This window comes from Polypterus senegalus, chromosome 11 (genome assembly GCF_016835505.1).
Source record: "Polypterus senegalus isolate Bchr_013 chromosome 11, ASM1683550v1, whole genome shotgun sequence".
Classification (NCBI taxonomy): Eukaryota; Metazoa; Chordata; class Cladistia; order Polypteriformes; family Polypteridae; genus Polypterus; species Polypterus senegalus.
In genome coordinates, this window is record NC_053164.1 from 10,663,167 (window position 1) to 10,797,527 (window position 134,361).

General features: G+C 42.2%; 2 protein-coding genes across 2 annotated transcripts in view; one reads left to right on the top strand and one right to left on the bottom strand.

Annotated features, from left to right (window-relative positions):
• The window catches only part of rab4b (RAB4B, member RAS oncogene family), a 74,952-nt gene extending 50,431 nt beyond the window's left edge, over positions 1 to 24,521 (top strand). Inside the window, exons 5-8 of the mRNA XM_039768045.1 lie at positions 6,211 to 6,365; positions 14,385 to 14,480; positions 18,125 to 18,284; positions 21,792 to 24,521. Coding sequence (XP_039623979.1) covers positions 6,211 to 6,365; positions 14,385 to 14,480; positions 18,125 to 18,240 — 367 coding nt within the window. The 3' untranslated portion in view covers positions 18,241 to 18,284; positions 21,792 to 24,521. The remainder of the gene's footprint in view (positions 1 to 6,210; positions 6,366 to 14,384; positions 14,481 to 18,124; positions 18,285 to 21,791) is intronic.
• Positions 24,522 to 43,103: 18,582 nt separating this feature from the next.
• Positions 43,104 to 82,025, bottom strand: ap2s1 (adaptor related protein complex 2 subunit sigma 1). The gene is made up of 5 exons (XM_039768046.1): positions 81,870 to 82,025; positions 67,524 to 67,673; positions 61,736 to 61,849; positions 51,173 to 51,232; positions 43,104 to 46,704 (listed from the first exon to the last, which is right to left on the bottom strand). Exons 1-5 carry the CDS (start codon positions 81,870 to 81,872, stop codon positions 46,603 to 46,605), a joined length of 429 nt encoding a protein of 142 aa, XP_039623980.1. The 5' UTR covers positions 81,873 to 82,025; the 3' UTR covers positions 43,104 to 46,602.
• Between the last annotated feature and the right edge of the window lie 52,336 nt (positions 82,026 to 134,361).

The following is a 134,361-nucleotide window of genomic DNA, read 5'->3' on the forward strand; positions in this document are numbered from 1 at the left end:
AATGTTATGCAGCCTGCAACATCACCCAGCATGCCTATGTTGGCAGTCTGGGGAGGCATATCGTACAAGTGTCTCACAGACCTGCACATGCTAGGCAACAGTACCCTGGCTGCTGTTAGGTGCCTGGGTGAAATCCTCAGACCTTACACTGGTGCAGTGGGCCCTGGGTTCCTCCTGTTGCTGGAAAATGCCTGACTTTGTGTAGCAGTAGTGTGTAGGCAGTGGATTAATGTAAGATGTAAAGACATTGATGCCATTGACTGGCCTGTACATCCCCCCAGCTCTCCTCGTGTAACAGCCCTTCTCCATGCTCTTGAGACTGTACTGGAAGATACAGCAAATGTTCTTGCGATGACAGATATGGAGGTGGTGCTGGACTACTTGTGCAACCTGAATTGGCTGCAGGTACTGCCTCGTGCTACCAGTAGTGACAAGGACACCAGCAAAATGCAAAGCTAAAGAAGAATCAGTCAGGAATGATAAGGAGAGAGCAATTTGCCTGTGGCCACTACCTGCAGAACCATTCCCTTTTTGGGGAGTTGTTTTGCTTTTGCAACCCCAGTGTACCTGTTGTCACTTTCATTTGTACAAAGCAGCTGAAGTTGATTCACAATGGCTTAGGCTTCTGTGAAGATTAAGTGTTCCATTAATTTTTTTGAGCAGTACATACAGTATATATACAGTATATATGTATGCATGTATGCCTTTAAGGTAGTCTTGAAAATCTTGCGTATGCCATTAATGTGCAACCAGCCTGGACAGAATGTGTCTTTTATGCTTCATCACATTTGAAGATGAGACTCTTTATGGGACATTAGGTAACTGACACTTGTATCGCAACATCTCCTTTGATCAAGTGTGGCACTTTCAGTTCTATAATTTCTTGCCAAGCACTTTGTCACAATGCTTCCTCTTCCGTCATTGCTTTCTGTGAAACACAGTTGCTCAACCAATTGCAGAAGTACTTTATTTCAGCAAAGTTCTATAATAAGTTAAAGTCCAAAGTAATATACAGCATGTCTGTCATGCTCAATTATAACTTGTCATGAATTATTAGCATTATGTGCCTTACTGCTTTCCTGAACATTACTTTCAAATCAAAAGACATTGCCAATTTGTGAAAAAATATATGTTTTAATAGTATGTTTATTCTAAACCCACAAAAATTTATGGATGCCTGACCATCACCATCATTGCATGCTGGAAGCACTTCCAAGTCATATGGAAGCTCTCTGAAATATGGTGGTCCACTCTCTCAACCCAAAAAAGAAAAACCCATCGGCAACCAAGGACAGTCTCAGTTTGCTTCTGTACTACAATTTCCAGACAACCCTGTGGGTATCCAGACTTGGGCACAGGCAGGTCAGCAGATCCTTTCATCTCTCATATGTACATTTTCTGATCATCCTGACTATAACAGAAACCATTTACCATATTGGTCAGGGTTTTACCTCCATTCTTGCCCACTGTCCATTAAGAATGCCAGTCAGTCCAGTCTAGCACTTATAGTGGTTAAATGCAAATAGGTGGTGCTTGGTCATTGTAGGTGTAAAGATTAGGGGCGTTGTAAATATTCACAGTTTTGAGAATAGTGCAGGCAATACATTGACAGAAAACTGTTCTAGAAATATAATCAAACTTGCATAAAAAAACATACTCTTGTCCTTCCTAACAAGTTTTAAGAATCTTTGGCATTTCTTTCTACTCTTATTGTATCCCTTTAGTGCTCACTTTCATCATTTTACTGTAGCATTTAGTGTTTTGACACACCAGGTGGCATATTCAAGTGTTAGATATGCATCTTAGTTATATTTCTTTAGTGATTATAGCTGGAGTTAATATTCCTCTGTTTAGCAGATGGCATGACCAAATAGTGGACTTTTTCTTAGCCTGATTCATCGGTCTACGCCAGTCATCATTTATTGGCAAACAAAGGTGCTGAAATAAAATGATGAGGAAATGTTGTTGCCAAGTCCCTGATGCAGACATTGCAAAGATTTCTCCAACAGACTTTCTCACTACCAACATTTTTGTTGTAAGTGCTTTACTGTGCAAAACTGAGCAATGCTCCTTGGGGAGAAAGAAGATTTCAACCAAGAAGCAGTACCATGAGTTTAGCACTGCCTGTCCTATGGTATTTTTTGTTGTATGTTTTAGCTATAACGTGCACCTTTGATAACAATGGAGAGCTGTTCAAGCTCGGCTCTACTCAGTGGAGCAGTAGTTAGTTAGCACTGCTGCCTGACTAATCCAGCACCCTGGGTTTGCACTCCATGTCCAGTTGCTGTCTATAAAGTTATTGTTTTGTCCCCATGTCTGTCTGAGATGTCCTCCAGTGACATGTTTTTTTTTTCCCAAAACTCCAAAGACAAGCAGATTAAGTCAGTTAGTGATTGTAAATGTGCCCATTATAGAGATGTGCATGTGAGGGCCTTGCACCAAATGCTGCCAGTATAGGCTCCAGCTCCCTGTGACTTTTATTTGGATAATGCAGGTTTGAGATGACTAGAAATAAACTTCAGTTATTATGGTAAAGATGTGCAAAACTCTTAGGCACTTAGTTTTTTATTAACCAATACACTTCTAACAAACTGAAGTAAACAAAATTTAAAAATAAAAACTTTTGTGCCCACCCATTTCCTTTCCTTGGGTCCACTGTCATGGCGTTACTGAATGGCCTTGCATAGTCAGTTACTCCACTATAGACTTGGCTAACTTGTAATCCCAGGCTGTCCAGTGATGTTGAGATCAGGGCATTGTGGTAACCATACTATGATTCCTTGGTCCTCTTTTTATGATTTTAGCCATGTTTAGGGTCACTGGCATGCTGCAGAAAGAAGATGAAACCAACTAGACACCTCCTTGATGGTGTTACATGATGGATAAGAATCTGTCTATGTTTCTCGGTAGTGTGTGTGTGTGTGTGTGTATGGGGGTTATCAATTTTAATTAAATTGACAACTCCATTGCAGCCCCAAACCTACTGGGAACCTACACTGTGCTTCACTGTTGCCTGCAGATGTTCATCCATGTACTTTTCTCCAGCCCTTTGGCGGATGAACTACCTTGTGTTAAAGGCAAAAATTTCAAAGTATACCTCTGCGGTCTAAAGCACTTGCTGCCATTTTTCTGCACTACTTGTCATTGTGTTTTTGTATTTAGGCGAGTCATTGGGGGTGTATTTCCTCCTCAGATTAATGCCTTGTTGGTTCGCAACTGTTTCATGAAGACCATTTCTGATAAGACTTCTCTAGACTGTAGATGGGTATCACAGGGTCCTACAACAGATAGGATCTGGCACAATTCATGTTCATGATGGCTTATGGGTGTAGTTTGAACACAATTAGCGTTAGTCTAATTTATGCCACGGTCAAATGAACATGGACACTCTGTTGCTAGATTACACATTTGTTGAAGAGTGCGCTGTCATTTGATTTCTTTGGACAGAGGGAGTGAAACGTTTGAAATTTACTGGAGGATGTTGGGTTAGTACAGAAGTGAAAAGGGCACGACTTAGTAAAAAGGGGTAGAAAGGTCTCTGCTCTCGGGTCTCGTCCGATGCGAGAGATGGACGTCTGAAGTGGAGCTCCGCTTAGCAGTGGTGTTATTTTTCATATTATTTGCTTATTATTCTGATATATCCTGTATTTATTCAACCCGAGAGGGACTGCTACAGTATATGTAAGCACATATAAACATAGCCAACAAGAAGGGGGTTCGAAAGAATCGAAAACTAAAGCTACATCCAAGCTGCGATCAGCAAGCCTCAGTTCAAGATACGGCCTATCAGAGACAGACCTGGATCAGATGGGCGAAAGCACAGACTCCTCGGGACCACGGTCTGCTACATCGTCGCCGGCTGAGAGCGAAAAGGGGAGCGAAGGTGCGATCGTGAGTGCAGATGTGGATAGCTCGCCGATTGGAGAAGATTACCTGAAACTGGAAAGGGCCGGGAAGTCCGCGGCTTCAATTACGCAATTACGCGAGCCTGGAGCAGCGGGGACACCGGCTTCAGCAAAGTCTGCTGCTTCATCTACGGTACAAGAAGGCACAATTGAACTATCTGAACTGAAAGTGTTGCTCGCTGAGCTCACGCAAGATATAAAGAAAAGCGAGAAGGCTAATGAGAAAGCAACGGCAAAGGCACTTGAGAGACTGAAACAGGAATTGAAACAGGAGATGAAACAGGCCAATGAATGGCTGCGACAGGAATTCCAACAGGCAAATGAAAGGCTGCGTCAAGAGGTGCAACTTGAGCTTCGACAGGTGCTGGGTAAAATTGAAGAGCGCATTCAGAAAAACTCGGTTAAACTGAGCACGCTTGCTGATCAATTGGAGCATCTTAAGGAGACATTCACGAATCGGATTGAAATGGCCGAACATTTAGCTGCCAGTGCCGAGGAAAGAGCAGTAAATGTCAGTTCAATGCAAAAACTCGAGAAAAACTTGGAGACAGACTGGCTGCTTTAGAAGATGGGAGTAGAAGGTATAATGTCAGAATTGAAGGTCTGCCGGAGAATCGAGAAAGTTCAAACCCTGTGAAATTCGAGCTGAACTTTTTCTAAAATAATCGGGGCGACTTTAAAGCAGAATCTGAGATAGCAGCAGCTTACCGCGTACGCGGATCAAACACCGTCAGACCCCGACCAAGATCTTTTATAGTTCGTTTTGAACGATTATCATTTAAGCTAGAGGTGATGGCACTCCTCAGAAACAAGGAAGATATTATATATGAAAATAACCACATTCGTATCTTCCCTGACTTCTCTCCAGCAACAGCTATTAAACGCGCAGCCTTCTATAATATTAAACAGCGCTACGGCAAGCCAGTGTCAAATACAGCCTCCTGTATCCGGCAAAACTGAAAGTGGAATGGCAAGGTCATTTCTATGTTTTCGCTAGCAAGGAAGAAGCAGAAAATGAATTAAGAAAGCTGATCCCGGGACTATTCTGATACATAATTGTGAGTCATGGCGGTAAATAAATGATAAAGTTAGGATTAATAATCTACTGTCTGATCTATTCATTTTAAAATACGGGTTTTTTATCAGCATATATTCTCATATATTCTTATTACTTAGTATTACTAGGGTGCTATCTGTTTGTTTTCTTGTGCTTAATTACTTTTCCTCCTTTTTTTTTCTCTTTTCTTTTCTAATTATTTCATGTGTACCCTAAATGAGACTGTTCAATATCATACCCTTGGTTTACTGTTATTGCTATTACTGCATTAAGACTTGTTATGCTTATTTTGGACACATCTTTAACACCATCACCGGTTTATTATCTGGGGTATCATCTTAATGCACTAAAATTGCTGAAGACTATATATATATTTTAAGTGCAAAATTCTTTTTTTTTTCTCTTTTAAAGACTATATTGGTAACAGATATCTCTATCTTTTAACCATAAAGTTCCACTGCATGGGGGCTTGTTGTGCTTTGGACGTACTCTGTCTCTGGGTATGTCAGAGAACTGGGACTGCGTGAAGTGGGTTTTAGCCTCACTTGGGGAGGCAAAAAGGGAGGTGGGGGTTAAGGGGGAGAGAAAGAGAGCAGGCTTGATCTATACCTAATCTATTCTCTCAGTCTTTATAATTAGAACTATCAACGTAATAATAAGCTGCATGGCAACAACTCTTGGGGAAATAGGAAATTAAGACCTAAACTATCTCACTTCCAGTTAAGACTATAAAATGACATCAAAAACTCAGAATCAGTGTCTCCATGATGGGACAGTTATATATATATATGTGTATAGATATATATATATATATATATGTGTATAGATATATATATGTGTGTATAGATATATATATATGTGTGTGTATATATATATATATATATATATATATATATATATATGTGTGTGTATATATATATATATATATATATATATATATATATATATGTGTGTGTATATATATATATATATATATATATATATATATATATATATATATATATATATATATATATATGTATATATATATGTATAGTATGGCCAATGTGATTTAGTTGTTAAGGCGTTAGGTGAACTTCAAACCTTGATGTGGGATCAAATCTCACTTAACAAAAGAAATGTAACCATTATGCATCTCAAATTTTCTTGGATAAACACATCATCCAAATAATAATAAGTCACTTTAATTTTTGAAAGTGTAGTTTTAAGAACCACTGTTTTCTAATTTATTTTCTCTCACAACCACAGTCGAGAAACCTACAACGCCCTGACGAATTGGTTGACAGATGCCCGCACGTTGGCTAGTCCTAACATCGTCATTATCCTTTGTGGCAACAAGAAGGATTTGGATGCTGATAGAGAAGTCACTTTCCTTGAAGCCTCTCGCTTTGCCCAGGAAAATGGTAAATAATAGTAATTTTATTTACAGGAGAATCAGGGCAGTACAGTTGTTATCACTTATGGTTCACAGCTGCCATCATTCTTGCCTCAAATGTCTATTATCTGTAAGTAATTTGAATGTTTTTACTATACCAGCATGGCTGTTCCTTGGATACACTTTCAAAATTAGTGCATGTAAGTCACATGTGAGTCTTTGTTCCCTACAGTGGTGTATATGACATTATACCGCCAATGTGACCTGTGCTTCAGAGGTAAGCTTTCATCCCACTCCCTCACAATAAGCAGTTTCAGAAATTCAATGAATGGATTCCTGATAGAGGTACAACAGTTCAGAATACTGACTTACTCATAACTCCAGGGTCCTTTTTTCCTGGTCAATATTTGGACTTGGCATATTTTTTTTTATATCGTTATTACGTTATTTTTGTGTGTCTGTACTTCGTCTTTTTGCATTTCTCAAAGGCTAGCATATTTTTGAAGGTAATTTGATTAATTTGAAAGTGACACAGTGATGAGTGCTCTATTGCCAAAACCGCATTGCTGGTTGCTTTGCCAATATGGCAAGCTTCCCTTCTTGGCAACCCTGTAATGTGTGTTGCATCAGCATATATTCACTGCCCCATGGAATGATCACATCACAGAATAATTAAGCTTGTATATCCCAGTGAGCCAAAGTGTATGTTGTTTGGTTGTTTTCCCCACTTACAAGTCTCCCTTTCATTTTACCTCTTATACAGTTTGTGACGTTACAGCCTCCCTAAATCGTTAGCACAACAAGACAGAGCAGCAGGGAGAACAATTTAAGCACTTTGTGAGCAGTACTGCTGGCAGCAACAGAATGCCAAATTTTAAAGGACTAATTTTTACAGTGAAATAAGGAGTTTCAGAATGTGTCATAGTAATAAATCTTTACATTTATATAGTGTTTATCTCACTACTCAGAGTGCTTTATGTAGTGAGTGGGAAGCCACTTCATTCACTACCGATGTACAGTACCCTCCTGGTGGTGCAACCAGGAGCCATTTTGCACCAGTATGCTCACCAAACATGAGCTGTTAGGTGGGAAAGTGGTGAGATAATTAGCCGGTTAGAGACGGGGGGTGAATAGGTGGCCAGAATAACTTAGCCATGTTGGGCAATTTAGCCCTAACATTGGGATACACCCCACTCTTTCTGAAGGATGTCCGGGATTTACCACAGAGAGTCAGAACTTCGAACTTTCAAAGGAAGGGGCATTGAGAACCACATTCTGACCGCACGGTGAGCACCCCCGATATCCTCACCAACACCCTCGTTTCCTAGTTGGTCTCAAATCCAAGTATTGGCCGAGCCTGAACACAGTTCACTTCAGATGGATTACCTATTCTGAAATGCAGTGTAATGGAACTTGCCATTAAGTTATCAAGAGTTTCCGTTTTTCCGTTGTGCCTTACATACACGCTTGTACATGGAATTCTGGTCTGTAACTTAAAGGCTGTGTTGTGTCCAAGAAAGTGAGACGTGGGGGATTTCACTGTGGGTTGATTATAGTTTTGGGTAGGGTTTATTGTGTTAAGTTTGAATTTCCAAAGGAATATTTGTCGATTAACTTTAAATAGCGTGTTAGTTTCTGTTAGTGCTGTCTTTTTATTACCCTGGGTTATGCTTTGTTGCTTTTTCTTTTGATAAATCTTTTCAAACATAAAAAATAGGGTCAAGTTGTCACTTCTGTGTAAGTGTAAGATGACCGAGGAGTGGAACTCCCTTTACAAGGCATGAACAGTTCCTTATCCAGGGTGGATGTGTTGATTGGTTGGTTGTCAGTCCATCAACTGAATGGAGAGAGAGAGAGAGAGTGTGTGTGGCCAAAACACAGGAGAGCTACAAGCCTTTGATTTTTCATTTTGATATTTTTCTTGGCCTCACAGGAGGAATATTTTTGTTTTTGTGTATTTTTTTTTTTCTGATAACTTTCATTTTAAATACTCATTGCACCCACAGCAGTTTGTACTTTCAAGTGACTGGATGAAAAATCTACCTTTTTTTTTTTTTATTATTAATATACGAGGGGGTACCCAAAAATAAACGGAATCTGTACCTGGCGTGCAATCTGAACTTAGTTGTGGATTTCGCCACTAGATGTAGCTTTCTTAAGAGTATTCTGTGGCAGTCTGCCAAGCGGTGTTGCTCTGTATTGTTCAAACGCCATTCCATGTTGGCTTTTCTTGGTGCTTATTAAATGTGTTCTGTGATTTTAGTGATGGATGATCATAAAGAACAGCGAGTCTGCGTTTGTTTTCTCAGCTGCTGATACTGTAATGATGCTTGAAACTGCTTTTAAAGAGGAAGCTTTAAGTAAAACGCAGGTCTACAAGTGGTTTTCACGTTTCAAATGAGGGGAAATGTCACTTGAAGACCAACCAAGATCTGGCCGACCTTCCACAATTAGGAATGACAAAAATCTTGAAAAAGTTTGCTGTGCAATTTACGGAGATTGCCGTCGGACTATTGAAGAGAATTCCGAATTGACTTGTGTGTCTTGGCCACCCTCCCTTCTCGCCTGATCTTTGCTCCGTGTGACTTTTTCTTCTTCCCGCATATGAAAAAAGAGCTCAAAGGAAAGCGTTTTTGTACCGTGGAGGAAGTCAAAGAAAAATCGCTGCAGGCATTGGATTAACGTTCCTCTACAGCAATTCCAAAAATGTTTCCAGTGGGAAAACCGCTGGGACAAGTGCATACATTCACATTGAGAGGACTCTGAAGGAGACTAAAGTTTCAGTAAGTAAAAATTATTTAAACAAATTTTTTTTTTCTTTTTTCAAGTCCAGTTATTTTTGGGTATCCCCTCGTAAACACGTCTGCCATGTTAATGGACTCTCATTTCTACAACTGGTACCAGTCGGTCCTGAACTACGAGCAGGTGGCTGCTGACACAGTCAATATATTCTTCAACCCTGTAGACATCCTTTTAGTCTCGCCGGGCCAGATACCCATTCTTGGAACAAGTGTACACTTATGGATGCAATTCACTGAAATCTTGGTAGTGGACAGCAGTTAAATCCATCACTGAAAACGTCTACGCCTGAGAAGCCATTCCTTATTTCCTCCAGTCCATGCACTGTAAATGTTCAGGGTACAACTGAATGCTTAAGCAAAGCCAAATCTTGATGGCTAGCAAAATGTATCAAAGTTGCATAGGCGGAATTATTGATATTGTTTTTTTGGTCTATATATATATATATATATATATATATATATATATATATATATATATATATATATATATACACACACTGGTATCACATGTTTGACATTAGGAGTGTGTGATATGTGTCATCTACGATAATATCTTAATTATTTTAACAATGTGCAAGCTGAAATTATCGAGTATGTCACTCACTTTCCCAAAAAATAATCAAAAACACGCCTTCAGAGTCCACACATTCACTGTCTCATGTACTCTAACAGGATAGACTACTGCATGTGTGCAATGAAGTACAGAACCCCGTATGCATCAGGCAAGGAAAAAAAAAATCTGTTTGAATGGATTTGTGTTTTTTCAAAAAGCATATGCCAATTGGGCTTGTTTTATTTTGCAGGCCGTCTTGGTTGGAGGTCCTTGATTCCAAAGCACTTGTTTTTTTAAAAAAAAAACACTTGCACAGTTCCCTGCCTCCTCGCCCTGCTTCATTGTGCCCCGACTCATGTATAATTTATGTGCAGTAATGACAACGATGTTAAAGCAATGATGAAGCGGATCCGTGATGCTGTGATCGCCCATAAATCTCAATCGTTCTGTTCAAGCAGATGAATACATCTGAACTGACCACCTTAGGGTAAAAAAGAAAAAATAAAGTTTTTTGGCATCTATTTTATTAAAAAAAAGCTGAATCTCTGCACACAACATTTATTTCTATAGCACATTTTCATACAAATGCTGTAGCTCAAAGTGCTTTACATGATGAAGAAAGAAAAAAAAGACATAATAAATAAGAAAATAGAATTGGGGAACACTTAATTAACATAGAGTAAAAGTAAGGTCCAATGGCCAGGGAGGACAGAAATATCCAAAAAAAACTCCAGACGGCTGGAGAAAAAAAAAAAAAAAAATCTGCAGGGGTTCCAAGGCCACGAGACCACCCAGCCAGTCCCCTCTCAGCATTCTACCTGGCATCAATGACCTCAGTCAGTCCTTGCCATTGAAAAAGAAACCAAGAGCTACTTGATGGTACCTGAGATGGACAGTGATGTAAATCTACTTCAGTGGTGGAAAACACAAGAAGTACATTTTGCTAAATTGGGGAAACGTGCAAAAAAGTACCAGCCTCAAACAGTCCTTCTAAGAGGGCTTTCAGCACCAGGGGAAATGTTGTAACCTGTAAGAGCGCTGCTCTGAAGCCAGGTACAGTGGAACCTCGGGTCACAAACGTCTCGGACCACGTACAAATCAGGTTACGACCAAAAAGTTTGCCAAATTTTTGCATCTGTTCACGACCACACACTCGGGTGACAAACAAGCCTGTTTCCCCTTCCGGTTCGTACACGCCGATGATTCCGCACGTGTTCAGTGTCTCCCTGTACATTCCCTGTGCAGCAAGAGAGAGAGCGTGAGAAGGCAGTTAAAGAATACACCGTGCTTGTTTTTAAAGAGACTGCAAGGTTTGTTTTCTCTGTTCAAGGTTTTCTCAGTGTTATTCAATGTTTTTACATTTAGTTTACTATTACGCTGTGCATGCTATGGTATAATTAACTATGTCCTTAAAAATCTTTAAAAATAAATATTTACATACAGTTCATACAGTCTGGAACGGATTAATTGTATTTACATACAATCCTATGGGGGAAATTACTTCGGGTTGCGACCAGAGTTTTAGAACGAATTACAGTCATGACCCGAGGTTCCACTGTACGGTGGACAGACTGGTGATTCTGTCACACAACCCGAAGATTCCTCAGTAGAATTTTACAATTTTTTAATTTTTTTTTATATCTTTGTACAATATTGGACAGAACTTGAAATTAGTAATTTGTTTAAAAATGTTAGATTTGTGTGTGTGTTTTTTTTTTCGTGTGTCTTTGTGCAACGTATGACAGAACTTGTTTACAAATGCAAAAGGTTTTTTTTTTCCTTGCAATATTTTTACACAATAATATACAGTATGTTAGATTTTTGTTCTTGCTTGTATGCTGCACAATTCACCTTATAGTAGTGCAGTTTATGTTTGTCCAGACTGTAATGTTCATGCCTGGTAGTTCAATTGCAATTAGTATTTTATTTCCTTTGGATTTATATCATGTTTACACTAAGGGTAACTGTCTGTTTAAAATGCTCTCATTTTATCTCATTTTGTTGGTCTTTTATGTAAATCCTGTAGGTCATTTTGAAATGGTTTACTCATATCTGCACTATTTGATCTCAGTAGTACTTTGACTAGTGTTTAATATTTTTGTGTTATTTTACTTCAGTTTTAAGTAAGTAAATAAGACCTGTTTTCCATAACTGTTGTTTCCATTAATTTCATTACTGAGTTACAATTAATATCCTGTTAACAAGACCAAGCTAGATCAATACGACTTTTATAAACACGTTGTAATAAGAATGACCAAGAGACATTGAGAAGGTTTGGGGCAGCCACCCATATAATATTTCCCGACTGCAAAATCTGTCAAAAAAGACAAACATGTTCACACAACTGAGTCCAAAACAGAACTGACTGTTGTCTTGAGATGGCGGCTTTTAAATGATCGCAGAGGATGTGATGTCATCAGGACCAGAAACCGGAAGTGACGTCATTGGTTGCCCCAGAACCGGGCGAGATTTCCCGAGAATGGTCTACAAGTATTTGAGAGAGACAATCTGTGCACTTCGCCACCCCCTGGTCCGGTGTGGAATTACATCTGTTCAGGCTCTTTAGTTGTCCCCTAATCACGCGTGTGTGACAATGTTTTTAAAGGATGCAAAATATCGTCTAATTATCATTATAGTCAAAGTCCCAGAAAATATCGAGATACCACTTTTTGCCAATATTGCATTCCCCTGTTTGACGATTAGACAGTCATTTTAACTTACTTTAGTTATTTTAGACATAGCTGTACAGTCAGAAGTTGAATGCTTTGCCGCCTTGCCAGTGGTTTTGTGGTATCATAGTTGCCTTCCGCTTTCCACATTCGTATCCACCAAATCTTCCAGCATCATATTTTCTTGGACTGTATTGTTGTAACTGTGAATAATAAAGACCAGTGATGTCTTCAAATGGCAAAGTATAATCTGATTTCACATAGAGGTTTTTCCCTGACCGCAGTTTGTGTTTATTTTTAACACGTGTTATGTTTTCCACACACACACCATAGTTATTTAATAGTGTTTTTTTTTTTTTTTGTGGAACGTTTCAGCCATAGATCATGTTGACAATGGTAATTCATTTTATTTGCAATATACAATCTTGTGCCTTACTAATTTGTCATTTTTCACATACACTATCTTACTCTCCAGAGAGACACAGAGAAGTAGAGAGGAGATTGGGTTTATCCATTGTAACACGCTTGGCAGTGTTAACAAGAGCACTGTTGCACTTTTCTTTCAGTCACCTACATTGACTTCTGTCTTCATTAAGGGACTTGGATTGGTTTAGAAATGTCATGTTTAGTAAGCCATCTAATTGTTCCCACCCAACTTTAAGCCAGATTCATTCACTGTTGACTCTAGACATGTATACGAGGTCTGTACAGAAAGTATCTAGCCATGTAATATGAAAAATGGATAGATTTATTGAAGAAGATACAAGAAACATTGTACATGGGGGAATGACACATCATTGAGTCCTCACGCAGTTCTCTCAGCATCTTTTCCACTGCAACACACTCTACAAAATCCCTTGCTGGAACCGGCATCAGCTGCCTTGTCGTATTTTCCCGAATCTTATCGACAATCTGAAGTCTCTTCCCTTTCAAAGGTGATTTTAATTTTGGGAAAAGCCAGAAGTGACAGGGCACCAAATCTGGGCTGTAGGGGGGGGCTGAGTCACCTGGGTGATTGGATGTTTCGCCCCTCATTGCATCGTCCCCGAAAGGTTTCTGAATCATCTGAATTGTTTCTGCAGACGAATGTTCAACCTTAATGTAAAATCTGATTTGCATTCGTTGCTCTACCCGCTCAGTCATTTGGAATGAGATGGCCACACAGTACGTTTGCTCACTGAACAGCGTTTGGCGCCCCCACTGACTAGTCCAGTAAAGTCTTAATTGTTCACGCATGCACATTCCAGTCCACTCCCAATTGATGCCACGCAAACCATGCTTGTTATATTAACAATGTCTGGACTTTTTCCCCAACAGACCTTGTATGTCTGGCTCTGCAAGACTATTCTCCTCTGAAGATCAGTCTGGCAGTGGCAAGGGCACGTCATCATAAGTGAAAGGTCAGGGTGATTTCCAGGGGATCTTCAAAATAACTTTTGTGGATGAAGATGTCCTATTAAGTTGTACTGTCTAGAAGCTATTGAGGTACCACACTTCCTATTGTTTAAAAATACTGGGACTATTGTATACTGTTAGCCCCAGGCATACTACTGGCGTTCTTCCAGTTTTGCAATAACTTTTTAATTTCTCAAAGCCACCTTTACATGCATTGTGTTTTTAGCCCTCCAGCTACTCGCATATAAATTCAAAGGCGCTCTTCATTTGCTAATATGGTCTTGCTTCTTTTCATGTAGCCTGTGCTGAGTTGTTTTACTATCCAGTGCTCTTGTTGCTTTTAGCATCCCGTACAATTCACATGAAACTGTCTGTGGAAGTTGGAGGACAAATCTCAGAGAAAAATGACATGAACCCGGAATATCACTTTTGAAGAACATATTTACTTTTTTGTGTCATTTAAACATATTTTAATATCTTTAACACCCTTCCCAACTTGTCCAGCTTATCAAAAAGAAAAAGTTAAACAAAAAAATTCAGAACATTAGAAACTGAATAATGATATCAGCAATGTTAACTCTTCTCTGTTGTTTCATAAATTTAATTGTAAATTATTGATTCTATTACAGAGCTTATGTTTTTGGAAACAAGTGCCCTAACAGGAGAAAATGTAGAGGAAGCTTTTCTTAAATGTGCCAGGACCATTCTGAACAAGATTGAGTCAGGTAAGACTAATGTAGCAACAGTACATCATTGCGTTTTAAACGATTGGGTGATAAAATCATTTCTCAACTTAAACATCACCAATAATTAATGTTATTGCCAGGGGTAGGACATAATCTTTAACTGAGTAAATCTACACTGCTTTTCTGAAGTTTATGTAAAACTTTGGCCACAGGGTGTCCTCATTATTTACAGCCATGAACTATAACAATGTTTGAAGTACTTTGTTTAACACTAGAATTACCAGAGCCAACGGAAAAAACTCATAGATCTGTCCCACCGTAAATCGCTTCGCACCTCTCCGTCAGCGTCTTTTGTCCTTTAAATGTGTTGATAAGCAGCAAGCAATCTGCTATCACATCCCCCACCGGCGCACAGTTTTCTCAGCTCAAGTCTGTTTACCTGCGTGTCATTTGCTTAGAGTTGGATAGAGTGAGAAGTCAAGCAAAATGACACCTTTTATAAATACTACAGTATATCGTTATTTGGAACACTTGCATTTCATGTGTGTTCCGTGTCTACAACGATCTATGTAAACACATTGTTAAAACAGAAACGTTTTTCATGTTTCAGTAATAATTGACAAAATGTAGACATGAAGTGTATAATGTGTGAAGCCTGAAGTCCAAATATCAAATAAAACACTTTCACAAAAGATACAAATATAACAGAACAAGTGCGCTTTTATTCAAGAATATAACTGCAGAAAAAGAACTTGCGTTAGAGTGCGACATCGATACACATTTGCTACGACCAATTTGGTGGTGCAATGGTATCAACTGTTGACTGGTAGTCAAAACTTCACGGGTTCAACCCCGAACGAGTCCGTTTTAAGAAGCGAGCTGCTCTTATTCTTACTATTTTAGAATAAAAATTTATATTTGATTTCAGTCTGTAACAGCTGGTGTAAATTTATGATACTTGTAAAGGTTAGCTTTGTTTTTTTTTTGTTTTTTTTTTTTTATTCAGTTTTATTCTCTCAGTCGCGTTCACGATCCCACCCCGCCTTGCATTTGACATTACTGTTTTCATATAAAGACACGCTATAACAGAGGTGAACTCAAATGATGACGACGGTTCTACATCGGAGCATGAATGCACGTCGCACTTTTTCCATCGCTGTACTTTGTATATGTACATGGGAAGCTCTGCACTCGACTTGTGACTTTACGCTCTAGGAAATAAGTAAATAAATACAGGTAAATAACATTCGATCTGGCTCTTACATACAAAGTACAGCGACGGCAGCTTCCACCTGCAGCTATAGACTCTGCAGTACGCAAGCGACTCTACACGCTAGTGTTTAGATCTGGACGGTGTGATGATACCAAACATATATATGTGGGTTTTAAAATAAGCCAAATTTAAAACGTGACATAAAAAGTCACAAAAAATCATTGCACTTTTAGGCTTAGGATTTTATATATAGAGAGTAGATATATATATTCTCGCACTATAGTCTGTACAAACACCAAAAATACTAAAGAGAAAGAAAATTAAAAAAAAAAAACAAAAACCTGACTTTGCAGTCCCAGTCTCAATGAGTTGCTATACAGTCATAATGCTGTAGGTATAAAGGAGTGCCAGTAGCATTTCTTGACTCACTTCTGCTGAGTAATTCATTGGCTAAAAGTCCTCAGTGTTGGTGTGTCAGACAGAAAATGTACAGCTTAGTTCAAAATGGCACTCCACTATGACCTCCAGGGCATTGAGAATGTGCCTCATAAATAAGCCTACCCTTTTAATCGGCTTGTTGATTTGGTGGGCCTGTCTTGAAGTAATGTTGCTAGCCCAGCACACCACAATATAGAAAATCACACTGGCAATCACAGAGTTGTAGACGATGTGAAGGATGGCACTTCCAACATAAAGGAGTACAAGGAAAAATATCCTACTTCCCCTTTCTTCCATAGTTCCTCTGTGTTAAGACGCCAGTCCAGTCTGTCAGTGATATGGTCCTCTAAGTACTTGTAGCAGTGCACCACCTCTACGTCCACTCTCTGAATAGTGACCGGGCATAGAGGGTCTTTATGGCCAAAGTCAATAAGTAATTCCTTGGTTTTGCTGATGTTAAGTTGTAAACAATTCTTTGTGCACCAAGAAACAAAGTTCTCCACCTGATTCCTCTCCTCTGTCACATCCGACTTATCAATACACCCCATAAGTGCAGAATCACATGAGAATTTCTGCAAGTGACCTGACCTGCCGTTACATTTATAGCCTTGGGTGTTCAGAATGAAGAGAATAGGAGACGGGGCTGTTCCTCGTGGTGCCTGAATGTTGCTCACGAAAAAATTAACCTCACTGAATTGGCAATTTGTTTTACTGGAAAGAAAATGAGAAAGCTATTTTGTCATAGTTATCTGGTGACCTAATAGGAAGGCCATTGTTAAAATGGATTCAAATTCTACATACTAGCATAGCCATTAGCACATTTGCCATTCAGCAGTTTCAGCCAGTTCTACCAGCACAGATGTTAAAGGGTCATCTCATGGCAGTGTGACATGGCTACAGCTTGCAATTGTCCACCTTAAATATCTTTTACCACTCATGATTGAACACTCCTGTCTATAAAGTTCAAGGCTTCACGAGCTAATCCAACCAATTTGGTGTTGCAAGTTAATCAGCATTGAGCAGCGACAGGCATTCAAATCAGCACAATGACAAGGCAACCCACATTTGTGCACAGCCAGTTTTTCACATTTGATTTAATTTCATACAACTAAATACCGCTTCACTAAAAATCTTTGTTCGGAAAACACCGCAGTACTCCAACATAACCACTGGTATCTTTTTTGTTGAAAGTTAATTATCATGCAGGCTGAGAGGGGTTCCCAAACCTTTTCATATGACTGTATAATTGGGTTAAGGTGAATAACCCAGTTAAGGCAGAAACCTGCTTTCTTAATAATCTGCATTTACCTGCACAAGTAATCTTCTGGAGTTCTTCTTTGGCAAAATGCTGTGATGTCATTGAACTGCGGTAACAGGGTTAATTAAACGTCATCATCAGACTACATAACTCACGTTAACTGTTAACGTGTTACCCTACTGCTCCCAAGATTGTGTTACCAAGTTTAACACTACATTCAGCTCATCAACATAAATGTCACCTTTTCTGAAATACTGAGACAGATTTTTCCATCAAGGAGAAGGAATAATGTGATTGCCCAAATTTTCGCTTTTGGAAATGTATTTTGTGGATTCTTCTAGCTGTGTGTGCAAAGCAAATACATGGGCAGGCTGGCAGAGTGCAGTGAAACAGACATGAAACTACAGAATCCTTAATCCAGTTATGGGTTAACACGGCCACATAATCAGGCTATTGGCAGAGAAATATACCCCTGCCAATCAGTTTTCTCATAGGCCAATAACCCAATTTCTCCAATGTGAACAAGGGTCCACGTGACAGTTTTAAAAATACGGTTTCTGTGAATAATTGGGCTATTGAAACACATGTAAACACACTAAATGATCCCCCAGTATAGAAAGACATGGTGTTGAGAGAGAGAAAGCGAGAGCAGGAGATGTGATTGTAGGAACAAAGAATGGTCAATTGAAATGTAACTATCTGGTGTCTAACATTATCTCATACAATCTTCAGTTTGACCTGCAAGTATCACTGTTGTTGTTTTCTGTTTCATAGGTGAGCTTGACCCTGAGCGGATGGGCTCTGGCATTCAGTATGGAGATGCCTCCCTGAGACAGTTGAGGCAGCCGAGAGGAGTTGCAGCACAGAACAAGCAGCAGTGCAGCTGTTAGGGATAGTGAAGCCGAACTCCCCCTCTTGCAGTCCTGGGAAATGGGTGAGTTCAATTGTCTTTATTGCCTTTCACTGCTCAGAAGGGCACTCAGGCTGATTAACAGGCCTAGAGATTACAGAATGCCATTCCATCACACAGTGACAAATGACTTTATAGATAGATAGATCATTAAAGATGGGTTTGTAGAACTGGCGATTTCCATTGTAGAAACAACAGACCATTAAATAATGTAAGTGATTAAGATTTCTTCCAGCCCTCACAAATGGTGCTATCTTTAATCTTAAGGGAGGACATGATAAAGAAACTCTTAATGATTTAGTTGTTAGAATAAACCTGGTCCTTTATTATGGTAAATGACATGTCAAAGAAGGTAAGTCTAGTTTCAATTATTATATATATATATATATATATATATATATATATATATATATATATATATATATATATATATATATATACATACATACATACATACACACACAAGGGGGGGAGTCAAGCTAAAGAATAAATAGAATTTATCAGAAAATGGACCGAACCTTAATAAAAGTGATAATGTAATTTCTCAATGTCGTCTCCACCCTTCTTAATGCACTTGCGCCACCTGCCTGCAAGTGCTTGGATTCCAGGAGAATAAAAGGTTTTGTCTTGTCCTCGCCAAGCACTCATGTACCTAAGTTATTGTCGAACACTACATGCCTAGGGGTACTCTAGTCACTAGTGTAAGTTACTGGGACTTGCTGGAGACCAATGTGAAGCCTGCTATTTCATCCAATTGGTGGGGACTGCTGTCTCAAGGAGTCCCTTTGCTGCAAGAAAATGCTCGCCTGCCCACACACTGCTAAGAACACCAAGACTTGTCTGGAGAAATTGAAGTTTTAGGTATTGCCACATCCTCCTTATTTGCCAGATTTGTCACCGTGTGATTTCCACCTTAAGGATCACTAAAAAAAAAAAATCTGGGTGGTCACCAATTCAAGAAAGATGATGACGTGAAGAAAGCGGTGGTTTGCGAGGACAAAGCAAAACTTTGTAATCTGCTGGAATCCATGGCAGGTGGCGCAAGTGCATTGAGAAGTGTGGAGGCTATAGTAACATTACCAGTTTTGTTAAAATTTGTTCCATTTCCTAACTTTAGTTTGATTCCCCCTCGTGTGTATGTGTGTTTATATATTTACAGTGGACATAGAAAAGAATCCCCCCTTTGAAATATTCCCATTCTTTGAATGAAAACACACACACACAAAATATTTCTTCCCAGCTTTACTTACTCAGTGTAACCTCTAACATTCAAGTGAAAGCTACAGTTCAGAAGAATTTTAAAAAACAAAACCTACTGAGATTACTACAGGATCACCACCCATGCCAATGTCATTTTGTTGACCCCTTTTTGCTTTTATGTCAGACTTGAGTCTGTTGAGATTCTTCTCTATCAGCTTTGCACATCTAGATTGTGTAATATTTGCCCCCCACTCTTCTTTACAGTTTAACTGTTCAAGTTCGGTCACATTGGCTGGTGAGCGTTGCTGGTCTGCTATCTTCAGATCTTTCCACAGATTTTCAGTGTGATTTAGGTCTGGGCTCTGACTGACCACACCAGGACATTCACTTTCTTCTCCTTAAGCCATTGTGTGTTCAATTTTGCTGTGTGCTTCGGGTCGTTGTCATGTTGAAAGATGAACATTCTTCCCATCTTCAACTTTCTTGCAGAGGGTAGCAGGTTTTCCTCAAGAATCTGATGGTATTTTGCCCCATCTGGATGCTGCCACCTCCATGGTTCACTTGTAGGTATGGTGTGTTATGGATGGTGAGCTGCATTGGATTTCCGCTAGGTATTGAGGCCAAACAGTTTGATTTTGGTTTCATTTGACCATAAGACATTTTTCCACTTGGCATCAGAATCTTCAAGGTGCATTCTGGCAAAGCTCAAACGATCCTTAATGTGGCCTTTCTTGAGAAGTGGCTTTTTCCTTGCGACCCTCCCAAACAAGTCACAATTGTGGAGTGCTTATGAAGTTGTTGTCACATGAACACCATTAATGACCACTCTGTGCCATCATATCCTGTAACTCCTTCAAAGTGGCCATTGGCCTCTCGGTAGCCTCTCTTACCAGTTTCCTGCTTGCTCTTCCATCCAGTTTGGAGGATCAAGGGAGGATCCTGGTAGTACCAAACACTTTTTACTTCTTTATGATGGACTTTACTGAGCTCCTTGGGATTGATAAAGCCTTTGAGATTTTTTTGGTCTCCATCTCCTGCCTTATGTATGTCCATAACTCTATCCCCAAGATATTTTGAAAGTGGCTGGCCACCCATAGTCAGTTGTTTTCTGTCAGTTACACTACCCAGCAAGGGAATGAATGGACCAGGAAGAGCTTCACTAATCTCACTCATTACAACTGATCACAGGTGGGAGGAAGCCAGTAACCGCAATGGGAATGGTGGGCACTGACACCTGATTGAGTTTACGGGGTTGCTGCTGATCCTTTATTAATCTTAGTAGGTCTTGTTTTCATTTTTTTTTAATTCTTCTGAGCTGTAGCTGTGATATTTTTCACTTGGATGTTAGAGATTGCATTGAGTAAGTAAAGCTGGGAAAAAATATTGGTTTGTGTGTTTTCATTTATGGCTGTAAAGCAAAAAAATTAGAATATTTCAAAGGGGGGAGTCTTTTCTATACCCACTGTATATAAAAATATGGTTGTTTTGTTCATTCTGATTATCACTTAAGTGGAATTGCCATTAAGTGGTTTATTAAAGGCACACACATGCACGGCATAAATCCTAAAGTCGTAGACTACTGTGGCACAACAGTTAGGTTTGTTAGTGGGTTGGAATTAGACCCCTGGTAGCTGTGCTTTGAATTTAAACATAAGTCTGAATGGATTTTTCTTCTCACATCCCAAATATGTACTGTATATATTTTTATAATTATTATTTTTTTAGCCGGTGCCTTTATCTAGGGCAACTTAAAAACAAGCAGAGAACAAGAAAAAAAAATGAGTGAGTTAGCCTTGCTAGTATTAATTATACCTGCATCTCTTTAAGACGCACCTCAGGATCCTAAACTCAGTTCCAAAATATTGGACGTAGTACTCGGGTGTTGTACCGTGTTAGCCATTATGAATGTGGTGAGAAGTCAAGTAAGATGACACCTATTGGCTAAAAAGATCACACTATGTAGGCTTTCGAGGCAATTCAGGCCCCTTCTTCAGACAGAGATGTAATCAAGAAGGGTCCTCAGTTGCCTCGAAAGCCTACTTATTGTGATCTTTTTAGTTAGCCAATAAAAGGTGGCGTTTTTCTTGACTTCTCAAAATATTTAATGAAGAGATGAATTTTCAAAAGACACCTAAACAGGAGTAAATTATCATTGATTTTGTACTCCGGCAGCCCCTTGTGGTCCCCAGGATTGAGTGTGGGAGCCCCTAGGCTACAGGATTAATGACACACACACGTGTCGTGACTTTTCCGTATGATGACGTATGTACTCCATTTTCTGTGTGATCACTGTCAGATGCTGACTTGTTTATTTCTCTTCTCCCCCCACAGTGCTGTGTCTCCTCTTGATGGGCCTGAAACGATATGGCTGGAGGTGGGTGCTTTCTGGAAACGGACCCCCCCTTCCCCCCTTCAGGATGACGAGCATTGTGTGCCTGCAACTATATCAACCTTTGACCTTTCCAGCTCTCCGTCTGTGATGGTGGGTCACCTAATAAGGAGCAAAACCACAATAAGGAGTTGATCACAATCACAGTTTTTGTAGGGTGGGGTTGGGGGCAGGAAGCACAGACAACGGGTGTTTGTTTGTTTGGTTTGGTTTTATTTTTACTACATTTTATTTAATTTTTTTTTTTTTTCTTCCTTATTCCTTGTTGCTGGTTAACACATCAGACGACAGGTAACCCTCAATTGCGTTACCTAGAGAGCTGAAAACGGATCACCCTGAATTGGTACCTTGGACCACTTTGCCTCGCTTCCTGTAAATGGCTTTTTTGGGCGGGGTCGGGGAAATGGGCATCTTGTTCAGGAAGGTTAAAGAAAGGGTTTCTACCTTGGTTTCTCGAAAGTTAACATACAAAACTTTAAATAGGTGACCTAAATCCAGAATCTGATGGCATTTAAGACCAGAGTCTCCGCTCATTTTTTGGCCGATCAGTGTTCCCAGTTACTGTAATTCGGGCAAATGTTTTGCTATTGAGTTTTCTTTTTTTTATTTGTTTGCCCATTAACTTTTAAAGCTAAGGTACCGTCATATTTTAAGATGGAAAATGATTTGAAAGAAATTGTCTTTTCTGCAAATTTGCCATGTTTTTAAGTCATACGTGTTATAAAGTCCTACATATGTATGTCACTTTTGAAAGGGTGGTGTGTTGAGAGGGCCAGTAACAAAAAACAAAACAGATGAGCAAAAACTTAAGAAAGACCAACAGAAAGAATTTTGCGTCTTTTGCAATGACTGTCTGTGCATTCCAGGCATTTAGGAATAGAAAAAGAGAACACATTTAAATTCCTCCTCGTTGTCAGTTTGGCTTTTGGAAGAATGTTCCGGACTGATCCTGTTGTTGTTCACGCGCCCGTCTTATTTGTTTGCAGAATTAAAGTGGTAGTTAATGGAAGCTGATTTGTTAATAAGTTGTTAACATTAAGCATTTCTGTTCTTCATCCAGCGTGGAATCCACTTTGTGCTTCCCGGAAGTTTTCCTATTTGCACTTATGAGCCCCACGTTCACATTTTTACAGAGCACTCTGCACCGCCAATCCCCATGTTCATATATCAGATGTTTCCTTGGAAGCCCCAATCCCCGCCGTATTTTCGGCGTAATAAAAGTGCCGCTCTTTGCACCAGTGCTGACCCTCTTTTTCTTGATTTGCGAAGGTAAAGCCCCAAAAGTCAATGAGGATGTCTTTGAATGTTACTTTGAGGGTGTAGAATATCCTTTCTTTTATTTTATTTATTTATTTTTTTTTTTAAAAGCAAGTCCTTCAAATTAGGCCAACTCTTGTGGATGGGCCCAGCTGGTGGAGACCCACACACTGCTGTCCAGTAAGGCTCCGCACTATTGCCCAGGGATTGGACTTGTCTGTCGCTGGTTTTGTGTTCCCCTCTGGCAGCGACATCTTGAATGGAAATATGCCCGTCCCCTCCACACCCCCTACCCCTCACCTGTATTGTTTTTACAGGCAGTAATGATAAACGGTTTGATTTAATTTTGCACCCTTACAGAAGACTCTCAGGTCTCCTTCTCCCACTCCTATGGATAGCCTGTAGATTTAAAGCACAAAACAGGGGCAGTTTGAATGACAGGAGACCCCCAGTGGAGTCTTACCATCTCGATCAGCACTGAGAAGCCATCTGCCTGTTTGGGAAGAATGTTTGCACTTTTTTGGGGAATCCACATTTAGCTGAGTGTGGGCTCTTTTGAGTCGCACAGAGGTGTTGCATCGGCTGCAGTATTTTGTTCAGTTTTGTAACGGTGCATGTTGATCCCAAATGCACTTTGGTTTTTTTGGTTTTGTTTTTCCTTGTTCATTGTACATTCTGTAACCTGTGTCTAATAGTATAAATATCGATAGCGTAGATTTTGAGAAGTCTAAACAAATCCTTATTAATGAATGGGTGACTGAGGCATGCTGTCGAATCACTTTAGCGTGACTTTAATTTATTGGGCGAAATCATCATTCTCTCTTTGGACGATCTCGCGGTAGTAACCAAACACTGGGATTTTAAGGCTGATATGTTGTCAGCGTACGAGGGGGGGGGCGGCGCTGCATTCCCTTTTCATTTGAGCTACCCCCCCACCCCCACGCAAAAGGCTCCAAACCTTCTCAGCACAACAAACGACTTCGCTGTTCTTGGCAGACACCCATCCGCCGCCGCCGTCGTCGCATTTATTGTATATCTGCATCTTTGTAAATATATCTCAAGGGGTTGTGTGAGGATGCTTTGTTGAATTTCATATTTAACACGCGTATCATTTTGCAGTGGTTATTTATAACTGTCGTTGATTGACAATGCATTGTGCATTTGATGATCTCCCTCTTGATATATTCTGTTGCTTGGCAGGTCTCCAAATCCAAAATAAATAATAATGAAAAAAAAAAAAAATAGACGAGCCACCCGGAGACTTTGCAAAACAAAAAAACAAGAATCGGACTAATGTGTGCATTTGTGCTAGTGTGTGTGCGTGTGACACCAAAGTTTGAGTGTAATACATTGTCAAAGCAGAATCATTACTAAAACTGCAGAAAACAATAAAGGTCTGTCATTTTATAACTCTTCTCACACCCCGGCAGCCTACTGATTCTAAAAATCTGAATAAAATTGTTGAAACTTAAAGCAAAGCTTGTTTGGTTTCGGGCCCTGGACGTTCGCTTTCTGGGCTTTCCAGCAGCAGGTTGTGATGGAGTGCTCATTTAATCAGGCTCCTTACTGGCATCATCTCGATTGTGGGTACGGAAAGGCGTGTTCAGTTAGCGGGAGAGACCCCCTTAATACACACTGTGTCTGCACAAGGAAGTTGTCACAAATTCTTCTTCTTTGAGGGTAAATCAAAAGGTTGAAGCAATTTGAACATTACGTGGTAACGGCGACGGATACAAGCTGACAAAATACATGTTTGTGATGGTTTATATACACTCACCTAAAGGATTATTAGGAACAGCTGTTCAATTTCTCATTAATACAATTATCTAATCAACCAATCACATGGCAGTTGCTTCAATGCATTTAGGGGTGTGGTTCTGGTCAAGACAATCTCCTGAACTCCAAACTGAATGTCAGAATGGGAAAGAAAGGTGATTTAAGCAATTTTGAGCGTGGCATGGTTGTTGGTGCCAGATGGGCCGGTCTGAGTATTTCACAATCTGTTCAGTTACTGGGATTTTCACGCACAACCATTTCTAGGGTTTACAAAGAATGGTGTGAAAAGGGAAAAACATCCAGTATGCGGCAGTCCTGTGGGCGAAAATGCCTTGTTGATGCTAGAGGTCAGAGGAGAATGGGCCGACTGATTCAAGCTGATAGAAGAGCAACTTTGACTGAAATAACCACTCGTTACAACCGAGGTGTACAGCAAAGCATTTGTGAAGCCACAACACGCACAACCTTGAGGCGGATGGGCTACAACAGCAGAAGACCCCACAGGGTACCACTCATCTCCACTACAAATAGGAGAAAGAGGCTACAATTTGCACGAGCTCACCAAAATTGGACAGTTGGAAGACTGGAAAAATGTTGCCTGGTCTGATGACTCTCGATTTCTGTTGAGACATTCAAATGGTAGAGTCAGAATTTGGCGTAAACAGAATGAGAACATTGATCCATCATGCCTTGTTACCACTGTGCAGGCTGGTGGTGGTGGTGTAATGGTGTGGGGGATGTTTTCTTGGCACACTTTAGGCCCTTTGTGCCAATTGGGCATCGTTTAAATGCCACGGGCTACGTGAGCACTGTTTCTGACCATGTCCATCCCTTCATGACCACCATGTACCCATCCTCTGATGGCTACTTCCAGCAGGATAATGCACCATGTCACAAAGCTCGAATCATTTCAAATTGGTTTCTTGAACATGACAATGAGTTCACTGTACTAAAATGGCCCCCACAGTCACCAGATCTCAACCCAATAGAGCATCTTTGGGATGTGGTGGAGCGGGAGCTTCGTGCCCTGGATGTGCATCCCACAAATCTACATCAACTGCAAGATGCTATCCTATCAATATGGGCCAACATTTCTAAAGAATGCTTTCAGCACCTTGTTGAATCAATGCCACGTAGAATTAAGGCAGTTCTGAAGGCGAAAGGGGGTCAAACACCAGATTAGTATGGTGGTCCTAATAATCCTTTACGTGAGTGTAGGTAGATTGATGAAAGGCACTATATAATAGATAGATTGATGGATGCGTATCCCCTCAGGGAAATTCAGGCATCCAGTAGCTCAAACACACCCAAGAAAAATGGTTAAAAATTATTGTTAAAGCAATGAGATCAAACATACTGAAGAGAGAGACCGAACACAATGAAAAAGAGTTGAGGATCCCCCATATATTGTAAGGTCCACTGGAAAATAAGCAAGTTAGTAGACTGCTGGGCAAGACTGTCGGCTTTTTATTGCTATGGAGGGGGAAGAGGCGGGGCATCTAGAAGGGAAGTGGTCATCTGGAGGTGTGGCCAGCAGTCCAAGGAGGGAGGAGACTAGCTCTTACTGCTCCTGTAGGGATTGAAGAAGAGGCATTAGTACACCTGATTACCCTCCAGTGCCTGTGTGTCACCAGTAGCAAGACCCCCCACCGCTGCCTGCCATGCACGCATGTGACAATACAGTGGGTATAGAAAAGAATTCCCCCTTTTGAAATATTCCCGTTTTTTTGCTTTACAGCCTTAAATGAAAACACACAAACTAATACTTTTTTCAGCTTTACTTACTCAATGCAATCTCTAACATCCAAGTGAAAGATATCACAGCTACAGTTCAGAAGAATTTAAAAACAAGACCTACCGAGATTAATAAAGGATCACCCCCCAAACTCACTCAGGTGTCAGTGCCCCCCATTCCCATTGAGGTTACTGGCTTCCTTCCGCCTGTGCTTAGTTGTAATGAGTGTGATTAGTGAAGCTCTTCCTGGTCCATTCATTCTCTTGCTTGGTAGAGCAACTGACTGTGGGTGGCAGGCCACTTTCAAAAGATCTCAGGGATAGAGGCAGGAGATGGAGACCAAAAACATCTCAAAGGCTTTCTCAATCCCAAGGAGCTCAGTAAAGTCCATCATAAAGAAGTGGCAAGTGTTTGGTACGACTAGGACCCTCCCTGAATCCGGCCGTCCCTCCAAACTGGATGGAAAAGCAAGGAGGACACTGGTAAGAGGGGCTACCAAGAGGCCAATGACCACTGTGAAGGAGTAACAGGATTTGATGGCATAGAGCGGGCATTGTGTTCATGTAACAATTTCACAATCATGGAAAAGGCCACTTCTCAGGAAAGTCCACATTTAGGCTTGTTTGAGGTTTGCCAGAATGCACCTTGTGGAAAAGGTCTTGTAGTCAGATGAGTCCAAAATTGAACTGGTTTGGCCTGAATACCTGGTGGAAATCCAATGCAGCGCACCATCCACAACACACCATACCTACAGTAAAGCATGGAGGGGGCATCATCCTGTTGTGGGGTGTTTCACTGCCGCTGGGCCTGCGGAGTGTAGAAGAAAAAATGGATGGGGCGAAAATTTGGTCAAATTCTTGAGGAAAACCTGCTACCCTCTGCCAGAAAGTTGAAGATGGGCAAAATGTTTACCTTTCAACTCGACGACGACCCGAAGCACACAGCAAAATGGAGCACAAAGCGGCTGAGGGAGAAGAAAGTGAATGTCCTGGTGTGGCCAGTCAGAGAACCAGACCTAAATCACAGTGAAAATCTGTGGAAAGATCTGAAGATAGCAGACCAGCAACGCTCACCAGCCAATGTGACCGAACTTGAACAGTTCAACTGTAAAGAAGAGTGGGGGGCAAATATTGAGTGGGCTCTAAATGAAGATGTGCAAAGCTGATAGAGAAGAATCAACAGACTCAAGGCTGACATCAAAGCAAAAGGGGGGTCAACAAAATGACATCGACATTGGGGGGGCCGATCCTTTATTAATCTCAGTAGGTCTTGTTGATTTGTTTTAAATTCTTCTGAATTGCAGCCGTGATATTTTTCACTTGGATGTTTTAGGTGACGTTGAGTAAGTAAAGCTGGGAAGAAATACTTTTGTGTGTGTTTTCATTTATGGCTGTAAAGCAAAAAGAATGAGGATATTTCAAAGGGGGGATTCCTTTCTAATCTCACTGTACATTCATAGATACATAAAAAATGTAAATGAGTCAGTAGTTGTTACAGAGTCGTAAGGTCGAGTGGTGACCTGGTCTTGAAACTCTAGTATTGACAACAGCGCTACGTGTGAATCAGCACAGGGACCCCCAAGATGATGTGGAGATGGTGACTGCCATTGTTGCGGCTGGCCTGTCCCATTTCCACCACAACTCCCAGTGAGTCCACAGTCCTGCCCTGCACTATGCCAACCTTCTTCACCAGCTTGTCCAGCCTCTTGGTATCCCCCACAAATGGCAGCACAAAAGGGGGCTCTGGTAAAACAAACACAGGCAGCATTTCACTCCGTGCATTGAATGATCCGAGTCTTCTGAGGCAGAAGATCCTGCAGTGGGCCTTCCTGTACAGGACATCTGTGTTCACAGACCAGTCCAGTCTGTCGTCATGGTGGACGTCTAAATATTGATAAGTGCAGATGAAAAACACGCAGGGCGGCGCTCTGCCATTAGTCAGATGAACGTGCGATTGCAGCATTACTGCATGGCCGAGATCTCACTCTCATTTTTGACATTAAAGAGTCTTCTTCTGTTGACCAAAGTTGAGAGAAGCAAATTAAATGCACTGGGATTCAGTGATGTACGAGAGTAAATCAAAAAGTCAAGGCAATGCGAAAATTACGTGGTAACCGCAGTGGATATAAATTGACACGATACAGCGGAGGAAATAAGTATTGGATATCCTGCTGAATTTGTACGTTTGCTCACTTAAAAAGAAATGAACAGCCTCTAATTTTAATGGGGAGAGACAGAATATCAACTAAAAATGTAGCAGATAATTTGGAATCCATTGAATCATTACACTTGGACTTGGACAGCATGCAGATGAGGAAGAAGATAAAATTTAATGTCAGTAAATGTGAACAATTACACATAGGAAGTAAAAATGTGAGGTTTGAATACACGATGGGCAGTCGGAAAATTCGTTATCTAACCAGCTGTATCCTAACACAGGGTCATGGGGGTCTGCTGGAGCCAATCCCAGCCAGCACAGGGCACAAGGCTGGAACAAACCCTGGGCAGGGTGCCAGCCCACACCAGGGACAATTTAGGGTCGCCAATGCACCTACCCTGCATGTCTTTGGACTGTGGGAGGAAACCCACGCAGACACGGGGAGAACCCGGGAAGCGAACCCCTTATACTGCGAGGCAGCAGTGCTACCCACTGTGCCACCGTGCCACGTATGAGAAGGATTGAGGCGTCAAAGTGGACTCTACGCTATCGACTGCCAGCCATTAAGTAGGCTAACAGAATGTCAGGTTACAGTATATAGCGCCTTAATGTGTGGAGTACAAGTCACAGGAGTTTCTGCTCACCTTTATAACACACTGGTGAGGCCTCATCTTGAGTCCTGGGTACAGTTGGGTCTCCAGGGTACAAAAAGGACATAACAGCACAAGAGAAGGTCCAGAGAAGAGCGACGAGGCTGATTCAGGGCTACAGGGGATGAGTTAGGAGGAAAGATTAAAAGAGCTGAGCCTTTACAGTTTAAGCAAAAGAAGATTAAGAGGTGACCTGAGTGAAGTGTTTAAAATTATGAAGGGAATTAGTGAAGTGGATCAAGATGGTGACTTTAAAATGAGTTCATCAAGATCACGGGGACACAGTTGGAAACTTGTGAGTGGAAAATTTCACACAAACAGGAAGTTTTTTTTTCACACAGAGAATCACAGACACTCGGACCAGGTAGTGTGGTGGACAGGAGGACTTTAAGGTCTTTCAAAACTCGACTTGATGTTATTTTAGAAGAATTAAGTGGACAGGACTGGCAGGTTTTGTTAGGCTCAATGGCTTGTTCTCGTCCAGAGTGTTCTGATGTTCCATTAAAACCCAAGATGGTTGATCCCCTCAGTATTCACGCCGTTGGTGTAAGTGTTTAGTCGACAGCGGCCTCGGGACTCTCTGTCGGCTTCTGTCTCCATTAAGCTCTGTCAGGTGTCATGGTGATCGTGAGTGACCAGCTGTCGTCAAGTTCTACCACAGATGACTCTGAAGTCGGCCTCTCCAGGACATTCACTGTGTTGTTCTGAAGCTTTCTGCTTGAGGCCAATCTAGAGAGTGTTGTGTGTGAAAAGAATAAAGTGAGGGCAGAATGGCCAGGAGCACAGAAAAAAAATCTCCAGACGGGCCAGAGAATTAAAAAAAAAAAAAAAAAAATTAAACGTGCAGGGGTCCGAAGGCCACGAGACCACCTGGCCAGCCCCCACTGGGTATTCTACCTAACATCAATTAGCCCTCATGAATTTCAGGCTTAATGTTGAAGAATTAGACGACGATGATGATGATGATGATGATGATGATGATGGTCATGTGGACCTCTGGCCTCCAATCCATCATCTGATCAGGAGGTGTGGGTGCAGATCGGCATCACAGAAAACAAACAGTAGGGGTCAGTACGGAGTGTCGGCTCCTTTTGGGTCTCATTATTGTTTGGCTGCTAATTAAGGAGAAATCAAAGGGGTCTGCAATGAAGACAAAAGGACTTAATTAGCAGCAGAAACTAACGGGTCACTAATTAAGAACTGAGTTAGAATGAAAGCCTGCAGCCCACCGAGTTGGGGACCCCTGTTTTTAGGTCGTGCAGACGGCATGCTGGTGGAGGAGGCAGGGTGATGTTCTGCTGGGAAACCATGAGGGTCCTGACATTGATGTGGATGTCACTTTGACACCTACCTAAAGATGGTGACACACCACATACAGTGCATCCGGAAAGTATTCCCAGCGCATCACTTTCTGTTACAGCCTTATTCTAAAATGGATTCAATTCATTTTTTTCATCAGAATTCTACACACAACACCCCATAATTACAACGTGATAAAAGTTTACTTAAGGGTTTTTGCAAATTTATTAAAAATAAAAAAACTGAGAAGTCACATGTCCATAAGTATTCACAGCCTTTGCCGTGAAGCTCCAAATTGAGCTCAGGTGTCTCCTGTTTCCCCTGATTATCCTTGAGATGTTTCTTCAGCTTCATTGGAGTCCACCTGTGGTCAATTCAGTTGACTGGACATGATTTGAAAGGCACACACCTGTCTATAGAAGGTCCCACAGTTGACAGTTCATGTCAGAGCACAAACCAAGCATGAAGTCAAAGGAATTGTCTGTAGACCTCCGAGACAGGATTGTCTTGAGGCACAAATCTGGGGAAGGTTACAGAAACATTTCTGCTGCTTTGAAGGTCCCAATGAGCAAAGTGGCCTCCATCATCTGTAAGTGGAAGAAGTTCAAAACCACCAGGACTCTTCCTAGAGCTGGCCGGCCATCTAAACTGAGCGATCGGGGGAGAAGGGCCTTAGTCAGGGAGGTGACCAAGAACCCGATGGTCACTCTGTCAGAGCTCCAGAGGTCCTCTGTGGAGAGGAGAACCTTCCAGAAGGACAACCATCTCTGCAGCAATCCACCAATCAGGCCTGTATGGTAGAGTGGCCAGACGGAAGCCACTCCTTAGTAAAAGGCACATGGCAGCCCACCTGGAGTTTGCCAAAAGACACCTGAAGGACTCTCAGACCATGAGAAACAAAATTCTCTGGTCTGATGAGACAAAGATTGAACTCTTTGGTGTGAATGCCAGGCATCACGTTTGGAGGAAACCAGGCACCACTCATCACCAGGTCAATACCATCCCTACAGTGAAGCATGGTGGTGGCAGCATCATGCTGTGGGGATGGAACTGGGAGACTAGTCAGGATAAAGGGAAAGATGACTGCAGCAATGTACAGAGACATCCTGGATGAAAACCTGCTCCAGAGTGCTCTTGACCTCAGACTGGGGCGACGGTTCATCTTTCAGCAGGACAACGACCCTAAGCACACAGCCAAGATATCAAAGGAGTGACTTCAGGACAACTCTGTAAATGTCCTTGAGTTGCCAAGCCAGAGCCCAGACTTGAATCTAATTGAACATCTCTGGAGAGATCTTAAAATGGCTGTGCACCGACGCTTCCCATCCAACCTGATGGAGCTTGAGAGGTGCTGTAAAGAGGAATGGGCAAACTGGCCAAGGATAGGTGTGCCAAGCTTGTGGCATCACATTCAAAAAGACTTGAGGCTGTAATTGCTGCCAAAGGTGCATCGACAAAGTATTGAGCAAAGGCTGTGAATACTTATGTACTTGGGATTTCTCAGTTTTTTTATTTTTAATAAATTTGCAAAAACCTCAAGTAAACTTTTTTCATGTTGTCATTATGGGGTGTTGTGTGTAGAATTCTGAGGAAAAAAATGAATTTAATCCATTTTGGAATAAGGCTGTAACATAAAAAATGTGGAAAAAGTGATGCGCTGTGAATACTTTCTGGATGCACTGTATGCCACCATTCCCTGATGGCAGTGCCCTCTTTGAGCAGGGGAATGCCATGCTGCCAAATTTTGAGTATGAAGAACACGACGCAGTGTTCAAGGTGTTGACGTGACCTTCATATTCCTCAGGCCTCAGTGCAATGGAATGTGCTGGAGAAACAAGTCCGGTCCATGGAGGCCCCACCTGAAATCTTCCAGGTGCTGCTAATGTCTCAGTGCAGAGAGCACAGGATGCCTTCAGAGGTCACGTGGGGACCAGAGGTGTTTTGGGGGCCTGCAGACTATTAGGTGGGTGGTTTGAGTGTGGTGGCTGACTGCCATTGCAATGAAACAAATATACCTGGGCTTTGAAGTGTAGACTTTGACCATCAGATCACAAACACAGGTGAGTGCTTGTAGCCCCCCGGAAGTATCTGGACAGCTGCTGTTACTCGGCCATCAGCAAGTCGTGCACAATTAAGGCCCACGGGTGGCTCCAAGTGTGGGATTCTCCTTTGGAGTCTGCTGCTGATGTCACTCGGCACGAGGACCGAGGTGATGGCAACACCACGAGGATGAAAAAAAATGAGAAACCAAAGAATTTGCTAGAATCCTGAGCCCACCAGCAGTCATTCGCCAAAGCAGACGAGTGTGGCGACCAACAAGAAAAAAGGAACCCCAGTCGGCCAAATCTCAAAGCCTCTCTCTCACCTCCAGGATGTGTACACCATGACAATGAAGAGAAGACTGCAGCACAGGAGAACATCCAGAGGGTCCACCACAAACGTGCACACCACGCCGGTCCACCCCATGAACACAAAGGCCAGCTTGCTGAGAAGACTGTCAGAAAATGTGGACCGATGGACAAAGGGTCAGCTGTACCTCAGTGATGGAGACGGATAACACAAGGACGGCTCCTGAACCTCCAAACACATCCTCCTCTGGGTGTCAGGGCTGTGAAAGGCACTATATAAGGCTGTCCCTTGATAACAAGATGGAGGGGATTATTACCCTGCCCTTAAGATGACTGTGATGGTGCTCAGTGGGAAAGGAAATGAGAATCCATTGAGACTTGTGGCAAATGACTTACTGTATTAAATATGGCAGGCAACACTACCCCCTGGTGGCCAAAGCCTCGTATTGTAAAGTCGAGGGCCACAATTCTCTGCAATCGAGCAAACCTCACAACTCTAAATAGAACAATATGAAGACTACTGCTCTTTATCTCTTTATCAGTGAAGTGACTATAATGGTGGTCACTGTGAAAGGCACTATATAAAATAACAAGGCTTTCAGTTCAAGACTCAAGTTGTGACCCAAGCAGCAGGCTGTCCGATATGTCAAATGTCCAATGGCAGGCAGCACTGCCCCCTAGCGGCCAATTCATGGTACTGTATCACACAATATAGCAATGTGAAACTACTAGGTGGCCTTGTATTTGTGTCCACTCTGAAAGGCGCTATATCAGATCAGAAGTATGTCTCAAACTCAACTTGTCACTTTCTTCAAGTTAATTCATAAGCAGGCTCTGCAAAGATAGCAGATGTGAAGACAATGGCGGGCAGCACTGCCCCCTGGTGGCTACAGCCCAGTATTGTAAAGTGTCTGGAATCAAACAAACCCCACAACTCTCACAATAACAATATGAAGACAACTGCTCTCTACCAGTAAAGAGGCTATAATGGTGCTCACTGTGAAAGGCACTACATAAAATAACAAGGCTTTCAGTTCAAGACTCATCAGATCAGACATATGTCACCAAATCAATCTGTGACTTTCTTTGAATTAATTCATATGCAGGCTCTGCAAAGATAGCAGATGTGAAGACAATGGCGGGCAGCACTGCCCCCTGGTGGCTACAGCCCAGTATTTTAAAATTGAGGTTTCAGAACTATCTCTGCTTGAGCCAATTTCTGGGCTTCCATTATCACAATATGGAGATGACTGTTCTCTACCAGTAAAGTGGCTGTAATGGCTTTTACTATGAAAGGCACTATATAAAATAGCAAGGCTTTTAAGTTCAGTCCGACATCAGACTAACATTGTGACTTGAGCAGCACAGTGCTTAACATTTCAAAAGTTCAAATCCTATATCAGGTCAGAAGTATGTCACCAACTCAATCTGCGACTTTCTTCAAGTTAATTCATAAGCAGGCTCTGCAAAGATAGCAGATGTGAAGACAATGGCGGGCAGCACTGCCCCCTGCTGGATAAAGCCTAGTAGTGTAAAGTTCACAGATCTTTGTCTGCTTGCTCCCATTTTGACAATATGGAGATGACTGTTCTCTACCAGTCAAGTGAATGTGAGTGGTATGTTCACTGTGAAAGGCACTATATATGATGAAACACGACTTTCAGTTCAGCCTCAGTCTCAAGTTGTGACTTGAGCAGCAAATTATCTAACATGTCAAAGGTCCAATGGCAGGCAGCACTGCCCCCTAGTGGCCCATTCATGGTATTGTAAAGCACAAGTTCGTCTCTGCAGGGACTCGCATTATAAAAAGTGTCTTGGTGTTCACTGTGAAAGGCGCTATATCAAATCAGAAGTATGTCACCAGATCAGTCTGTGACTTTCTCTAACTTAATTAATCTGCAGGCTCTGCAAAGATAGCAGATGTGAAGACAATGGCAGGCAGCACTGCCCCCTGGTGGCTACAGCCTCGTATTGTAAAGTCGAGGTCCACAATTCTCTGGAATTGAACAAACCTCACAACTGTCACTTTAACAATATGAAGACAACTGCTGTTTACCAGTAAAGTGACTGATGATGTTCACTGTGAAAGACACTAAATAAAATAACAAGGCTTTGAGACTGAAATTGTCACCCGTGCAGCAGGCTGTCTGATATGTCAAATGTCCACGGGTTGTTTGCACTACCCCCTGGTGGCCAAATCCTGGTACTGTATCACACAGTGATTTTTAGAAGGGCTCTCAATATAACAATGTGAGACTGTTAGGTGGCCTATGATGTGCCTTGTGTTGGTTTCCTCTCTGAAAGGCGCTATATGAAGTCTCAAACTCAACTTGTGACTTTCTTTAAGTTAATTCATATGCAGGCTCTGCAAAACTAGGAGATGTGAAGACAAAGGCAGGCAGCACTGCCCCCTAGTGGCCAATTCATGGTACTGTATAACACAATGGTTTTAGAAGGGCTCTCAGTATAACAATGTGAAACTGTTAGGTGACCTGTGATGTGCCTGTGTTGAGCCCACTCTGATAGGCGCTATATCAGATCAGACATATGTCACCAAATCAATCTGTGACTTTCTTTGAATTAATTCATATGCAGTCTCTGCAAAGATAGCAGATGTGAAGACAATGGCGGGCAGCACTGCCCCCTGGTGGCTACAGCCCAGTATTTTAAAATTGAGGTTTCAGAACTATCTCTGCTTGAGCCAATCTCTGGGCTTCAATTATCACAATATGGAGATGACTGTTCTCTACCAGTAAAGTGGCTGTAATGGCTTTTACTATGAAAGGCACTATATAAAATAGCAAGGCTTTTAAGTTCAGTCCGACATCAGACTAACATTGTGACTTGAGCAGCACAGTGCTTAACATTTCAAAAGTTCAAATCCTATATCAGGTCAGAAGTATGTCACCAACTCAATCTGCGACTTTCTTCAAGTTAATTCATAAGCAGGCTCTGCAAAGATAGCAAATGTGAAGACAATGGCGGGCAGCACTGCCCCCTGGTGGCTAATTCTCTGGAATTGAACAAACCTCACAACTGTCACTTTAACAATGTGAAGACAACTGCTGTTTACCAGTAAATTGACTGATGATGTTCACTGTGAAAGTCACTAAATAAAATAACAAGGCTTTGAGACTGAAATTGTGACCCGAGTAGCAGGCTGTCTGATATGTCAAATGTCCACTTGGGCAGCACTGCCCCCTGGTGGCCAAATCCTGGTACTGTATCACACAATGGTTTTTAGAAGGGCTCTCAATAGAACAATGTGAAACTGTTAGGTGACCCGTGATGTGCTTTGCGTTGGTGTCCACTCTGAAAGGCGCTATATCAGCTCATAACTATGTCACCAACCCAATCTGTGACTTTCTTTAAGTTAATTTATCAGCAGTCTCTGCAAAGACGGGAGACGTGACGACAATGGCGGGCAGCACTGCCCCCTGGTGGCCACAGCCCCGTATTGTAAAGTTGAGGTTTCAGAACTTTCTCTACTTGAGCCGATCTCAGAGCTCCCTTTATAACAATGCAGAGATGATTGTTCTCTTCCAGTAAAGTGACTGTGATGGCGTTCACTGTGAAAGGCTGTCACTTATTAGCAAGATGGAGGAGATTATTACTCTGCCATTAAGATGACTGTGATGGCGCTCAGTGTGACAGACACCATTACAAGGCACTAACAGCCCGTTCAGACTTGTGACGAATGACTAACTGGATTTAACATGGCAGGCAGCACTGCCCCCTGGTGGCTGATGCTTAGTACTCACCAGGATGCCCTCAGTATGACTTCTGATGACCGCAATGGGGTGAATTCTGAGGGGTACAGAAACATCAGAAGAATTCATCCAAACACGTCCCAGCGCAGCAGGACCTTCTTCAAGGCCAGAAAGTGGGATGTCCTCGAATGGCCGCGCCGCTCACCTGACCTCAATCCCACCAAGCGTGTGTTTAACTTGACGAAGACACCGCTACAGGCAACAGGACGGCGGAGAGATCATCGCCAGGTAAGATGCCCGGCTCTGCCATGTGCTGACATCTGTGAGCTCGGACTTCAGGCAGCCATTGACTACAACCAGACATGGCTGTCCTGGAGTAAATCTCTGCCTGCCAGGGCTCCCATTCTCTGTCAGTTAAGTAATGAGGAGGGTTCACTGTGAAAGGCGCTATATAAGGTGACAAGGCTCTCAATCCAGTCCTACCTCAGACTCGGGGGACTCAAAATGCTAATCAGAGCAAAGCAGGACTGCCCTCTAGTGGCTGAGGTGGAGTATCATGAAGTAGATGACTGCCCGCTTGTGCCCATCCTGCATGACCGTGGCCCTCTCTAGTATAAGAGACAACTGGAGGTGCCCACATAAAGTGACGAGGCTGTCACTCCAGCGCTGGCACAAATGCACATTTTGAAATTTCCACAAATAATACGCAGGAAATAAAAACAAAGGCAGCCACTGTGAAACACAGCAGCCCTACGCCATTGACTACCAGTGGTATGCCCACCTCTGGTGCCCATTGTGACCCTCATTGAGTCTCCTTGCCTGCCAGGAGATGCCTGATAGCAGCGGCTCTCAAATTCTGTGGCAAACATTATGGAGAAAAACATGGAGGCCCCCCACCACATAGCCCCGGCCCACCTGACCTCACACATTAATACAGAAAGTAACTCCCTCTTTCTTGCTTTACACAAAGAAAAACTCCCACCTCAATACTATGAACTGGCCACTAGGGGGCAGTGCTGCCTAAACACAAAAAGTTGGAGAGGCCCTGCAGCATACCTTGTAATGGCGTTCACAGTGAAAGGCGCTATATAAAACCTGGGGACTTCAGAACAATATGGAGGTGATTATTGACTACCTGTAATGGTGTGAAAGGCGCTATATAAAACCTGGACGCTGTCAGATTATAACAATATGTAGAGGATCGTTCTCTACGGTCAAACTGACATTAATGGTGGTCACCATGTAAGACACCATATACAATTACACATTAATGGGGGGACTTACTTCCAATGCCTGTTTAACCCTGAGCAGTGGTGTGGGGGGCTGGAGCCTCCCAAAGCAGACAGAGGAACAATCCCTGGACAGGACAGCAGCCCATCACAAGGGTACACATCACACACCCACCAATCTGCCTAACCTCTGAGGCTAAGGATCTGCGCTGGTATCCAGAAGGTTGATGGTTCAAATCCCCGTCACTGCCAAAAGAGATCCTACTCTGCTGGGCACTTGAGAAAGGCCCTTAACCTGTAATTACGGCTGACCCTGCGCTCTGACCCCAAGGGGTATGCGAAAACTAACAAATTCCTAATAAGAGAAATTGTATAAGGTGAAATAAAGAACAAAAAAAAAAAACCTGTCGGGGGGACACCCATGTAGACATGAAGAGAACATGCTAAAGCCACGGCACACATGGAGGACCCGGGACATGAACTCAGGTCTCCTTACTGCACAGCAGCAGCAGTGCCGTCACCGGGCCACAAGTCAAATGTCAAATGACAGACAGCTCTGCCCCCTAGTGGCCAAGTTTTGTAAAGCACAAATATATTGTAAGGGCTCCCATTATAAAAGTATGGAATGAAATTGTTAGTTACCTGTAATGTGCCTGGCATTGGTGTTCTGTCAGGCAGGCGCTATATCAGATCAGAAGTATGTCACCAACTCAATCTGCGACTTTCTTCAACTTAATTCATAAGCAGGCTCTGCAACGATAGCAAATGTGAAGACAATGGCGGGCAGCACTGCCCCCTGCTGGATAAAGCCTAGTAGTGTAAAGTTCACACATCTTTGTCTGCTTGCTCCCATTTTGACAATATGGAGATGACTGTTCTCTACCAGTCAAGTGAATGTGAGTGGTATGTTCACTGTGAAAGGCACTATATATGATGAAACACGACTTTCAGTTCAGCCTCAGTCTCAAGTTGTGATTTGAGCAGCAAATTACCTAACATGTCAAAGGTCCAATGGCAGGCAGCACTGCCCCCTAGTGGCCCATTCATGGTATTGTAAAACACAAATTGACCCATAAACACCTGGCATTGGTCTCTGCAGGGACTCACATTGTAAAAGTGTGTTGGTGTCCACTCTGAAAGGCATTATATCAGATTAGAAGTCAGCCTCAAACTCAATCCATCACTTTCTTCAAGTTAATTCATGTGCAGGCTCTGCAAAGACAGCAGATGTGAAGACAATGGCAGACAGCACTGCTCTCTGGTGGCTACAGCCCAGTATTTTAAAGTGTCTGGAATCGAACAAACCCCACAACTCTCACAATAACAATATGAAGACAACTGCTCTCTACCAGTAAAGAGGCTATAATGGTCTTGTAGTTAAAGGCACTACATAAAATAACAAGGCTTTCAGTTCAAGACTCAAGTTGTGACCCGAGCAGCAGGCTGTCTGATATGTCAAATGTCCAAAGGCAGGCAGCACTGCCCCCTAGTGGCCAATTCATGGTACTGTATAACACAATGGTTTTAGAAGGGCTCTCAGTATAACAATGTGAAACTGTTAGGTGACCTGTGATGTGCCTGTGTTGAGCCCACTCTGAAGGGTGCTATATATCAGATCAGACATATGTCACCAAATCAATCTGTGACTTTCTTTGAATTAATTCATATGCAGTCTCTGCAAAGATAGCAGATGTGAAGACAATGGCAGGCAGCACTGCCCCCTGGTGGATAAAGCCTTGTATTGTAAAGTTGAGGTCCACAGTTCTCTGTAATTGAACAAACCGCACTATACAGTAACAATATGAAGACGACTGCTCTGTACCAGTAAAGTGACTGATGGTGCCCCTATAGTGAAAGGCACTAAATAAAGTAACTAGACTTTCAGACTCCAGTTGTGACCCGAGCAGCAGGCTGTCTAACATGTCAAAAGACCAAAGGCAGGCACACTGCCCCCTAGTGGCTAATTCATAGTACTGTATCACACAATGGCTTTTAGAAGTCTCTGCAGAACTAGGAGATGTGAAGACAATGGCAGACAGCACTGCCACCTGGTGGCCAGAGCCCAGTATCGTTTCAGAACTTCCTCTACTTGAGCCGATCTCAGGCCTCCCATTATAACAATTAGGAGAGGATTGTTCTCTGCCAGTAAAGTGAATGTGACGGTGATCACTGTGAAAGGCACTATATAAAAGCAGGAGGCAGTCAGTTGATTACAAGATGGAGGTGATTATTACTCTGCTTTTAAAATGACCGTGACATTACATTACATGACATTAACCCTAATGTGAAAGACACAATTAAAAGGGAAAAACAGCCCATTCAGACTTGTGGAGAATGACTTGCTTAATATGGCAGGCAGCACTGCCCCCTGGTGGCTGATGCTTAGTATTCACAAGGACGCCATTGCATTCCCAGCCTGCGAGGGCTCACGCTATAATATTACAGAATCATTAGCTGTCTGTTGTTGTAATGGTATTCACAATGAAAGGCACTATATAACATGGTGGGATATGGAAACAGCAGCAGGCAGTGAAGACCCAAAATGGCTATGGTGTTCTGTTCATTGCCGGGATCAGACCCCCCACGGAAGTCATTTTACTCACCAGTACCCATCAGTTCTTTATTGCCACAGTACCTCAAAATCATCTTCACTGTGAAAGGCACTATATAAAATAAAATGTCAGACAGTTCATCAGTCTTCTATTCACCTTGTGACTTGAGAAGTAGGAGAAGTGGCCCCTAGTCCAGTGATTGGCAGTCTTTTTGTCGTTGTGACCCCCTTTATTCTGTTTCCCCCCCTTGGTGTGTGTGTGTGTGTGTGTGGGGTGACCCACTGTGTCCCACTACCATTATAAACATCTTCAACACTACAGTCTGGAATGTCATTTGGGGCTTCATGTCTAACACCCCGAGGGGGATTCCATGGCCCACCAGATCTCCATCAATCTAAACTTGATGTGCGTGTGTGTGAAAAGCAGAAGCAGGGGTTAATGTAGGGATGTGGGGACGATCACAATGAGGGTGTTTGCAATGAAAGGCGCTATATAAAGGTGCCTGTTACTGGAATGTGGTTATGTTGCCTAAGAAAAGCATTCGCCCCATTGGGAGATTTCTCGTTTTATTCTTACACAACATTGAATTTATTTCGCTGCGTTCGTTTTCCCCTCACACGCCTTCCAGCACCTTCTGAAGAGCAGCATCCCCAAAGCCGGATGCTGGGCCGGCGTGTCTGTGGTAACGTGCAGTGCTGGACATGCCCTTTAGTCTCAGGGCCAATGAGCTCAATCGGGGGTCTCATCGGACCACAAAACCTTCTTCCAGCTGATTTCAGAGTCTCCAGGGCGTTTTCTTCCCTTTGCCACACTCCCATAAAGCTATGACTGGCGAAGCACCCAAGCAACTCAGACAGACTGTAGCTTAGATCTCCTTCAGCGTTCTCAGTGGTCTCCTGGTGGCCTCCCTCACTTGTCTTCATTCATTTTTCTGGATGGCCTGTTCTTGCAGATTTCCAGCTCTGCCATATTTTTCCCATTTTATACTTGGGGGGACTTGAATGTCTCCATCCATTAACCTCAGAGTTCTTGGAGGGTCTCTTGGTGGCTTTGGCTCACTTGTCTCCTTCCATTTTTTATGGATGACCTGCTGTAGCAGATTTCCAGCTCTGCCATATTCTTTCCACTTCTTCATGATGCGCTTAATTGGATCTTCAGAGACTTAAGAGATTTTCTGGTCTCCATCCCCTGACTTGTGCTTTTCATGGAGATGGTCAGTGCTCTTGTGGGGGTCTTTGTGTAGGTCAGCCCACCATACTGACTCACCTCAAGTCAGTCCTTCCACATTTGGACGACACGCAACTGAAACTCCCGACAGGTGGCCTCCATTGAACTAATGATGGGACTTTCTTAAGACAATGGGCCGCACCGCTGATGATTTGGGCGGTTTTCACATTGAAGGGTCTCCATATTTGTTTTGTGTTTTCTATTTATAATCTTTGCAGAAATCCCTTTTCACTTTTGACATTTAAAGTCAGATGTCCCAAAAACGTCCACTTCAATCCACTGGGGTTCAATGTTACATTTAGTAATAAAATGAGAGAACTTCGCGATACTTGTTAAAGGCGCTATATGAGTAAAGCCAACGCCCGGCTCTACCACATGTGGCAGCAGACGAGACCCTCACACGCCCAAAGCTAAGAGGTGAGGTGGGCGATTGATTCCTACGCAGGAATCCACTCCTGAACCCTCAAGGTGGGCCTGCTTTTGTAAGAGGCGCTATATGATAAATCCGCCGACTCCCCATATTTCTTTTCCCGTCTTCTCAAACTGTTTTTCCTGTTAAGGGTCATCCCAGGCTTCCCAGTCCCCAGCTCCAGTTTTTCAATCCCCCCAGCATGTCTTGGGTCTTCTATGGGGTCTCCGTCTAGTGAAATGTGCCCACAGCAGCACCAGCAGATATCCTTATGACATGTCCAAACCCGTTCAACTGGCTCCTCTTGATCCGGAGGGGCAGCGACTTTACTCTCTGAGGGTCTCCTGAATCACCAAAGTTCTCGCCCAGTCATGGACTGTCAGCCCGGCCTCATTTCTGTGCTCACAATCCCACTCTCTTTATCTTTATGGAGATCGACTGGTAAACTGAGAACTTTGTCTTTAGACTTGACTCCAGCTTCAGCACCACGCACTGGCACAGTGCCCACCACTCCAATCTGCTTTTCAATCTCACATTCCCTTCTTCCGTCACAAGACCTCCTCCACTAAGCTCAGGTATCCCCCCCACCCCACCACTCGCCTGGAGAGAGCGATCCCCTCATTTCCAAGAAAGAAGCTCCACCTCAGACTTGGAGGTCCTGATCCTCACCTCATCCCAGCAGCAAATCTCTCGAGTGTGTGCAGTCAGCCGAAAACGACATCATCTGCACAGACCAACAATGAAACTCCCCCTACCTGGACCGCCACCTTGGTAATCCTGCCCACGAGCAGGAGCGGAGTGACCCAAGCATGTCGTTTGTTTCCGCTCCTCTCGTCTCTTAAAATGGCCTCCAAGTCTCTGACGTCAGACAGCTGCTGTAGAAAACGTACAACACAGACGTGAAGGGCTTTGTCACGGACGTTTATTCACTGAGTTCCACATGAGAAGCACCCGCACAGCACACACAGCACACGTGTGGACATTTACTTACACTACAGAGCAGTCCCACCCAACAAATAGGTCCTGTCGCCCCCCGGTGGCTACTGGGAATCATTCCAATGATGTTATGCAGTTAGATTGGATTGATTGGCCAAAGGAATTTAGTTCAGGTTGGCAAAGTGTGGTCTTACAGAAGCTGGGTCCTGGGTTCAAATCCAGCCACCACATCCCAATGACCTTCATGTCAGCTTCTCTGCATGTCGTTATCAGACCCACCTGATCCAACTGAAGGTCACCTGTGAATGAGGGTGTGTGTGTCGGACATCCTGGCCAGGATCAGCCCTCTCCAAACCCACCTAATCTCATTTCAGAAAAAGCATAGAAATGTATCTTCAATTATGAATCTGGTCTGATCTTCATTCAAGTTATAACAACAAACAAACACAATCTGTTTTAACTAACAACGCACATGTTATTGTAATGTTCAGTGCGTGGGACAATTCTGTGAACTCCTATCTAATGGAGCAATCAGTTGGCAAACCTAAAGTCCAACCAATGAAATGACACTGGAGGTGTGGCTTAGAGATATTCTGACCAATAAAATAGAAGACTGAAACATTTGGAGTTTGCTAATGACGAGAAGCATGTCTCACAAAAAGAAAGACAGCAGAAGATCTACGATGGAGGATTGTTGATGTGCACGAAGCTGGTCAGGGCAGTCTTTTCAAAGAGTTTCGATATCTGCCAGTCAGTCCACAGTCAGACAATTTGTATGTAAATGGAGGTCATTTAGCACTGTGGCTACTCTCCCTAAAGGTGGGCACCAGTTAAGATGACTCAAAGGGCACAACATGGACTGTTCATGGAGGTAAAGAAGAACCTAAAACTAAAAGCTGAAGGTTTGAAGGAGGCATCAGAACAGGTGAAGATCTCCATTTATGAGTCTACCACTACATAAAACATTAAACAGACATGGCGTCTAAGGAGGAAGTCACTGCTCTCCAAAAACAACATGCTTGAAGTTTGCCAAATAACATCCTGATACTCCACGATGCCACCAAGTTGCCTGGATATACTTGAGGATGCTGCTGCAGTGTACTGACTACACTTGTGTGCAAATGTTATGTAAATCTGGAGCATTCCACCAGGTGGCAGTGCGAGATATCATGGTGAGTAAACCACGTGCGGTTTCGCAGTGTCGAGAGTTGAGGGAAGATGTTGAAGATAAAAATTTGTTGCAACCACGTAGAAGATGGCATTGCATCATTATGATGGGGAATACGTGATGCTTGCATTTCCTGTACGAGAACTGAATTAAAGAATAGCACCATGAAGACGTTTGCATGTTGCCATTTAAGTTTGATGATTTGCTTCACCTCATCAAACATCGAAGCACACAAATTGATCCTGCTGGAGCTGCGATGCTGCTTGCCATCACACCGCACCACCCAAATTTTTACTGGTACTGCAACCCGCATGTGTCGTGCGTAGAGGACGTGTCAAAGGAGCGCTGAGAGCGTCAAGCATATCCCGGCCCCAAGCTTGTCAAAGAACATTGGTACTCCACAATGACACTGGAATACTGTTTTGTGGACCGATGAAAAAATGGACTGTTGGTGAAGAATATGCGGCGGCACACGTGGTGTAAAAAAGGGCACCGCCCACCGACTTGAAAACATCAACCCCAGTGATGAAGTATGGTTGAAAGAGCAGCACGATTTGGGGCCTGGGCAGCTTGCCACCATCAAGGGGTAAATAAATTCCCAAGTTTATCAAGGTAGCCGACAGGGACAGATGAACCTCGGTAGACGTCGGGTCAAGCAGCAGGCCAATGCCACTTAACTACAGCCCAGAAAATCCACCTTTTGGAGGAGCCCAGTCATTCAACCCAATAGAGATGCCATGCATGGCATGAATGAGCTCAAGAGAGACGTTCACAGCAGCCATCCTAGGAATGTGGCTGAAAGGGGGTCCGAAAGGCCTCCTGCACATTGTGGAGGTCTGATATTCAGCTAGCAGGAGTGCCTGTTAGGAGGAGGGTCGGCCACTTATTCAACCCAAGAGTTCACTTTTTTTTTTTTCTACAGCACGCACGGTGAATGTTTGACGGGTGGGTTTAAAGAAGACATTCGAATTGTGAGCGTTTGTCGGTACTCGTGACTTAGATGAAGATCAGATCACATTTTATGACCACTTAAATGCAGCAAACCGTGTCATTCCTAAGGGTTCACATACTTTTCTTTGCCACTAAACTTAAGAGTTCAAGTCGGGGTTTGTGAGTTGGCTGCTGCTGTTTAGGCCAAACGAACTTGGACTGAATGCCCTCCTCTCATCTGACAAGCTACTTTAACGTGGAAGGAATGTAACGAGTGAAACAACGGGATGGTCACTTCTCACATCGAGATGAAAATGAATGGCAAATCTGACAGGATCACCTCAACCGGGTGTGTGCTGGCATTCAGTACTACAAGCCAGGGGTTCTGCCTCCAGGGTTGTGGCAGGGCTGTCAACCTACGTGGCACCAGTGGGATGCCAACCATTACAACGCATGCAGGAGCGCCCCCAGTAGGCGGTGTCTGTGAATGTGACTGCGCAGAACGGGAGCTGAAATTAGCAAACCAGGCTAGTTAACTCAAGGCACCCAGCAGCTCTGATTTAACAAGCTGGTTGTAGTGGAAACCAACAGCCACAAGGGGGCACCAGGAGCGAGTCTGAGAGCTGCTGCTATAAAATGGAGGCCAGTAAAGAGAACAATGCTGATAAAATTCAAGAGGATTCTGTTATAAAGACCACCATGAAAGTAGAGGGGAAAACATCAGTTAACATTGAAAACCTGAAAATGTAACAAGTGGTGTCACGTCAGCATTCAACATTTAATAACGTTTAATTACCAGCAGCAGTGCTGTGGGGTTTCTAACTGTGGTTGGCAGGACATGACATTTTATGACTGGCCTACGGCTGAGGCTCACTTGGTCCCTTCGGGCGTCTTATTTCAGATATAAGCAAAGTATAAACTAAACACGCCCTGAAAAAAATTAAAAAATTAAAAAACAAAGCAAAGCACTGTTAATTAGTCCGACTTTAATTAGCATGGAGTTAAGAGATTAACCGAGACAAGCAGAGACAGCGAGTCAGGTGGGCTCAATTTTATATATTTTTTTAACTTCTGATCACTTCATTCTCTTATTGCCCAATTCAAATCAGCGAGATGCCACGAAAGCACCCAATCATCGTGGTGCAACTGTGGCAGCCAGACGCCCGCTCTGCAGCATTCCCTGGCTGAAAAGACCAGGCCGATGCAGGGAAAAACACCGGGCTCCATGTTGGAAAAGGGGGCTTGTCTTTACAAATGAGAATGCCAAGTTAAGCTTTTAACTCCATGTGCCTGCCTGCCTGCCTGCTGGAAGGGGGCTGGTTAGTGTCTTCAAGTGGGTGAGAAGCAATGGGGGTCTCAATTCAGGGTTGTTACTCCAAAGACTGCAGCATGAGCAACTGTTTGAGCACCTTCGTCTGGCTCGTCTCGCGGATCTCTCCTGCCAGGAACATCTCGTCCACCACAGTATAGACCTGGAATTAAATGAGAACACGTTACAAATTTAAAGGCAAAGGTTCTCCATTTTGAACAATTTAGATGAGAACGGGCCGTTCAGATCAACAAGGCTCCCCAGTTCTGATCACTTAATTTCTCCAAAAGTCGTCTTTCAAGTCCTACTTGTCTACCACACTGCATTGTCAGTTTTTCAATCCGAGCAAACTTTCGAGCTTTACTGTAGCGAGAAGTTAACCAAAATGACCCCTTTTATTGGCTAACTAGAAAAATAATTCCAATATGCGAGGGCAGCTCAGGCGAGATGTAACACCCTAGTACTGCAGAGCTTTTCTGTGTAAGGGTTTCCATCTGCGTCTGTGTGTTCTTCTTGAAGACTGCTGGCCTGATGTGTGGACTACAAGGTAGAGGAGGTTGTGTTTAAGCTGTGAACTGCACTGGTAGTTCTGGTCTCCATCTTACAAAATGGGGCATAACAGTGCTGGACAAAGTCCAGAGGAGGGCAGCTAGGCTGACTAAAACACTAAGAGGTCTATGGAGAGAATCGACAAGAGTTGAACCTTTCCAGTTTATGCAAATGGAGATTAAGAGGAGATATGATTGAAATGTTTAACGTTACGAAGGCATCGAGTATAATGGATCCCAGCTGTTATTTTAAAATAAATTCCTCATCAAGGATATGGGGACACCGATGGAAACTTATGGATTAATTGAAGACAAAGTGCAAGTTGTTCTTCATACAGGGGATGACAGACACATGGAAAAAGTGAGTGGTAGACATCTGGACCGTGGGGACTTCCAAAACTCAACTTCTTATTCTGGAGAAATTGGATGGATACGATCGGCAAACCTTGTTGAGCTGAATGGTGCGTTTTAATCTTATACGTACAGCACAATGTCACTGTGTATGCGATCATCCAGTTGAGACTTAGTAACCACAAGGGGGCGCCAGAGAGCCCCAGACACAGCAATGCAGTCCACAATAGCAAAGGCAAAGCAAACGTTACCGTCAGTATACAGACAGACGAAACTGAGAAGCTCAGGGTAACAACATGAAGTGCACATGAATAAAAAACTACAATTAAATTAAAAACAGAAGTAAAATTAAAACACAAGCAAGACAAGAAGACATTGTGCAAAGACAAGACTGATGCAATGTATGGTATTATGTAATCTAGATACATAAATATAGTCAATAGTAGTATTTGTCTGCCGTTTAATGTTCGTTTTTGTTAATAATATCTTCATCTTGCATTATTCTTATTGTAACAATGTTGTAGTGGAAATAGAACTAAAATATTAATTTGATTGACTTTTTTTTGTCATCAAAAATTCTGCATGTAAAAACATATTACTACACCACATAATTTTTTTTTTTTTTGTTATATTTTTTATCATCCAGTTGACGCTCGGAACGTTTCTGGTGTGCTCCGTAAAAACAACCGACAGTTTTATCATGAAAAATCCGTAGTCTTATTTGTTTCTCGTTTAATGTTTGTTTTTGTTAAAATCTTGCGGTCTTGTATGTGTGTTATCATCCAGTTCACGCTACAAACGTTTCTGGTGTGCTCCAGAATTATATTTTTCTCAAAACAATTTTCCTCCGGGTATTTCAGCTAGTAACACCTGTACACTCAGTGACCTGCCTCACCCATTGATTCCTCGGCTTTCCAAATAATACAAGGACTTAAAAACTCCAGCCTTGACCTACTTCTCCCTGGACGCCTTTGCTCCACAGTACTGCCAGTCTCTGTCCTGCAAAGACTCTCCCCGATACTCAAAATGGACTCACATGCCAAGTAGAATGAACTTCTCAAGGCCATCTCAACTGCTCCGAGTCTACCGATGATCGAGCTCCTCTTTATAAAGCGTCTTGGATCGACTTAAGGCCATGCCATATTAGGCGGCTTTTCCACATTTTCTCAGTCTCTGCCGTCATTTACATAATCTTAGCAAGTCGAAGGCAGCCAGCAGCGCACTTCGGTGATCTCTGGTCTCAGTCCGGCATAACCAACAACTCACTCCAACTATCAAACTATCCATCCATTATCCAACCCGCTATATCCTAACTACCGAGTCACGTTCATGGAGCCAATCCCAGCCAACACTGGGCGCAAGGCAGGAAACAAACCCCGGGCAGGGCGCCTGCCCACCACAGGGTGCACACACACACACACATACCAAGCACGCACTAGGGACAATTTAGAATCGCCAATGCACCTAACCTGCATGTCTTTGGACTGTGGGAGGAAACCCATGCAGACACGAAGAGAACATGCAAACTCCACGCAGGGAGGACCCGGGAAACGAACCAGGTCTCCTAACTGCGAGACAGAAGCGCTACCCACTGTGCCACTGTGCTGCCCTCACTCCCAACTAGTCTGCGACAAAAACAAACAGGTTGGATTCTGTTTTCTAGTCAAAGGGGAAGCTCTGAATGCATAAGAGCACACAACCAATGAATGTAATGCTGCGATGAGGAATAAGGAACCCGGGCATTTAGGATCTTGCAATCAGAAGAGAAGCTTGCCTGTCTGGTGTCACGTGTTTTACATACCTCGACAAAATGGAAAAAAATGGAGATAAGACTGTAGCTGAACACCCTGAACAGCACCAGGTATGTCAGACAGCAGGTTACCGGCTGCCATAAAGAGGAGCGAGCACAACCGTCAAGAAAAGAGCGACACAGTCACTAAGTTTGACATGCCCAGTGAATCTCAGCCATGTAGACTGAAGTGGTCTGGCGACAAGTCTGACAAAGCCAATGACTAGAAGTCGGATAACAGCACATCTGCTTTAGACTTTCTATCCCCTCTGTTCTCCTCTTGGTCATCTGCAGCCATTGTTAACCCCATCATCTGTCAACCCCATCATCTGTCAGCCGGCTCAGGTCTAATTGGCCTTGGGACTAATGGTTGTACTAGTGCTCAAAAATGACAACCAAATCTGCGTGTGTGTGTGTAAATGCGGACTTTAACTAAAGCTACAGAGGCCTTCAGTTATTTGGATGGTCATCACTGTGACTGGGCGTCATTTGACAGGCAGGCTTTTCCAGGTAAGATTCCCCACAGTTCCAAATGTTTTCCATGTGGAGATAATGGATCTTCCTGTTGGGCCCTGGAGTACCACAGCCTTAGAAATACAGTAAATAGCTTTGCAACTCTTTCCCGACAGATACATTTCAACAACCTTTTTCCTCATTTCTTCTGGAAGTTCCTTTGATTGTCACCTAGTATTCTCCTAGAAACCTTCTGGTGGACCACTTCATCATCCCAGTGACGGTCAGTAGATGGTGAGGTTTAAAATCAACAGGGCTGGCTATGTTAAGTCAGCAGAGTCCAATTATTGACTAACTTTAGTCAGCTGTCTAAGGGGGTAATTACCTTTTCACATAGGAAATACCGATGTTGGATAACTTTATTACTTAAATGTAATTTACAAAGGGTCCCAAGAGTCAGCTTGTGTGTCTAGCTTCCAGTCTGCCAAGGCCCTTCCTCTGACCACCAGCCCGGTCACATTAGACCCAGTCTCTATTCCTCCTGCCGGTGGCGAGTCCACAGAAGGACTGTCCTACACTTTGTTTTTTTGGCTGTGCCCAACCGGTGCCCATGGTCACTTCTCCCAGGCTCACAGATCCAGCCCAACTTAAATCTGTTCACACCTCTCCGTCAGCGTCTTTTGTCCTGTAAATGTGCTGATAAAGACAAGCAGCCTGCTATTCCATCCCCCACTGCGGCAGAATGTGCACAAAGTTCTCCCAGCTCATGCCTTGATTATCAGGAAGTGAAGTGCTGGAGTTTTAGAGTGGAAATAATAGATCGTTATTTGGAACACATGCATTTCAAGTGTGTTCCGTTTCTACAATAATCTGGTGAATCTGCCTTCTTCATATCTCACCGTGACTTGATTTTTTTGTATTCGGTTTTATTGAGTGTTCCTACTCACCCTGAATTAGTATGCACCTTATGGTCCATGATGTCAAAGCCACACTGACAAAAAAATCATTTTTATTCATATTCATTCACATAACATTTTGCGCTTGTAATCAATGACCACGTAACCCCCCCCGATCTTGCCAGTGCCCCCCATTTTAGTGCACAGTGCCATTTCTTTTGTACTCCAGGACATGCAGAGGAAAGAATAGTACAGAGAGGTCAGTTCAGCGCTACAGGCAATCATGAAATTCAAATGTTAACAGATCACACACACGCAAGGACCGTCCTTCCTACATTTACGACGTGTGTACTTGTTGCAATGCGCACACTTCTGTGTGCGAACGCATTTAAGGTGGACCGGATCTACGAGTTTTTTCGTAGGCTCTTGTAATTCTAGTGTTAAGGCTGTTCTGAGAGCAAAAGGTGGTCCTACCCAGTATTAGTAGAGTGTTCAGAAGAGTTTATAAAAACTTACAGCAAATGTGAATAAAACCTTTATGTCTGACGGCAGAACAAGTGAAATAAATGAGGTTAAATGTTTCAGGCAACTCACCTTGTAGAAATTGAAGACCAGATCCAACTCGCAGACATTATGAAAATACTCATTCAGAACCTAAGCAGAAATAATAAATATACGTAAGATCAGTGGTTCCCAAACTCAGGTTTTTGTTCCAACCAGATTCACAATCAGTGATGATAATCAACTAACTAACAACTGATCTCATTTAGTTAGCTGGTATTTTTTACTCTTCTCTTATTCTGCATTCAGAAAAACACAAAAGTACGTTTTTTACATTCATAAGACATTTAGAAATATTTCTATTTTTTTCTAAAGCTATATATGCTGAACTCTCTTTTGTTGTTTTCCTATTATTTTTCCCCTTTTCCTGTGTAGTTTGCTTCCTTCATTTAACCCTAATGGTCACACCAGCATTGCAGACACCCAGGATGATGAAAGCAGCAGTGACTTCAGTGTCAGACCCGCTAATTAGTCAATCATCAATTCAATAACCAGAACACCTGGAAAAGCAGAATTAAAATTAGGTCGAATGACTGTTAATGACTTAAAAAAAATACATATTCCCCATATAACTGCTTATTACATTTTAATAAAAATCTTCCAAACTTAGTTTGTAATTTCTACATTGACTCCAAAACACAGGAACTGGGAAATAACTCACGTAATTAGGATCATTAAAAAACCTGCAGCCACAGTGGGTCCCCAGGAACGAGTCTGGGAACCACTGCAATTAGACAGTTAAAATATATTTTATTTATTAATGAACAACTAGGGTGGCACGGTGGCGCAGTGGGTAGCGCCACTGCCTTGCATTTATTAGTTTGTATGTTCTCCCCGTGTCTGCGTGGGTTTCCTCCCACAGTCCAAAGACATGCAGGTGAGGTGCATTGGTGATCCTAAATTGTCTCTAGTGTGTGCCCTGCGGTAGGCTGGCGCCCTGCCTGGGGTTTGTTTCCTGCCTTGCGCCCTGTGTTGGCTGGGATTGGCTCCAGCAGACCCCCGTGACCCTGTAGTTAGGATATAGTGGGTTGGAAGATGGATGGATGAACAACTAATTTACTATTATTATCCTAAAAAATATTCAATAGACTAGCCAATGTAGCATGCCCAAACCCTTCCTTTATTATATATTGCACCCTTCTACAGTAAATACCATCAGCAGGTACACGACAGATACACCGTTATTTTGATTATTTCTTTTTTAAATAGCTGAAGCACAGGCAGGTTAAGTGATTTTACTCAAAGTCACGCAGCAGGTCACCGACCTGAATTGAACAGGCAGCCTACCAACTGAGTGCCCACCACATCACAATGCCTACGCAACCCTTAAAGGCCCCCATGTTTCTTACAATAATACCCTGTGTATTTTTTACTTTATAAATGATGGCTCATTCAGTAATGCAGGTTTTCGGGGCAGATGAATGTATGCCTTTATTGTAGGGGAGACTTCAGCTTGTCTCCTCGGCTTAGAGGTCACAATGGCATAAACTTTGCCGTGTACAAACAGCATTTTTCATTGTCTTTATGGAGAGCGCACAATGCCACCCTTCTTTGCAAACTCTACCCTTCAGTGAGGGCGAAGACAGCAAGAGCATTAATTTCCAGTAATTTAAATTATTATGTCATGTTGAGAAAATGCACCCCGGCGGTTGTACTGAACTTACTGAAGATGTTAATATGGCCAAAACAGACGTTCTTATGCAACGGAAAGAGCTGTGGGGGGGAGTAACTTAACATCACGTAGTATTTGTATGGAACTGCTAAAGCAAACTTCTAAAAGTGAGTATGGGAAAGTCAACTGGGCAAAGTGGGCCTGAAATTTGCAGGATGTATGCTATTTGCATTCTTAGTTTTTCCTATTCTTTAAGCAAGTATTGCTTTGTTTAATTCAAAGAAAATTACAATACATTATTTCCATGAAGAAACACACACTCGCCAATATTGAAAGAAACTGACCTTCAAAAACACAACCATATAACTAGTTATTCTTTACTATACAATGAAAAAAATCCAGCCAACTTTCACACCTTTGAGGTGAACTAAAGCCTACTAATGTATAGATGAACTAGTTTAAGTGTGAACTTTGAAAACACTAATTGGCACCCAGTCTACAGTTGGATCCAAGGCTGCGTACAAAACAGGTTGTGAATAAACCTTCCGAAATACTTGAATTGATGCAGTCACTGCGGTATTGCTATTTATGAATCTTTTCATAATACACAGCAGGCACACACTTCGATCAAATGGAAAGGTGTGGTATTTACAATGTCCAGCAGGTGGCAGACTTTTTCATGAAGCTCGTTTAATGTTGAAAGTGCCTGCCATCTCTTGCCTTCATGTGACCAGTGCCACCCCAGCTGAACTGGCACCCTAAGCAGAATCTTCTTGGGCCTCCCTTACCCGATTTCCACTGAATTAGTATTTCTTATGAAAACTTATAAAACAATAAATAAACAAACAAAGATGCTCACATCACAAACTTAATGCTAATTTTCAATGTCAAATACAAATGGCCTTTTTTTAAATAGTCAAAACTTGAAAGTGAATGTTCAGGGTTTTCTTCCGTCTCTCTGACGTATATCAGAACAATTTCTAAAGGCAGGGTCATCTATGAGGACATCACGTGACATCTTCTGTGTGACGACAACTAAGCTGCTTAAACGTTCTTGTGCCAAGGATGACCTCAAGTGTGTCACGATGAGATGAAATTTTGAGAAACTGGTAACTGGGAGGGTTGCAGCAACCCGGAGTGCAACCCATAGATTTGGATTTCAAAAGTATTTAATGGCAATGTTATACTGCAATGGAATAAAAATAAGCAATGTGAAGATTTTAATATTCATTCTTTAATCAATATATAAAACAAGAACTTGGGCTGCAAAATAGAAGGCAAAATGGGAACTGTGAGAACAAACACTGATTAACCTGCCAGAAGTAAGGGCACCTGAGCAATTTGAAAACCTGCGACTTTTGACTTTATTTAAAGAGTCTCCTTAAACTTTTAAACTCTGGACTCTTTAATGCCACGTTAAACACACTCTGTGTATATTTCTAATGACTACAATAGATTGATTTTAAATTCTGTATCTTTACTCACTTGAACTTTGTATCTTTTAGAATCCTAAACAGATTTTTAATGTATTAGACCCGAGACAATTAGGGTCCAAATGGACAAAACAGCCCAAGAAAGGTAAACACTGATTGATTATACTTTGAATTGTTCTTAATTTGACGTGAAGTTAGGCCTGTGATGCATGTTGGCCAGGACACGAAGGCAGGCACAGCACAGTAGGAAAGAGAAATACAAGGAGAGCCAAGATGGTGAAGGGCCCAAAGAAATTTGACAAGGACATCGGTGGTCCGAACTATAATCTGAAGCAGCTCTGCACCCACACTTTAAAAGACTCCTATTCCATCAACTTTATTTTCTGCAGAAGTATTTTTTAATATGACTCCTTATTAAATATATTTCTTAATCTTTAAAGTTTCTTTTCAAATACATTTCCTACTTTTGCTACCATTGATTTTAAGTAAGTAAGAAGTCAGTTTCTTTATTGTAGAATTCAATATGAAGTCAGTATGCGTACACATAACAAAATTTTTTCTTGGTAGGACTCGGCTACAAGGCAGAATACTTAAAATACATAATATCAAATTATATATAAGGATAGTGTATTATCTGTATGTATTGGTGTTCGCGCCGTCAATACCCCGTATGTAGGGTGTTCGTGTCGTCAATACCCCGTATGTAGGGTGTTCGTCGTCGTCAATACCCCGTATGTAGGGTGCTACCCGTATGTAGGGTGCGCGCCAATACCCCGTATGTAGGGTGTTCGCTCTGTCAATACCCGTATGTAGGGTGTTAGGTATTATGCGTATGAAGGGTGCTCAGCGTCGTCAATACCCCGTGTATGTATTTGGTGCTCGTGTCGTCAATACCCCGTGTATGTAGGGTGTTCGCGTCGTCAATACCCTGTGTATGTATTGGTGCTCGTGTCGTCAATACCCCGTATGTAGGGTGCTCGCGTCGTCAATACCCCGTATGTAGGGTGTTCGCGTCGTCAATACCCCGTATGTATTGGTGCTCGCGTCAATACAAGTTAGAACCATGCAATGGGACTCTGCCGCTGTAGTTAGAACACAATGTGGCAAACGCGGACGCAGTATTGCATGATTGGCTAAGAATGTTCGAATGCTTCAGTGACGCCGCTGGACGGCCGAGTATAGTAAGTTGGTGTTGGTTCGAACAGATAACAGTAAGTTCGGTTGGTTTTTGGAACGTTGGTTTGGTGGAGTGTACTTTCCAGGACTTACCCAGAGGGGACTGGGTGGTCTCTTGGTCTTGAATCCCTACAGATTTTATTTTTTTTCTCCAGCCTCGAGTTTATTTTTTTTGTTTTTTCTGTCCACCCTGGCCATCGGACCTTACTTATTGTATGTTAATTAATGTTGACTTATTTTTATTTTTTATTGTGTCTTTTATTTTTCTGTTCTTCATTTTGTAAAGCACTTTGAGCTACATTTTTTGTATGAAAATGTGCTATATAAATAAATGTTGATTGATTGATTGTTAACATCGTCGACTGACTTAAACCCTTCGACAGCTCCAGAACCGTAAGTAATTTAGAACGTATCGCCATTTGCTTGGTACGTCGAAATCTATCTTTGGGCAGATCGGTTTTGGCATCCGTCCTTCTGACATCTATTGGCAAACTGAGTAATGACGGCTGGGTATTAACAATGGCCATTGTTTAAATTTTAGCCAATCTCAGATCTAAAATGACCACGCCAACAAAATTATTACTCCGACTCTGATTAGAGTCGTAAAATACGGTTTGTTTTGAAAATGTGTTTGCCAGAAAAAAATCAAATGAGGTGTGCCGAAGAGCTGAGTTCACGTCTCGCAGCCCCGTTTAAACAGGAAGCTCATCATTACATTGGCCGATAAGGTCTATTTTAGGCACAAATAAGTGCCATGATAACAAAATCATTTCAAGGACTTAAAAAAACAAATCATTCTTTGCAGAGAAAGTGTGGATTTCACAAACGTAGAATTTGTAGCTCGATTCGATCAGGCTTCCAGTCGGTAGTAAATAATAAAATAAACATAACAAGTATAAAGGACAGAAGCAATAAAGCATCATCAAGTCCAGACTTTTCCTGAGGTAGTACGCCTGCAGACACCAGTGATCAGTGTGTGGGTCTGCATGGGATGATTACGAGTGAAAGTGCATGTGCATATCTACAGGGGGCAGGTTAGGGGTACATGTAGATGTAGATGTATGTGTGTGTATCAGCAGGGGCAGATGGACTTCACAGCTCTGGGGGAAAAAGCCGTCTTTCAGTCTGCTGGTGCGTGTTTTTATGTATCTGTACCGCTTTCCCGAAGGCAGTGGTACAAACATTCCCAGGATGGGTGAGATCCACAGCTATACATTTGACCCTCTTCTGCACCCTTCCAGCATATACATAGTCCAGGTCTAGGAGAGGACTTCCTATGATCCCCTGTACTGTTCTCACCACTCGTGCCAAGTCCTTCCTGTCCTGTGCCATACCACACTGTCATACTGTGGCAGAAAATGCTTTCTATAGCGGATCTGTAGAAATTTGTGAGCAGCCGAGGAGAAGAATCCAGCATGTCTCATCTTCCTGAGGAAGAAGAGTCTTTATTGGGCCTTCTTTACCAGGTGAGATGTGTTCAAAGACCAGGTCAGATCCGATGTAATGTGGATACCCAAGAACTTGATACTGCCCACACACATTACAGCCTCCTCATCTATGAATATAGGAGCATGTTCTGTTCTTCTGGACCTCCTATAGTCCACAATGTCCTCTTTGGTCTTGCTGCTGTTCAAGATGAGGTTGTTGGCTGAGCACCATAGTGCTAGGTGTTGTATCTCCTCTCTGTAGTGAGTCTCATCATTGTCTGATAGGAGACCCACCACGGTCGTATCATCCACAAACTTCACAACCATATTTGTGGCATAGATGGCAGAGCGATCGTGCGTAAACAACGTGAAGAATTCTGGGCTGAGCACACAACCCTGTGGCGTGCCTGTGTTCAGAACCAGTGTGGCTGATGTACGAACTCCAGTTCTAACTACCTGAGGCCTGTTGGTGAGAAAGTCCCTGATCCAGAGACACAACGATGTGGACAGACCCACATTATGAAGCTTTCGTACCAGCTTGTCTGGGATTTTATTGTGTTTTATTAATATTGCCTTATAATAATATTCATTTTATACTGTTTGTGTATTGTTAAGAGCACCTGGTGTGGGCGATTGCCATATTCCCACAAGAGGTAGCAGCTGAGGAAAACACATCTTCAGTAAAAAGCAGCGAGTGAGCGGGCACCTGATCTGGTGATTGGCACAGGTGTATCTCAGGTCTGAAAGCAACCACTTGGTCTGCTTGTGCACAGCTAATAAGTCTCTGCTTGAGGCAGATGTCCACATACAGGTAAGAATGTACGCATGGGGTGCTATAAAGCCGATATGTAACGCTCATATAAATAATAGAGCTAACAGTAACTGAGTGTAGGTGATCCAAAATAATGAACCCAGGAATCTCTACAATATATTCAAGGTTAACAGCGGAGGAAAACACATTTTCCAATAGCAGCAGCACAGAGAGCAGGCACCAGCTTTAGTGATTGGCACAGGGGTAGCTTAACCATTTGGTCTGCTTATTGTAAGCTAGCAATTCTCTTTGCTAAAAGAAGCTGTCCATGTGCAGATAAAACTGTACACGTGAGGCAGTATAAAGCAGCAATACGAAGGCAAAAATTCCACAATAATCAAGTCAAGTCAAGTTGGGGAGCATGCACTGGTACACTGCGTGGCCGTACCCACTACACGACGAAACAACTCAGGATGCTGGTTTGCAACCCGCCCAGGCAGACATGCGGTCCAGCCCCACTCTCCAGAAATGACCCTCTATCTGCCGCAGCCTGGTGTTACGTGGGCGAACCCTTGGCCTGGTCCAGCCACTTGGGTCCCCAACAATGAGGATCTTATGAGCTGGATCACCTCAGGGAAATGCACCACATGGCCATAGTGCCGTAACTGACGCTCCTTCACAGTGCAGGTCATGTGCCTCATTCGGGACTCCATGAGCAACACAAAATCAAACCAGAGGTACTCAAGGATTCTCCAAACAGACACAGTACCAAAGGAGTCCAGTCTTCGTCTCAGGTCACTGGATAGCGTCCATGTCTCACAACCATATAGCAAGACAGGAAGCACCAGGCCTCTAAAGAATGGGACCTTCGTCCTTTTGCAGAGATATCGGGGGCGGCCACACACCCCTTTCCAGGGACCTAATGACCCCCCCATGCTCTCTCAATCCGTCTAATGACTTCATAGGAAGAGTCACCAGAGACATGAATGTCACTGCCGAGGTAAGTAAACCTCTCGACGAGGTCGACACTCTCTCCGCAAACAGACACACAGCTGATGGCCGTGCCCAAGAGGTCATTAAAGGCCTCAATAATACACAAACTAGTCGATTTGTTGCCTTTGGCACATTGACTGCCACATAATTTATTACCAAGACGGAGCAGTAGAAGCCTATGTATTTATTATAAATAACAAACTCAATCAAAATGTAAAGAAATGTATTAGAAAGCAATGATTTTTATTATGAAACGGTGTCAAAATGTATAGAAACAGTAAATGACTTTATTTTCACCAGAGACATGACTAAAAGTCTTCACCTGAAGGACGGCACCACGCAGAGTGCAGGCTTCAAAGCACACGTGCCATAAATATAATGTATTTCTTTATGGCGTCCACGCTCAGCGCACACAACACACTTGGTAGCTGCTGCTGACCGTTTTCGCTCAGTGGGTGGCAGAATGTCCATGTAGTGCTGTACTGACAGTCATAAAAAGTCGCACACCTTCTGATGAACAAATGACTTTGGTGCAGCGAACCGCCTCAGTGCCAGAGCCTACAGGTTCCACATCATCCAATTGATTGTCACAGTCTCGATCACTGCCATTACATCAAAATATTCATCTTGCAAAAAAATGTAGTTGTTTTAAAGCATCAGCTTTTTTGCTAGGAGAAAACTTGGGTCTGTCGATTTACAGAACTCTTTTCTGCAAGCAGTTGCCAAAAAAAAAATTCTATGGCAATTCATTAGATGGCAGCACTATAGTAGGTAACAGTAGCAACGCTCACCAGCAAGCTGGCTGTGTCTACAATGGCTATAAAACAGAGATAAAGCTTCTCTTGTATGTTGCATTTTGACAGACTCAATAATATGCAACTTGTACCTTGCATTTAAAGTGTTAAAAATGAAAGCCTAATTACTAATGTAATAATAATAATAATGGTTCAGGGTACCAATGTACTGTTATTCTCTCTTACGTGATATAGACAATAAAATCACTTGAGACATGCGATACAACAACAAAATGTCGTTGACCTGACTGAAGTGTTTAAAATGATGAAGGGAATTAGTCCAGTGGATCGAGATGATGAAAATGAGTTCATCAAGAACATGGGGACACAGTTGGAAACTTGTGAAGGGTGAATTTCACACAAACAATAAGATGTTTTACTTTGCACAAAGAACGACAGACACTTAGTAGAGTGGTAGACAGGACGACTTTAGGGACTTTCAAAACTCGACTTGATGTTTTTTTAGGAAGAATTAAGTGGAAAGGACTGGCGAGCTTTGTTGGGCTAAATGGCCTACTCTTGTCTAGAGTGTTCTAATGTTCTAAAAAAAAAAAAGAAATTTTAATACTACTACTACCACTAATAATAATAAAGATAACTATGGGGCTCTGCCCCCTGCTCGCTTCGCTCGCCAACTGATTAAGTCAGTTTTTGTGTTGCAATTACTTAGTATGTTTTCCTTTCATTTTCACTTAATCTGGCACTTAAGTCTTCAATCTGCCACAAGAATGATTTAAGAGAGAAAGTGACAATGAAGGGGGTGTGGAAAAGAACGGTGCCCATACGCATGTGCTGCACGGCCACCCTGCTGCCGAGAGTTGATTCTACAATAAAATAAAATAAAAATAAAAAGAGGAATAAAAATTGGCGCCCCAAAAGCGGAGAGTAGATGTCACGTAGTATATGTGTACTAAATTTCAGGTCATAAGGTGATTTGAAATCCTGGACAGACAAACGAACAGCCATGGATGTGTATAAGAAGATATAAAATCCAATTTGTCTGTCTGTGTCTGCTTTTCACAAGAGGACTACTTAACAGATTTAGATCATTTTTTTTTTTCTAGAATTTGATTTTGCGACTTCACTCATTTCGCTATGTGTCATAGTTCGCTTGCAGTACAGATTTATTTGCACAAATCCGAGAAACACGCAGCGGCCCGAGGGTGTGGGCTCTCCTCACTCACTCACCAGCTTCGGGGCATGTTACGTAACTCCGCTTAGCTAGAGATCGAGAGAACTATTGAATTGAACTTTGTTTTGAGATTTCAAATAAAGTGTTACTTAGGTCTTGATGAGTCAGAGTCCGGATATTCTATTAAGTGTATGCCACATTGAAAAGATAAGATTGCTATTCAGATTGTGGATCATGATATGATTTTTTGGAAAAATCGCCCACCCATAATTTGACTAATCAAGTTTTCAAATTTATGTAGGAGTAGCGACTGGAAGCCCGATCGAATCGGGCTACAAATTCTACGTTTGTGAAATCCATACTTTCTCTGTAAAGAATTATTTTTTTTTTTTTTTTTTTAAGTCCTTGAAATGATTTTGTTATCATGGCACCGATTTGTGCTTAAAATAGACCTTATCAGATGATGTAATGATGAGCTTCCTGTTTAAACGGGGCTGCGAAACATGAACTCAGCTCTTCGGCACACCTCATTTGATTTTTTCTGGCAAACAAATTTTCAAAACAAACCGTATTTTACGACTCTAATCAGAGTCAGAGTAATAATTTTGTTGGCGTGGTCATTTTAGATCTGAGATTGGCTAAAATTTAAACAATGACCGTTGTTAATACCCAGCCGTCATTACTCAGTTTGCCAATAGATGTCAGAAGGACGGATGCCAAAACCGATCTGCCCAAAGATAGATTTCGACGTACCAAGCAAATGGCAATACGTTCCAAATTACTTACGGTTTCGGAGCTGTCGAAGGGTTTAAGTCAGTCGACGATGTTAGTCCTGGAAAGTACGCCCCACCAAACCAACGTTCCAAAAACCAACCGAACTTACTGTTATCTGCTCAAACCAACACCGACTTACTATACTCAGCCGTCCAGCGGCATCACTGAAGTATTCGAACATTCTTAGCCAATCATGCAATACCGTGTCCACGTTTGCCACGTTATGTTCCAACTACAGAGGCAGAGTCCCATTGCATGGTTCTAACTTGTATTGAGTCGAGGTATTGACGTGAACACCATACATATGGACAGTATGAAATTATATATAAGGATTCATTAACCCTTTGGCGATGTTGGGAGACCCCTGACCAAGAAGATAGAACCAGGTGATGAAGTAAATGTCCTAACAATTTTTTTTGTTTTTAATCAACTGAATTAAATTCCAGCATACTGTATTTAACCAACAAAACTCAAGTGAGTAAATCTCGAAAATGTATACCTTACCTCCACAAAATTATGAATGGCTTCCAGATAAGCTAGATTGTTGTCTGTCACATCAACACAGATGCAGAAGTAAAGACCAGCATAACGACGATAAATGATCTTGAAATTCCTGAACTGTCAGAGAAACAAATTAAAAGAAGGTCATTTAAAACATTCAATATCTTTGAAATCAATATTTTTTTCCCCATCAACTCAGATCAAAAGTAAGTGAAGTCAAATAGCTTAACGTGTAAACAAATTTATTCTGCTGCGGTCATCACTCAAATAATAGGCCTGAAGTGGTAAAGAACAATATGGTGTTACACACATGTGCATGGGAGGCAGCTAAAGGGCCCGGACATGTGGTGGAGAACACCAACTCTTTATCTCACTTCTCTGAAGACCAGTTACGGGAAATTCCGCCTGGCACTGATAACGTCACTTCCGATGACATCACGTCCGGTTCCGGGCCCATTGATGACGTCATTTACTCTGCTGGCCTTTAAAGCCACCATTTTGTTGCTATCAAGTCAGTTCTGTTTTGGACTCCGACTCTGTACACATCAGTACAATTATTATTCCTATTTTGCCGCCAGGAAATAATAAATGGGTGGCTGCCCCAAACCTTTTTGAGGCTTTTTGTTGATTTTTGTGACTATTGTGAGGAACATGCAGGGCTTTCATTATCATTACCTTTCAACAAAAGTTGAAGCAGCAAATATTTAACCTGTATATGTTTTATAAATAAATCCATCTTACCTTCATTGGGCCCATCTGAAAAAAGGGGCATTCCTCTTAAATCTAATCAGTCCAACTACAGGAATATCTGCAATTAGCTGTGTCACTAGTGAAGTGGCCCCCAACACAATGAATCTCGCACCAAAAAATACTAAAACCCAACCAAAAGAACTTCAAGTGCTCTGGAAAAAAGTTATTGAAGTAAAAGTTCAACCAAAAAATGATGATTTATTTTTCTTATCAGTTACTTACACTATGTTGTGTAGTGATGACTGAGAAAAGTTTTTAATTTTGTGTTTTCATTGAGAATGGTTACCACAAAGATTATGATACAATGGACTTCAATGGAGGCCAGCAGGAGGCCAATACTGAACATCAGCAAACAAAATGAAAACATCCATGGAAAAAAAAAAATCTCAATGTACTCTTCAATTGTCAGTTAATCCGGATTTTGGTGCAGAACATCCAAACTGTAGGTTTCTGGAAAATCAGAGATGTGCACAAACATGAAGTGTGATGAAATGGGATTGAGCTTTTGATTTGATGATCCCCCTTTTGTGCTCTACTCCTTCTTCACATTTGTGCTATCACACAATTCACTTTAAAGACACTGAGAGTTTTAAAATGCAACTGAACTGAAAAAACAGACTAATGAGAAGGCAGAACTTTCAGAATTTTATTTGAAAAGTAGAAAAAAAAAAACAGAATAAAACAGTTGTCATACTCATGGGCATGGCAGGCAGCTAAAAGGCTCAAGAGATGGTAATTCCTAGCCAAACCAGGGGACAGCAGTGTGCACTAATCCTGGTTCTTTTCCACTGATAGGCCGATCACTGGAAATTCCGCTAGGTCCTGATGACGCCATTTCCAGTTCCAGTCCCAAGACATCACTTCCAGGTCTGGCCCCCCGAGGACGTCACTTCCGGTTCCTGTCTGTTGATATCATTTCCCCATTTCCCTCTATATAACCACAATGTTTGCCTGTTTACTTTGTTCTTGTTCTACACTGAAACCTGTAACACTGAACCACAACCTTCGTTATTTTGGCAGCCAAATTCAAGTATACAGGCAGCTGCCCCCAAACCTAATTTCTGTGTGGTGTGGAATCTACTACAGTGGCGTAGTCAGCAGGATGAACGACACCAGGAAGAATCAGACAGGAACTAGAAGTGATATGGCTGTACCTGGAAGTGACATCCCCGGGGCCAGAACAAGAAGTGGCGTCATCGGGCCTAAGCGGAATTTCCCGTGATTGGTCTGTCAATAGAAAAGAACAAGGATTAATGCACTCTGCCGTCCGCTGGTTTGACAACGAATTACCGTCTTTTGAGCCTTTTATAGCTGCCTCCCATGCACACGTGTGTGACACAGTGCAGAAACAAAACAAATGTTTCTTACTGACTGTAAAGCTGATAAACTTTTCTAACAGCACTTTGACATTCCACATGTCTGAAATCTGCAATTAAAGATGTGGAGCCAATGGATGAATATTGACTGTGGTGCGAGGAGCCTTTCATTTTGACTCCCATACCTCATTTCTTTCAGCATTTCATCAAATAAAATGGCTCATGAGGACCTTTAACTTGTCACTGCAGATTTACAGAGTTTCAGTCACAGCTGTTAATACTGCTAAGCACATCTGATGCCTTCCAATAAAAAGCCATGACAGAAGAGCCGAAATGTCAAGATACCTAAACAGGTTTTCAAATGACTTTGAGTTTGCAAATGCTGTCCACACAGAAAGAAAGAAAACTGTACCTTGTGCATAAAGTGGAATTATTTGTTAATTGTTTTTAACAGAAAGTGCAAAGAGTCCTTTGATTTACTTTTTACCTTTCCATTTTTTCTTTTGCGTACTTCCAAAGAGCACATGACTTATGTATCTGAAGAGGTGTGTTCTCATTTTCAATGCACTTTTTTTTAATTTAGTTGACAATTTTGCACAAATTTCATGTTATGTTCCAAGCTGTTTAAAGGCATATGTATGTAAACTTGTGACCCACTGGAATTGTGACAGAGTCGTGTAACAGCCATTTTCCTAATTCTATAAGATTCATGAATATTTTACTAGATGACAATGCATAATCTAGGGGAGGTTCCCAAAACCCCCATAAACTGAGTGACATTGGTATATCCTATTTCTATCTGCTTTTACTAAACACAATTCTTCAGTTAGTGACCAGCCTTGCCATGTGTAAGGCATATGGTTTTAAACAGTGCCTGGGCACATGCTTATGTGCCAACGGGCCTTTTGAGTGTGTGAAGTAACTCGTAAAACAGCACTTATTTAAGTGTTGAGCCGTACATTTAAAGCGTACAGAAGAAGAAATTAGGAATCTTTAAGTATAGAAGAAGAAGTACAGAAATAGCTAAAGTTTCTCAAGAAAAGCCAAGTATAGAGAAGATATATTTTTCCTTTTTTTTGCCTTTTATTCTACGTGTGTAACTATTTTTTCTTTTATTCTTGTGTGGATTATTTGCTTTTAACTTTCCACTAAATACTTTTAAAACTAACTTTTGGACACAGAGATTTCTTTCGGCACGCGTTTTACCCGTGCTTGATCTTGCCTTACACTTTGGCGGCTACAAGTCAATAAAAACTGAAATAATCTGTCTGTGAACATTGTTGGAAAAAAATTACTTTTGCCCTGCACAAAGCAGATGTCTTAAAAATATGCCAAATTTATACTTTGTTACCATTAAATCTGTGAAAGGTTAGAAAGTGAATTTTAAAGAATTCACCCTAAATGTATGGAAACTTCTGATTTCAATTGCACGTTATGTCGATTTCAAAGGGCAATCTCATCATACTACCAGGTTTAAAAAAAGCAGTTGGTATTTCACATCCATCCTACTTTCTCAGAAATCTCAGATCTCGTCTCTAAGTCTAAGCCACCCACCTGCCAACTGGACCCCCTCCCTACAGTTCTGGTCAAAGCCTGCCTCCCCTCTCTGGTCCCCCTTATCTCTGCTATAATCCACTCTTCTCTCACTACTGGTTCTGTTCCTTCATCTTTTAAAACTGTTGCAATAACCCCAATACTGAAAAAACCTGGTGCCGATCCGACTAATTTCAGTCATTTTCATCCTATTTCTAATCTACCCTTCATTTCCAAAATTCTTGGAAAAATAGTGGCTATTCAACTTCACTCTCATTTATCTCAAAATAATCTGTATGAACAGTTCCAGTCTGGTTTTCCCCCTCTCCATAGTACAGAAACGGCACTTATCAAAATCACTAACGACCTCCTTATGGCAGCTGATTCTGGTTTAATTCCTATTCTCACCCTTCTTGATCCGAGTGCGGCCTTTGACACTATTTGTCACACGACTCTCCCTAATATATTATCTTTGATTGGCGTTACCCACACTCCACTAGATTGGTTCAGATCCTACCTCTCAGGCCGCACTCAGTTTGTTCAGCTTAAATCTTTCACATCCCAACGCACCGCTGTTACTTCAGGTGGGCTCTGTCCTGGGGCCCCTCCATTTCATTATTTACCTCCTTCCCCTTGGCAACATCTTTCGTAAATATAACATTAGCTTCCACTGTTAAGCTGATGACACCCAGCTCTCTCTCACCAGCAAACCTACGCTTTCCTTTCCACCCTCCTCGCTTATTGATTGCATAGCAAAAATCAAATCCTGGTTTTCTTCACATTTTCTTAAATTAAATAACAAGTGACAAAACTGAGGTTCTCCTCATTGGTACAAAACCAACATTATCCAAAACTGACCATTTTTTATTTGTTACTGATAATTCCCCGGTCTCCCCTTCCCCACAGGTTAAGAGTCTGGGTGTCATCCTCGACAGTATTTTATCTTTTCAGTCCCACGTCAATAACATCTCGCGGACTTCATATTTCCACTTGCGTAACTTTAATCGTATTCGCCCTTCCTCACTCCCCACACCACTGCTATCCTTGTTCATAGCCTTCTCTCTTCTCGTCACGATTATTGCAATTCCCTTTTCTTTGGTCTTTCTCACAAATCTCTTTATAAGCTTCATGTGATCCAGAATTCAGCTGCCCACCCTCATCATTACTAGAACCCCCTCTACTCACCATATCACTCTCGTCTTGCAGCAGTTTCACTGGCTTCCAGTTAAGTTCCACATTCAATTCAAAATTCTTCTGTTAACTTTTAAGGCTCTCCACAACCTCGCCCCTCCATATCTGTCTGATCTCCTCCATGTTGCTATTCCCTCCCGCACCCTTAGATCCTCTTCATCCATCCATTTGACCGTCCCCTCCGTCCATCTTACCACCATGGCATTCAGTTGCTCTGCTCCCCAGCTCTGGAACTCATTACCATCCGAGTTTAGAAATATTGAATCATTCTGACTTTTCAAATCTAAACTTAAGACTCATCTGTTCAAGACTGCTTTAATCTCTGACTACAATTGCTCTGTCTGATTTTAAATTTTGTATTTTACTTTTGTTTATAATGATCTATTGTTCGGTGTCCTTGAGTGTTTAGAAAGGCGCCTACAAATAAGTAAAATGTATTATTGCTAAACCCGATTTGAGGGTTTCTTGCATACATGGGACCCAATGGGCAGGTCTGGGTGTACTGTCTGCTGATGGTTAGGTTAGGATCACGTGCTGATAAGACCGCATTACTGCACCCACCACATGACAAACCAACTCAGGATCCAGATTAGGACCTGAGTGCAGCCATGCAACAGGTGACACCTCAGCACCACACTAGCTCAGATGGAATGGAACCAGTGTCGGGTTTTTTATGGTGGCTGGAGTCCTGCCACCAACTCCCAGGCGTTTCCCTGCAGGTTGGAGGACCTACTTGCAGATTAACGTCATACCCAGGACAGAGCAATTGCACGTTAAGGGCCTTGCTCAAGGACACAACGAAGTAGAGTCACTTTTGGCATTTACGGGATTCGAACCGGCAACCGTCCAATTGCCAGTGCAGATCCCTAGCCTCAGAGCCACCACTCTGCCCCTGTCACAAAACTCTGGGAGATACGCAGGTAGAAATCTCTTTCTCAAAACTCAAACGTACCCAATTGCAGGCTTCATTCACTTACCAGTAACAATAATGTTACACTTACCTCTACAAAGTTTGTATGCTTGGCATCCCGCACAGTCACCACAGCATGAACCTCTTCAATCAGCTTCTGCTTTTCATCGTCGTCAAACTGCATGTACCACTTTGCCAGGCGGGTCTTTCCAGCTCGGTTCTGGATCAGAATAAAACGGATCTAGACGCAAACAGAAAGATAATTAATAAATAATAATTCTTTGCATTTATATAGCACTTTTCTCACTACTCAAAGTGCTCAGCAATTGCAGGTTAAGGGCCTTGCTCAAGGACCCAACAGAGCAGATTCCCTACTGGCATTTGCGGGATTCGAACCGGCAACCTTCCGATTGCCAGTGCAGATCTCTAGCCTCAGAGCCACCACTCCACCTACTTTCTTCCTAGATTAACAAAATTAAAAACATGCAGCGTAAAAAGGGCTCTGCCTAGTATTAAATTTTATGACAACACAACACCACGTCAAATGTCTCAACCACTATGGCATCTCCATCACATCTTACCCTGCTTAAACAAATAAAATGGTGTAGATCTTCAGATGCCAGCCTCATGCTACACCAAAACTATTAACCCATCAATGACTCCTGCTCTTTGGAACTCATCCACTGTTGGGCCAATTTAGACTTGGTGTATGAACGACAACTGCGGGAAAACAACAAAAACACATCACACGAGCAGACACGTCGCAGCATGATGGCCGCATGGGGATCGGTTTCTCCACGTCGCGCACATCTAGGTTTTCTGACTGTGCTGTGTAAGGGACGCGGACAACATAGAAAATACCGGACGTGCTGCTTTAAGATTTTGCACAAGGCACCAATGACCGTGTAGCCGCCAATTGTTTGGTTTGTGGGCATTTAGCTCGTGACACAGTAGTTTTGTCGTCTCACAGATTGTTGGAACTCGGCACACGCGGCGGTATTTGGTAATGTTATTCCGATGATTCAGAGGTAATTAGTTCCAACTACAAATCACAATGTCGTATTGGCACGAAAGTATAAAATTAGATCTGCCTCATTATAAAATGGATTGGAATAAATGTCTACCAAAAGGAAACTAGAAGTTAACCAATTACTTTTACACACTCAAATGTGGCATCCTCAGTTTTTCTGTACTGCTGTTTCTACCATCTTCTGAACAAAAGAAAGCAACTTGGCCTGCTTTACAGAAAAAAAAATCTTACTTCTTTGTGTTTTACCATTGCTTGCCCATACTGCAGATTTTGATTTTTCTTACTATGCAAAAAAATGACATGCCGCAAAAAGCGAGTAACGCCGAGTGTTGATTTATTGTGAGCCTGCAATGTACGATGTGCAATGGCTTTTTAAAATGTAAGGCAATGCTTTGATATATATTGTAATTATCTTTTATTTATTATCTCATGTACACAGCACAATTATAGTCTGTAAAAGGCGCTATATAGCGCCCGACCCGGCACAGACTACGCAGAGGCACGTGTAAAACAAACAGTCTTTTTTATTTCTCTTCACCCGTGGGCGCACGTCTTCCCCGTGTCCCACAGGCCCAACACAGTCCCAAAGCACCTTAACACAGAGCTCTGACAACCCTTCCTGGCACCACCACTCCTCCCAGGCAACCTCGTCCTCTTCCTCCCGATTCTGGCCTCGAATAAAGGGAGGCTGGCCCGTTTTATAGCCCACCCGGAAGTGTTCCAGGTGCTTGACCAGCTGGTCCTGATTGCCCTCCGGGTGGGGCCGATAACTCGTCCATGGTTGTTGGCTCTCGCCAGCACCCCCTAGCAGCCACCCCATCTCCCAACCAGGCTGGAGCCACGTGGGAGACTGGGAAATGAACAACAGCCAGGGAGGCTGCCCCCAAGTGTATTGAGGTGTCCATGGTGGCTCCCCCGGAACATATGCAGCAGGGGTGTCCCGGCCGGGCATGGGACCCGGCTGTCCGTCACAATTCCTATTTGCCCGCAAGCGGTGTTTGAAGTGGAACTAAATTACTGGCAGTACTCTGCTAGTTAGTGTCTCGGTCCTCCTTTCAATCCATTATTAATTTTACACGATACGGCAGGAAGTGGCGGGGCACACGCGTATACGAGTATATGATATTAAGGAGGAAGGAGGGTCTTCTCGGAGCTTTGCAACAGCACTATCCTTGTCTGGCGCCCAAAAGTTTGACGTTTTGATGAAATCTCTGCAAATGATTGGAGAAACTCAAGAAAGTCTACTTACATCAATGATATCGTCCATTGCCAATTGTCTGGCGACGTCATTAACAATTGGCTCAGTCCTACTCTCAAGCTCCCGGAACCACTTTATTTTTTTTGTTCTTTATTTCGCCTTATACAATTTCTCATGTTAGGAATTTGTTCGTTTTTGCATACCCCTTGGGGCCATTGGAGCAACTGAAGGTTAAGGGCCTTGCTCAAGTGCCCAGCAGAGTAGGATCTCTTTTAGCAGCGACGGGGATTCGAACCGGCAACCTTTGGGATACCAGCGCAGATCCTTAGCCTCAGAGCCACCACTCCGCCCTCTGTGACAATACACACCTTGTGACATGGTACATTATCAAACTGGAGGTGTCCATACAAAGCATTGCCATGAAAGGATGACCTGGGTCATCAACGATATTCAGATACCCAAGGAAATCTGAGCCACTAGATGTATAGGGGCCCTAATGTGTGCCAAGCTACATACACCGTCATCACCAGCCTGTACGGTTGGGACTTGTGTTGCATTCTTCACATTCTGATTCCTCCTTTAGCAGGATGCAACATAAACCTGGATTTGTCTGATCAAATGAACATTTTTCCCCATGGAAACATAAATTCTTGTTACTTTCACTAACAATATTAACACCTGACATAGTCTTTGACTGTTCTCACTCATTTAAAACAAAGCCTGAGAAGTGGAGTGTCCCAAGAGAACACACTGCACACTGATGCTGCAAAATTTAAATAAAGAATCGTCACAATGTGCAATGTTAATGTGAGATTTACTCAAACAGTAGTGATGAGCAAGCGAATATCAAAAGAGGGAACTGGTAAGAAGATCACACATTTAAGGAATACCGTAACCAAGCATCATATCCGTTACTTTTTCAATAGTTGTTTGTAATGGTAGCCGAGATAAACGCATGGACATCGGAGAAGTCCTCTGAGGGCCGGAGAAAGGTACACAACAGCCCGCCGAGACAAGAGGGGGGGCTACCGCTGACCTTGTCCTGTACTTCCTCTTCCTCCACAGCTCCGAGAAGCCGCCCGGCAAGGGCACTTAACAACCAACAACATTTATTTCTATAGCACATTTTCATACAAAAAAATGTAGCTCAAAGTGCTTTACATAATGAAGACAAGAAAAATAAAAGACACAGTGAGAAAAATAAAATAAGTCAAAATTAATTAACATAGAATAAGAGTAAGGACCGATGGCCAGGGAGGACAGAAAAAACAAAAAAACTCCAGACAGCTGGAGAAAAAAAAAAAAATCTGCAGGAATTCCAGACCATGAGACCGCCCAGTATGAGTAACCCCACCCCTTCCGGAAATACCGCTATAAAGGAAGCACCGGCAAAGAGAAAGATGGCTTCTGCTGGGAAACCGAAATGAGCCGCATGCCGGAGCCCGTGAGTTTTGAAAGGACTGGTTGTTGTGAAAGAAGTCCCTGTACGGGACGGCACTGAAACGCTATTTTCGTTACTTTTCTTTATTTTGTCTGTTCGTCTCAAGACAATTAAACGGGACGACCCGGTTCGTGTCCCAGCATTCCGACTGTTTCCAGTCTGTCCTTCCACCGCCCGACCACGCACGGCTTACGCAGAATGGAGATCACAAAGTTTAGGATACAACACACTTCAATGGGAGCCAATGCTGAACAACAAGAAATTAATATCAAGTTTTTCTGGTTTCATGATCCACGTTACCTACAGTATTTAGACGTTCACAATGTTCAAAATGCATGCATTTGTTGGTAAAATATTAAATAACGTGGAACCTTGGATTGCGAGCATAATTCGTTCCCGGAAACGTGCTTGTAATCCAAAGCCCTCGAATATCAAAGCGAATTTCCCCATAAGAAATAGTGGAAACTCAAATGATTAATTCCACAACCCAAAACTATTCATATAAAAATGAATACAAAATATAAAGTAGAAACACATAAAACAAATTAACCTGTACCCGCAATGCTTTACGCACTGTAAGGTTTCTAAACTCTTGGGATTCCACCCAACGGGATGACACGGTGGGAGAGCGTCTCAAAGCAACCGCAGGCTTTTAGCACTGTAGCAGTTCGTCGTAAAAGCGAATCTGAAAAGATCGCGGAGCAACAGTATCAACTCCGGCTGTTACAGACTGAAATCAAATGTATGTTTTTATTCTAAAATAGCAAAAATAAGAGCAGTTCACTTCTCAAAACAGAGTCGTGCGGGATCGAACTCGTTACCTTTTGATTCCCAGTCAGGAGTTGATACTGTTGCTCCACGGAGGCAGTCGTAGTAAATGCGTGTCAATGTCACATGTTAATGTGGCTTTTTTTTCTGCAGTTAGATTTTTGAATAGAAGCGCACTTCTTCTGTTATATTTATACTTTTTGTGAAAGTGTTTCTTTGATATTTGGACTTCAGGCTTCACACATTATACACTTCATGTCTACATTTTGTCAATTATTACTAAAACATGAAAACCGTTTCTGTTTTAACGATGTGTTTACATAGATCATTGGAGACACAGAACACACATGAAATGCAAGTATTCCAAATAACGATATCGTATTTATAAAAGGTGCCATTTTGCTTGACTTCTCACTCTAAACAACTCTAAGCAACTGACACGCAGGTAAACAGACTTGAGCTGAGAAAACTGTGCGCCGGTGGGGAATGTGATAGTAGGCTGCTTGCTGTTTATCAACACATTTACAGGACAAAAGACGCTGACGGAGAGGTGAGAAGCATTTTAAGGTGGGACGGATCTACGAGTCTTTTTGTAAGCTAAATTCTAGTGTTAATGAAGAGAAGAATCAGTTCAGAGGACTGAATCCTTAAAAACAGGGCTGTTAAAGTGAAGGTTAATTATCAGTGAAAACTGATTAGGAAAAGGGTGAGAATGAAAACCTGCAGCCAACTGCGGCTCACCAGGCCCAAAGTTCGACACTCCTGCCTTAGAACATTAGAACAAAATAGACGAGAGCAGGCCATTCAGCCCAACAAAGCTCGCCAGTCCTATCCACTTGTTTCCTCCAAGAAAACATCAAGTCGAGTTTTGAAAGTCCCTAACGTCTTACTGTCTACCACACTACTTGGTAGCTTATTCCAAGTGTCTATCGTTCTTTGTGTAAAGAAAAACTTCCTAATGTTTGTGCAAAATTTACCCTTAACAAGTTTCCAACTGTGTCCCCGTATTCTTGATGAACTCATTTTAAAATAACAGTTTCGATGCACTGTACTAATTCCCTTCAGAATTTTAAACACTTCAATCATGTCACCTCTTAATCATCTTTTGCTTAAACTGTGAAGGCTCAGCTCTTTTAATCTTTCCTCCTAACTCACCTCCTGTAGCCCTGAATCAGCCTCGTCGCTCTTCTCTGGACCTTTTCTTGTGCTGTTATGTCCTTTTTGTAGCCTGGAGACCAAAACTGCACACAGTACTCAAGATGAGGCCTCACCAGTGTGTTATAAAGGTTGAGCAGAACCTCCTGTGACTTGTACTCCACACATCAAGGCGCTATATAACCTGACATTCTGTTAGCCTTCTTAATGGCTTCTGAACACTGTTGGGAAGTTGATAGCTTTGAGTCCACTATGACTCCTAAATCCTTCTCATAAGGTGTACTCTCGATTTCCGACAGCCCATTGTGTATTCAAACCTAATATTTTTACTTCCTATGTGTAATTCTTTACATTTACTGACATTAAATTTCATCTGCCCAAGTCTGTATGCTATCCAAGTCCTTCTGTGATGATATAACGGATTCCAAATTATCTGCTAATCCACCTATCTTGGTATCATCTGGAAACTTAAATGAAAGTCCGCAATGTGCACTTTAATCACATTTGAATTGTTTGATTTGTAATTTTAAACTATGGAGCAGAGGGAAAAATAAAATCAAGGAAAGGCGTGTCTTTGTCCCAAACATTATGGAGGGCACTGTATGTACCAATGTTAATGAATAGAAAAGAACCACAAAGCCTATTCAAAGACATTCACTTATGCCCATCTATTGCGTATCCAGCCCTAATACTCTGCCATTTCTTTTTCACGTTCCTCTGTGACGGTTTGCCTTTAGTCTTCACTCTTATCTCTTCCCTACAGACATTTGAGGTTCTCGGCCATGCCTTAACCCCCTCCTCCTCCCCGCACATCTGGTATTGACGTTCTGCTTAACTTTCCTGCTCTTCACTCCTTTACAGGACTCCTGTCACAATCATTTATCACTCTTCCCTATACTACAGTAGCTTCCTCAAGACCCTTAAAGCAGAACGCCCCACTCTGTTTGTTCATTCAGCTTGCAAACTCAAAACCTGTTCGGGATAACAAGTTTTAGTGGTGCTGCAAATTACAAAGGTTTCCGTAATAAACAATTAGCATCAACACCTGACTAAATAAGGATAAGCTAAAGGAGTTGACCATTAGGACACCATTAGGAAGGAATGGCTGCTGAAAATGAGGCTTTGTAGCCATATGTGGATAATAAATAAAAATCAACTGTCGTTCCAGAGAGTAAAAGCCATTATTCACACTAGTAATGTCATGGCTGTATTTTTAAATCAGTCTAATGCTTTCTTGACAAAAAAGGCATCAATTTCTATCAAAAAGACATGAAAGTTTCTGGATGCGTGAAGACTTTTAACTGGTAGTGCATTTTTAAGTAGGCAAAAGTATTTTAACTTAGCTTTATAGTACTAGGGTGTTGTAACGTGAATATAAAAACAAAGACAACAAGAACCGCATCCCCCTCGTCGTCACATACAACCCACATCTTGAAGCACTTCGAAAAATTATGAAAGAACTTCAGCCTAGGGGTGTGCGATATTGGGGAAAAAAAAAAATCTCGATATTTTCTGGGACTTTGACGATAACGATAATTCCAAGATAATGTATTATTTGAAATTATATTGAATTACACTCACCTAAAGGATTATTAGGAACACCTGTTCAATTTCTCATTAATGCAATTATCTAATCAACCAATCACATGGCAGTTGCTTCAATACATTTAGGGGTGTGGTCCTGGTCAAGACAATCTCCTGAACTCCAAACTGAATGTCAGAATGGCAAAGAAAGGGGATTTAAGCAATTTGGAGCGTGGCATGGTTGTTGGTGCCAGACGGGCCGGTCTGAGTATTTCACAATCTGCTCAGTTACTGGGATTTTCACGCACAACCATTTCTAGGGTTTACAAAGAATGGTGTGAAAAGGGAAAAACATCCAGTATGGCAGTCCTGTGGGCGAAAATGCCTTGTTGATGCTAGAGGTCAGAGGAGAATGGGCTGACTGATTCAAGCTGATAGAAGAGCAACTTTGACTGAAATAACCACTCGTTATAACCGAGGTATGCAGCAAAGCATTTGTGAAGCCACAACACACACAACCTTGAGGCAGATGGGCTACAACAGCAGAATACCCCACCGGGTACCACTCATCTCCACTACAAATAGGAAAAAGAGGCTACAATTTGCACGAGCTCACCAAAAAATTGGACAGTTGAAGACTGGAAAAATGTTGCCTGGTCTGATGAGTCTCGATTTCTGTTGAGACATTCAAATGGTAGAGTCAGAATTTGGCGTAAACAGAATGAGAACATGGATCCATCATGCCTTGTTACCACTGTGCAGGCTGGTGGTGGTGGTGTAATGGTGTGGGGGATGTTTTCTTGGCACACTTTAGGCCCCTTAGTGCCAATTGGGCATCGTTTCAATGCCACGGGCTACGTGAGCATTGTTTCTGACCATGTCCATCCCTTCATGACCACCATGTACCCATCCTCTGATGGCTACTTCCAGCAGGATAATGCACCATGTCACAAAGCTCGAATCATTTCAAATTGGTTTCTTGAACATGACAATGAGTTCACTGTACTAAAATGGCCCCCACAGTCACCAGATCTCAACCCAATAGAGCATCTTTGGGATGTGGTGGAACGGAGCCGTGCCCTGGATGTGCATCCCACAAATCTCCATCAACTGCAAGATGCTATCCTATCAATATGGGCCAACATTTGTAAAGAATGCTTTCAGCACCTTGTTGAATCAATGCCACGTAGAATTAAGGCAGTTCTGAAGGTGAAAGGGGGTCAAACACCGTATTAGTATGGTGTTCCTAATAATCCTTTAGGTGAGTGTATATGTATGTCATCTATAGCTTTACTTATTAGGTCTTTTTGTATTTTTAAACGTCATAATAAATAAGATGAATTTAACCTAAACTGCATTTTATACATGAACCCCAAATTACGCACAAATCGCAATATGAAGCCTATGCCCAACACCATGTAGCCTCTTCCAGTTATTAATCCGCAGTGCACTGACAACGTTAGTCCCGCTGTCTGTTGTCATGCAAACCATGCGGTCTTCTCGCAGTGACCATGATGCCAGCGCATCCTTCAGACCTTGCGCAATGATGTCGCCAGTGGGATCTTGTGGGAAGTAGGATGTTTGCAGTTGCCAGTCTTCATCAATGAAATGCACCGTCAGGGAAAGGTATGGCTCGGATGTTCGGCTTGACCATAAATCCGTCGTTGTGGCAAAATGTGAAACCTTTTGCAATTTATGCGTCAGAGTTTGGCGACACGAATCATACAACTTACGCAGAGTGGTTTGACTGAAATATTTCCGGCCAGGCAGTGTGTTCCTTGGGTCTAAAGTATTCAATAGTTGTTTATAACCATCTCTCTCGACCACTTGAATTGGCATCATATCTTTTTGCGATGCAGTTGGTGACGGCGTTTGTTATGTCATGCCATCCGTTGCTTTTCTTGTCGTAAGGCACTTTTTTGCAGAATGAGTCCGCTAAAGTTTGTCGAGTGTGTTTTTGTGCTTGTACCTTGGTTACTTTAGACTTGTGCTGGACAGTTGGCTCCTTAAGCTTTTCATATTCTTCGTATTCTGTGCGGTGGTTAGTTCACAAATGGTGAAACAAGTTAGTTGTGGAGCTGTCTTTAACGGCAACCGATTTACCACATAGTTTGCAGGTTGCCGTCTTTTGAGCAACATCAGTCTTTTCAAAACCAAACCACTGCCATGCGAGTGAGAATGAACGACGTCTGGCAATCAACTCCGACGACGTAGATGGCGAGGCTGTTTTATCATCTGGTGCGGTTTGTTCACTCATTTTGAGGCAGGGAGCGACGCTAACTTGCGGCTTGCTGGACATTCACGCCTACGCAACTCGCTTTGTGCACACGTAGCGGTTTATACTGTTGCATTAGCGAATTAACTCTTTCTTTTTTTTGCAAAGCGAGTTACATACTCGATAATTTTAATCCGCACATCGTTAAAACAGCAATTAAGTTATAATCGTAAACGATGTAAATCGCACACGCCTACATTATACACACTAGTAATGTCATGGCTGTATTTTTAAATCAGTCTAATGCTTTCTTGACAAAAAAGGCAGCAATTTCTATGAAAAAAACATGAAAGTTTCTGGATGGGTGAAGACTTTTAACTGGTAGTGCATTTTTAAGTATACAAAAGTATTTTAACTTAGCTTTATAGTACTAGGGTGTTGTAACGTGAATATAAAAACAAAGACAACAAGAACTGCATCCCCTTTGTTGTCACCTACAACCCACATCTTGAAACACTTCAAAAAATTATAAAAGAACTTCAACCAATGCTAAACAATGAAGAAACGCTGAAAAATGGAATTCCAGAACCTCCCCTCCTGGCATACAGACAACCACCAAACCTTCAACAACTAATTGTCCGAAGCTCCCTAAGTGAACCGACAGAAAATGGCACATCTCCCTGCCTACAGAAAAGATGCAAAACGTGTGCCCACATCTACAATACAGACTGTATAGTTATACCACACTGCCGACTTGAACAGCACATAAAGGGATCATTTTCCTGCAGATCATCTAATGTGCTCTACCCGATTCTCTGCATGAAATGTCCTGACACTGCACTCCGTGTGGGAGAAACTGGACAAACACTCCACCAGAGGATGAATTTACACAGGGTCCACATTAAACGTGGCAACACAGATGTTCCTGTAGCGGCCCACTTCAACAGCCATGGACACCATGAGAGGGACTTTAAAGTCACAGGACTTATGGGCAACTTCAGAACACAGCAAGAGAGAAAAGAATGGGAAGGGATTTGGAAATTGTAGGGGGAGAAGTGCTACTCAAATTAAATAAGATGAAATCAAACAAATCACAAGGCCCAAATAATATTTGTCCTCGTGTTCTTAAGGAGGCTAGTGAGTACAGATATAAACCCTTGACACATATTTATAGGAAGTCACTGCGCACTGGAGAGATTCCAAAGGACTGGAAAATGGCAAATATCATCCCATTATATAAAAAGAGTGACCGGGCAGATCTAAGCAACTATAGGCCAGTAAGCTTAACATTCATCACAGGAACATTAATGGAAGGAATTATTTAGGATACGATTGAGCAACACATGGCAAGGACGGGAGTTATTAGGAACAGTCAGCATGGAGTCAGAAGAGGGAGGTCGTGTTTTACTAACATGCTGGAATTCAATGAGGAGGCACCAAAAGGATACGATCAAAGTGGAGCAGATGAGATGATTGATCTTGACTTTCAGAAAGCATTTGATGAGGTGCCACATGAGAGGTTGGGCATCAAAATAAAAGAAGTGGGAGTTCAGGGTGATGTTTTTAGATGGGTGCAGAATTGACTAAGACACAGGAAACAGGGTAATGGTGTGAGGAACCTCATCAGAACTGTAAGATGTTAAGAGTGGTGACCAGCAGGGGTCAGTGCTGGGAACGCTGCTATTTTTAATATATATAAATGATTTAGATAGGAATATAAGTAACAAGCTGGTTAAGTTTGCAGATGATACCAAGACAGGTGGATTAGCAGATAATTTGGAATCCGTTATATCATTACAGAAGGACTTGGATAGCAGACAGGCTTGGGCAGATTTGTGGCAGATGAAATTTAATGTCAGTAAATGTAAAGTATTACACATAGGAAGTAAAAATGTGATATTTGAATACACAATGGGCAGTCGGAAAATCGAGAGTCCACCTTATGAGAAGGATTTAGGAGTCACAGTGGACTCCAAGCTATCAACTGCCAGACAGTGTTGAGAAGCCATTAAGAAGGCTAACAGAATGTCAGGTTATATAGCGCCTTGAAGTGTGGAGTACAAGTCACAGGAGGTTCTGCTCAAGCTTTATAACACACTGGTGAGGCGTCATCTGGAGTACTGGGTGCAGTTTTGGTCTCCAGGGTACAAAAAGGACACAACAGCACAAGAGAAGGTCCAGAGAAGAGCGACGAGGCTGATTCAGGGCTACAGGGGATGAGTTATGAGGAAAGATTAAAAGAGCTGAGCCTTTAAAGAAGATTAAGAGGAGACCTGATTGAAGTGTTTAAAATTATGAAGGGAATTAGTCCAGTGGATCGAGATGGTGACATTAAAATGAGTTCATCAAGAACACGGGGACACAGTTGGAAACTTGTGAAGGGGAAATTTCACACAAACAGTAGGAAGTCTTTCTTTACACAGAGAACGATAGACACTTGGAATAAGAGACCAAGTAGTGTGGTAGACAGTAAGACGTTAGGGACGTTCAAAACTCGACTTGATGTTTTTTTGGAAGAAATAAGTGGATAGGACTGGCGAGCTTTGTTGGGCTGAATGGCCTGTTCTCGTCTAGAATGTTCTAATGTTCTAAAGTCAAACTCATGTTAAAATTTAACAAATTACAACATGGCTTGAATAGAGACAAGAGTTTTATGGCCAGGTATGAGGACTGTTTGCATCTCTCAGACTGACACAGATAACCCGTCTACAGACCCACATTGTCTTGAAAACCTCATCACAAACTTCAAAGGACTTTGTTGGACAGTTATCTTATCCAAAGATCTTGACCATTTATTGTTCTTCTCTCTCTTGTTACATTAATCTTAGCCTGAAGGAATCTAATAATTTTATACATTTAAGATTTTTTCATTTAAAGGTTTCCCAATGTTGTTTGTTGTCCTAGTGTGTATATAAACAGAGGCTACTCCAGTTTCTGTATTCCATCTCGCCTGAAGAAGGGGCCGGAGTTGCCTCGAAAGCTTGCATATTGTAATCTTTTTAGTTAGCCGATAAAAGATGTCATCTTGCTTGGCTCAACTTAGCTTTATTAAAATGAAAAATGAGCAACAATGAGTTTGGGCTATTTGCACCAGCTTCTCATAATACCAAGATATAAGATATCTGGAAGCTAACTGCAAGACAGAACTATAAAAGGTGGGTGGCACGGTGGCACAGTGGTAGCACTGCTGCCAGGCAGTAAAGAGACCAGGGATCATGTCTCGGGTCCTCCTCGAGTGGAGTTTGCATGTTCTCCCCATGTCTGTATGGATTTCCTCCGGGTGTACCAGTTTCCCTCATACAGTCCAAAGCAGGGGTCTCCAACTCCGGTCCCTTTTCTTACTTAGTGACCCGTTTTTGCTGCTAATTAACGTTTTCTGAATTCATTTGATTTGACTTGCTCTTGAAAACTCAGACCCCTTGATTGTTTCTTTTTCCTTAATTAGCAGCCAAACAAATAATGGGATACAAAATGAGCCAAAACATGACCAGCAAACTGTGACCATCACACAATATCTGAAAATAAAGAAAGATGAAGGTCTCAGGAATGTTGATCTGCTCTGGTCCATTAAATATTTGACCGGTGCTCTTAGAAAAGAGAAAATCTACAATTTCAGAAATGCCTGCTATTGCAGAATGAGAGCAGCAACAAGCCATGGAATTAAAGAACGGGTTCCATTAATGACAAGACTTGGCACCTGATGAAGCAACTGGATGGAGTGGAGTTTGAGGGCCTGACTTAGTTGGTCGTCTGTTGACTCCCTCACTTCACATTTCATTTCATTTCTTTTTGGGTGCCATTTAAAGAAAGAAATGAAGCAATTCAGAGGAACGATAAAGAAATTCAGGGGAACAAATCTTAAAAAAACAAGTTCATTAAAGTTAATTCAAAAGAAGTTAATCAGCAGCAAAAACCGGTCACTAATTAAAGGTTAGAATGAAAACCTGATGTCACTGTGGTCCTCCAGGACCGAAGTTGGGGACCCCTGGTGCAAAGACATGCTGGTTAGGTGGCTTGATGTTTCCTCAATTGACCCTAGTATGTGTGTGTGTGTGTTTTCCCTGGGATACCCGTCTGTCACAAATCACTCCTGACACTCTTCTCCACCCTGCCTGCACTCTCTTTTTCACCTCTCTTCCACAATCCCCGTTACTGTGAATTGTTGATCCCAAGTATGTACAGCATATATATAGGGTGGTCCAGATCTAATTATGCAATTTTCATTACGCTACAACTTATTAAGTTTATTACATTGAAAATAACCCGAAAAATCCCAGACCATCAAGAAGTGTTAGAACTGACAACATGAAGAATCGTCTTTGCGCCGAACTGGAATCATCCCCACATAAATCAAAGTCATCCAGATGATCTGGATCTGCATAACTGAATCTGGACCACCCTGTACATCTGTGTGTGGGTGTGTACTTACACCCTATAGACACACACGTTTTCACATCTCCTTTATAACGGCACTATTCTGCTCTATAAGGAATGATGTTTACCTTTTCTGTTATCTGTATGTGATGTTGTGTTCTGTTTTAACCAACTCCAAACATTCCAAGTTAAATTCCTATACATTATGTACTGGCGAATAAAATTCTCATAAGCTTCTGCTTTTAAGGGCAGCAGATCGGCAATGACAAGTGCTCTGTAAATATGCCTTCAAGGTTGCTTTTCAATATATAAAAATGCACAACTTTACAAATAAACAACTTGGTCATTTGCACTTTAAAACTACCAATCCACTAGAAATGAACTCAACTGATAAGCGATTAACTAAATCCGGGCAATAAAACTGGACGAGGCGTTCGGCAGTTTCTCGGTGTTGACTCGACTACTGTGCGGTGGCGGCGGCTCAACCGCTGTACGGTATGCCGATGCTGCCCGGAGAAGCCCGATCAATCAAGCGGCGGACCTCCTGGACACATCCTAAAATCTACACCGTGTCGAAAACAACTCAAAAAAGCAGTTCCATAGAAAATGACATAAGCAGTTTTAATGGTTTCTTACAGAAATTGACACCCTGACGAAAAATGCTGCATCCACGCCCGTTCATTTATACGAAGAAAGAAACAGATAAACAACCTCGGAGTTTTCATTACTTACCATTGTTAAGTAGAATTCTGTTTATCCACTAGACGGGGCAATTAAGAAAATGTGGTCGAAATAACGACCTAATTTACTATTCATACATGTATTAATTTACTCTCCCTGTCTATCGGAAACCCTGGAATACCACCTGACAGGAAATTTAAAAGGGGCCCCAGTCAGGCGGCTGTACTATTGCTTCATGGGAAATGTAGTACATTTAACTTCCGTCGCGCGTCTAGATTAACAGCCCACGGAAGTCTATTTCTGCGCAAAGCACGTAGGGAAATGAAGTTTTGGTGACATTTATGCTCAGATAGGCTGAGGCTGTAGACGAGGAACTCTAACTGAAAATTTTCTATTTCTCATAGAAATGGATGCACCATTTACAGTCAGTTTCAGAATTTCCAATCCATAAGTAATATCTCTTTTCATGGTTAATTATAGGATGCTGTTCCTGTAGGATGGTTAAATACACATAAACAAGTGAAAATGTGATCACCAGAGATAGATGGATAGATAGAAGCTGTATTAATCTCAGAGGAAATTGAAGAGTTATAGCAGCAGGAATGAAAGTGTAGCAAATGTAGGAATGGTGAAACAATCAGTAGAGTTTGAGGATTGTGCCAGCACTGCTCATTGCAGTTTTGCCAGTAGGTTGGATGTGAGGGACTGAATAAGATGCAACACCTGCTGCTTATACTCCCTCCATCTCTACTGCTGGTGGTCCTGGTAGTAGCACAGCAATTTTAACTGCACATCACAACTATTTTTGAACTTCAGTGCAGTGCCATTCATATCTATCTATCTATCTATCTATCTATCTATCTATCTATCTATCTATCTATCTATCTATCTATCTATCTATCTATCTATCTATCTATTATATAGTGCCTTTCACATCTATCTATCTATCTATCTATCTATCTATCTATCTATCTATCTATCTACACTGTGTGCACAATTATTAGGCAAGTGAGTATTTTGACCATATCATCATTTTTAATGCGTATATTCCAACTCCAAGCTGTATTAACTTGAATGCTTATTGGATTTAAGCACGTCAGGTGATGTGTATTTGTGTAATGAGGGAGGGTGTGGCCTAAGGAGATCAACACCCTATATCAAGGTGTGCAGAATTATTAGGCAGCTAGTTTTCCTCAGGCAAAATGGGCCAAAAAAGAGATTTAACTGACTCTGAAAAGTCAAAAATTGTAAAAAGTCTTTCAGAGGGATGCAGCACTTTTGGAATTGCTAAGATATTGGTGTGAGATCACAGAACCATCAAACATTTTGTTGCAAATAGTCAACAGGGTCGCAAGAAACGTGTTGAGAACAAAAGACGCAAATTAGCTGCCAAAGATTTGAGAAGAATCAAACGTGAAGCTACCAGGAACCCATTATCCTCCAGTACTTTCATATTCCAGAGCTGCAACCTACCTGGAGTGCCCAGAAGTACAAGGTGTTCAGTGCTCAAAGACATGGCCAAGGTAAGGAGGGCTGAAACCCAACCACCACTGAACAAGAAACATAAGTTGAAACGTCAAAACTGGGCCAAGAAATATCTGAAGACAGAATTTTTTCAAAGGTTTTATGGACCGATGAGATGAGAGTGACTCTTGATGGACCAGATGGATGGACCTGTGGATCAGTAATGGCACAGAGCTCCACTCCAACGTGGAGGTGGGGTACTGGTATGAGCTGGTATTTTTAAAGATGAGCTAGTTGGACCTTTTGCATTGAAGATGAACTCAAAATCAACTCCCAAACCTACTGCCAGTTTTTCGAAGACACTTTCTTCAAACAGTGATACAGGAAAAGACCATGATTTTTATGCAGGCCAATGCTCCATCACTTGCATCGAAGTTCTCCACTGCGTGGCCAGCCAGTAAAGGCCTTAAAGATGAAGGAATAATGACATGGCCACCCTTCCTCATCTGACCTAAACCCTATCGAGAACTTGTGGGCACTTCTTAAACGCTAGATTTACGGGGGAGAAAAACAATACACCTCTCTGAAGAGTGTCTGGGAGGCTGTAGTCACTGCTCCACAAAAGCTGATCGTCAACAGATCAAGAAACTGACAGACTCCATGAATGGAAAGGCTTATGACTGTTATTGGAAAGAAGGGTGGCTATATTGGTCATTGATTGATTGATTGATTTTTTAAATGTCAGAGATGTTTATTTGTAAATTTTGAGGTGTTTGTTTATTATTCTCACTATAACAGATGAAAATAAACAAGTGAGATGGGAAAATTTTCATTTTTCCTTTAGTTGCATAATAAATCTGCACACTAATAGTTGCCTAATAATTGTGCGCACATATGTATTCCCCTGATGATGTTCACACTCACATTTCCGTTGTGAAACATTCAGGTTTCAGGTTTATTAACATTTTGGATTGACTGATAGCACTGTGTTTGTTCCATATTAAAATTAATCCTCAAAAATACAACTTGCCTAATAATTGTGCACACAGTGTATCTATTATATAGTGCCTTTCACATCTATCTATCTATCTATCTATCTATCTATCTATCTATCTATCTATCTATCTATCTATCTATCTATCTATTATATAGTGCCTTTCATGTCTATCTATCTATCTATCTATCTATCTATCTATCTATCTATCTATCTATCTATCTATCTATCTATCTATCTATGTGCTTAATAAAGACATGACTAGTCCAACTGTCTGTCTGATATTCGTATAGTCAGACTGTGTGTGTCTAGTGTTGTGACTTAGAATTTTATTAGAATCAATGCAGAAATCCAGAGAGCTCCATGGGCTTTGCATACTTTCTCTTGCGTCTGTAAATAAATGAGCAAAAAAAAAACCTTATGTCATGAGACATTTATTTATGCTTACATATCATTTTATTAGTATTTAGTTTTTGTCACATTTCACCATGCACGTATTTATTATTATTATTATTATTATTATTATTATTATTATTATTATTATTATTATTATTATTATTTTCTAAAATATTCCTCCACACAGCACAATTGTCAACTGCAGCATGAAGCACAAAAAGGCATTTTGTGTACTACCAGGCGTGAGCCCTAGAGGTCGCTCTGTGCTGAAGAATGATTTCTCAGCAGACTCCAGTGGTTTTACTCCAGTAATTCTCGGCTCCACTCTGCAGTCCCCAATGTGGCTGCAGGTTTCTGTTCCAAACAACTTCTTCTTTGAATCGGACTCATAGCCTTATTAATGTTTCCCAGTTTCTATGTTTTGTGCTCAATGTAGAAATGATAAAACTAAGTGCTGGACTGCATCAAGGTTGTGTCTTGTCACTGCTCCTGTTTGTATTTTTCATTGCCAGGATATCAATACTCAGACAAGGATGTGAGGGTATCCAGTTGGGGGGGGCTAGGGGCAGAGGTGCCACTTTATGCAGATGATGTTGTTCTCTAGGATGGCATGGTAGTGCTGCTGCCTCGCAGTTAGGAGACCTGGGTTCGCTTCCCGGGTCCTCCCTGTGTGGAGTTTACGTGTTCTCCCCATGTCTACGTGGGTTTCCTCTGGCACTCTGGTTTCCTCCCACAGTCCAAAGACATGCAGGTGAGGTGGATTGGCGATCCTAAATTGTGCTTGGTGTGTGTGGGTTTGTTCCTGCCTTGCGCCCTGTGCTGGCTGGGATTGGCTCCAGGTGACCCTGTGTTAGGATATAGTGGGTTGGAAGATGACTAACTGACTGTTGTCCTCTTTGTGTTATCTGACCGTGACCTTTGGCATGTACTTTTTAATTTTTAAGAGCAAAAAGAAAAATAAAGAAGATTGTAAAGCACTTGAAACACTGCTTGAACAGATATTTAAAAAATTTTAGCTTCTGCTAGGCGATACTTGCTGCCAAAATTTAAAACAAATAGAAGCAGAAATAGTTTTATTCCAATGGTAATTAAACTTTTAAATAGGCAAAATTAAATTTTGTTGATATAAAGTAAGTATTATTAAGCTCTTTTTTACATATATAAATATGTCATCAATTTTTATTTTATGTAAACTACTGGACAAAAGTTTTAGAACACCTCAGTTTTTGTGGAAATGCACCTTAATGTTTTATGAAGGGTGGCACGGTGGCACAGTGGGTAGCGCTGCTGCCTTGCAGTTAGGAGACCTGGGTTCGCTTCCTGGGTCCTCCCTGTGTGGAGTTTGCATGTTCTCCCTGTGTCTGCGTATGTTTCCTTCGGGCGCTCCAGTTTCCTCCCACAGTCCAAAGACATGCAGGTTAGGTGTATTGGCGATCCTAAATTGTGCTTGGTGTGTGTGGGTTTGTTCCTGCCTTGCGCCCTGTGTTGGCTGGGATTGGCTCCAGCAGACCCCCGTGACCCTGTAGTTAGGCTATAGTGGGTTGGATAATGGATGGATGGATGTTTCATGAAATCAAGGCATAAAACAAATAAACAATGGCAAATAAATAAATCAAGGAATCGGTAAGAGCACAAAATGTCATTCAGATTTTTGATTCATCAAAGTAGCCACGTTTTGCTGATATAACAGCCAAACAGACACATTCTATAAGTTGCAATAAAGAGACAAACAGAGGTTATAAATCTTTGGGGCATCACAAGGGACAGTCCCATATATTCAAATAAAATGCATGGAACAGCGCACTAGGAAAGAAAAAAACATTGAAATGACGTAAGTCACCATAAGACTGATTCAAAATGGTGTTGCTTCTCAAGATAAAGGTCCTGGGCAGGAAAAGGTTGGCAGAAACCGCAAGTGATGTCAGAGGTGTCGCGGTAGTCAATCTTCTGGTCTGCAGAGAGAGGAACAGAAAAGGCATTAGTCAACAGCGCCCTCTGGCTTTCTGGAGGAACAGTACAATTATCAGAGCCCTTAAACTGTCCCCAATTTGCACGCGTGTGACAAAAGAAAATCAAATACTGGTCAGAAAGATCTTCCAGGCACTGTTGCAGAAGTTCTCACAAATGTGGTGCACTTGTAGGTTGCTTTCCTTTCACCCTTCTGTCCAGTTCATCTCAAACTAACTCAGTGGGGTTCAAGTCTGGAGATTGCACTGGCCAGTCCATGTTTTGAAGTGTGCCATCTTGTCCTTTTCTTTTAATGTAGTTCTGACATAGCATGGAGGTATGGTTTGGGTCATTGTCTTGCTGTTGGATGAGTCCCTGACCTACTAGATGCATACCAGAAGGTATTATGTGGTGCTGCAAAATGCTGTGGTAGCCTGTTGAATTCAGAATGCTAGTCACTCTGGGCAAGTCACCACCCCTGCCTCCAGTATAAGAACCCCAGACTCATCACCATCACCAACTCGACGGCGTAAAAATACCCTGCATCAGGGTTGAACTGAAGATTTCAAATTTGGATTCATCTTTCTTGCAGTCTGCAGTTGCCCACAGTTGGTATTACAAGGCCCTCAGTTGTCCTTTAAGGATTGGCTTTCTTCCTGCCACTCGCCTTGTCAAACTTGCAGCACAAAGTCTCCTCTTCACAGTCCAAACTGATATCTTGCTTTTTATCAACCTGCACTGTTAAACTGTGTTTGAAGCTCTTGTGCTGTGAGGCGCCTGGGATCACACAAGATGGTGATCTTGTCTTCTGATTGGTTGGTGACTTTGGCTCTGCCAGATCTCTTCCTATCAGAGTTTCTTCCAGTTTCAAGTTGCCTTTGGATTGCGTAGGACACCACTGGACTCACTGACATTTTAAGTTTTCCCAAAATAAAAGGCCTACAGTTGTAAGGTTAATGGGGCTGTCTCATTTCATTTGTTAATTGCTGTTTTCTTGCTATTATGACTGGACTGTTGTCGAGGCAGCACTTCAGAGGGTGTAGTAACACAGTGTGTTCCAACTCTGCTTTAAGACAGACAGATGGATTTTAAGTAATCGACAGAAGTCAGGACACCTGTGCAAACTGTTTGCTTAAACTTGCAAGGCTTAATTACTTTCATTGCTACTGAACGTCTGTAGGTTGAAACCTATTAGTTGGTCCCTGAAGGAGGCCCATTTGTAATAGTCTGAAATATCCTCTTTTTTCCAGTCTCTGCTAACCTAAATTTTAATTTTAAACCTCTGGCAGTTTACAGGTTACCTTTTCATCATTTTAGGTCATTCATTATATTTCAACTGATTAAATTTACAGAACAACTGAGTCTAAAAGTTTTGACTGGTACATCATGGTACACCAGCTACACACCGATGGAGACGTTGTTCCCACTGTTGGTAGCAGCGCTGGAAGTCTTCAACCGGTATGGTCTTCAGCATGTCCGTTACACTCTTTTGGATGTTTTCTAAAGTCCCGAAATGACGTCCTTTGAGGACATTTTTCAGTTTAGGAAAAAGTCACACGGACTGAGGTCAGGTGAATAAGGGGGCTGGGGAGCCACAGGAATGCCTTTTGAGGTCAAAAATTCTGTTATGGAGAGGGCAGTTTTTCGGCACCATTTTGGCACAGACCTTTCACATGTGCAAATGTTCAGTCAAAATTTGATGAACGGTAAATCTGTTCAAATTTAATTGTTCACTCAACATTCTTAATGTTAAACGACGGTCTGATCTCACAAGAGTGTTCACACGTTCGATGTTTTCATTGGTTTTCGAAGTTGAAGTCCTCCCTGAACGATGTTCATCTTCAACGTGTTTTCTGCCTTCTAAAAAATGATTTGTGCCAGCGAAAAACTTGAGCTCGGGATAAAGAATGTTCCCCATAGGCCTGTTTTATCTTTTCAAACGTCACACTTGCCGATTCTCCAAGCTTAACACAAAACTTAATGGCACAACGTTGCTCCAAATTCCGCTGTTCCATTTTGCGTGACGCACAACCAAAAACACAACTTTGCTAATAGCAGACACAAAAATCACGTAGTTAACGGAAGGAGTTGAAACTCGCACTGAGCTATGGGAGGGTACTGATACACGTGCTCTATCAAGGACAACAGCGCAGCGTTGCCAGATCGCTTGCAGTGTTGCCAGTCTCATTACTTTGCTGCCACACCTCGTATATATATACTGTATATATATATATATATATATATATAGTGTCAGGGATGCCAGGGGCCATGACCCGGCCGGGACGTCATGAGGGACCGGATGTGGGTCTGTGCCCACCCTGGATCACGTGGGGGTTGCCTTCCGGGTTGCTCTGGGGGCCCGTGGTCACCGCCAGGAGGCGCCCCAATGCCTTGGGGACCTGTTACCCCAGCACTTCCGCCACACCAGGAAGTGCTGGGGGGAAGATTTAGGACGGTGCCGGAGAGCAGCTGGGAGGACAGCCGGCACTTCCGCCATGCTGGGGCGTGGCCAGAGGAGGAATGCCGGGAACACCTGGTGCTCATCCGGGAACCATATAAAGGGGCGTCTCCATTCATTCGAGGCTGGAGTCGGGAGGCGGAAGGACAAAGCGTGAGGAGAGCTGTGGAGGCGGCCCGAAGAGAAAGGCGTTGTGGCCAGGACTGTGATTGGGGAAATTGTGCATGTGACTGGGGTCTGAGTGACCAATGAACTGGGGTCTTTGTGACCATATCATTTGTATATATTGAAAATAAAACGTGTGGTGGTGTTTTAACAACATGTCCGCCTGTCTGTGTCCGGGTCAACTTCCCCAATATATATATATATATATATATATATATATATATATATATATATATATTGTCACGCACAAGCATTTAGGGAACAGCTTAAAGACCCAACGAGCAGTGCGAAATCGCACATCAGGAGATGACTGCAGTGTACTAACTGCTCTCTCTTCGCTCTGACAGGAAAGACGAGAAAACGACGCCTTGAGTTCACCCAAAAACACAAGCCACTTCCGGGTTCCTTCCTTCCCTCTGGTCCCCCCAATGATGACATCACCATATCCCATCTCACCATCTTTACCTCAGTGGCTCCTTTCCCAGTATTCCCTTTCCAGTTCCATCCCCACAGCATAAAATGTCCGTCGATTATTATACTCATTGTCTGTATTGAATTTTTATGACTGACAAGGTAACTGCAAAACACCAGTTCTTACAGTATACCCCAACTCTTAAAGATCGTGGTTGTGCTTTCTTTTACTATATATATTACTATATTACTATATATATATATATTGGCACACATGTGCGACTAGGAGGATGTTGTATGGACCAAGCAAAGGTAATTCCCCGCCAGGCCAGGGAGTGGCGGGGGGCACTAAACCTTCTCCTGTTATCTCTACAGACCAGCCGCAGTAAAACCTGTCTGATTCAGAGCAGATGACGTCACTTACAGTTCCGGCGCCCAGAAGAATATAATTTCCGGCACCCAATCTGACATCTATAGGCCACTGGTGTGAATGTCTCTGACCAAACAATCAGAAACAGACTCATGAGGGTGGCATAAGGGCCTGACGTCCTCTAGTGAGCCCTGTGCTGACTGCCTGCCCAGCACTGTGGAGCTCGATTGGCATATGTCATTGAATACCAGAATTGGCAGGTCCACCACTGGCACCCTGTGCTTTTCACAGATGAGAACAGATTCACCCTGAGCATATGTGACAGACATGAAAGTGTCTGGAGAAGCCAAGAAGAATGTTATGCTGCCCGTAACATCGTTCAGCATGACCGGTTTGGTGCTGGGTCAGTGATGGTATATCTGGGGAGGCATATCCATGGAGGGACACACAGACCTCTACAGGCTAGACAACGGCACCTTGACTGCCATAAGGTATCAGGATGAAATCCTTGGACCCATTGTCAGACCCTATGCTGGTGCAGTGGCTCCTGGGTTCCTCCTGGTGCACGACAATGCCCGGTCTCATGTGGCGAGAGGATGAAGGAATTGATCCCATTGACTGGCCCCCACACTCACTCGCCTGACCTCAATCCAATAGAACACCTCTGGGTGGGACATTACGTTTGGGTCCATCCGACGCCTCAGCCTGTACAGGAGCTCAGTGATGCCCTGGTCCAGATCTGGAAGGAGATCCCACAGGACACCATCCGTCATCTCATTAGGACATTGTCAGGCACGAGTTTACAAACTACTGAGTACGATTTGGATTTGCAGCAATGAATTTTTGGCCAAATGGACTGGCCTGCCTGCCGCCTCATCATTTTTTCCATTTGATTTTTGGGGTGTCTTTGAATTCAGCCCTCTGTTGGTTGATCATTTTCATTTCCATCACACGATGTGCCATCCTTTCGTGCCTAACACATTACCAGGCCATAGTAGTAGAGATAGCCAGCAGGAGTTTTTCCCATTGAGACCTTATGTCTTTTCAAATTGTTCCTTTGATTTCGTGGGGTGCTTGGGGAGCCATATTTTGCCGGACTCCCATTTCACCCGGAAGTGCTTCCATACCACAGCGTTGGGACAACAGAAGTGCTTCCGGGTATCACATATCACAGCTTTTCACATTTAATTATTTTAAAGCATTGAATAATCACAGTTGAGCTAATCAAAATAACTAATGGTGCAAGTATTCCCCCCTACAATGGCAGCTGTGATATCCTGGGTTCTTTGTGCACAGGTCTCTCTCTTCTGTCAGCTTGGCACATTTCTATCTCTTCTTCTTTCCTATACTGCTGACATTCTGCCAGGCTGCATGGTGATCATGAATGAACAGCCATTTCCAGCAGTTATACTGCCTGACAATCCAGTTCTTCTGTTTATTCATTCAGATATGAGCTACCAAGCCATCATTCCAGATGCTTCTTCTTTCATTCACTGCTTTTTGAGCCATAAACATAATAAAATCAGGGATGAGATGGAGAGGGAGGACACTGATGTAACCACATGTCTGACCCCAGTGGAGGAGACACCTACCAGACTGTCCTGATGATGGCGTCATTGAGGGTGAAGCTAAAAAGACTTCATCTTGCTGATGTGATCCCATCACAGCGGTGGCCCAGTCACTCTGACAAAAGTCTTCTGCCATTTCTCCATGCAGAAAAGCAGCGCCACAGGTCAGTGAGACTTCAAGCACGAGTCGCTCCTCAATGGCAGGAATAACAGGCCTACAGGCAGCAGGGTGCTGGCAGAAGTGTAATGGCGCCAAAGTCAGAGGAACTGTGCCAACTGCTGGATGAAAGAACCCGTCAAGCACTTCACCAGAGAGGGGAGTTACTCTGAGAATAAGAGCGGAGGAGTTGCCAGATACTGTAGATGAGTTGTCTTGTGCAGCCCGCCAAGATTGCTAAAGAGAATGCCATGCGGCTGAAAGAGAACGGGGCGGAGCGGGAAGAGCGCGAGTGGCACTGCAGCACTTGTGAAAGAACATGGGGCCGGGCCCTGAGGTGCCCAACAGCTTCACCATTTTCTATTGGGCCCAGGACTGTCAATGCACACTAGCTGTTATTATCACCAGAAGGAGGCATTTGACCCATTGCCAAAATGATGCCAACAAGACTAGAGTATATAAAAATAAAGATTTTACAGAAGGAAATTGGATATATAGGGAAAGGCGAAGCTAACAGAAGAGAATATGAAGTCCAATTGGATTCTGGATCCACTGTACCACCCCATCAATGGCTTACCTGGCAGTGCGCAAGAAACACATTCCTCATGCCAATCCTAGACCTAAAACTAATGTCAATTGGATTGGATTACTGACAGCTACATTATATGGCTGCTCCAAACTTACTTTTACTAATTGTGATAGTGAAGACAGAGATTTTCAGAGTGGCTTTAATCTCAGAGAACAACTTCATTTTACCAGGTTCTCATCGGTAACCCAAGAACTTTCATGTAGCACCTTCAGTGCGTAGTCAGACCCCTTCACGTGTTAGACACTTTGTTATGTTGCAGCCTTGTGCTGAAATCATTTAAGTTCATTTTTTTCCAAATCAAGCAACCCTCAATACTCCAGAATGACAAAGCGAGATGGTGTCATGGTGGCAGTGTTGCTGCCTTGTAGTAAGAAGACCAGAGTTCGCTTCCCGGGTCCTCCCTATGTGGAGTTTGCATGTTCTCCCCGTGTCTATGTGGGTTCTCTCTGAGAGCTCCGGTTTCCTTCCACCGTTCAAAGACAAGCAGTTTAGGTGAATTAGTAATGCTAAATTAAATTAACCCTGGTGTGTGTTTGCTCTGCGATGGACTGTCACCCTGTCCAGGGTTTGTTCCTGCCTTGTGCCCTGTACTAGCTGGGTTAGGCTCAAACCCAAGCGTGACCCTGATCTGGATTAAGTGGGTTGGAAAATGACATGCTATCGTAGGCTGCATCAGGAGCGGGCAGGAGGAGGAGTACAGGAACCTAATCAAGGACTTTAATAATTAGTGCGACTCAAACTACCTACAACTGAACACCAGCAAGACAAGGAACTGTTGATGGATTTTAAAAGACCCAGGCCCCTCCTGGACCCCGTGATTATCAGAGGTGACTGTGCAGAGGGTGCAGACCTATAAATACCAGGGAGTGCAACTGGATGATAAACTGGACTGGACTGCCAATACTGATGATCTGTGTAAGAGAGGACAGAGCCGACTATACTTCCTTATAATGCTGGCATCCTTCAATATCTGCAATAAGATGCTGCAGATGTTCTATCAGACGGTTGTGGTGAGCGCCCTCTTCTATGCGGTGGTGTGCTGGGGAGGCAGCATAAAGAAGAGGGACGCCTCACGCTTGGACAAACAGGTGAGGAAGGCAGGCTCTATTGTAGGCACGGAGCTGAACAGTTTGACATCCGTGGCAGAGCGACGGGCACTAAGCAGACTCCTGTCAATCATGGAGAATCCACTGCATCCACTGAACAGGATCGTCTCCAGACAGAGGAGCAGCTTCAGCAACAGACTGCTGTCACCGTCCTGCTCCACTGACAGACTGAGGAGACCCCACACTATGCGACTCTTCAGTTCTACCTGGGGGGGTAAACGTTAACATTATACAAAGTTATTGTCTGTTATACCTGCATTGTCATCACTCTTTAATTTAATATTGTTTTTGTATCAGTATACTGCTGCTGGAGTATGGGAATTTCCCCTTAGGATTAATAAAGTATCTATCTATCTATCTATCTATCTATCTATCTATCTATCTATCTATCTATCTATCTATCTATCTATCTATCTATCTATCTATCCATCCATCCACTAACCAACCTAACTACAGGGTCACAGGGGTCTGCTGGAGCCAATCCCAGCCAACACTGGGCACAAGGCAGGAATCCAACCCTGGACAGGACGCCAGCCTACTGCAGGGTACACACACACCAAGCACACACTAGGGACAATTTAGGATCACCAATGCACGTAACCTGCATGTCTTTGGACTGTGGGAGGAAACCGGAGTACCCGTTGTCACAAAACGAGACAAAGACAGAAAAAGGTTTGGGGCAGCCACCCATGTAATTTGGTATCCTGGCTGCAAAGGTCGTTTTCTTTTCCAAATACCAGCACTGAAGTGCTTACAACAGAGTCCAAAACAAGACTGTCAGAGAAGGGAAAAGGGAAGGCTTTTAAAGGGGGAGGCAGGAAGTGAGGTCATAAGGATTGGGCACGTGTTCATCATTCATTGGATTAGTCCCGGATGTGACATCAGGGGGGCCGGAGCTGGCAAGGTCTGTCTCCATTGGCTCGGTCCCAGAAGTGACGTCCAGAGAGACAGGTGGAACCTCCCGGGTTAGGTCTACAGGGAAGTGAGAAAGAGAGTTAGTGCACTCTGCCACATCCCGGCATGGCTCAGAACTGCCTTCACTCGAGCCCTTTAGCTGCCTCCCATGCGCGCGTGTGTGACACCATAGAAAACCGACGCACACATGGAGAGAACATGCAAACTCCATGCAGGGAGGACCCGGAAAGTGAACCCGGGTCTCCTAAATGCGAGGCAGTAGCGCTACCCACCATGCCACCGTGCCGCCCATCTATCTATCTATCTATTTATCTATCTATCTATCTATTATATAGTGTCTTTCATATCTATCTATCTATCTATCTATTTACGACAAAGTGAGAAAGAGAATTTTTGCAAATGCATTAAAGGAAAAAATGGAAATACCCCAATAACACAAATATTGAGACCTTCTGCTATGACACTCGAAATCTGGCTTGGGTGCACCCTATTCATACCCTTTACTTGGCAGTGACAAGCTTCACACACTTGGATTTTGTGACTTTCTGCCGTTGTTCCTTGCAGATCCTCTCAACTTCTGACAGATTGGGTGTAGACCATCAGTGGACGGCTCTTCTCAGGTCTCTCCAAAGATTTTTGATTGGGCTCAAGTCTCTACTCTGGCTGGTCCTCTCAAGGACGGTCACAGAGTTGTCCCTAAGCCATTTCTTTGTTGTCTTTGATTTATCTTTAATTCAATGTATTGTCACAAGTTCCTTTTGTTTTGTGGGTGGTTTGTCAAGAGACAGGGTCACCTGTCCACCTCCATGTGGTAGCACACCGAGCCCTGTAAAGGCAGGGGAGGTCCACTGGTCTATAATTTATATTATTTCATTAGTGTACAGTATATTTTCTATGTATTTTTATGTGTTCCTCTTGTTCCTTGTATTTTGTGGGTGCTTCTCTAAGAGTTGGGGAATCTCTGTGTGGCACCACCTCGAGCATTATAAAGACAGGGGAGACCCACCAATCAAATACAACAACAACAACATTTATTTCTATAGCACATTTTCATACAAAAAGTAGCTCAAAGTGCTTTACATAATGAAGAAAAGAAAAAAATAAAAGACAGAATAAGAAATTAAAATAGACAACATTAGTTAACATAGACAAGGAGTAAGGTCCAATGGCCAGGGTGGACAGAAAAAACAAACAAAAAAAAATCCAGACGGCTGGAGAAAAAAAAAAAGATCTGCAGGGGGTCCGAGGCCACGAGACCACCCAGTCCCCTCTGGGCATTCTACCTAACATCAATGAAACAGTCCTCTTTGTAGTTAGGGTTCTCACGGAGTCACTTGATGGTGATGGTCACGTAGACTTCTGGCTTTTAATCTATCCATCATTGTTGGAACATCAGAATACGGAACATTTTAGCTGTTCCAGGTGTGGTGAGTTCAGTTATGTTCTATGATTTATTGCTTGCTAGATTTCTGACCTCTGCTTTTTAGATTCTGTGTTTGCTTTAGGATTACCTTCATGCAAATCTATTTTGTGGGTTGTGAAGAAAACACAAATTAAGGGTTGGGGAATCCATCCCTGTATATTGTGGGTTTGAAAAAAAAACAAACTTTGCTGTTAAGTACAACAGTCAGGTTTGCAATAAATGGCGGATACACGGAGCAATTTATGAGATTAGGAACGGAAGTAAAACTGGAGGAAGGGTGACGTGGGTGATTTTTCGGCAGAGGTGACGTCATCCGTGACCGATCAGAGGTGAAGTCATCAGGGTGAGTCGGGAGTAATGCGGAAGCTTCTCGGATGTTAGGATGGTGGTTTCAGGTTTCAGAACAAATTCAAGGTGCCGTAGATTCCTGATAATATAAAGAGAGAGGCGTTAATGCGTTGCCTTAGTTCCCGGTCTTGTGCTTTCTTGCGGCTCATCGGGTCCTTTAGCTGCCCCCTAATCGCTCGTGTGTGACAGCCTATTTGTGCTGATTTGAGCATTTTTGGAAATGCCTAATTTGTTTTGTTAAATAAATCTTTTATTTTTTATTAAAATCCTTCCTGTGCCCTTATTACTGTATAGAGAAACGGGTTTACAGTAACCCTCTCCCTCTATGGGCATTTGTTAATGTATTTAGGACTGATAGTTTTGTTTGCCAGTTTCCCATTCTGAGGGCCAGCTCCCAATTAAGCTGGCAGATGAAACGTAGGACCTGGCTGCTGCAATGGATGGCACACGTGGACTGGCATACCGACCAAGATTGAACAAGGATCCATACCCAACTGGGAGGCCAGTGCAATTGAAAGAACCAAGGGAGATGAGTACAGTTGAACATTTTCTCCCCCAATACAGTGATCCCTCGCTACATCACGCTTCGACATTCGCGGCTTCACTCTATCACGATTTTTTTCTCATACACGCTTATGTCACTAGGCATGCGCTATCTGAGAACTTTTATCTAAGCCCTATGATGGCTCCTAAACGTGCTGCTTTTTCTAAGCCTTCTGACAATAAAATTAAGCGCCGGAGGAAGATGCTTACTATCCAGGAGAAGGTGAAACTCTTGGATATAATTAAAGATGGCAATACCCTACAAAAGCCTCCTCACGCATATGAAAAGACAGCGCCAGCAACTGCCTATCAAGATGTTCTTCAGCCGCACACCCAGACACCCACTGCCTACTCCTAGTACTCCTTCAGCGGAAGAAGACAACGACGCACCACCTGAAGATACTGCACCACCTCTGAAGACTCTCCTACTGAGGTCGTGCCTTCATAGGTTAGTGGTTGTGTGTAATTAAATGTACAGTACAATAATCTACTATATAAAAGCGGTCGGGATTGTCCTTCCGTCCCGTGAGTGCAAAGCGTAGCGGTATTCCGCTTATCACAGACTTACTACTTGCGGCTTGAGGTACGAAGCGACGCAATGTGAGCAGAGTTCTGGTGCTCTCATCGTTCCCTTGCTTTTGTGCGCGATGCGCTGGAAAAATAGACAAAATGATGTCTCTGGAAATAATTAATGTGGATGGAGTACAAATGTCTCACCGCGTAGTAAATATCAGGGGAGATGGTGCTTGCTTATTCTCATCTATAGCTTATTTAGTGCATGAAACTCCATCTTTAGCGGTACAGATTCGGGCTGACATTGTACGACTTTGGACAGGCACTTGAGGGGATTAAAAAAAAAAGATGTTATGAATGGGCACTTTGATGTTCTTATTCCCTACACTTACATGCCTGATGTACACATAGAGCGCACAAAAATTGAGGATAAAAGGTGAGTACGCTTAGTAATATGATATTTGTAACGTCTAATATGTCTTATTTTCTCTTATTTTGTCTAATATATTGAGTAATACGAGTTTAATGGTGACTAAGGGTGTTGTTTCATGTCTAGAGGGCTCTAATAATGTTAAAAAACGTATTTAGAAGGTCGTAAACAGGTTTTCTATACTGTAACTGCAAAAATATTCGATTTATAAATAAAGAATCCTACTTCGCGAAAATTCATTTATCACGGTAGAGTCTGGAACGGATTAACCGTAATAAACGAGGGTTCACTGTACACCAAATGGCTGTATTTCCACACAGATTCCCACGGGGCATGCTGGGATCTGTAGTCTCCTGGGGCAGCCCTATTGGTTTCCATTGGGTAGCCAGAGGGAGCTGCTGGGATTTCAAGTCGAGCCGAAAGTACTTCCAATGGGCTGCACTCGAGCACCACATGCACTCTCTGGTTTTAGATAAAAGAAGCCACCTGATCTCAGCCAGGGAGTCACAATCGGGTGGAAGAGGATGAAGCTTGCCTGGAGAAGTGGAAGATGAAGGAAAACGATGGGTGTGAGAACTGCAAAAGTCTTTGTAAGGTGCTTGGATGCAAATAAACCCTTTTATTATATTTGGATCTTGTGTCTGTGCATTTGTGTTTCGGGTTTGGGGTACTGTCACACCCCCAAGTATTTAGTGTACCTCTTTTGGGGGCACCAGTGTGGATTTTCACTTGTGTGGAGGCCCCCGTGAATAATGTGGTGAAGAACCCCCTACATCATAACAGATATTTATTGACAAGGATGTTTTCTTGTCTCCATCCCCTGACGTTTGCTGCTTCATGGCGTTCATTGGAGTGTTCCTTCTCTTCATTGTGTAGCTGAGGCCACCATAGTGACTCCCCTCAAGCTGGCTCAACTGAAACCCCAGACAGGTGCCCTCCATTGCATTAATTCTGTGACTTCTAAAACCAATGGGCTGCATCAGTGATGGGTAACACAAAAATTCAATTATTATTCATTTATTTTTCTGCAACAAGACTTTAATAAAGATTTCTTCTGGTGTTAGAATCACTTACAAAGCATCATTGAAGTGGCTGTTCATCTGTGCAATGCAACCTACTAAAATAACTTCACTTTGAAATGGTGGCTTAATTAAGACATACTTCTCTTGATATCCCAAACTTCAGCATCAGGCCTTCCTGGGAATTCTTTACATTATTAAGTCAATTTATTAGCATATCATAGGGTCTTATTATGCCACACTCCCCAGTGCCACAAACGGGTTCGAAAAAGAATAATGCCATGCTGGACCGGCGGGTGGTAGAGTGCACTGATCCTTTCTCTTTTTCCTCTGTGGGCTGACCATGGGAAATTCTGCCTGGGCCTGATGACATCACTTTCAGTTCAAGGCCCGATGACGTCACCTCCAGGTTCCAGCCCAGATGGCATCATTCCCCCTGCCCAGGTTTTTAAACCCCCATGTTCTCTTTGTCATGCAGGTTCTGTTTTGGACTAAAGTCTGTAAACTTAAAGTTTTTTGTCTTTTTTATCAGCCAACTCTTCAAGTATATGGGGTGGCTGCCCAAAATCATTATGCAATGTCATTGGCATTTATTTCACAGCAGAGGTGTGAACTTATCTGCTGATGCTTTGGAAGTGCTATGAAGACCCAAAGAAGCCCTTGTGAAGTGCTGGGGGCCCTTGCCCGGCCGGGACGCCTTCATTATGGAAGGACCAGGAGAGAAGCAATACCTCCCCGGGAACACAAGAGGGCAAGCCTCCTGGTTTGTATCGGGGCCATGGGATTGGAGCTTAGAAACTCAACCCTGCTGGGGCTTGTGGCTGCTGCCAGGGGGCGCTTTGACAATTCTAGAGCCCTGGATCGCAGCACTTCCACCACACCAGGAAGTGCTGCCAGAAGAGAATCCAGACACACCTGGAATACTTCTGGATGCCCATGCAACACTTCCGCCGCATCTGGGAGCACTGCTGGAGCAGGATGGATTAGAACCTGGAGGACTTCTGGGTGCAAAATAAAAGAGGCTGCCTCACTCCATTCAGGGAGCCTGAGTGGGGAGGAATAAGACAAAGCTCACGGGAGAATAGATAGATAGATAGATAGATAGATAGAGAGAGATAGATAGATAGATAGATAGATAGATAGATAGATATGAAAGGCACTATATAAGATAGATAGATAGATAGATAGATAGATAGATAGATAGATAGATAGATATGAAAGGCACTATATGATAGATAGATAGATAGATAGATAGATAGATAGATAGATAGATAGATAGATAGATTTGAAAGGCACTATATGATAGATAGATAGAAATGAAAGACACTATATGATAGACTAGAAAAATATCTGCGATTCGCAGCGGCGAAGTACTGCCTTAAAATTTTTATTAAGAAGAAAATGAAACCTTTTTAAACTGAGTGAAAATATACCAATAATTATTTGTGAAGGATCTCTTTGTACACCACATTGTGAGTTTGGCCCTCCGGTTGTAATATGACCAAGCTGTGCGCTGAGCTTACTCTTGAGCATGTAACATACAGTTGGCCATGTGAACAGTAATCTTGTCTCAAATCTCACAGCTTGGATTGCTGCTGTCATAATCGGTTTGAGTTTCATGGTTTGTTTCAATTATGACAGTATTTGCAGGACTTGTGTTGAAGTGACATTCGGCATCTGTCAAGCGTTGTAAGTATACAACCGGTTTCATCGATAAAATCACATCCAGCTTTTGAGAGTTTAAACATTCATAAACATCAAAGTGTCCACTACTCAAATCATCACCTGTCAATCTAAGATGTTTAAGAGGCATTGGCGGTTTTCGAAAGGTGTAAAATATTTGGCCATTTTGGTACACTTGAAAGAGACAACCGAACAATTCAGCAGCAGCCATCAACTCACATGCAGAACCATACGTGAAGGGCTTAAGCATTTCACTCTTCTAGTGCTCCTGTGTAGTCTAATTATCTCCTGTACTGTAATCAGTCCACACCTTGAACCTGTCCCAGTCATTCAATACATAAGACACAATGTTCATCCGGATATCAAGAGTGAGCCTGATATGGCCGTGCAATATGTAACACAGAGAATGGAAAAGGTAGGTGGTATCTCCGGCATGGAAACCACTCAGTAAGTGACAGTTCTTTGATCAATGGTGATCACCTCGATAGACATGTTAATGGGGGTACGGTTGGAACGGTAAAGGAAATGGGTACCTGAAAAATGTAAAGTAAGTCTAAAATACCTACACAATAACTATAATCGTAATAAATGAACAATAAGACAGCGGAGAAGCCGTGGATTAAATAAAAAGGCTGTAGTTATCAGCAGGGAGACGTGAATCCCGTGGCGACGCAAGGAAGGGAATGTAGAGACCGGAGTGACGGACAGCCTTATATAGGCAGGCAGCCAACAACATGGGAGGCGTTGGGATGGGGGACCCAGCGCCACCTCACATGGTGACCGAGCTGCAGGCTATGGACGTATATATGTACATAAGTAGGATTCAGTTAGCGTTGGGAACCCGCGTACCATATTTCTTTAAGATGGGCCCATAAGTAACAAAGACAGTTGGAAAGTTCAATATGGTGGCTGACAGTGGCGTCATACCACCGAAATAGGTACGTATATTGGTTTCGGTTAGCGCAGAGAAGCCGCCTACCAAATTTCGTGAAGATGGGGCCATAAATAAGAAAGTTCAACATGGCAGATGTTGTCGACCGTTATGCGTAGAATTTCTAAATGAAACCTGCCCAACTTTTGTAAGTAAGCTGTAAGGAATGAGCCTGCCAAATTTGAGCCTTCTACCTACACGGGAAGTTGGAGAATTAGTGATGAGTGAGTGAGTGAGTGAGGGCTTTGCCTTTTATTAGTATAGATAGGTAGATAGATAGATAGATATGAAAGGCACTATATGATAGATAGATAGATAGATAGATAGATAGATAGATAGATAGATAGATAGATAGATAGATAGATAGATAGATAGATAGATAGATAGATAGATAGATAGATAGATAGATAGATAGATAATCCCCAAGGGGAAATTCACATACTGAACACTTGTTGCGGGATATGGCCTTCATTAATTTTGTGAAATTTATCACAAATTCTTTCGCAGCTTCAGCGTTGGAACTAACATCCTCTCCATGCCTTACCACACCATGAATGCCACTTCTCTTGCGAAACTTTTCAAACCATCCTCTACTGGCCTTAAATTCCTCACTTTCACCACTCGTAGAAGGATAGTTTTGCAGCAAATCGCCATGAATCTTCCTGGCTTTCTCGCATAACATCACCTCGCTTACCCTATCCCTTGCAAGTTGCTTCTCGTTCAGCCACACTATATCAGTTTTTCCACCTCTTCCAGCACTTGAGGTCTCTGCCTGGTTAGCGCTGTAACTCCTTTTGCAATATCAGCTGCTTTAATGGCCTCTTTCTGCTTTAGAATAGTCGAAATCGTAGATTTTGACTTCTTGTACTCGGCAGCAAGATCAGTAACACGAACACCATTCAATAATTTCCTTCTTTACTTCGATTTCAATTTTCTTCAAACCTTTCTTCTCACCACTCTTCACTTGCTTAGAAGCCATGGTTAACTGCAAAAGCACACAAAGTACTATAGAGCACAAAGAGTTCACAGTGAAAGCACACACGTCCGAGTGAGAACAATGCACAGGGAGAGGCTGAACACGTGCTTAAATAGAGTAACTGGCGCATACGAACCGGAAGGGAAACGAAATAGAGCACAATGAGTTCACAGCGAAAGCATGTACACACGTGCAAGCACGCATGTCTGACTGAGAAAGATTCAACACGTGCAGAAATCATCGGTGCACACAAACCAAAAGGGAAACTGGCTTGTTCGTATACCGAGTTTGTGGTCGTCAACAGATGCAAAAGTTTGGTGAACTTTTTGGTCGTAACCCGATTTGTACGTGTTCAGAGACGTTCGTGAACCGTTGTTCCACTGTATGTAGGAAGCCTGAATTTCCTATGCTCATCCTTTACTCTGTACTTACAAACTTTAAGTATGTTTCATTTCGCACTGTGCTCTGTAATGAACTTTCGAAAATAACGTCTTCTTTTTGGCGGTTCTCACCATTATGCCGTAAGGATCGTTTGGAACTGACCTCTCCTTTTGGCGGTTTCATTCCTTATTTCCATTAACAGATGATTTATTTCATGATTTATCTCACCTCCCCTGGTCCCCCTTCCTTTTTCCACATGGCCGCTGTCTGCGCACCTACCATGTGGCTGGCTCCCTGCCTATATACATTAATGACATCCCGTGCTCATGTGCCTCCTCACTAACTTCCTTACTTTCCTCAGCAGTTCGTTGTGCTCACTGCTCCCTTCTTCTTTACTCCACCACTTCAAGCCTGTTATTGTTGGCCTTCCTTCTGGTGACTCCTGCCTTTTTGTTACAATCATCAAATTTGCTCTCAATACTTAAATAACCCTACGACAATTACATTGACAATCATGTTACATTATTTTTAAAATGTTTCCTTTTCTTTTTCATAACTTCTTTAACACACTACTTCTCAGCTGCAAAGTGCGGGTATTTTGCTAGTCAAGTATAAATCTAAGGATTCTAAATGTGCAGAGCTGGAATATCAGAAATGTGACGTGTTCTGTGTGGCGATCACTACCTGCCGCTGCTGTCAGTTCAGGAGGAAGGCCCAGAAAGCAAGTAGCCATCAACAACTGGGTTGGTTTTAAGATGACGTTTACGACGATCTACTTTAATGATAAAGTAAACTACGGGGTTAAAGTGGACATTTCAAGATTTAAGCCAAAATTTCCACTTTAATCACAAAATACTGTAGACCTTTTCACCGTGTCCTTAATTTTCTCTCTGTAGCTCAAATACGCCACCATACATTCTGATGCTGTTGTGAAGGTGCAAAAAAAAAGACAGCACAAAAGATGGTATGTGAGACCTTTTAAAATGTATCGTGTCATTACGATGGGGAATATGCGATGCTTGAATATAAAAGCACGACGAATGCATTTGTATGTCGGCATTTTGCTTCACCACGTCAAACCATTTATCAAACATCGAAGCAGGCACATCGATCCTGGAGGATCCTCAAAGTGGCTTTCTGTCACATATTGATAGTAAACAGAGACTCTGACGTCACATTCCAACCTGATTACACCGTGCCCCCCGACTTTTTGCTGGTACAGCAACTCACGCAAGCTTCATGTTAATTTCTGAGGACGTGTCAAATGAACGATGGGAACGCGTGGCAGCCATGATGCGTGCATGAACACGTCATGAGCGTAAAGTATAAACCGACCCTTAAATAGATAGATAGATAGATAGAAATGAAAGGCACTATATAATAGATAGATAGATAGATAGATAGATAGATAGATAGATAGATAGATAGATAGATAGATAGATAGATAGATAGATAGAAATGAAAGGCACTATATGATAGATAGATAGATAGATAGATAGATAGATAGATAGATAGATAGATAGATAGATAGATAGATAGTGTAGCAGTAGGGGGCGCTAGTGCCCCCTTGAACCCTGAGGTAGAATTCCAGACACCAGGTAAAAGTCCAATACTTTTTATTTTCTTTTCCCACAATGCACCAAGCACCCTCCACACTACTCATATACAATAAACTCTTTTCAACACAACACTATAATCACTACTCCTCCTCGCACAGACACTTTGCTCCTCCACCTCCCAGCACAGCTCAGTGTCTGGAGTGAGGCACAGTCCTTTTATAGCCCCTGACCCGGAGGTGTTTCTGTCCCATCAGTCCATAGTTCCTAATTCCTTCCGGGTCAGGGCAATCAGTCCTTTTATTCAACCCGGGACCACAACATTTCTTTCCGTCACGTGACCATGACGTACTCCCGGGTCATATGGCATCACAGGGCCCATAAGCGCCCCCACAGCGACTCCTGGTGGTCCCCAAGGTATCCAGCAGGGCTGTGTATAAACACTACAAAGTCCATAAGGCCCTGCTGGACCTCGGGGCACGATCCTGCTGTCGGGAGAGCTCCTCCTGGCGGCCTGGGGGTGCGGACCGGCATGGGAAGCCAGCAGTCCTCCACAATAGAGAGATAGATAGATAGATAGATAGATAGATAGATAGATAGATAGATAAAAGGCACTATATAATAGATAGATAGATAGATAGATAGATAGATAGATAGATAGATAGATAGATAGATAGATAGATAGATAGATAGATAGATAGATAGATAGATAGATAGATAGATAGATAATTTATTAATCCCAAGGGGAAATTCACATGCTCTGCGCAAGCCGACATTCTTGAATTTCAGCAGGTTTCACTCCCCTCCTGCCCAAAGAAATTTCACTACAAGTGTCCCTCAGCAGAGCGTCCATGTTCATTTGACCTTGGTTTCAACTAGACTAACGATAGAGTGCTGCGCTCTGTGTGTTCCAACTTCCCATAAGCTATTGAGAAAGTGAGGTATTACATCAACTTCTATCTATTGCAGCTACCATGTAATTTTCAAATTGTCTTGACTTTTTGACTTACGCTCATACATCACTGAATTCCAGTGTATTTAATTTGATCAACAGAAAATGGCTCTTTTAATGTCAAAATGAAAAAGATCTCTGCAGGGTGGTCTAAAATAATTACAAATATAAAACACAAAATAATTGATCTAAGTATCCAGCCCCTTCACATCAGCATTTCGTCGAGGGGAGCCATGAAAGCCTTGAGTCTGTGTGCTCAGGTCTCTGTCTCTGTCAGCTTTTCTCTCCATTCTTCTTCTTTACCAGTTCTGTCAGGTGTCATGGTGATTGTGAGTGAACAGCCTTTGTCACGTCAGCCACAATGTCTCCAAAATACTGAGATCTGGACTCTGACTCAGCCACTCCTGCAAATTCGCATTGCAGCTTTAGCTTCATGCTTGGGCTCGTTGTGTTACTGGAAAACAAATGTTGTCCCAAGGTGCAGGTTTCTTACAGACTCCATCAGTTTGTCCTTCAGGATTTCCTCATATTTTGGTGAATTCATTTTTACCTTCACAAGCTTTCCAGGGCCTGCTGTAGAGAAGAATCCCCACAGCCTGATGCTGCCACTGCCATGCTTCACGGTGGGGATGGTGTGTTTTTAGTTTTGTGCACAGAGTTTAGTCTGATAGCCAAAAAAGCTCACTTTTGGTCTTGCCATACCACAGAACACCTGAAATCAGAGTCTCGCATGGGCCTTCTGCTGAGATATCCTAGGCGTTGTTTTTCCGTTTCAAGTCTCTCTAATGTCTTCCACTGTAGCTTATAACTCCTTCAGAGGTATGTCCGTGGCCTTCCTCACTCATATTGTCATGCATACATGTTGGAGAATCACTTTCCAGGTTTATAAGAGGTAAGCAATATCACCCCAGGACTTCCCAAACTTGGCCCTGGGGACCCCCTGTGGCTGCAGGATTTTACTCCAACCAGCTTCTGTTTTTAATTGGACTCCTGGGCTAATTAAATGAACTGTTATTTCCCAAATTCTGTGTTTTGGGAACAATATAGAAATTAGAAAACTAAGTTTTGTAAAAAAATATATCTACTCTATATATATATAAAATCTTAAGCCTAAAAGTGCAATGATTTTTTGCATCGATTTTATATGACTTTTTATGTCACATATTTTGGCACGCTTCAAATCGGGCTTATTTTAAAACCTTCATATAAATGTTTGATATCATTCTTTTCAGAATTTATGTTGTTAGATTTTCAGACTCTTATTTCGTTTCTAAATTATAAACTGAAATATCAAGAAAGTCATGTTTTTGTCAGTTAAAATGAATGGATCGCTTATTTAGTCTCTTATAAATACTCATCAAGCATAGTGGACCTCAATTTAACAGGAAAACTCCAAGCGATAAGAGAGTAAATATTGTATTCTCACTTCATGATTTTTACTCTATTAAATAATAATACAATTTTCTTTTACATATTAATAGAATTTCGTCATTTTGACTCCAAGAAATAATATTTTTTGTATATATATATATATATATATATATATATATATATATATATATATATATATATATATATATACAGTATATATAAATGTACCCAGCAGTTATATGGGAATAATGCAATTTTTTTCTTTTTAACAATATTTTCATCTTGATTTTCATTCTACTTTTCCAGGTGTTCTGATAGTTTAATTAATCCATTATTTACTAATAAGTGGGTCTGACGCTAAAGTACTTGCAGCCTATGATTATTCAGTGTTGTTTGCCAGCGAGTCTGCTCTGCTCATTTCTAATTGTCATTAATAAAATACAATGAAGGGGAAAAACTGCACAGGGAAAAGGCAAAATATAATAAAATCAACAAAACAGAGTTAAGCATTTTAATCTCTAGCAAAAGCCGAAATATTTCTAAATGTCTTATAAATGTAAAAATCATGCTGCTGTGTTTTTCTGAATGTAGAATAAGACAAAAGAAAAATCCCAGTAGAAAAGTTTCTGAAATACTCAGACCAAACCTGTCTGGCACCAACAACCAGGCCACATTCAAAGACAACTCAGTCACCTTTCTGAGCTCAGTGTTATCAGGTGTTGCCACTGACAATAAATCTGGTTTGAATAAAAAAAACTGCAGCCACAGGAGGTCCCCCAGGACCCAGTTTGGGAATCACTGTTCGAGGAGGTGGTTTAAGAAATTGGCTGATGTCACGTATCCAGTAAGACTTGACAGTTGTCACATACGCAGTTTTCCATAAAAGGGTAACAGCTGAACTTAAATGATATGGAGAAGGACAAGAATGTAGTAGAATAAGACTTTTATTTGGCTATGTAAGCCAATGAACCAATCAGAGTGAAGACTCAGATGTGTAAGCCAATGAACCAGTCAAGATGATGTGTAAGCAATAATTAAGCACTGTTACGTAAATTCATAAGTATGCTTCTTTGTCTTTGTTCTGTGATTATTGTGTGGCACCTCTGCTCAGGGAACCATCTCTTGGCAGACAATTGTGGCAGGGTGCTCAGTCTTCTTGCCTGCTTCTTCGGGTTGATTATTTATTTACATTGATTATTTAATTCTGTTTATTCCACAGTTAATACTGACTTGATACCAATTATTTTGTGTTTTATATTTGTAATTCATTTCGACCACCTCGCAGAGGTCTGTTTTCATATTTAAGAGTATTCTTCTCTAGATCAATTGCCAAAAAACAATCTAAATAACTCCATTGTAATTTAGTTGTAAAACAATATACCAATATACAATATAATACATCCATCCATCCATCCATCCTCTTCCACTTTTCTGAGATTGGGTCGCGAGGGCAGCAGCTTGAGCAGAGATGCCCAGACTTCCCTCTCCCCAACCACTTCTATTAGCTCTTCCAGGGGAATCCAGAGGCATTCCCAGGCCAGCCGAGAGACATAGTCCCTCCAGCGTGTCCTGGGTCTTCCCTGGGGTCTCCTCCCGGTTAGACATGCCCAGAACACCTCACCAGGGAGGCGTCCAGGAGGCATCCTGATCAGATGTCCAAGCCACCTCGTCTGACTCCTCTCGATGCGGAGGAGCAGCGGCTCTACTCTGAGCTCCTCCTGGATGACTGAGCTTCTCACCCTGTCTTTAAGGGAAAGCCCAGACACCCTGCGGAGGAAACTCATTTCAGCCGCTTGTATTCGCAATCTCGTTCTTTCGGTCACTACCCATAGCTCATGACCATAGGTGAGGGTAGGAACGTAGATCGACTGGTAAATTGAGAGCTTTGCCTTACGGTTCAGCTCTTTTTTCACCACGACAGATTGATGCAGAGCCCGCATCACTGCGGATGCCGTACCGATCCGCCTGTCGATCTCACGCTCCATTCTTCCCTCACTCGTGAACAAGACCCCGAGGTACTTGAACTCCTCCACTTTGGGCAGGATCTCGCTCTCAACCCTGAGAGGGCACTTCACCCTTTTCCGGCTGAGGACCATGGTCTCAGATTTGGAGGTGCTGATTCCCATCCCAGCCGCTTCACACTCGGCTGTGAAACGATTCAGAGAGAGCTGAAGATCACGACCTGATGAACCAAACAGGACAAGATCATCTGCAAAAAGCAGTGACCCAATCCTGAGCCCACCAAACCGGACCCCCACAATGCCCTGGCTGCGCCTAGAAATTCTGTCCATAAAAGTTATGAACAGAATCGGTGACAAAGGGCAGCCCTGGCTGAGTCCAACTCTCACTGGAAATGGGTTTGACTTACTGCCGGCAATGCGGACCAAGCTCTGACACCAGTTATACAGGCACCTTAACAGCTCTTATCAGGGGGTCTGGTACCCCATACTCCCGGAGCACCCCCCACAGGATTTCCCGAGGGACACGGTTGAATGCCTTTTCCAAGTCCACAAAACACATGTAGACTGGTTGGGCAAACTCCCATGCACCCTCCAGGATTCTGCTGTGTTGAGCTGGTCCACTGTTCCGCGACCAGGAAGAAAACCACACTGTTCCTCCTGAATCCGAGGTTCGACTATCCGATGGACCCTCCACTCCAAGACCCACAGATAGACTTTTCCAGGGAGGCTGAGGAGTTTGATCCCTCTATAGTTGGAACATACCCTCCGGTCCCCTTTCTTAAGAGGGGGACCACCACCCCGGTCTGCCAATCCAGAGGCACTGTCCCCAATGTCCATGCGATGTTGCAGAGGCGTGTCAACCATGACAGTCCTACAGCATCCAGAGGAACTCCGGGCGTATCTCATCCACACCCGGGGCCCTGCCACCAAGGAATTTTTTGACCAGCTCAATGACCTCAGTCCCAGAGATGGAGGAGCCCACCTCTGAGTCCCCAGGCTCTGCTTCCTCATTGGAAGGCATGTTAATGGGATTGAGGAGGTCTTTGAAGTACTCCCCCACCGACCCACAACGTCCTGAGTCAAGGTCAGCAGCGCACCATCCCCACCACACACATTGTTGACACTGCACCGCTTTCACCTCCTGAGACGCCAGATGGTGGACCACAATCTCCTTGAAACCATCCGGACAGTCATTCTCCATGGCCTCTCCAAACTTCTCCTACACCAGAGTTTTTGCCTCAGCAAACACTGAAGCCGCATTCCGCTTGGCCTGCCGGTACCTATTAGCTGCCTCCAGAGTCCCACAGGACAAAAAGGTCCTGTAGGACTCCACTTCAACTAGATGGCATGACAGGCACCGACCACCTTATGGCCACAGCTCCAGTCAGCCGCCTCAACAATAGAGGCACAGAACATGGCCCATTCAGACTCAATGTTCACCACGTCCCTCGGGGCATGGTCAAAGTTCTGCCAGAGGTGGGAGTTGAAGCTACTTCTGACAGGGGACTCTGCCAGACATTCCCAGCAGACCCTCACAATACGTTTGGGTCTACCAGGCTTGACTGACATCCTCCCACACCATCAAAGCCACCAAAGCCAACTCACCACCAGGTGGTGATCAGTTGAAAACTCCACCCCTCTCTTCACCCGAGTGTCCAAGACATGTGGCCGCAAGTCCGATGACGCGACCAAGGCCTAGGGTGTCCTGGTGCCAAGTGTACATATGAACACCCCTATGCTTGAACATGATGTTCATTATGGACAATCCGTGACGAGCACAGAAGTCCAATAACAAAACACCGCTCGGGTTCAGATCGGGGGGGCCATTCCTCCCAATCATGCCCTTCCAGGTCTCACTGTCATTGCCCACGTGAGCATTGAAGTCTCCCAGCAGAACGAGAGAGTCCCTCCAGGGACTCCAAAAAATGTGGGTACTCCAGACTGCTGTTCGGCGCATATGCACAAACAACAATTAGGACCCAACCCCCCCACCCAAAGGCGGAGGGAGGCTGACATCTTGTCTACTGGGGTGAACCCCAATGCACAGGCTCCAAGTCAGGGGCAATAAATATGCCCACACCTGCTCTGCGCCTCTCACCGGGGGCAAATCCAGAGTGGTAGAGAGTCCAGCCCCTTTCAAGGAGATTGGTTCCAGAGTCCACGCTGTGAGTTGAGGTGATTCCGATGATATCTAGCTGTAACCTCTCAACCTCGTGCACTAGCTCAGGCTCCTTCCCCTTCAGAGAGGTGACATTCCACATCCCAAGAGCCAGCTTCTGTAGCTGAGGATCAGACCACCAAGGTCCCCGTCTTTGGCCACCACCCAACTCGCACTGCACCCGACCTCCTTGGCCCCTCCTACAGGTGGTGAGCCCATGGGAAGGGGGACCCACATTGCCTCTTTGGGCTGTGCCCGGCCAAGCCTCATTGGTACAGGTCCGGCCACCAGGCCCTCGCCATCTAGCCTCACCTTCAGGCTTGGCTCCAGAGGGGGGCCCCAGTGCCCTGCGTCCGGGCGAGGGAAAAAGCCGCCCAACGTTTTTTTCATGGTAGGTTTTCTGACAATATAATACAATAAACAAACAATATAATGTGAGAACTTCCAAGGGGATGAAAACTCTCTATACCGTTGCACAGTAACTCTTGCTAGGTGATCTACTGAATGATTATTAGTATTTCTGTTTTCTCAAATTGCAAATTAGGAGTTATTTATTGCTCATCAACCTAGAGATCAGAGCACCGGCCACATAAATAAATTCCTACAATCCAATCTGCGCTCTCTGCCCATATTGACCTTCCTGCAGCAAAGGACAAGGAGTGCAGCTCCACTGCCGCTATCTCTGAAGACGGCAGTAAATAAATAAATAAATAAGTGAAAAGGACTCTCGACTTTAGACACTTCTGCAGGAAGGCAGAACATGATGTGAAGTGATTTTTCCGGCTTAGCTCAAGGTGACCTCGGCTGGCGTTTGCAGGAGGGCGAACTAAAAGATTATCAACGACACTTCAGTTTTGGTGTTGCTGATGAGAAGGAGATGAAGAAGGCTGATATGTCTTAAACCATTTTGATTTATGAATGCGTATGATTAACCTATTTTGTCCATGATGGGAGATGAAGCTGGCAGAATTGAGCACAAGGTGAGCCCCATCCCTGGATGAGATGCAGATGCACTGCAGGGCACGCACTCAAAAATGATGGACCCACTCACTTAACTTTCCTATCTAATCATTCAATTACTTAGCCATCCATCCATTGATCAATTTCTTTTCATAACCCAGCACAGGGTTTTGTTTATCATCGGCTGAACTTTCAAAGTGGCATCTTCCTTTTAATATATACAATACAATACAATACAATTTATTTTTTGTATAGGCCAGAATCACACAAAAAGTGCTGCAATGGACTTTAACAGGCCCTGCCTCTTGACAGCCCCCCAGTCTAAGAAGACCAGACAAAACTCCCAAAAAAAACCTTGTGGGGAAAAAATGGAAGAAACCTTAGGAATGGCAGTCCAAAGTGAGACCCCTTACCAGGTTGGTTGGGCGTGCAGTGGGTGTCAAAAACGAAGGGGGGTCAATACAATACAATACAATACACAGAACAGAACGAATCCTCAATACAGTATAAAAATAAAAATTTTAGAATTTAACAGTAGATGATATCACATAATATGATTTGGATTTATTTAGAGTCCTGGAGACCTCGGCCATCAAGCTGCCTCCCCCATTTGGCCATTCCAAAGCTGAAATAGCGCTAATCCGATGAAAGGACCCCTCTTTCCCACGATTCCTGTGATCCTCCATCAAGGATGACTTTACCTTAGGCAGGCAAAACAACTTGGCAGGTGGGCCGTGGCACCAAGTGTCACATTTGAGTACCGAGAAGAGAAACAAAATAGGTGAGGGTTAGTATCCAATTCTAACTATCATGTTACTTATATTTTAGTGCTAATGACTAACAACAGAGATGCAGTCTGTACAGTAAATCAGCAGCTCTAGTCAGGGTGTGCTAAACTGAAGTAGTGAGTCTTCAGCCGAGATTTAAAAGCTGGGACCGAAGGGTCATCTCTTATAGTAGCAGGCAGGCCACTCCACAGTTAAGGGACCCTGTAACTAAAAGCTCGACCTCCTACTGTTATTTTATTAATCCTTGGGATCATAAGCAGACCGGCATCTTGAGATCTTAATGTGCGCTCAGGTTTGTAAGTCATGATAAGTTCAGACAAGTAAGCTGGACCTTGACCTGAGGGGACTGGGCGGTCTCATGGTCTGGAATCCCTACAGATTTTATTTTTTTCTCCAGCCGTCTGGAGTTTTTTCTGTCCCCCCTGGCCATTGGACCTTACTCTTATTCGATGTTAATTAATGTTGATTTATTTTGTTTTCTTATTGTCTTTTATTTTTCTATTCTTTATTATGTAAAGCACTTTGAGCTACTGTTTGTATGAAAATGTGCTGTATAAATAAATGTTGTTATTGTTTTTGTTTAATGCTTTATATGTTAAAAGGAGGATTTTGAAATCTGCCCTAAACTTAACCGGGAACCAGTGTAAGGATTTAAGAACTGGAGTTATGTGTTCATATTTTCTTGTTCTTGTAATAATTCTTGCAGCCGCATTTTGGATTAACTGGAGGCTGAATAAAGAACAGTTTGAACATCGAGTGAACACCACATTGCAGTAGTCAATCTGACTAGAAATAAATGCATAAATTAATTTCTCACAATCCTGTTTATTTAAAAAGCGCCTTAATTTCCCAACATCTTTAAAATGGAAGAAATATAATTTGGACAACTTTGTAATGTGTGCTTTAAATGACCTGCTAGAGTCAAAGAGAACTCCTATATTGCGGGCTGATTCAGTAAAATTAATGGGGCTTCCAACTGAGTTAAATGATGACAGAATATTGTTGTGATCAGTGTCATTAGCTCCAATAATTAACATCTCTTTTTTATTTGTGTTTAAAGACAAGTAGTTCTCATCCATCCACTCCTTTAATTCACTAACAAAACTAATTAAAGACAACATTGGAGAAACTTCATTTGGTCTAAATGAAAGGTATAAGTGGGTGTCATCTGCATACGAGTGACAATTAACATGATGTTTCCTAATAAGAGATCCCAGTGGAAGCCTGTAAAGTGAAAACAGTAAAGGTCAGAGTACTGAGCCCTGCAGGACACCATATTGAACTTCTGTGTATAATGATGGAGTCCTGTCAGCACATTTCTGTACATATTGGAATCGATTTGATAAATAAGAACTAAACCAGGCAAGCACAGTGCCTGTAAGTCCAACATCATTTTCTAGCCTGTGCAGTAAAATAAAATAGCCAATGGTGTCAAACACTGTGCTTAAGTCTAACAACATAATTGCAGTGGAGTTTCCTTTATCAGAGGATATCAGAATGTTGTTTACAACCCGTGTTAGTGCCGCAGCTTCGCAGCGGAGAAGTAGTGTGTTAAAGAAGTAATGAAAAAGAAAAGGAAACATTTTAATAATAACGTAACATGATTGACAATGTAATTGTTTTGTCATTGTCATGAGTGTTGCTGGCAGATATATATATATATTGTGGTCCCCGGCCGGGACGCCCAGGAGGAGGGCTTGTGCCTCCTCCAGACCGAGAGGGGGCGTTCGTCCTGGTTATGCTGGAGGCCTCGGGTAGAGGGCTTGAAAGCCCAGCCCTGTAGGGACCCGTGGCCACCGCCAGGCGGCGCCCCAGTGCCTGATTATCCCGGGAACACGGCACTTCCGCCACACCAGTAAGTGCCGGGGGGAAGACGACTGGGGACACCCGGACGGCTTCCGGGTGCGCAGCTGGCACTTCCGCCACACGGGGGTGTGTCCACGGGAAATTGCCGGGAAGCAGCTGGAGCCCATCCAGGTTCCTATAAAAGGGGCTGCCTCCCTCCAGTCATTAGTGGAAGTCGGGTGGAAGAGGACGGAACTGGAGTGAGGACTGGAGGCGGCCAGGAGAAAGAGAGGCACAGGACTGTGTGGCCAGGACATTGGGGGAATTGGTGCTGGAGGCACTGGGGTTTGTGAGTGCACTAATTGTAAATATTGTGAAAATAAACATGTGTTGGGTGGAACTATGTTGTCCGTCTGTGTGTGTCTGGGCCAGCGTTCACAATATATATATATATATATATATATATATATATATATATATACACACATATGCATATATATATATACATATATAGATATATATATATATATACACATATATACACACATATATATATATACAGTACATACACATATATATACACACATATATATACATATATACATATACATCCACATATATGTATACATATGTATATATATATGTGTGTGTGTATGTATATATATATATATATATATATATAGTCACGCACGAGCGCATGGGAAGCAGTTTAAGGACTCGGACCACATCGCGACAACCAATACCGAAGGACAGAGGTGGCGCACTAACCTTTCTCTTCTTATCTCATCAGCCAGAACGAGAACGCGCTGCCGGGGTAAACAAAAAGAAGCCATACTTCCGGATTCCTGTCGTCCCTCCAGTCCCAAGATGATGACGTCGGTATCCCAACGTGCATCTGAGTTCTCCCAGCATCCCTGATTCAATTTCCTGTCCCTCTGTATAAATGTTCCCCTATTTTTCTGTAATATTGTCCGGTGTGACCATTTACTTTGTATTGTGGAGACGGTACTCTATTTAAGTTCAAGTAAACCAGGGTGGAAACCCCAAAAAGTTCACTTTGTGTAACTTTATTTCTTTACAATATATATACATACATACATACACACACACACACATATATACATATATATGCATATACATATCTACATATATATATATTAGGGGTGGGACTCAATTAAAAAAATTAATCTAATTAATTAGAGGCTTTGTAATTAACTAATCTTGATTAATCGTATGTAATCTCACAAGTAAATTTGCCCCAAAGCGCAAATGTTTGTTTTAATTTAAAAGGGTTTTAGTGGGTGACAGAATCAAATAATAGACATTGACATGAATTTTGTAAACTCAAGCTCTTTTAATTTCTGAAAAAAAAAAAAAAATGCATTTAAACTGCATTTCAATTCAAAACAGAAACAAAAATATCATCCCTGGCTAAAATTGTGCAGACTTAAAAATAAAGTGGTATTTTAAGTACTTTAAGTACATTTTCAGAATGGTATTGTCTTTAAATAATAATAACAAAAATTTCAACATAAAGTTTCTTCTTAAAAAAATAAGGCAGAAACATAAAAGGTAATCTGACCAGCTTCACCTTTAAACTCTGAGTAACCTTAGCGAAAATTATTTTATGCATTAGGCTAAAACAGTGTGATCATTGAACATTCTGTAATTAGATGTAATTAGAATTACTAACGGTCACGGACGTCCAATGATCCCCAGTAAGAGCCACAAAGTCCGCTTTCTGTAATGCATCTAATTTTGCTTGCTTTTCAGTGTCATAAAGCTGTTGAATTTTACTTGAAATAGTCACTCGGCACGGTAGTTGGAAAGCTGGATCACCTGACGCTAACTGTAGCACATTTTCTAACCCCCTATCCTTCATCACTGTTAGTGGTCTACAGTCCAATACAATCCATTTTGCGAGAGAATTTGTAAGTTTCACCGATGTTGACTTACTAATTTTGGTCCTGAAGCCAGACATTTCATCAGGTTTGGGCTGCTGACACCTTTTGTTGGTACTCGAACTCGTACTGCTGGTGCTAACAGCATACACAGTTTCTGTGCTCGCTGTAACATGTTTTGCATTTAGATGGCACCGTAAGGTTGAAGTGCCTCGGTGGTATGCAAACTCCTTTTTGCACAAAACCACGCTTTTATCAAGGCTTCTGTCGGGTAGTCTTTTAAAATGAAATGTGCCTCCGATCAGTCCTAGCAATGCGCTTTCTTCTGACTCTTACATTTTTGTAGCTCTGATGTGTGCATCAATGTAGTCGGTGTACCAGGAAATCATGCATTGACAAAAGTTCCCCTTTGCTTGTAATGCAAAGTGTGATTAAATGCGTTATTTTCTTTAACGCGTTATGGAGTACATGCATCGAAGCTTCTCAGCTGTGCTCGTGCTATCTCGTGCGATCTTACGATGTCCACGGCTTTATTTAATGTTAGCTAAGACCCGGCACTGAAAAGTTTCTTGCTACAGCAATTTTAACTCCGTTACAAAGTGATCCAAAGTCTTATTTATACCTCGTGTCTTCTCATTAAACTTTTATCTCGCAAATACTGTTTTCGTCGTAGGCATGACAAACAGCAGCTGGAAAGTGTCTATAAACTTAATTTAAACTTACGATTCACACCGTGCTTTGTTTCTGCAGTAGCTGCACTTATGAATATGCTTGTATGCATCACTCGCTTCATAATCTTTTTCTGCCTTCTCAATTGTGAAATGCGTGTTTTGTTCAGCGATCTTTGGAGCTCTTCCTTGTTCTCTACGTACTTACATAGGAGGCGTGATGATGCGACACGGAACTCCCACGGCCATCGACCTGCAGTCTATTACAGTATATGGGCGAAAATAGGTTCCAGTTATGACCATTATACGTAGAATTTCGAAATGAAACCTGCCCAACTTTTGTAAGTAAGCTGTAAGGAATGAACCTGACAAATGAGCCTTCTACCTACACGGGAAGTTGGAGAATTAGTGATGAGTGAGTGAGTGAGTGAGTGAGTGAGTGAGTGAGTAAATCAATCAGTCAGTCAGTCAGTCAGTGAGGCCTTTGCCTTTTATAAGTATAGATGACCAGTGCGAAACAATTCTCAAATGAAATTGTAATGCTTAAGGTGTGACTGAAGCTGATTGGTGACTACTTTTTCTAGTATTTTAGAGAGAAAGGAAACATTTAAAATAGGTCTATAATTATTTAGTATGTGTGTGTCTAGGTCTGACTTTTTAAGTAATGGTTTAATGACTGACACCAGGTACTCTGCCATGCAATAATGAGCTACTGATTATGTTTAGAATAGGCGCTGCAAGAACATCCATGGCACTTTTACTAGTTTTGTTGGCACTGGATCTAGGGAACAAGTAGTGGGCTTCATTTTAGAAATTAAAGTTAAGACTTCCTGCCCAGTTACATAATTAAAATTACTAAAGTGCTGAATGCAATGTGAGCAGGGTCTGCTAAGCTAGTATTTGGTTTGTACTGTGATGCTGAGATCTGGGATCTTATATTTTTAATTTTCTCATTGAAGAAGTTCATAAAGTCTGTACTGCTAATATCTGTTGGTATTTTGCACTGTTGATCTGAATTCCCATTTGTTAATTTAGCCACTGTTCTAAACAGTACCCAGGATTTTTATTATTGCTATCTATTAATGTAGAATAGTATTCTGAGCGAGCTTTAAAGAGGGCTTTTTTATATTTATTAACACTCTCTGTCCATGCAATTTGAAAGACATGTAGCTTTGTTGTTCTCCATCTGCGCTCCAGTTTTCGACACTCTAATTTAAGAGCTGAAGTGTTTTCATTAAACCAGGAAGAGTTTCTATGTGCTTTGATCACTTTTGTTTTAAGGGAGCCACTGTGTCCAGAGCATCTCTCAAGGTCACATTATAATGTGATGTTAGCTGATCTAAATTGTTTTCCACGTTTACATTTGATGTTAACTGATCTAAATGGTTTTCCACAATTACACTCGACTTACTCAAGGTATCTATAAATTTTGAAGCAGAATTACAATCTAGATGTGCACTGTCTTTGTTTTAATCTGTGAGTGTTGGCAAGGGCAGAACTAAATCAAATGTAATTAAGAAGTGATCGGAAATAACTTCATTTAATGGAGTAATATTTAAATTTTGAATTTCAACTTTGTAAGTTATAATTAAATCTAATGTGTGGTTATGATTATGAGTTGGACCTTTGACAATCTGACAAAATCCTACTGAATTTAACAAATAAGTAAAACATTTGCTAAAAGTGTCAGTTTCCACATCAATGTGTACATTAAAATCCCCATCAGAACTACGTGATCATAATTTATAGCCAAATCAGATAGAAGGTTGCTAAATTCAGTCATGAACAATGAATATGGCCCTGGTGGTCTGTAGACTAGCACTATAATTGTGTTGGAATCTGTTTTAATATTTAAAATGAATGCCTCAAAGGATGTAAACTAAATTTTTAGAGTGATTTGCATTTTGTTACAATGAATTATTCCAAGGCCTCCTCCTGACCAGAATCTCTAGACTTATGAAGGAACGAGTATCCATCTGGTGACGCCTCAGCTAGGGAACAGTGTCACATTTACTAAGCCAGGTTTCAGTAAGAAGACACAGATCAGATTTTGTACTTAATATAATATCATTTACCAAAACAGCTTTAGTGCCAAGAGAGCGAATGTTCAATAAACAGCATTTAAAACTGCATGGTTCTTTCTGAACTGCTGATATATTTTTTGTTTTAATTTGAAGTAAATTTCTATTACAGATGCCCCTGGTGGAGGGTCTGGTTTTAACCCTTGGTCTAATTATACACCTTATTTTTTGGTTATCAGTTAATTTAAGGTTTGTATCAAGACTAAATTTACTGGATGCCCCACAACAGGGATTATGGGTAACAGCTTTAGGATAGTAACAGGTGGGATTAAGATCACATGACTGTGGCCTGGATTGTGCTCTAATCAGTCAACCAGGCAGTTTTGCTGCCATATTTTGGGATAATACATAACATCCTGTCCAGTTAGGATGAAGACCATCTCTTCTGAAAAATCCAGGCCTTTCCCAAAAATCATCCCAATTGTTCACAAATGCTATGCTTTTATTTGCACACCAGGTTTCTAGCCAGCAGTGAATAGAATGTAATCCGTTATAAATCACATCCCCTCTATATAATCTTGGTAAGGGACCAGATACAACTAGATTCTGACATTTCCTTTTAGCTTTGGTGCATAGAGAGATGAAGTTCCTCTTTAACACCTCAGATTGCTGTAAATAAATATCATTAGTGCTGACATGCAGCAATAAGGTAGATACTTCATCGTCGGCGACACGGTCCAATGCGGCTCTATTTCAGAAATCTTGGCCCCTGCGAGGCATTTAACATTAAATGCTGGTTTAACATAGTTTGAAATTCTAACATTCCACACTATATGATCGCCAATTACATGCCTTATGGAAACAGTAGGATTTAAGCAGTGACATTAAATTTATTGGTTTAACAGAAAATATGCAATATGCATCATAACAAAATTAGACAGGTGCATAAATGTGGGCACCACAACAGAGATATGACATCAATACTTAGTTGAGCCTCCTTTTGCTCCTTTGAGCCTCTAGACGCTGTCCTCCTATAGCCTGTGATGAGTGTCTGGATTCTGGATGGAGTATTTCTGACCATTCTTCATACAAAATCTCTCCAGTTCACTTAAATTTGATGGCTGCCGAGCCTGGACAGCCTGCTTCAAATCATCCCATAAATTTTTGATGATATTCAAGTCAGAGGACTGTGACGGCCATTCCAGAACATTGTACTTCTCCCTCTGCATGAATGTCTTTGTAGATTTCAAACTGTGTTTTGGGTCGTTGTCTTCTTGGAATATCCAACCCCTGCGTAACTTCAACTTTGTGACTGATGCTTGAACATTATCCTGAAGAATTTGTTGATATTGGGTTGAATTCATACGACCCTCGACTTTAACAAGGGCCCCAGTCCCTGAACTGGCCACACAGCCCCACCGCATGATGGAACCTCCACCACATTTGACAGGAGGTAGCAGGTGTTTCTCTTGGAATGCGGTGTTCTTCTTCCGCCATGCAAAGCGTTTTTTGTTCTGACCAAATAACTCCATTTCTTTTCATCAGTCCAAAGCACTTTGTTCCAAAATGAATCTGACTTGTCTAAATGAGCATTTGATACAACAAGCGACTCTGTTTGTGGTGTGAGTGCAGAAAGGGCTTCTTTCTCATCACCCTGCCATACAGATGTTCTTTGTGCAAATTGCGCTGAATTGTAGAACGATGTACAGATACACCATCTGCAGTGAGATGTTCTTGCAGGTCTTTGGAGGTGATCTGTGGGTTGTCTGTCACCATTCTCACAATCCTGCTCATATGCCGCTCCTGTATTTTTCTTGGCCTGCCAGACCTGCTGGGTTTAACAGCAACTGTGCCTGTGGCCTTCCATTTCCTGATTCCATTCCTTACAGTTGAAGCTGACAGTTTAAACCTCTGAGATGGCTTTTTGTAGCCTTCCCCTAAACCAGGAGACCCAACAATCTTTGTTTTCAGATCTTTGGAGAGTTGCTTTGAGGATCCCATGCTGTCTGTCACTCTTCAGAGGAGAGTCAAAGGGAAAGAAGCACAACTTGCAATTGACCACCTTAAATACCTTTGACCACTCATGATTGGACACTCCTGTCTATAAAGTTCAAGGCTTCCTGAGTTCATCCAACCAATTTAATGTTGTAAGTAATCAGCATTGAGCAGTGACAGGCATTCAAATCAGCAAAATGACAAGGGGACCCACATTTGTGCACAGCCAGTTTTTCACATTTGATTTAATTTCATACGACTAAATACCGCTTCACTAAAAATCTTTGTTCGGAAAACACCCCATTACTCCGATGTTCCTAGGAAATGAAAGACATACCACTGGTATCTTTTTATTGAAAGGAGAGTCAATTATTATGCAGGCTGAGAGAGGATTCCAAACTTTTTCATATGACTATAAGTCCCATAATTCTTCCAAAGATTTCCATCATCATTACTGTCAAAACCTTGACTAGAAAGAAAAGGGGCCTTGAAGAAGCTGTATGAAATAAAAGATTTACTTTTATCAAAAATGCCCTGAGGTACAAGAAGCTCCTTAGAGCACAAAATGCAATCCACAGCAAATACAGTCCCAACACAGAATTCCAAGGCAAAGTCAAAAACAGAGCACAGGTTCAAAAAATCCCGGAAATTGCAAAAGCAAAAAGACATTAAAAAACACAAGTAAACACTCCATTCCCTAGCACATTTGAAATGAACCGCCAGAAACTGTGGAAGGCCCTCCATTTTAAATGATGTAGGGCAGTTTCTGAGGTGATTGGCAGGTAGCTCCACCTCCTGGGGAACCACCCACAAAAATACATGGCACATAACCAAGGCATTTTATAGCAACAGACAAAACCAAAAAAAAATAATATGAATAATAAACAAAAGAAAAATTGATATAAATAAATTGCATAAAAATGGACAAAACAGACAATAAACACGACTTTGAACCACACCCAAGGAAGAAATGCTGGCTGAAACAAGACAGAAAGCCAAACAACAGTGGCATAGTAGATGCCACCCCGTAGTGTTAGGATTGAGAATCCCAAAGTACGTAAGTCCCAAAAGAACTTTCAAAAATGCCCACTAGAGGGGGAAATTATGTCAAAAACCCTGGTAAGATAAAAAAGGGCCCTGTAGGATCTCCATAATGTTGTAGTTCCTTTTCATGAATGCCACTGTTTTTCTGAGAGTCATAGCGCCGTTGTAATAAACCACCGCATACAACTTTGTGTTTTGATTTATGAAACCATTAAAGGCTCCATTCACACCGCAGCTCACTTTCCAATTTTATGACTCATTTGTGACGCAGATCTGAGTTTTAGATGAGTATGATTAGCAAAAAAGTAATGAAATCAAAGCTTTTCACAAAGTATTTACATTGCTCTCGTAATGACGATTTTGCTGCCAAACATTTCACCTTGCCCTTGCTAGTCCTATCTGTGGTCCTTTGGATCACAGAGCACATTAAGGGACAAATGAACTCAAACCAACAACTCTGATCTTTCATTTGTTGATTGCTCTTCCTTGCCGTCACAAGCTGACAAATTTACACACATCCTACATTGAAATGACATAAAGCAGAGAAGAGCAGCAGGTAGCATATTTTAGGTTGTTGTTTGTAGGTCTGACAAAATTGTTTTATTCATTTTGCGACTGTAGGACAGATTTAAATCAGCTGCAAAAAAAGGCAAAAATCAGGACACAGAAAAACCAAAATAGAGTCACTTTTAGCTACCGTGTGAACGTAGGCTTAAAAAACAAGACTAGCATCCAAAAAACATTAAATGCGTGAAAATGTGAATTCTGCTTCTATTGTGTATTTATTTCAGTGAGGCAGTCCATGTTTAGTAAGTGGATGCATGTTATGAACTTGGAGCTCCAAACACAAAGAGAGTCCCACAGTTCTCAAAATGCCAACTAGAGGGGGATTTACTGTCAAACCTTGGCTAGATCAAAGGTTAAGGATGGCATCATTTTTCCTATGTTTTTTTCCAAAAAGAATGAAGCTCCGTGGAGCACAGAAAGACAAAAAAGATTTACCAGCAAATGCAAACAAAATCCAAATACAGTGATCCAATGAGGTAGTCAAAAAACAAAGCAAAAAGTTCAGAATTCCAGAAATCACAAAAGCACAGAAATAATCACAAGGGAACACTCACCAACTTGCAAGCATATCTGAATGAACCGCCAGGGGCTGCCTTTTTGGGGATATAAAGATCCTGTGTTTACCCTTATTACTTGCAGGGGTTTGATTGCAACATCCCCCTCTATTGGGCATTTTTGGAACATTGTGCTTTGGAACTGTCATAACATTTATAAAAGCAGAGCTAATGTTTGTAGTGCACCTTCTGTTAGAAAGACAAAGTGCAATGCATTTTATTAGAACATGCATTACAAAATATGATTCGTAAAAGCAGTGCTAATCTTGGTGAAGCCTCATCTGTTGGAAAGAAAGATACCACTTTATTTCTGCATGCATTATAAAATATATTCTAATAGATGGTGCACTGCAAATGTTAAAGCTGAATAAGCCGAGGGTAGTGTTAATTACTTAGATTTCAACTGGGTAGCACAGCTAGTGTAGAAATCATTTAACATTTTGAAAATGTGCTGAAGTATTTATTAAATGAAAATAAACTGTACTTTAAAAGTCCAAAAGACCCAATTACACTTTCTCACTGTTACAGTTCACAGGAAAAAGACATGACTCGGTTAGTTCCCTCTTCTTAAAAGCCAAATTTCCCTGAGGGAACAAATAAGGTTCTATCTATCTATCTATCTATCTATCTATCATCACACATGTGCGATTGGGGGGCAGACCAGGGTGTGGCGAGCTGCACTAACTTTCTCTCTCAATCCTCTGCAGACCATCCACGGGAAATCCCACTCAGTCCCGGTGACATTGATGACGTCACTTCCAGTATCGGTGCCACTGATGATGTCACTTCCGGAACCAGTGCCATTGATGATGTCACTGTTGACATCATTTCCTTTCACCTTTAAAGCTGATATATTTTCCCACTCAAATCAGTTCTGTTTAGGACTTCAGCCTGAACACAACTCAAAAATAATACCCATTTGCAGCCAGGGCATATTATATGGGTGGCTGCCCCAAACCTTTGATATCTATCTATCTATCTATCTATCTATCTATCTATCTATCTATCTATCTATCTATCTATCTATCTGCTCAATAAAGACATGAAAAGTCCAACTGCCTGTCAGTTATTCGTTTAGTCAGATTGTTTTTGTCTAGAGTTGTGACTTGGAATGAAGATCATGCAACATTTTATAAGGAATCAATACAAAAATCTATAATAATAATAATAATAATAATAATAATAACAATACATTTTATTTATATAGCTCCTTTGTCATGCTTATGGCATCTATCTATTTATCTTAACATGGCATCTCTGATCTCTCCTTCTTATTGTCACTCTCTCTGTCTTTTTCTCTTTCCACCAAGCAAAAACAACTACATTACTTCCATATGGGGCTGCTATTTATCCTCTCTATGAAAGTCTCCACCTGTCAATAATAATAATAATAATAATAATAATAATAATAATAATAATAATAATAATAATACATTTGTCTTTTTGAATGTTCTTGTGTTATGTATCTCAAAAGTTCCCAAGCTCAAAGTCTCAAAAACTTGCAAAATGCCTACTAGAGGGGGAAACCATCAAACTCATCTAGTAAAAAGGCCAAGTTCAGGATCTTTATAAAATAAAAGTTTCAAAAATGTCCTGGGGCACAAAGAAGCTCCATGGAGCACAAAAGGCAAAGGAGTTGTCTAAGTATTAAGGAAATCCAATAGATCACAAAAGCAGAAGAACGACCATGAGGGTACTCACCACACCGGGAGCGCATTCAGAATGAACCGCAGTAGGGCTGAGTGCAGTGATGGACAGGCGGCCCTGCCTCTTTGGGGGACCACCCTCAAAACACAAGGCACATAACAAAGACATGAATGTGGATATACAAAAAGCAAAGAATATTGTAAGACAAACAACAGTACTAATAACAGGAATCCCAATTAAACAAGAAAGACATAAAAATAGCATTTGAACCCCTGGCTGAAATATAACATCTTGAGGCTGATGGAATGCTGGGAGTCTTCCTGCTTCTGTCAAATGGCTCACTGTCACTTAAGCACTGAAATCTGAAGAGCAGTCTGTTAGCAACAATGTGATGGTATTTTAAGAAGAAATAGCACCTTTAAAAAGTATTTGCATCCTTTCACCTTTTTCACATTTTGTCATGTTGCAGCCTTACCTTCTGCAATCCTCTAGAATGAAAAAAACAAAATTAGGATTTTTAGAAATTTTGGCCAACTAATTAAAAATAAAAATAAAAAGCCTGAAATATCAAATTGACCCAAATATCCAGGTCCTTTCTTCAGTATTTCATTGAAGCCCCTTTTTCAGTGATTCCAGCTTGGTGTCTTCTTCGGTCTGACACAACAAGTTTCACACACCTGGCTTTGGGGACTGTCTTGCCATTTTTTTTTCCTGCAGATCCTCTGAAGTTCTGTCACGTTGGATGGTTGGCAGCTATTTTCAGGTCTCCTCCAGAGATGTTTGATTGGGTTCAAGTCTGGGCTCTGGCTGGGCCACTCAGAGTAATCCATAAGCCACTGCTGTGTAGTCTTTGATTTGTTCTGTTGGAAGGTGAACCTTTAGCCCATTCTGAGGTCCAGATCACTCTGGAGGAGGGTTTCATTAAGGATATCTCTATATTTGCTCCATTCAATTTTCCCTCAACCCTGTCTCTGCTGTTGAAAACCAACCCCACTGCCTGATGCTGTCACCAACATGCTTATCCATTGGGATGGTATTGTGAAGGTGATAAGTGGTGCCAGTGTTTCTCCAGACATGGCGCTTATCTTGGTTTCATCACAGCAGAGAATCTTGTTTCTCATAGTCTGAGTGTCCTTTCATTGCGTTTTTTTTTTTACAAACTCCAAGTGGCCATCCATCCGTGTTTTACTACAGAGAGGTTTCCATCTACTCAGTCATAAAGCCCATATTGGTGGAGTGTTGCAATGATAGCAGTTTTTCTGGAAGTTTCCCCCGATGTCCACACAAGATCTCTGGAGCTCAGCCAGAGTGACCATCAAGTTCTTGTTCAGGCATCTTCTGCTCTTCTCTCACAATATCTCCGTTTGTCCAAGTGGCCAATGTGGCAAACTTATTCTACAAGGTAATGTGTACCGACGGCTCAGCTTTTGTTAAAATATCTCAAACAGATCACTCTGGACAAAATATTTAAAGTTTGAAAATCTCTGATTGAAAAGCATTGAATCTGCAAACAAATATATCTTAAAACAGGGAAACATTTGGTACGACTTCAACTACAAATTAGTTTTAGTGTTTTATTTAACCTTGATAGCAATTACATGAATATTTTGATCTTTGTCTCGTCCTCAGAACAGGTCATCTATCTAAACCAGGGGTCTATCAGTACCTTGCAACCCTTTTCCAAGTAGCTCGCCAAAGAGTTAATGAATCCTAAATAAATTTTAAAACTTGATTAGTAAAATTAGGGGTGGGTGATCTTTCCAAAAAATCAGATCACAATCCTTTTACCACAAAATCACGATCCACAATCTGAATTGCAATCTCTCTTTTTAATGTGGCATACACTTAAGAGAATATCCGGACTCAAACTCATCAGGACCTCAGTAACACTTTATTTTAAATATCAAACAAAGTTGAGTTCAATTGTTCTCCCTTTCGCTAGTGAAGCGGACTTAAGGAACACACCCTGAAGTTGGCGAGTGAGTGAGGAAGGTCCCTCCCCTCGGCCCGCTGCGTGTTTCACAGATTCACGCTAATAAATCGTTACCACAAGCGAACTACGATACATAGCGAAATGAGAGAAGTCGCAAAATCAACCGGAATGTTCAACCAAATTATAGAAAAAAAACCCGATCTAAATCCGTTACGCAGTTCTCTCGTGAAAAGCAGATTGACATACAGGCATATAGACATTGGATTTTATATATTATATACAGTATTAGTAAACCTTCAGAATAATGTGCAGTTAAAGTCTCAACAGCATTCTCAGCATTTCTGGAGCTTAGTAGAGCCAGATAACTACAAGAATCTTCACCAAGCAGCTCTGCAAATGTCTACTTTGTTTGGGTCTCCATACCTCTTTGAGTCTGACTGTCTGAATGTCATCAAGTCAAAGTTCAGAACAAGACTAACAGATGAACGTTTAAATGACTCCATAAGAGTGAACCTAAGTGGCTCCACTCCACCATACGCCTGTCTCTCTTGTTGACTCCACGCAGTGCCAGTCATCTGACTAACTAAAAAACACATCACACATGCGACTGGACCTGTGAATAAAGTGACACAGTGACATATGACAAAATGACAAATAAACAAGTCCTGTCTGTGGATTTGGAATTGCATTGTTTTATTTTGACAGCATTCATGTTTTAATTCAATAGTGTGAGATGCAGACAGACATACAAAATGCACTTGCAGGTGAACTCAATATTTTTTTCTGATGTTTAAATGCAAAATGTGAGTTGTGTACACCAACATTTTGTAAATATTCAGGTAAAAACAAGCTTATTCAGTTTGTTTGGAATGAAATAAGCTATGAGAATAAACGTTAGAAAACATGAGTAGCTCTCAGCCATTTCTCAGGGGAAAAAAGGTTGGAGACACCTGAATCTAAAGCTAAACATGTTCACGTCCGGCCATCACTTGGATGGGAGACCATCTAGGGAAGGCATGGTTTGCTACTGGAAGAGGTGTTGGTGAAGCCAGCAGGGGGCGCTTACCCTATGGTCTGTGTGTGGATCAACAATGCCCCAGTGCAGTGATGAGGACGCTATACTATAAAAATAAAACCATCCTTCAGATGACATGCAAAACTGAGGTCCTGATTCCCTGTGGTCATAAATGATCCCTGGGGATCATTTGTAAAGAGTAGGGTGTATCCTGATGGTCTGGCTAAACTGCCAATCATGTCCCTTTCCATTCTGGCCCCCTAATCATCCCCTGTCTCTAACTGGGTATCTATCTAACTGTCTCACCACCTCACCACAAAATAGCTAATGTGCATTGAGCGTACTGGCACAATAATGGCTGCCGTTGCATCATCCAGGTGGGTGCTACACATTGCTGGTGGTTGAAGTGGTTCCTCTTTGTCTAAATGCTCTAAGAAGTGAAAAAAGTAATTTCTAAATGTAATTCTTTTTATTCTGCTTCTTATTATTAAAGTAGAATAAAAAAACACTCTTTTGGAAATGAATGGAATAGGAAAGCAATTATAAAGAAATATATAAGACTAAATTGACTGAACAAATATTATCTGCAGTTTATTGTTGTAAAGGATGCATGCTGTTTGAACTAACTAATTACAAAAGATAGGTGCAGCTCCCCTAAGCGATATAAAGTTAGTATGGGTTTAGAAGGGGAACTGCAGTTGATATGAAGATCAGGCATGCAATGAGGACTGTGCCATGTTTTACAGTTTATGTGGTGCACAAAGGAGCTGATTGTGTCATTATCAAGGAGCTCCAAGGTCAAGGTCCCAAACACTTCTAAAACTGCTCACTAGAGGGGAAAATTACTGTCAAACCCCAGCTAGTAATAAGAGCAAGTACAGAATCTTAATAAAATAAAAGATTTATCCTTCACACAAAGAATTCCATACACAATGAAAGTCCATTTAGCATGAAGGGCAACTAGAATTGCCTATAGCCAAGGCAATCCAAGTGGAGCAAAGTCCCAATACAGAATCTAAATAGAGTGGTCGAAAAAACAGGAAGAAGTTCAAAATTCCAAAATATATAAAAGGCACAAGTGCAGCAAAACACAGGTAACTCACCGACTCCAATTAATTGCCAAGAACTGTGGAAGACCCTGTGCATTTATAGGACAGTGGTTGGCAGGTTGACCTGCCTTTTGAGGGACTGCCCACAAAAACAATGGAACTTCACAAATGGCAGCTTATATAGTAGGGCTACAACGATTAGTCGACATAATCCACAACGTCGACTATAAAAAATCGTCAACGTGGATTTTTTATTGTCGACGCGTCATAAATGGAACCTTCAATAGAGGCTCCAGTCACAAAGAACCACATTGTTTTTTGTAACTGCAATGCACTACATGAACGTCTGGGGGCAGTATCGTTTGTTATTGTTTGTCAAGACACACACAGTCCTACCAACACAAGCTTCCTGGAGCTGTGATGCCGCTGTCTCTCGAGAGGTAAGTTTTAGCGAGTAAAGTTAGTGTCACGTGTTAATGTTGATGTTTGTACTATAATGTGTATATCAAGGTTTCGACAATGATAGTTAACCCTTAAACCGACACATACATGGGGGTTAATGCACCCCTGGACGACAAATACTTTTTAGCTGCAACAATCTATTATTATATGTTTAAGGTGCAACTGAAGCCATTGATGAAATTCAGTAAATCACTGAGTCAACTGCGCTTGAACTGGCTGCACACGAGCACACAGAGGTAAGCGCTGATGCTTGCAGGCTCGTCTAGTGCTGAATCCCAGAGATAGTGGTGCTGCAGTTCTGCCGGGGCCAGCAGTGGTCGTGAGCTGGCTGCTCAACTAATATACGGCCCTGACTGATCAGTTCCGGCGTGCTGGCAAATTGGGCTGTGAAGCAAATATAGCCGGTTCCGGGGTTCAATGAATGTATGTCGCCGAATATACTCACCCCTGCGTGCTGGCAAATTGCACTGAGACACGACTATTGCCGGTTGCAGCATTCAATGAATATACATCGCCAAATATACCCAGCTCTGGCATGCTGGCAAATTGCACTGAGAAACAACTGTAGCCAGTTGCGGAGCTCAATGAATGTACATCGCCGAATGTATGTTGCTTCATATACTTGGTTTCGACATGCTTCCAAATTGCACTGGAAACCGAATCTAGCCACTTACGGCGTTCAACGAATATACTTTTCCGAACATACTTGGCTCCGGCGTGCTGGCAAATTGCATTGGGAACTGATGCAGGTTCCGGCGGTTTAAGGTTTAAGTGAATATAATTTTAGTTATGTTTGCTAACGTGTTTGGAGCTATAGTAAAAGAGTGAATAGGAGTAGCTGAGCTGCTCTAGGTTTTTTTTCTTCTTTTTTCGTATAATACTTGACTTCATATGAATAGTAAACCATCTCTAACTAACGTTAGGTAATTTGTGTTTTGGAGTACAGTGATCCCTCGCTATATCGCGCTTCGACTTTCGCGGCTTCACTCTATCGCGGATTTTAAATGTAAGCATATCTAAATATATATCACAGATTTTTCGTTGGTTCGCGGATTTCTGCGGACAATGGGTCTTTAAATTTATGGTACATGCTTCCTCAGTTTGTTTGCCCAGTTGATTTCATACAAGGGACGCTATTGGCGGATGGCTTAGAAGCTACCCAATCAGAGCATGTATTACTTATTAAATAAAACTCCTCAATGATATACGATATACTTCCCGCGCGTTTCTTGATTGTTTGCTTTTCTCTGTCTCTCTCACTCTCTCTGACATTCTGTGGTCCTGACGAAGGGGGTGTGAGCAGAGGGGCTGTTTGCACAGAGGATGTTTGCCTAGAGGATACGGACGCTCCTCTAAAAAATGTCGCTTTATCGCGGTGCTTCGGCATACTTAAAAGCCCAAAAGCACGTATTGATTTTTTTGATTGTTTGCTTTTCTCTCGCTCTCTCTCTCTCTGATATTCTCTGCTCCTGACACGCATTTCTTTGAAGAGAAGATATATTTGCATTCTTTTAATTGTGAGAAAGAATTGTCATCTCTGTCTTGTCATGGAGCAGTTTAAACTTTTGACTAAAGGGTGTTATTTCATGTTGTGAACGATAGGGGGCGGTCTCGCTCCCTTGAACCCCTGTCCACGACTCCAGACACCAGGTAAAAGTCCAAATGTTGACTTTATTTTTCCTCCACAGTGTACAAAGCACACTCTCCACCACAATACTCATATAAATCACAATAATTCAATCCTCCAGCTCCCAGACGCGTTGCCACCCTTCCACCCAGCTCAGCTCATTGTCTGGGAGTTCCCATAGTCCTTTTATACTCCCTAACCTGGAGGTGTTTCTGCCTAACAGTCCACAAGTCCTTATTCCTTCCGGGTCAGGGTAAATAGTCCTTTTCTTCAACCCGGAAGTCCGTCGCTCTTCCTATGACGAACCTCCGGGTCACAGGGCACGAAGAAGCCCTCGGTCCTCCCTGCAGCGCCCTCCTGTGGCCCCCACGGCATCCAGCTGGGCTTTGCATAAAAACTCCATTGTCCATGATGCCCTGCTGGTCTTCTGGGGACCTCCATGCTGCAAGTAGGGCTCCACCTGGCGGCTTGGGGTTATTGGCCGGGATAAATGGCTGGCCATCCTTCACAATGTCTAGAGGGCTCTAATAATGTTAACAGTGTTAGAGAGTTTATAAGGGCTTAAAATATATAAAAGTAACCATACAAACATATGAGTTCTACTTCGCGGATTTTCATCTATCGCGGGGGGTTCTGGAATGCAACCCCGCGATTGAGGAGGGATTACTGTATATCAGTAATTATCTTGTTACATATTTTAGTCTGTTATTTTTTCATTTTGGCATAATATAGTACATGATGTGATAAACTACAACACTTTTCCTTCAGAGTGTGATGATTCAAACATCTTTCTCTGTCTGCAAAATCATTCTTGTGTATTCCTGCTACCTCTGCTCCCTCTGAGCAACTCTTCTCAGCAGCTGGGAACATTGTCTCAAAGAAGAGAGCCAGCCTCACACCAGAACATGTCGAAATGCTCACGTTCCTGCACTGCAATCAGGAATATATGAACTGAATCTTTTATAAACTGTACATTATTGTTTTATTTGATTTGAATTGAAGCTTTATTTAAACTTTTGGACTTTAAGACACACCAATGTCCATTTTTGGTTGAGTTAAATGCACTTTTTTTGTTTAAAGGTTATATACACTATAGTTTGTATTGTTTAATGTATTTATTTTTTATTGTGATGCTCACACTAATATCAAACATCTGATTAGTTTCAAATTCATATGTTTCACTGGTTGCTATTTTAATTTGATTAGTATTATTTTTAAGCGTGTTAATGCAGAGACATCAAGATGACATTCAGAGGTGAACAGACATGAGCAGATGAGGTAAGACATGCACTGGAGCCCAGAACAGGACGTGCAACCACAGGTTGCAGGCATCAAAAGAGTCAGGTATGAAATAATCGTGACTAATCGAAAAAAAAAATGGAACGATTAGTCGACTATCAAAATAATCATTAGTTGCAGCCCTATTATATAGACACTTCCAGGGATGAGGTGTTCACCTTTCTCCCAGTTTCAACACACTGATGAGTTTGGTGTTATAGACAATTACTTTTTCATCATTATTTTCCGCATTATAATCTGGTTGGCATTAAGATAGTAGTCAAATATTGAAATACTTCTGACTATTCCCCCTGGTTTCCATTTTTTAAGTTAATTCCTTACGTTCACATTTAAGAGAAGCCCTGATGAAGAAGTTTCTTTGCAACGTGCTGGCTGGGGTTTGAAAAAAATAGCATTTTATGATGTCAGTCTCCTTCTCGATTTGATTGCTGTTGACGACCACAATCTATCACAACACTTTGCTCTCATCCGCCATGCAGTGCTTCCTCAATGATTCTCCAGTATTTTTTTCTTTTTTTATCCCTTTACATTTTTTTTCTTCAAACTGTTGAATTTGATTTTGTCTAATTGGGTACTATACTGTATATTATTATTTTTATGTGATTTTGGCCCTGTTTAATATTATTGTATTTCTCAAACATGCAGAAAAGGCCGCTTGTGAAACCTGGATGGGACGTGCACACCCCCAAGAGCTCCGTCCTCTCATTCCCATTCTCCCTATTGACATTCTGTTTGAATGAGTATGGATGGACATCATGGGACCCCTGAATCTCTCAGCTTGAAGACACAAACACATCTTGGCCCTCGCAGATTGCGCTACTCAGTTTCCTGAAGCTGTTCCTAAATTCTAAAACAATCACAGGGGAACTCATAGGGGTTTTTACGCAGGTAGACATCCCCAAACAATTCCTAACTGACCAGAGGATGCCTTTTACCTCAAAGACATTCAGGAAGGCTGCCAAACTGCTTAAAGTCAAGTACTTAAAGCCTGCAGTATAACATTCTCAAATTGATGGTCTAGTGGAGCGGTCCAAATAAACTCTCAAGCAGATGTTATAGGCGCTTTTCCACTGCATAGTACAGCACAACATGGTTCAGTACAGCTCACCTTGGTTCGGCTCAGTTCGGCTCGGTTTGCTTTTCAACTGCAGTTTAGTACCGCTTTAGAGTGGCCGGATTATTCACGTGTCGTTATAGTTGCGCCGCCTCTACTGCCGTGACACCGTGGAACTTTTACAACAACACGCAGACAACGACAACACTTTAGCTCGACAACGCGCAAGGGTAAGCATCTAAAAAAAGCACATCACTAGCTAACTTTTATCACTGTTGCAAAGCATAAAATGAACTTAACTGCCAGTGTAACATTAAAATGCTGATTCTGTATATTACAGATCTTCCACATTTTGCAAAAAAGTCGCCGCAACAGACCATCTGTTTGGACATTTAACCGTGCCTCAGAGTGGTGGCTGGAGAACTTTCGAATGTCTGAAGAAACATTCATCCACTTATGCAACAAACTGCGTCCAGCGATGGAGAGACGGGACACAAACTTCCCGTGTGTGTACCTTTAAAGAAAAGAATAGCCAGTGACGCAGTAATGACGATTTTCTCCGGCCAATCAGTGACCAGCAGAGTTTACACGTCACATTTTGGTAACGGTTCGGCGCTTGGAACCTCGGCTGAGGTGGTACTAAAAAAAGGACCAGGTACCAGGTACTGTTCCCAGTGGAAAACCTCCCAAAAGTGAGCGGAACTGAACCGTGTCGTGCCGTACTATGCAGTGGAAAAGCGCCATATGTAAGGTGGTCAGTGAAGATGGGAAGAACTGAGATCTGTTACTCCCCCTCATACTGTTCACTTACCAGAAGGTCTCTCAAGCCTCTACAGGGTTTCCCTCTTTGAAATAATGCATGGACGTCAACCCCCGGGGTATTTTGGACATATTAAAAGAAGGATGGGATGAAGAGGCTCTTCCACAAACAATTATGTGATAGATTTGCCAAAATTCGACTCATCCTAAAGGAGAATATGGACACGGCGCAAGCAGCTCAGGCCCAGAGCTATAACTGTGGCATGGCGCTTTGAGAATTTAGGCCTGGAGACCGCATTATGGTCTTAGTTCCTTCCTCCCATTCTAAACTATTTGCCCATTGGCAAGGCCCTTACTAGGTTAATGAGCGAAGAGCTCTCATTGACTATTTGGTGAAACAAACCAATCGTCAATGAACTGAGTGGGTCTACCATGTTAACTTGCTGAAGGGGTGGAAGGAAAGGGATCCAGACCCTTATTCCGCTCAGCCCAACTCACTGTACACTCAGAATAACCTCGGCACCAATTTGACACGCATTCAAAAACAAGGGCTGGAATCAGTTATCCAGTCAGTCCAGGAGGTAATGAGCGAGACACCTGGCTGGACCTCCTTGATTGCGTGACATAATT

Bases quoted from the DNA above. Each gene is read 5' to 3' on its own strand.
- ap2s1 (XM_039768046.1), bottom strand. The intron at 51,233-61,735 runs GTAAGGTATACA...ATTTCTGCTTAG, and splicing joins CCATTCATAATTTTGTGGAG to GTTCTGAATGAGTATTTTCA. The intron at 46,705-51,172 runs GTGAGTTGCCTG...ATTTAATTCCAG, and splicing joins TGGTCTTCAATTTCTACAAG to GTCTATACTGTGGTGGACGA.